This window comes from Emydura macquarii, unplaced genomic scaffold (genome assembly GCF_026122565.2).
Source record: "Emydura macquarii macquarii isolate MOO-44397 ecotype Brisbane River unplaced genomic scaffold, CSIRO-AGI_Emac_v2 contig_1790, whole genome shotgun sequence".
NCBI lineage: Eukaryota > Metazoa > Chordata > Testudines > Chelidae > Emydura > Emydura macquarii.
This window is the reverse complement of record NW_027131927.1, coordinates 1,841,533-1,968,397: the sequence shown is the minus strand read 5'-3', so window position 1 is coordinate 1,968,397 and position 126,865 is coordinate 1,841,533. Positions and strand designations below refer to the sequence as shown.

Genomic DNA, 126,865 nt, shown 5'->3' with positions numbered 1-126,865 from the left:
CCCCCATCAGCAGCAGAGCTGCTGGCCCTGACTCTGCCCAAGGGTAGTCAAAGAATCGCCCCTCCCCTCCCCCCCACTGAGCTCCTGGTTCCCTCTCCCACTCTCTGCACGCTCTCTGACTCACGCGCCAGCTCTCGTGCAAACCCACCCACGCACACACGTCCGTGCTTGCTTGTGTTTCAGCAGCCTGGCCTTGCTGTTTCCCATCAGGCAGCGTCGGTCAGTACAGCAACGCTTGGCCAGGTTCCCCAAATCCTCCTGCAGATCCAAGGATTCCTGCCAGCTCAGGTGCATAAAGGCCGGCAGTTCTCACACTCAGGGCCCAGCTGGGTTGAGATCTGCTGCTCCACCGAGTGGCCAAGCCTTGGGCTGCAAGAAGCATCCTGGGGGCAGCTTCCTCCAAAGCCATCCCGGGAGGAGGGAAAGATCCTGCCCTGACCAGGGGAGGCCACTCTGTGCTGGTGCCATGTCCGTCTGGCTCTGCTGGGGCCAGTCACCGCTCTTCGGGCCAGGGTGCTGGGGTTGTGTTGCTCATTGCCATCCTGGGAAATTGGATGCGTGACCGGCAGCATCCACTCTCCATCCCTGCAGCAAGGAGAAGCTGCAGGAGCAAGGGAGATCTCGGTTCTGTCCCGCCAGCCCGCGGCCAAAGCCAGATTGGGCCGGGCCTCTCACTTTTCTTGGAAACGGAGCCCTGCCGGTTGAAGCCCATTGATCTGTTGCCCCATTTGCACGGCTTGGTGGGAAGTGGAGGAGTTGGCCCCTGCTGCCCAACCACTCGCTGCTGCCAGCCTGGGCATCTCGCTTTCTCCCCATGGGTGGCTGCTGGCTGGAGCGTTTGCTCCGGGAAAGGCTGCTGTGAAGGGTGTAGCTGCTGCACCATGTTTGCCACGCGGCCCGGGGTGTCTCCATGGTTCAGCAAAAGCCTCACAATGCCAGTCGGACCCTTGCCTCCAGCAGAGCCGCAATGGGGGAATATGCAATCGACTAGAGTCTGTGTCTGTCCACCCCGTCTGTCTGTCTGTGTACCCCACAGGGCCTCTGGTTATCCATCTACCCCCATGCGCACCCTCCATCTGTCATATTCATGCCTCTTCATGTGCGAGGCTCCGATCTCCAGCTGGTGTCGGCTCCTGCGTGGCACCTCCCACGGCTCGCCCACACCCTGCCACCGATCGGGCAGGGCGACACGGTGAAGGAGGGAAGGGTTTGTGGCAGAGCAGCCCTGCATGGAGCCATTTCTTTGTAGCATCCTCCCTGCTCCCTCTTCCCATCCGCCCCCAGCAGCCCTAGCCCTGGGTCTTCAGGCCACAGGAGATCCTGCCTCTCGGGCTCTGGGGACATCTTGGCTCTTCAATTCCCCAAAGGAATCCAGTGGGCTAGAGGCAGGCACTGTGGGAGGCTGGGCAGCAGCCCCCCAGCCCCTGCACCTTCAGACCCCAGGAGATCAGGACCAGCCATCGCCTTGGAACAGGCAAGAGTCCAAAGGTCCTGGCTGCTGCAGGTTGGGCTCCAGTGCCATTAACAAGCCATAGTGCTGGCTCCTGCACATGTGTGACCTGCCAGTCACTGCTGCCCTCCACAGCTTCCAACCTACTGGGCATCAGGGCCCAGCAGGAAGAATGGGGGGGGGGTTGTCCCCCAATGTCACACAAGGAGGCACATCTTTATGCAATAAAAAGGGCAGATGGGAGAGTGTTTGGGAGGGTGGAGAAGGCTCTGGGGCATTGACAAGGGGTACAGGTAGCTGGTTCTTGCCCATTTCTTCTGGGCCTGCAAAATAACACCTGATCCTCCACCTCCCTGCCCTACTTCAGAGTGGTGCAGAGCCAGGCTGGGGTGACGGGCAGGGGGTCAGGCCTGCGGCTGATTTCTGTAGGAATCCAGCTGCTGGCTTGGGCTCAGAATCCAGGACCTTGGAAAGCAAAGCGCCAGGACGCTTCGAGCCCGGAGTGGCGCCAAGGAGCTGCCCCTGCCTCGCAGCGCCTCCTGCAGGTCACCGTGCCCATGCAGGAAGCCCCCACAGCTGTGTCCCTGTCTCCCCCTGAGCCCAGACAGGTTCTGAGCAGCCTAGGATGCTCCACTGGGACTGGCCACAGCTGTAGTCTGTGGCACCTTGTGGGGTTCCCAGCCTTTGGAAGGCAGCCTGGGGCAGGGCCAACGGAGAGGTGGAGACTCAGGTGTCTTTCTGCAGAACTCTACGTGTATCGGGCCAGATCCCAGCTGTCGTCAACTGGCCCTTACTCCATTGCAGTCAGTGGGCCAGATGCCCAGCGTCTGCGCTGTGGAAGCGGAGGGGTGGTAGACTGAGGATGGGGCAGAGTTCAGCGCCCGCGGGAGGGGCTCTGGGCATGAAGAGGATGTGGAACATGGATTTCCTCTCTCAGGTGGTGCCTGCAACCAGCTCTGGGGCTGGTTCTTTGGATGGGGCAGAGCCTGGGTCACTCTTGGATCTAGGGGTCCGGTTCTCCCCCTGTGCAAGGTTCGGGAGCGTTTCACAATGCTCTGGCACTAACGGCCCCGATAGGCAGGAAGCTGGCGAATCAGGGCCACTGGCTTCCAAAGTGTTCCCGATCCTGCAGTTACGATTACCAACCACCGTGTGAGCTGCTATTGATTTTGTGTTTTCCCCCATTTAATTACCCCACTGTCAGCCGGAGAGGGAGCTCACTGGGTCACAGCCTGCCCCAACCTCCTTGTAATAAAATGGGATTGAATGAAAACAAAGCCACTTCTCCGTACTGGAGCAGTTTTCCCCCTTGGATTTCCCCACACGGCCGTAGTTCCAGCTTTCCCTTTCTGTTCCGGGAGCTTGTACAATATTGTAATTGCTCTAAATAATTTTTTCCTCCTCCTCTGTATAAAGAAAACCTTCCCCAAATCAGTGCATTTTGGGGCTGGGTTTTTTTTTTGTTTTTCTTGCTGTACATCTTTTGAAAGTTTGTGTTTTGGAAACAGAGATCTATTTGTAAAGATTTTAAAAGAGACTGCATGAGATTAGAAAGCAGCCTCCTCCGTGTGCATGCGCTTCCCAGCCTGGATTCTCGCTCTGGCCTGACACCGCCCCGATCCAGCGCCTCTAGCCGGGAGCCAAGATGGGCTGTGTAGTGGCAGGGTCTGGAGGTGACTTGACTCGACTCAATGTGAATCTGTATAAATTTCACAAACCCTGCATAGAGCTGTATGGTATCTATACTGTTCCACTGTAACCCTTATAGCCACACCTGTGAATTGCCTTGGATGACGGGGAAACCGTGTACTTGACACCTTTGTATCCAATAAAGGGGACCGGAATGGCCGTAGAATCTGGTTGAAAATGAACCATTTGGTGCTGTTTGTTTGCAGAGGGCACAGCTGGTCCACATGGCCTGGGATTGTGAGGAGAACTTGGGGGTGACTCCCAGAACCTCCCCGGGGAGGGGCTCTGAGGGTAGAGGCCTCAGTCTTGCCGGCACAGGCCCAGGGTGACTTAGCAGCCGGGAGCTGAAGTCAGACTAGAAATAAGGAGCAAGCTCTGAACACCAAGGGGGATGGAGCATGAGAACAGCACACCACTCAGTCTCTGTAAATCTGGAATGGGTTCCACCGGCTCGCCCAGGAGTTCTGTGCTGGGCTTGCTGGGTGCCAGCCCTGGGCCGGGGGGAGATGGAGCAGGGTTGAGGAGTCACGTGGACGGGGGGAGGTCTGGGGCATGAAGGGATGGGGGGGATTAGGCCGTGCTGCCCTACAAGGTGAGGGGCAGCTCACTGCCCTTAGCCTCATGTCTGTGCCACTGAGGGCCAGCTCCCTGCCCCTCCCCACTACAGGCAACACAAGCGCAGTCCCCCAGGCTCTTGCAGCCCTGGCCTGGTGGTGACAGGCCCAGACCAATCCCTGAGCATCTCCTGGGAGTACCCGGCCACTGGACGCAGTAGAAGGAGCAGGAGAGGGATGTGCTGCTGAGTGGGGACAATGTGTGCAATGAAATGGTGCCAGGCTTGGCGGAGCCGTTCCCTCCTCTCCCCAAGTTTCTCTGCTGGCGTCAGCCTGCCAGTCCAGCTGTCCCCCTCCGTTCCCAGGCCGCGCCAGCTGGCTGCTGCCCCTCAGGGCAGGGCACGGGGACGTATCTCCACAGCTCCCCCCAGCGTCAGCCCCCTTCTTCCCCCCAGCTGCCATCTCCAGGGGTGACCCTCCCCTGCAGCTCGGGTCCCCGCTGGAGCCCTGGCCAGCGCTGGCTGGGATTGTGCCCGGCTGCAACCCATGGAGCGCCCACCCCATGTGCTGCCCTGCAGGCCCAGCCCCCCCGCGGCAGCACCAGAGCAGCCCCCATGTGAACCCATGGCCATGGGGCAGCTCTAGGGGTGCAGGTGGGCAGCAGGGACCCAGCACAGCGCTGGGCCGCAGAGGGGGCAGAGGACACGGGGGGGGGGCACAGGGATGGGGTCACGAGTGGATGGGGTCAGAGGTGAAGAATCACGGGGATGGGGATGGGGGGGGCCAAGGGGCGGGATCGTGGGGTCCAGTCCCCATTCCTGGTGCCTGCCCCTTTAAGAGGAGGGTAGGGTAGGGGCGGGGCCCCTGTCGGTGGGCGGGCTCCCGGCGAGGCTCCGCCAATCAGCGCGCAGGGTAGGCGGGGTTCGGAGCGAGGTGGGGGGGGCCAATCAGCGCTTCGGGGCGGGCGGGGGGCGTTGGCGGAAGTGGCCTCTCGCGGGCCCGGAGACATGGCGGCGTCGGGCGGGAGCGGGCGGCCGGGAGCGGAGCTGATCCAGCTCAACGTGGGGGGCAAGAGGCGAGAGCGGGGGAGGGGCTGAGATCCGTCCCGCCCCGCGCGACCCCCGGGAGCCTCTCAATGGCCCCCCAGAACCCCCCCCACTGGGCCCCCCCGGGCAGGGTTCCCCTGACCCCCCCCACTGGGACCCCCCACTGGGACCCCCAGGACCCCCCACTGGGCAGGGCCCCTCAGGACCCCCCAGTTCTGCACCATCCAGTCCCTTCGATGACAGGCAGCAGCTCAAGATCCTCTGACGGGACCCTGCCCCTCCTCCTGGGCCCCCCCCGCCTCCCTGGGAGGCCAGCCCCCCACCCCCGCACCAAGTCCTGCTGTGGCCCAAGTCCCGAGCGCACCCCCCCTCCCCCCTTGGCACATCCCCCAGCCGCTCGCTCGCTCGCTCGCTCATCCTGCCCTTTGCCGTTGCAGGTTCAGCACGTCCTGGCAGACCCTGACCTGGATCTCCGATTCGTTCTTTTCAAGGTGAGGGGCAGAGACGCCTGGCCTGCCCGTGCCCAGGGGTGAAAGGCGCCAGCCCGGCAGGCGGGTGTCACGTCGGTTTGGGGGGCGACCAGCCGTCTGCACCCGCCGGGTCATCGTGGCCCGGGGCTGCGCTCCTTGTTCTGGGTTTGGTACGACGCACCTGCCGATTACCCCTGACCCGACAGTGGGGCCTGGCTGCCCTACCCTGTTGTCGCTGGCACCGCTGCAGACATGACACTGATCCAACGGCCGCTGGCGTAAACAGCCATGCAGGGCCAGGCAGCTGTGATCAGGCACCTGGCCGATTGGGAGGGCTGGGTACTACTCTTGGGAGCTCTCCCGTCGAGCAGGGCTGTGGTACGATCTACAGCGCTGGACGGCCGGTTGCTTCCCCCAGGACTCTACCCCACCCCCAGCAAGTTGGGGATCCAGGGACACAGCGAAACCTCAGCACCAACCCCCTACAGACCAAACGGTGGGGCCTGAATTAGCTGTTACCACTTGAGAGATCTGGGAGTTGTGGATAGTTCCCTGAAAACATTCACTCAGTGTGCAGCAGCGGCCAGAAAAGCTAACAGGCTGTTAGAAATCACTGGGAAAGGGAGAGATAATAAACCTGAAAATATCCTAATGCCACTATATACATCCATGATGCACCCTCACCTTGTAGAGTGCATGCAGATCTGGTCAGCCGCACTCAAAAAAAGATGCATTAAAATTGGAAAAGTGCAGAGAGGGTCAACAACAATGTTCAGGCCATGGAACAGTTTCCGTATGAGGAGAGATGAGCAAAACTGGGACTGTTCGGGTTAGAAATGAGACGAGTAAGGGGGGCTATGCAGAGGTCTATACAATCATGACTGGTGTGGAGAAAATGAATAGGGAGATGTTATTTATCCTTTCACATAACACACGAGCCGGGGGGGTCACCCAGTGAAATTAATAGGCAGCAAGTTTAAAACAAACATAGGGAAGTATTTCTTCACACACGGCACAGTCAACCTGTGGAATCACTGCCAGGGGACGTTGTGAGGGCCATAAAGAATGAGGTCAGCTCATGGAGGGTAGGTCCATCAATGGCTATTGGCCAAGATGGTCAGAGATGTAACCCCATGTTCTGGGGGTCCCTAAATCTGTGACTGCCAGGAGCTGGGACCGGACGACGGGATGGATCACTTGATAGTTGCCTGCTTCTGTTGATTCCCTCTGAAGTGTCTGGCACCGGCTGCTGTGGGCAGACAGGACACTGGGCTAGCTGGACCGTTGGTCTGACCCAGCCTGGCCGTTCTTATGTTCTCTGCCCAAAGTGGAGCTGGTGATGTTGCATCAGCAGCCTGAGTTTATTGAGCAATAGAGTCATTGGGGCTGTGTAACTGCCTTTCCGCTTGATCAGGGGCTGCGCAGCTCCCAGCGCACGGGCCCGGTGCAGAGTGGGTCCTGGCAGTACTGCTGGGTTGGGGATAATAACGGTCACCCCCGGCTCTGCTTAAATTCCAGCCTCCTGAGCGGCCGCATCTCCACCCTGAAGGATGAAACAGGAGCAGTGAGTTAAGCCCGTTGCTGCAGCATGGGGAGCCGGGACGCTGGTAGCGTGAGCTGTGTTAGATGCACACGTGTGTCATACCAACATTAAAGACCCATCAGTGGCGTGACTCTCCTGGCAGGCCAGAGGTCACCGTTGTCCGTACAGGGCTATGTGCATTCAAAGATCAGCTCTGACTGTGAGGGGGAGCGCCCCCTGCTGAGCCCCCACCCCCTGCAGCACAGTGCCCCCTAGAACCCTCCTGGGCCGGCAGTGCACCCCTTGCTGAGCCCCCCTATCCCCTGCAGCCGAGCACTGGGGCAGTGGTCCATCTGAGTCCCTGGCAGCACTTTAGAGCCGAACCTGGGACCTGCCAGGCTCCCTGCCCCAGGCCCTGGGCCGTGGGCTGAGACGCATGGTGGGGGGCTCTTGGGGCGCTGTGTGTTCTGCTAGTGATGGGAGGGTTGGCTGCGCTGTGGGAGAGAAGCCCCCTGACCCACTCTCTGCCCCCCGCCCCCCAGATCTTCATTGACCGAGACCCCACCGTCTTTGCACCGATTCTCAACTTCCTGCGAACCAAAGAGCTCGACCCCAGGTATGGCTGCAGCTGCGGGCGCCGGCCCCCTGGGCAGGACGCTGGGGATGTCTGAGCATTGGGGGGCACCTCGAGTCTGAGCACTGGGGTGTTCCCAGCTCCCCCTCTTCAGAAGCGCCCCAGGGAAAGGGGGAGCGTCTGTCCCACCCGTGCCAGAGCTGCAGGCTGTGTCCTGCGTCTGTGCAGCACCTAATACTGTGGGTTCAGGGCTGTGGCGCCTGGGCACCTCTGCACTATGGAAGCAGCGCTGCCCGGGGGTGTCATCTGAGCCCACCGCTGGGGGCGGTGAGGGGCTCCCACACATTCAGTGGCTGTGTCCCAGCACCAGACAGATCCGGGGTTGCCTCATGCTGGCTGCGACCTTGGCAAGTGGGGGCTGGGTGCGATGCCTCCCTCGCCACCAGGCGAGTTGGGGAAGGCAGGGGTCGCTCCCCCCCCTTGCGCTGCCTGGTCCAGTCCCGCTGTCCTGACCCAGTCCTGTGGCTGTGCCTTTCCAGGGGTGTCAACATCTCGCTGCTGCTGCATGAAGCTCAGTTCTATGGGATCACCCCGCTAGGTACGGCACGGGGGGACCGGTATGGGGTCAGCCGCTGGGGTCAGCCGCTAGGTACGGCACGGGGGGGCCGGTATGGGATCACCCGCTAGGTACGGCACGGGGGGGCCGGTATGGGGTCAGCCGCTAGGTACGGCACGGGGGGGGGGTCAGCCTCTAGGTACGATGGGGGGCCGATGGGGTCAGCCTCTAGGGGTACGGGATGGGGGAGGGGCCGATATGGGGTCAGCCACTAGGTACGGGATGGGGGGCCGGTATGGGGTCACCTGCTGGGTACAGCATGGGGGGCCGGTATGGGGTCACTCACTAGGTACGGCACGGGGGTGGGGATGGTATGGGGTCACCCGCTAGGGCGTGCTGGGGGACAGGTGTTGGGGGGTGTCTGCAGCTCACCTCCCACTCTCTCCTGCCCAGTTCGGCGCCTGCAGCTGCGCGAGGAGCTCGACCGGTCGGCCTGTGGCAGCGTCCTCTTCAATGGCTACTTACCCCCGCCAGGTGGGTGCCGCGCCCCCGGGGCCCTGGCTAAGGGGATGGGGGAGGCTTGCTGCCACCGAGGGGGCTGAGGGGAGCAGACGACGGGGTGGGGGAGGGAGGAGGAGGGGTGTCTGGCTCCCCTCTGGAAGGGGCTTGGAGGAAGAGGGGCCACAGTGGGGCTGCACAGCCACCCCTGCCCCGTTTTCCTTTGCCCCCCTCCCCCAGCGAGATGGTTCCATCACACCCCCCCTGTTGCAGTGTTCCCCGCCAAGCGGCGCAACCGGCACAGCGTGGCAGGGCCGCAGATCGCCGCCCGGCTGCAGAGCGCCGCCGAGAGAGCCCCGGTGCGCCGGAGCAACACCATGCCCCCCAACCTGGGCAATGCCGGGCTGCTGGGCCGCCTGCTGGAGGAGCGGGCTCTCGGGGCAGGTACACGGCGGCGGGGGGGCTCTGGATTGCTGGAGTTCTTCATTCTCCAGGTGCATGGTCTGGGAGGGGAGAGGGGCTAGCAGTTAGAGCAGGGGGCTGGGAGCCAGAACTCCTGGGTTCTATCCCTGGCCCTGGGAGGGGAGTGGGGTCTAGTGGTTAGAGCGAGGGGAGGGGAGGGGTTTGGGACTCAGGACTCCTGGGTTCTATCCCGGCTCATCACTGACCCGCTGTGTGGCCTCTGAGCTGTTCTCAGTTCCTCGTTTGTGCTGGTCTCTTCCCTCCCGCCCCAGGGCCGGCCAGCGACCCGGGCATGGTCCGAATCGTTTGTGGGCACCATAACTGGATCGCTGTGGCCTACGCCCAGTTCCTCGTCTGCTACAGGTAACAACACGGCTACCCTTGCCTCCCCAGCCCCAGGGGACTCCTCTGAGAACAGACCCACGAGCCCCCACCCTGTTCCCTGCACCACAACGGCCCCTTGGCGCCGACCCCTGCGCTGTCTCCCCCCAGGATGAAGGAGACGTCGGGCTGGCAGCAGGTGTTCTCCAGCCCGCGGCTGGACTGGGTGATTGAGCGGGTGGCCCTGAATGCCAAGGTGCTGGGCGGCTCGCTGGGCGAGCAGGACAAGATGGTGGCCGTGGCGTCTTGCAGTGAGATCATCCTCTGGGCCCTGCAGGCCGATGGCAACGGCAGCGAGATCGGTGAGGGGGGTGCGGGGGGAGCTCAGTGAGGGGGATGTGTGGGGGGAGGGGAGTTTGGGGGGGGAGCTCTCGGAGGGGTTGGATTGTTTGGTACCCGTTGAAGGCTTTGCTGAGACCCATCCAACTCAATTCACGTGAGAGCTGAGGCCTTGTGGGAGTTGGGGGTCGTGCAGGCCAGGAGGGTGATGGGAGAGCAGCCTGAACTGACCTGCCACCCTCCCACCCCCGGGCTGGGGAGCCCGGCTCGATTGGTTGCTTCCCTCTGGCCCGGCCCAACCCCCCTCTCACAGCTCCTGTCCCCGGCCAGGCGTGTTCCACCTGGGCGTTCCGGTGGAGGCTCTCTTCTTTGTCGGCAGCCAGCTCATTGCCACCAGCCACACGGGCAAGATTGGTGTCTGGAACGCCGTCACCAAGCACTGGCAGGTGAGTGGGGCCTGGGGCAGGGGTTTGGGGGGATGAGGTTGGGCCGGGCCCCTCCGTGCCTCGCCCTGAGCAGGTTCCTTCTCGGCCCTTGCAGATCCAGGACGTGGTTCCCATCAACAGCTACGACGCAGCCGGTACCTTCTTGCTGCTGGGCTGCAACAACGGCTCCATCTACTACGTGGGTGAGCGAGGCTGGCAAATCCCGGGGCGCAGCCGCTCGCCCGGCAGCCCCAGAGCCTGGCTCGGTGCCAGCCATGAGAATCAGGCAGACACTGCAGCGACAGGCGGGGTGGAGTCTGTGGTAGAGCTGGGAATTGCATCCCCTCCCCCCTTCCAGTCTCCTGGGTCCCAGCCCAGTGCACTAACCATGAGATCCCGTGGAGATGGGCAGGGGAAGCCTCATGCTGACTTCCCCGGCGTTGGCCTCCCAGAGCCCTGTGGCTTCCTTGTGCCCACGGAGCCAGGGGCCGCAGAGGGCACCCGCGTGTGTTCAGACGGGCGCGTCTCCTCCAAGAGGGGCAGGGTGCCAGGCCAGGCCGCAGGCCGCAGGCCTTGCGAGCAGCGCATGAATAGCTCTGGCCCGGCCAGGCCGCGTCAACCGTGGGAAGAGTGGGCAGGGCTGGAATCACTCATCCCGCCGGGTCGGTGGCGCTGTCTGGGGCGGGGGGTGCCTTGGGGCAGCGGGATACAGTCGCTGGGGCTTCACTGATTTCCCCCCCCCACATGTCCCCAGACGTGCAGAAGTTCCCCTTGCGCATGAAGGACAACGACCTGCTGGTGACGGAGCTGTACCGTGACCCCTCGGAGGATGCCGTTACCGCCCTCAGTGTCTACCTCACCCCCAAGACAAGTAAGGGCCCTGCCCCGCCCCACAACAGGGCCCTGCCCCGCCCCACAACAGGGCCCTGCTGCTGCAGGGGCTCAGTTCAGCTGCAGAATCCCCATCGCTATGAGGGTGCCAAGAATCAGCCCCACGTTGTAGGAGGGAACTTGCCCACGGTCATCCAGGGAGTCAATAACAGAACCCAGGAGTCCTGGCTCCCAGCCACCCCCCGCTCTAGCCTCTAGGCCCCACTCCCGTCCCAGAGCCGGGGTAGAACCCAGTTGTCCTGGCTCCCAGCCTCCCTGGCTCTGACCCCTACACAGCCGTGGCTTCTATCATGCATTTCATGTTCCCTCTCCCCTCCTCATGCCCCCTCCCTCCCCACTGAACTGTGGCCTGCTGGGCGGGGACCCTGACTTGTGGGGGTGGTGCCAAGGTCTCCCCAGCTGACCTCAGGCCCTGCAGGCGACAGCGGGAACTGGATCGAGATCGCCTATGGCACCAGCTCGGGGATGGTGCGGGTGATTGTGCAGCATCCAGAGACGGTGGGCTCGGGGCCCCAGCTCTTCCAGACCTTCACTGTGCACCGCAGCCCTGTCACCAGGATCATGCTGTCCGAGAAACACCTCATCTCGGGTAGGTGCCGCTGGCTGGCTGGGCAAAGGGGGTGGGAGAGCCCTGGCAGACCAGGTCTGGGGGGCTGCAGTTCTGTACTGAGGGGCACCAGCTGGGGTGGGTGGGGGGAGCCCAGGGCTGGGCTAGCCAGGGGCACCGGCAGAGCTGGGCCTAGTTCCAGCTGTTGCTATTGCCTTGTACTTAGTGGGGGAAGAGAAGGCCCTTAAGTAATGGGGTGTGGGGAGGCCTTTGGTGAAATTAATCTGTGCCCCCTCTCCCCCGGTAAACTTCCCCCTTCCTCCTGCCCATCTCCCTCGCCTCTAGTCTGTGCCGATAACAACCACGTCCGCACCTGGACGGTGACACGCTTCCGCGGCATGATCTCCACGCAGCCCGGCTCCACCCCGCTGGCCTCCTTCAAGATCCTGTCCCTGGAAGACATCGACGGGCACGCGGGCTGCAGCGCCGGCACGGACATCGGTAGGTGACACCGGGGTGGGCGCGGACATTGGGGGGCTGACTGCACTGGGGAAGGGGTGACAGCGCTGGGGGGGCGAGGGCAGGGTGATGACTTTTGGGGAGCGAGAGGGGGAGGGGGACGACACTAGGGGTGGGGGTGACAGTGCTGGAGGGGTGGTGCTGGGGGGCAGGAGGAAGATGGGGGAGGTGCTGCAGGGGAAGAGGGGTGGGCATGTCTCTGCCCCACCTCCCCCCCCCGGGACGGAGGCCGTGGACACTGACCAGTGACTCTCGGCAGGGCCCTTTGGGGAGCGGGACGACCAGCAGGTTTTCATCCAGAAGGTGGTTCCGGATGCCAGCAAGGTCTTCGTGCGTCTCTCCTCCACCGGCAAGAGGTGCCTTGGGGGAGGCCGGGGGGTCACATCACCCATTGGCGCCCCCCCTGTGCCTGGCGCTGGGAGCTTCGTCTCTGGTGGGAGGGAAGCAGGGTGACGGGGACTCACTGTTCTCCCCGCTGTTCAAAGGGAGAGACGGGTTCCAAGAGGGAGGGCTTGCCCGAGGTCCCACGGAGCCTGTGGCAGAACCAAGGGGATAGAACCCAGGCGTCCGGGCCCCCAGCCCCCATTCTGACCCTTGCACGTGCCCCAGGATCTGTGAGGTGTGCTCGGTGGACGGCACGGCCATCACCTCCTTCACGGTGCACGAGTGCGAAGGCTCCAGCCGCATCGGTTCCCGGCCACGCCGCTACCTCTTCACAGGCCATGCCAACGGCAGCATCCAGATGTGGGACCTGACCACGGCCATGGAGATGCTAGGAAAGCCGCTAGGTATTCCATCGCCATGGAAACCCAGGGACCCACCCCTCCCATCATGCCCTTCACATGGGAACCCAGGGACTGGCCCCTCCTGTCACCATGGGAACCCTGAGATTGACCCCTCCCATCTCATCTTGCCCATCGCCATGGGAACCTACCCCTCCCATCCCATCCTACCTCACTCATCACTATGGGAACAGAGGGACAGACCCCTTCTGTCCTGCCCATCACCATGGGAACACAGCAACTGACCCCTCCCATCCCTTCGCTATGGGAATGCAGGAACTGACCCTTCCCATTCCACACAGCCCTGTGCTGCAGGGGGCACTCCCGGCCCCCTGTCCCTGGCTACTCCCAGCACCCGCTCCCCAGATGCTCTGTCCCCCGAACTCCTGCCTCAGGGGGTGCATGGCCGGACAGCCTGACCTGTGCTCTGCCCCCCTCTTTCAGAAGCGGGGGGCCTGACGGAGGAGGAACTGCTGCAGCAACTGGAGCAGTGTGACCTCGCTCTGACACGCACCCCGGACATGAGCCCAGCTGCCTCCTTCGCTCACGCCGGCACCCCCCGGGCCTCCAGCACCAGGTATGGGGGTGAGCTGCCCAGGTGCCCAGCGCTGCAGCCTGCGGGCAGAGCGACGCCGGGTTGGGGGAGGTTGGAGCGGGAGGTTAAATATGACCCCACGTGCTGGCGCCTCGCGGCAGGGCCAGTGGAGCCCCTCACTCCCTGGATCCACAGCACCTGAGCCAGTGTCGATGTAGAGAGAGATGCAGGTTCACGTGCAAGCTCTGCCCACCCAGAGGGGGCGCTGGGCCCACGCGCCAGCCCCTGCGGGCATCCCCGACTCGAACGCCTCTCCCCTCTACTTTCCCAGCAGCCTCCGGTCCCAGGCAAGCGACAGCACCCGAGACAGACCTGCCAAGGGAGCTGCCAGCCCCACGTTCCTGCGGAGCCCTGCCCGTGTGAGCCTGCCCCAGCCCAAGCCCCGCGAGGGCACCTTCCCGGCGCTGACAGCCAGCCAGAGCTCCCTGAACCGCAGTGACGGCCCCGCACTCGTGCCGGAGCCGTGCCTCCGGCAGCAGACAGAGGGACTGGATGGCGACTCCCGGGCTCCTCCCGGGCTCCGTGGGGGTGGCAGCTTCGTCGAGCGGTGCCACGAGCTCGCCCGCTCCTCCGAGCTGGAGGGCAGGAGACCTGCCCATGCTGGGGAACCCTACGGCGGGCGCCTCGGGGCGAAGGGCAAGGGCCTGCTACGGGCCCCTGGCGTGCCGGCCCACAGGCCTCCCAGTGCCAGCCCCACCCCCTCGGTCAGGACCCTGCCCCCTGCCCTGCCGTGGTCCAGCTCCTCCTCCCTCTCGGCCGCGAGCGAGGCCGCCCCCATCGTCCCGCTGGCGGCGCCCAAAGCCCGGCTCAATGAGACCTCGTTTTAGCATCTGCCAGGAGACACCCCCCACCCCGTCCTTGTCGGGGCTCTCTTCTGCCGGCCTGCCCCGCTGCCGCGCCCGTCGGCCCTGCGTCGCCCGGCAGGACCACGACCCATGGAGGGGGCACCAGGACTCCGGCTCGTCAGCAACCAACTCACCATGGAGGCCTTACGCTGGGAGGGCGGTGCCCACTCCCCCAACAGCCTCGGCGCAGCTTGTCCATCTGTCTGGCCCCCCGGACTCTTCCGCCCGTGCTTCCCGGGCAGGGGTGCCGGCCCAGCCACACGTTCCACCCAGGATCCACAGCAAACCATGCAGGTGGGGGCTACGGAGGCCGGGGTGCCAGGTCCCATTGCAGCAATGCCACCAGCTGCTCAACTGGGCTGGGAAGAAAGGGTGAATGTGGGGGGGGGGGGGTCCCCACCGCTGTGTGCTCCACGGCCACCCGGGGCAGGCCAGGGACCGCTCCTTGATGCAGGAACGTGCTCTGCTCATAGTGGATTCGTTCCTTCTCCCAGGGGGCTCCATGCTAACCTCCTCTTGCCTGCCCCCTGGGTGTGCCCACACGCCCCGCCTGTCTCGCCACCTGCCCTTCCTTCACGCTGTCTGTGCTGGGATCAGCCAGCCGTGGCTGGCGCTGGCCTGGGGGTAGCTTTGCTAAGAGGAGCAAATCCTAACACAGGCATGAAAAGGTCACCAGCTGGTGGGCGGGACCTAAGTGCAGGCTCCACCCACCCACCTCTTAACAAGCCAAAGCGAATTGTCAGCAATAAGGGTGCTGTGCTTGGGGGGAGGGAGGCGGGGGTAGCACAGGTGTCTATTTTAATATGGGACTTCCATAGTAAATACACCCCCATTCCTTGCACTCCGCCTGCCTGTCTGTCTGTGCCTAGGGGGCCGGGGCTGGGCTTCCCCGCACCCTCCACGTGGTCAGGGGTGCTGTGTCCTGAACTCAGAGCCCAGCATGGTCCAGCCCCCTCTTCTGCCAGCTAAGGGGAAGGCTCCAGGCCTGTCCCTCTACAGTGACTGGACAGGGCCCCATCCCTGCGCGGGGCCCCGGGCGCTACTGTAACATGGTGGGAATACACAGGCAAGGCCAGATCCCAGCAGCTGCCAGCAATTACCTGGCCCCCTTTCTACCCTGGCTGGACCAGGAGGTGAACCACTGTGAAGCAGTGGCTGAAAGCCGGGAAGGGGTGAGGGGCTGAGCAGAAGGGGGGGCTCCAGGGGTCCCCCAATCCTCAGCAGCACCCCTCTCCCCCCAGCCCTCTGGGCCTAGGCCATGTGCAAACCCCTCCGACCGGGGGTGACTTCCCCCCAGAGCAGCAGCTCATGGCCAGGGCTAAGCCTGGGTCTGCCTGGACAGCATTGGCTTCACAGCAGGGGGTTCCTGGGTGAGCAGTGGCTGTAGAGGAGGGGTAGTAGCCAGAGTGGAATGGGCCTGTGTCCTCCCCACCCACTCAGGGCCAAGGGGGCAAGGACCAGTGTCAGCCCTGCCACCAATCCCTCAGGCTGCCTCCTGGAATGAGCTGGGTGGGTTCTCAGCTGTGCGCCCATGTCCCCCAGAACCATGGGCCTGCTCCATTGCGACCTGCACTGCAGGGGGGCTGCCCAGGGCAGGGCCGAGGCCTAGCAGCCTGGGCAAGCCCTGGGGGCTGTGTATGTGAGGGGTGCTGGGAGCGTGCTATATTCTTGGGGGGCGAGGGGGGCTGCAGAATTGGCTCCTTTGCCAATAGATGGGGACCCCCCGGTGCAGGGGAAGGTGCCTGGAGAGCAAGTGAAGGGCTCGGCCAGGCAGTTGGGCTCAGTGCATGCGCACCCCATCCACCCGGCCAGGGCGGGGTAGCATCGGGATTGGTGTTCCCACTCACCAATGTGGTGCACTGTCTGTGTGGGGTGCGCAGGTGGACAGTGAAGGCCTGGCTGCTCTGGGCCTGCCAAGGAAGTAGTTTGGGGCACTCGTGTGGGGCTGCATGGGGATAGCCCTGTAATAGTCACAGCTGGCACCATCCCCCTCCCCCCCCCCTCTGTGCAGAGGCAGCCTCCTGCCCTGTGGGGAGCTGGGATGTGCATGGCATAGCCCAGCCCGATGCACACCCAGGGCTTCCCCAGTGGCCGTGCCAGCAGAACATGACTGACCCCCACTTGGTGCTGTGTGTGTCCAGGCGTCATCAGGCACCATCGCACGCCGCGCCACTGGCCACGGGGGCAGCAAGGGGTTGATGGGCCTCCTAATCCCGCCTGCACGCCCGTAGCCTGAGTGTGACTGGACACGCTGCCTTGGGCATTGCACAGAGTGTGCAGGGAAAGGGGGCAGTACGTAAGAGTGGGATTTTTACACTGCGTGCGTGCACACACCTGGACAGACCCCCCCCCCCCCCCCATGCACAGATGTGGACAGACACACCACTCACCCCTTGCACTGACAGATGGACACACACACCATGCACAGATATACCCACACCTTGCCACAGACAGGCACACGCACTATGCATGAACACACCCACACTGATACAGATGGACACATGCAACATGCATGGACATGCCCACCTCACACAGACACACGTGCATACCCATACCAGACATGCTCACAGCCACATGGAAACACTTCTGTCCCCTGTTGAATTTCCAGTGAAGCTGCCCCGTGCTCAGCCCTTAGGGACCCAGGCTGGCCCCACGCCCCTGGCGAGCACCTGTTTTGCCCCTGGCGATCAGCAGCTATCCCCAATGCCCACAGAGCCCCCCTGCACGCAAGGCGCACTCTCACTGGGCCTGTAATGCTGCCCCACCTGCTGCTGGTGGGTCTTGTCAGACACCCAGGTCGAAGGGGAGAATGTCGGCACCTGGCTAAGCCCGGAGCTGGCAGTGGGAGCTGGGGCTGCCCAGGAAGGGACCTTCCCAGCCTGCCTCCCCAGGGACCTTCCAGCATGTTTATATAACAGCCTGAGTCAGCTGGAGCGGAGCCTGCGAAGCGCCCGACCCCTCGCCCGTGGAGAGACCGTTATGTAAGCCTGGACTAGTGCATCTTGAGGGTGGCTGCTGCAGGAAGGGGGGGCTCAGAGCCAGGACACCTGGGTTCTGTCCCTGGCTCTGAGTGGGGTCTAGGGGATAGGCTGGGAGCTGGGACGCCTGGGTTCTGTTCTTGTCTCTGCCACAGACTCCCTGTGGGACCATGGGCAAATTGCCCCACCCCCAACTTTTGCTTCAGTTTCCCCATCTGTAAAGCAGACCGTGATGCTGACCACTGCTGTCACGCTTGTTGAGTGTTATGATGATGATTGCCTGAGACCAGGACCCCGGTGGGCCGGGTGCTGCACAGACCCCAAACAAGATCAGGGGCCCGGTGCGCCAGGTGCTGCACGGACCCCAAGTGCGAGAGTCCCTGCCTCACAGAGCTCCCAGCCTGCAGACAAAGGGTGGGTCTTTCTCTCCATGGCAGAGGAGGACTGAAGCCCAGTCCTCACTCAGCGTCCATGGTGGAGCGGAGGAGGGTGGAGGAGTGACCCTGGAGGGCCTGTTTTGTGCCACAGCCGGAAGGGCACGGGGGGGAGGGTGGGGGGCTTACCAGCAGGCCGAGAGGGGAGGGGTCCCTGCATCTCACATGCTGCTTGGCAGGGGGGGAGGGGGCACCCTGTGCGGGGATGCCCGTCCCTCCACTTCGCCCACTCCGGCCAGTGTGGCTGCAGGAGATGGGGCGGTGGGTTGCATCCTCCCAGCTTCCCCGAGTGCCAGCCTCAGTCATCCCGTCCCCCCATCTCCGTGGGGCTGGGACAGCTGGGTGCTCAGCAGGGGGGACTCTGCTGCCTGCGTGCCAGCCCTGAAATGGCGCCCAGGGGGCGTCCAAGCACCGTCTCTGCTCCCCACCTCCCCCTGTGCCTCGATCAATCGATACCCCCCGTGCCCCTCCCCCGTCCAGCCCCTCCCCGGGGGGCCCCCATCGCTGGAACCTGGTTGTGATGCAGGATGTTGCTCCTGAGGCAGTTGCTTAGCAACCAGCTCGGGCAGCTGCAGATGCGCTCAGCTGTGGGGGGGCGGGGGGGATTGGGCGAGGGCAGCCGGGATGGGGGGCGGGGAGGGGCGGTCGGGTTCGCATCGGAGCATCCCCGGGCGCACGAGGCTGGAGCAGCGCGAGCCCCAGGCCCGGCCCCTCTGCGCGCTCGGGGGGGCGCGGGATCGGGGGGGGGGGGGGGCTGGCAAATGGGCCCCGGGGGCAGCGGCCCGTGAGGAGCCCCGGGGCCGGAGTCCGCCCCTCGCTGTGGGCTCAGGCACTGGCTGGGGCGCGGCCCGGCCCCGGGGACGCGCCGGGCGAGGCTGAGCCGGACGCAGTGACCCGTCGCCCCCCAGGAACCCCCCCAGGACCCCCTACACACTCGGCCCCCACCCCCTTGCACACTTGCCCCCAGCCCTCCCTTGCTCACTCGGCCCCCTCCCCCTTGCACACTACGCCCCCCCACCTCCTTGCGCATTTGGCCCAAGAACCTCTTCCTTGCACACTCACCTCCCAGCGGCCCCTTGCACACTCACCCTCAGAGTCCCCTGCACACTCGGCCCACCAGATCCTCCATGCACACTCGCCCCCACACGCACCCCCACCGGTAGCAGGCAGCCAGACACGCTCGCGTCCCTCGCACGTTCCCTCCCCCAGATGCTCGCCTCTTGCACGCGCCCCCTTTGCACACTCACACGTGCGGGGGGGTCGGGACCATCCCCAGGCCCGCTCTCGCGCTCCCCTGGCTGGAGCCCATTGCGGGGGGTTCCGGGGGGGCCTTGGAGCCGCCCCCCCTAACGCTGCACTCCGTCTCCCCAGCCCGCTCCAGCCGGCCCGGAAGGAGCCGTGACGCGCCGGCCCCCCATGGGTCTCGACTGCCCGTCCTGATGCAGTGTGTGGTAGGTGCCCCCCCGTCCCCCCACCCCAACTGCGCCCTTCCCCTGCTGGGGGGTGGGGACTGGGGCCGCGAACCCAGGCGTCCGGGGTAGGCAGGGGGATCGCGTGCGGGTCTGGGGCGGGGGGGGGGGGAGAACCCCACTGCGACTAGCGCTCTCCCATCCCTGCGTCCCCGGGAGAAAGCTGATCCCTCTGCCCCCCCCCCCCCCCAAGCCCCGTTATGGGGCAGAGCCCCCGGCTCAGCAAGAGCCCGGCAATCTGCAGAAATGAGGGAGGGGAGACATCCCCCCCCCGCCCCCCACGAGCCTGGTTACTGTTAAGGAGGGCAGTGGGACTAGTGGGTTAGAGCAGGGGGGGCTGGGAGCCAGGACTCCTGGGTTCTAGCCTGGCTGGGGGGGGGGGGCGGAAGAGAGGCCTAGTGGTTATGGAGGGGGAGCCAGGACTCCTGGGTTCTAGCTCTGAGAGGGGAGTGGGGTCTAGTGGTTATGGGGCGGGATGGGAGCCAGGACTCCTGGGTTCTCTCCTGAATCTTCCTCTGTTTGGGTCTCAGTTTCTCTGTTGATAAAATGGGGACATTGACTTTCACCTGCCCTCAGGATTTGGGGGGACCCTTAACAACCCCATCACCTCCTCCCCTAGGAGCAGCTCCTGCCCCTGCTCTATGCCGGGGGGAGCTCGGGGTGATCCCTCCCACAGTCCCAGGCTCATTGCTAGGCCATGCCCCAGCCCGGCTGGCACCCCAGGGGAGGGAGGTGTGGGGGAACAGGCTCTAGTGACGCCTTGGTGCCTTCAAGGGGGGGGCACTTCCCCACCTCATTAATATCAGCAGGGGAGAGGCTCTGTCTGGGTCTCTACCCCACAGGGATTTGACCCCTTTCCTCTTGTGGGATTCAAGCCCCTCATGCTGGGGAGGTGGGGAGGCATGGGGCATCCCCCCCCCTGGAGGGCCCCCTATGCCCAGGGCACAAGCCCCCGAAGATGCTCCCCCATGGCCTCCAGTACCCTGAGACCCCAGACCTGGAGAGCCCACTGACCCCATCACACCCATGATTGGTTTCGGGGATGAGGTTTTTCTGGGGTTCCCCCACCCAACCAGGGTTCAGAAAATGCAGTGGGGAGGGCAAAGTCCCCCCGTGTGAAAAATATGTTAGTAGAACTGGGGGAGCCTGGGGCTGGGCGAGCAGGGGGCTGCCGGTCGGGAGTGAGGGGCACCAACGGTGCTAGAGGGGAGGGAGCCCCGTTCTCCCTGCTGACACAGCACTGATGTCATTGGGGGCTGCTGACGGTGGCGGCGGGGTGGGGGTGGGGGGGGGGGGGGCAGCCCAGGCGTTTATTTGCTCATTCATTTGTCTCAGGCTGCGCTCGCCCATTGGAGCTGCTTCCCCCACGACTTCCCCGCCCGTCCCCGGCTGGGGGGAGATCCCAATCCCCCCCACCCATGAGCCAATGGATTGAGCGCACGTAGTGGGGGGTGTCCTGGCTCTTCTTTCCGGGCTCTGGGCACTGGGTGGGGGGGGGGAGTGGAACTGGGGGGCCAGGGTTCCTGCTCTACACCTGGACTGGACCCTTCCCTGGGGAGAGGGCAGGGATGGGGTGCAGTTAGGCTGACGTGCTGCTCATGGGGTGGGGGGGGGAAGCAGGTCACAAATCTGGGGTCCCCTTTGGGGTGATGTTGAGCAGCTGGAGCACTCCCTACCCCTGCCGCACTCCTCTGCCATGCAGCCCAGGGCTGGGAGAGCAGGGGGCTGCGGGTCGGGAGTGAGGGGCACCATGATACCTGCAGGGGCAGCTGGGCTGGGGAGTGTGTTTCGGGGATTGAGCCTCAGGGGTTCTTCTCTTCCCCCAGCTGAGCAGACCAGGCTCCTGGTGTCAGCCCCCTCATTTCCAGGGGGGAGGGGCTGGAACATCTCCCCCCCCCCAGAACCCAGACACCTCCAGTCCCAGAACTGGCCTGGGCCGGGGTGCTGGTGCCAGCTGGGGGGTGACTCAGGATCCGGGGAATCCTTCAGGCTGGGGGGGGATCATGGGAGAGGGGCACAGGGGGCAGCTTTGCCTCCTGGGGGGGAGGCCCCTTGGTCCATCCTGGGGAGACTCGTGCCCCCTCTAGCCTGTTCACCTGTTGCTCCCCATTCTCCCCTGGGACCCTTTGGGCTCCCCCTTCCCTATGCCCCCTCCCACCCAGCAGCCAGGAACACAGCCAGGAACACAGGGCCATCCCACATCTGGCCTGGGGCAGCAGCTTGGGGCAAAGTGAGGGCCTGATTCCAAACCCCCCCCCCCCGCATCTTTCCAGAGAGGAATGGAGTCAGCCCCACATCCCCTCAAACCCCAGGAGACCTGGGGGATCCCATACAGAGAGATCCGGTGGGGGGATGGCCCCTGGAAGGGGGCAGCAAGGGGGACAGTGAGCAGGGAGGGGTCTCCCTGCAGCTGGGGGGTGGGGGAGGGATTCTCTCCCTGCAGGGGAGGTGGGGGGACCAGTGGGGGGAAGTATTGTGGTACCCCCATGGCTGACTCTCTCCCCGGCACCCCAGCAGGTGGACCTGAAGCTGCGGGTTGAGAAGCTCAATGTGAAGATGGTGCCCGGCGGCGCAGGCAGTGAGAGGCCGGGCCTGGGCCCGGTCCGGGAGTCCAAGGAGGACCATGAGGAGCGGGTCCTGGCCATGCTGGGCATCGTGGGCACTGTCCTCAACCTGCTGGTCATCATCTTTGTCTACATCTACACCACCATCTAGCGTCGGTGCCGGGGCCATGGCAGGGGCCCCCCCCAGCTCAGAGCTGCTGTCCTCCCTGCCAGGCAGCGGCCTCCGCCACAGGGACCTGCTGGGCCAGGGATGCGCTGGCCGCTGCCGGGAGCGTGACGGCGACCAGAGGGTGCCCGCGGGGCGATGAGATGCCAGGGAGACGCCCGCATCCTGGAGACACCGGGGAGACATTCTCGCACCTTCTCTGTAAGTGTCCCGGATTCTGCCCCCCTGCACTCCGGGATCTGCTCCTGCCGGGCACCCAGCGACCTACCGTTCCACACATCGACAAGCACAAGGGACTGCCCCCCTCAGGGGAGTAAGGGGGTGCTGGGCCCCCCCAGACTGCACCTGCCACCCCGTCCCCAAAGCATGGAGCCAACGGACCCGCGAGAGGAGACACACCACCTAGCGATGGGGCAGGGACTGTGCTGTGGGGTCGGGAGGTGCTGGGTGCAGATCTGGTGGGCTGGGTGGGGGAGGTGCATGGGGCTCTGAGCTGGAGGGCCCCAGACATGGGGCTCTGTGGGGAACCGCTCAGCAATCACCGTTCCCAATCCCTGAGCCCCCAGCCTCTGGGCTGCGGCTCCATCAGTCTTTGCTTCTTTCACTGCCATGGGCCACCCCAGAGCCATGGGGGGACCCACTTCCACCCCCTGCAGCACTGACCCTCTGCCAGGCTGGGGGGCCTCAGGCTGCTGGGTCTGAGCCAGGGACCCTGGTCCCTCTAGGGAGTGGGACTACGACCCTCCCCCCCAATTTCACCCACAGGACCCTGAGCAAACACCAGGCCCACAGCCTGTAAGTGCAGCCTCTGAAATAGCCAGATCGGAGCTGGCACCCCCCAAAGGGGAAATGCCCCGTGCCCCATTCCCTGCCCTCCCTGAGCCAGCGAGTTCCTGCCCTGGGGCCAGATCGGAGCCAGCGCCCCCCAGAGGGGAAATGCCCTGTGCCTCATTCCGTGCCCCCCTTCCAGTCAAATCTCCCCCCCAGCTCCCTCCCAATGGTTGGTGGTTGAGATTCTCTCTCTTTTAATGGACTCTCTGCTTCTTCCTGGCACATCAGTGGGTGACGCCCTGCGCCCCCAGCCTTAACCCCCAGCCCCCCCCACAGGACGGGGCGTTTGCCACCTGCGGAGCCAGGCCGGTGCTGCCCCACGTGGGGGTGGGGGGGCTCTTCCATCCAAGTGCTTTATGGAGGGTCAGACAGAGGCCTGGCTCGGCACGGCTCTCTGCAACCACCGGTGCCCCCCTGACCCTCCTCTCCGAGAATGTGGGGTGCATGTGGGGGGTTGGGCTATCCCTAACCCCCAACGGTGGCCGAACATTTAACGAGACAAAAACTCCTTGCAAGGAGGCCGCCTAGTTCTGCCCGGTTTGGGCCCCGTTTCCAACCAAGTGGGAAAAAAACCCCAACAACTGCAGCCGTCCGGGCATGTCCCAGGGGGCACAGAGAGTGCCTGGGTCCCTGGGCGAATCTGCAGGGCAATGGATCCACTCACCTGCCTCCTGCCTGTCGTGCCAGGAAATTCCCCGAGGCCCCAGCCTGGGGTACCCCAACTTCACCCCCCCCCCCAAACAAACAAACTGTCTGAGCTGGGGAGAGTTCCAGGCATTTTTCTACCCCCTAGTTCTCCCACGCCTTTTGCTCTGGTGAGGGAATTGTGCAAACAGGGGGGGCAGCTATTTGGTCTCCCACCTGGGGGGGGGGGGGAGAATGGCAGAGGGGCTTTTGTAATGACCCTACTGTAACTGGGCGGTTTTATACGTGGGGGGGAGGGTGGAACAATCACAATGAAATGTTTATGGACTACAGCTCCAGGTGTTGGACTTGCTGCTGGATGGGGGGGGGGGGGCAGGGGTTGTGCAGGGTGCAGGGAGCCCCTCGGCCCACCCAGCTGTGCCCTGCTGGGGTGTCTGTCTTGGTGTCTCCGCGTCACAAATCCACAGGAGCTGGGCTACAACCCCAGCTTTTAAACAGTCCCTGGAAGGGAGCCTTCAGTGTTCCAGAACCCCCTGGGTCCTGCTCCTCCTCCAGCCTCCTGCTTCACCCCAGGAGCTCTACCTAGCAAAGCCAGCCAGGCCCAGCTCCAGGCCAGGGGCTCGTCCGCTCCTTGGGGTCTCGTGCATCCAGCCCGGAGCTGCAGGGATGCCCGGCAGCCTGGCCCAAGGTGAGTTCGTTGGGCACCGGGCCCCAGCAGCGGGCATCCTCCGCTCAGCTCAGAGACATCGAGGTTCAGCTGTCTTCCGTCCCAGCCACGCTGCCATGGCCGTGTTTCCCCTCTGTCTGGCTGTCCCTCTGTCTGTCCCAGGCCAGAGCTGCTCTGTCTTTCCCAAAAGCCAACCTGGCACCTTTCGGTCCATTGGGCAGCTCCACAGAGCCCTGCTGAGGTCCCCGGTGCCAACGGTCCAGTCCCTGTCCTTCAATGTCAGCTGTCAGGCCGTGGGGTCCTGTTGTCTTTCTGTGCCCTCCATTGACCTGGCGGGTGTCAGGGCCCGTCTGTCCCACCCCATGTGACCTGATCCCCTCCTGTCTCTGCACTGTCCCCAGAGCGGCTTTAATCCCTTTGCGCCCACCGGGTAGAAAGGCCCAGTGTGGAGGGAAACTGAGGCACACGTAGGCACCATCGGAATGGGACAGAAAATCCCCACGTTGTCAGGCTGGGTGTGGAAATGTGGGGCTGGAAGCATGTCCGTCTCTCTGTGCGTGTGTCCATCCGTCCCACTCTGTGTATCGCTGCCTGTGTGTCAGAGCCACCTGGGGAGGTAACTGGGGGGCAAGGCTGGGCCACCAGCCGGCACCAACCCCCAGGCAAAGGAGGGGCAGAGGCTGGGCCAGCAACAGCCCCTCAATGTCCCTCCCCCCCCAGTAAGCCCTTTCCAGGAGCAGCCCTCACATGGCAGGCTAGAAACAGGGGGGCGGGGCCTGGGAGCCCGGACTCCTGGGTTCTCGCTGCGCTCTGGGAGCGGAGTGAGGTCCCGTGGTTGGGGGGCGGGGGGGAGAGTCTGGGAGCCTAGACTCCTGGGTTCTCGCTGCGCTCTGGGAGGGGAGTGGGGTCCAGTGGTTGGGGGGAGGGGGGAGTCTGGGAGCCCGGACTCCTGGGTTCTATCCCCGGCTCTGGCCAGGCTCCAGGACGAGTGTGACTCGGGCCCCCGCTCCCAGCCTTGCAGCCCCGGGAGCCGAGCTGCCCCCTCCAGGCACCTGCGCCGCGGGGCCCCTCCCCGGCCCCCGGCCATTGGCTGCGGGGAGGGAGGGCCGGAGACCGGGCCTGGCCGCGCTCCTATTGGCCGGGCCGCGAGGAGCCGGGCCGGCTCCGCCGCTTCTCTCTTGTCTCCGGCCGGAGCGGGGAGCCCGGAGCCCAGCGCGCCCCAGCCGCGTCCCACGCCGCGCCCGGGGATCCCCCCGCCGCGCTACCCTCCCCGACCCCGGGGGATGCCCCGGGGCTCCCCGCCGAGATGCCGCCGCCCGCGCTGGCCGCCCTCGCGCTGCTGCTGGCCGCGCTGCAGTTGCTGGAGGTGCGAGGGGCCGGCGGGGCAGCGGGGTCCCAGGTGCTGAGCCCCGCCCCCAAGGACCAGCCCCCCCGGCCTGGCCGCCCCGTCCCCTCGGGGCCCCACCCGCCCCGCCCGGAGGAGAAGCGCAGACGGACCCTGGCCCGTCGGGGGGAGCGAGCGCCCAAGGCAGCCAGGTGAGTGGGGATGGGTGCCCCCCGCCCTGGGGGGTGCCCCCGCCCTCTGGATCTGAGGAGCCCCTGCACCGGGGTCTGGGTTGCACCGGGGGGTGCCAGGGACCCCCAGGGGCTCAAGATCTGGGGTCAGATCTGTCTCTGTCACACACACCCCAGGTTCGCCCCCTTGCCCTGGCACTTCAGCCCCAGAGCCCAGACTGGGGAGAGGGAGCCAGGCCCCCCGACACTGCCCTGCCCCCTTGAGTGGTGCCCAGCAGGCTGGGGGCAGGGAGGCTTGGCTGGGGCTGGCACAAGGTCTGGGACCCCAGGCCTGGCAGAACAAGGGGGGCCCAGGGGATGGGGCTACCAGACTTGCCCTGCAGCCCTGAGTGCCCAGACTAAACCAGCCTGGAGTTGGGGGGCAGAGGGCAAGAGGGGGGAGGAATCAGCTACTCTAAAACCCAAGCCCTCTGCAGCTTCCTGCGCCCGGCACAGTTTGGCTCGGCTCGAGACGGGAGCTGGGGGGCTCCAGGCTGGGCCCACACTGGGTCTGGCACTGTCTGTTCCCCTCTCGGGCTGCGGGGGGCTGGCCCCATGCTGGGTCTGGCACTGTCTGTTCCCCTCTCGGGCTGCGGGGGGCTGGCCCCATGCTGGGTCTGGCACTGTCTGTTCCCCTCTCGGGCTGCGGGGGGCTGGCCCGGGCAGGGCTCCATCTGGAATCACGTTCAGAAGCGAGGCTGGTGCTGAGCTGGCAACTGCGCCGTCCTCCCATGGGGAGGGGCTGCGATGTCTGCCCCACTGCCCGCCCCACTACCTGCCCCACTCTCCTAAGGGATGGCAACTGGACAGACCTGTTTCCACCCAAGCTGAGCAGCTGCCATGAGGCTTGCCAGGGTCTAGCTCTGTGACCCCTGCACTGCTCTACCGGTGCCCCTCACTCCTGATCCACACTCCCACCTATCCCAGCCCTGGACCCCCTGATCTTCTGGTGCCCCTCACTCCTGACCTGCAGCCCCTGCTCTCCCAGCTCTGGGCTCCCCACATCCAGCTCTGTGGTTTCTCAGAAGTGGACTGTGGTTCTGGTCCTTCTCCTCTAGCCAGCACCTTGGCCCCTGGAGCCCAGGGCCTTTACCGTCGTGGAGGCTTGGGTCTGCCTGGGTTGGAGGCCCAGAGTCCCAGGCCTCGGCTGTGCCACCGGCTGCAAACTGTCCCTCCTTGTTGCCTGGGGCCGGGGTAACTCTCCCCAGCAGCACCCGCGGGTACCTGGGATCCCGGCCGGGCTCTGTAGTTGCCACGAAAAGAAGCCGGGGGGTGTCTGGGGAATTTGCATTTGAGGGAGTTTTGGCCTATGGCTGCCCTGCAGAGAAATGCCCCAAGGTGCGCCTGGAGGGGCCCATGATGGGGTGCTGTGGGGTGCTCTCTGACCAGGCAGAGACAGAGCCCTGCCCCCCTCTGACTGGGCTGCTCCTTTCCAATGCTCCACACCTGGGTCCGAGCAGTACAGGGCTCATGACACACACACACACCTCCCAGCAGATGCAGCTCTAGCCACGCTGTTGTCCTGCCCAGTGCAAGGCCGGGAGCCCCCAGGTCAGGTGCCCTGAGACCCGACTGCCCCAGCCGAGTATCCAGGTGTTCTCTGGGGTAAAGTCCCTTCCCCCACGTGTACCAGAGTCGCTCAGCCCCGGCCGTGCCTGTAGGTCGGAGCCCAGTGGGGGTGTCCTGTCGAGATGGCTGGTGGGGAGCTTGCTGCAGAAACAGCCAGAGCTGTGGAGGATCGACCCCAGGCGTGCCGGCCCCATGCAGCCCCCCACAGCCAGGCTTCCTGGGATGGGGGGATTCGGGGCCAGCCCTGGGCAAAGGCGGGGAACACGGGAGACGGGCCCCAACCATCCCTGGAGTCCAGCAGGGTCCCTGCCTTGGAACATCCTGGGTTACGGGGGAGCCCCAAGCCCCCCACCCCGCACTCCCACCAGTGTGAATCCACTTTGTAACTGGAACCCAGGCTGGGGCAGCAATGTCTGGACCCAGCTCCTTCTCCAGGTTAATGGGGGGAACTGGCTCTGCTCTAGTAAACTGAGAGTGAAGGGGGCAGGAGTGTGGGGCACTGGCAGAGCTGTGCAGGGGGAGCCCAGGGCTGGGGTATCAGGAGGCTGTAGGTCAGGATTGAGGGGCACTGGCAGCGTGGGGGAGGAGAGAAGGGAGTCCAGAAGTGGGGTAGCAGGGGGCTGTGGGTCAGGAGTGAGGGGTGCTGGCAGATCTGGGGGGGTGGGGGCCCTGGTCTGGGAACTGGGTTGCCATGTGGCTCTTCCCCAGGGTTCAGCCTCTGCCCAGGGTGGAGAGCCAGGCAGTCGGGTGCCCCCCACCTGCCTGCACTGCCCCCCCCCCCGCAGGCCTGGCCCCTCTGCTCCTGCGCTGTGGGTCTGGGTGCTGCTGACGGCTGATGGCTTTTCCATGCGGCTGGGGGGGGGGATCCCCCTGGCTGGGATGCTGGGCTGTGGGGGAGGGGGGCCCTGGCAGCTTCTGAAGGAAACGTGGCTGAGGAATTTTGGGGCCAAGTTTCCGCCTCGTGGAGCTGCCCCTCCCCCTCCACGTCTATGCAGCAGGGGGGTCGGGGGGGGGGCTGATCCTGGCTGCAGAGGAGCCCCCCCATGCTCTGGGCACGTGGCGTGGCAGGCTGAGGGACTGGGGATAGGGCAGAGCGAAGAGGGACCGGGGGCTGAAGGGGAGGGGCCCTGGCTGGGAGGACTGGGGGGGGGGGAGCTGCATTGCTGGGGGCTTGGCCATGCACTTGGCTCCCAGCTGCAAAAGCCATTTGGGGCACGTGAGACTCTGCTAGAGCCCAGCCCCCCACCTCCTGCCAGAGCCAGCCCCCCCCCCCATTCCAGCCCCATGACTGCTGGGGAGACAAGGAGTGGGGTCTAGTGGCTGGGAGGGGGAGCTAGGAGCTAGAACTCCTGGGTTCTATCCTGGCTTGGGGAGGGGAGTGGGGTCTAGTGGTTAGAGCAGGAGGCTGGGAGCCAGGCCTTGCTGTACCCACCTCTTCTCTGGCCTTCGTCCGTCCTGTGGAATTGGCTCCTAGAACAAAATGCTGCGTCCCCCCCCGTGGAGCCAGGTGACCACTCCCCAGGCTGAGCTGCTGGCCCTGTTGTGCTGTGCACGGGGGGGGGGCAGGGTTCTGGCTGTGCCCCCCCCCCCACCTCAGTTTTGCTTTAACTTGTGCAGGGGCCATGGGACCAGGAGTCCTTGAGCTGCTGCCAAGCCCCTCTCCCAGCATCCCCCATGTGCCGCAGGCCTGGGCATCACCTGACTGGGCTGGGGGTGGGGGGTGGTCGTGGCTGTGCAGCCCCCCCCCCCGCCGGCGGGATGGGACCCAGCGTCTCCTCCTGCCCCAGGGTCAGGGTGTCATAAATCACATGATGGGGCCTCCCGGGAGTGAGAATCAGAGACCAACTCTCATCCTGGCTCCCAGCCCCCTGCTCTAACCACTAGACCACCCCTCCCAGAGCTGGGATAGAACCCAGGAGTCCTGGCTTCTCGCTCCCCAGTGGGGCAGCCCCCCCACAGAGCCGTGTGCATGAGAGGGAGGTCAGGCCTGTTAGCTTGGGGTCCCCAGCACCTGCTACCCCCCGCTGCACCCCCAGGAATTTCCCTGGAGGGCCTGAGTGACTCAGCACCAGCCCCCCATGAGACTGGGAGGGGGCATGGGAACTGGACCTGGTTCCGCAGGGGATGGGGGGCTGTTCCGGTGTGGGCCTTGCTGGCTGGGGGGCCGACCTCTGCCCCGGGACTGTGTGGGTGGGAAGGGGGCATCGGGTCCGGGGGTCAGGTCAGGCTGGGACTTGGCAGGTACAGAGACCTGGGGCAGGGGGTGAGGCCGGGCTGCCTGGCTAGGGGCACCGCTTGTGTTCCCCGTCCTGGCCCTGGGGGTCTCCCGCTCTGCCTGGGGGCAGCGGAGCCAGGCCTCCCCTCACCGTGCTCTGTTCCCCTGCAGCCCCCATGTGTGCGGAGAGGCCTGTTGCCCGGGCTGGAGCCTGGCCCCCAAAACCCAGAAGTGCACCAAAGGTACTGGGGAGGGGAGGGGGAGGAGATGGCAGGGGGGTAGGGACCCTGAGCTGGCGGGGGCTGGCAGGGGGAGGGGCAGGGATCCTGAGCAAGGGGCCCCATTACCAGGATAATCACTAATTGCTCCCTGGCACCCCCCCCCCCCCCCCTCCTGCTGTCTCATCCTGGCTGCGTTTGCTCCCCCCAGGGCCAACCTGTAGCCTCCTGCCTCGGTCCCCCCCCTTTGCTCCAGTGCTGCTCCCAGCCTGGGCTGTAGGTGGCAGCAGACCCCCACCTGCAAGGCCAGGAGCTGGGGATGTGGGGGGGGGGGCAACCCCTGGGGGGAGCCTACCCAGAGCGCCAGGGGCTGGGGAGGGTAAATGGGCTCCTGGCCAATCCCAACTCCCTTCCTCCCCCCCCCCCACATTTGGGGTCAGCCTCACCCTCCTGGCTGGGGGGCAGGGACCCTGGGGAGGAAGCTGAGCTGTGCCAAACCCCCAGTGCCAGCCCCCCCAGGCCATGGGAAGTGGGGGGGACTGTGGGGACTGAGGGCTGGGAGGTGGGGGGGGAGCTGTGGGGAGAGGGAAGCCGCATGGGCTGGGGGAAGGGAGGGTTGGGAGTTGGGGGAGCCGTGGTGGGAGGGGTTAGGCTTTGGGGGGGACCCCAGCTCTCTCCCTCCTCGTGACCCCTCATCTCTCCCCCCAGCCATCTGCACCCCACGGTGCCGCAACGGGGGGCTGTGCCGGGAGCCGCAAGTCTGCACCTGCCGCCCGGGGTTTGCTGGCCGCCGCTGTGAGCAGACCATGCCCCCCACTACCCCTTTGGGGCTCCCCCCAGGGCCAGGGCCCAGCTCCCGCCCGGTCACTGCCTCCGGCCTGCGCCCCGCAGCGGGCAACGCCTCCAGGAAGGCAGCGTCCGTGCACTGGCAGCCGCTGACGTGAGTGGGGCGAGGGCCGTGGGGCAATGGGGGGAGCGAGGGCTGTGGGGCAATGGCGGGGGTGTGGGTCATGGGGGGCCCGCGGTTCTGATCCGCTCCTCAATCTCAGCTGCTGCTTATTCTCTCGGCATCAGCTGGGCCCCCTTGGGGGGGGCCCCCCTACCCAGTTCCCCGGCAGCCTGGCTGATATCGGGGTGCTCCCGGGCCCTGGCTCGGGGCCGGGCTGGGATCGGCTCTGAGTTCTCAGATTCACCACACAGCCCCCAGCGCCCCCCAGGAGACACGCACCCCCCCCCCCCCCCCCCCCCCCCCCCCCCCCCCCCCCCGGGGAAGGACCCTGGAGGGGGAAAACCCTGGAAGGTGGCACCCCCAGAGTTGATCCCTTCCCAGCAGGAGACCCCGCCCTGCCCAGGGCCCATGGGGGAGACGCTCACGTCTCAGGCCGCGCCGGGGCTATTTATAGACCTATTAAAATTCTCTCGCCTCCGCCCCGCCCCCCCCCCCCCCCCCCCCCCGACTCGGCTTTTTATCATCTCCCCACCCCAATCCCCGCCTGGCACTGGCTGCCCCTATTTGGTAGCAGACGCCTCTGGGCCGACACAGGAGGGAGAACGGGGGGACAGCTCCTCAACCCCGGATCGGGCCCTGGACTGCTTGGCCTTAGCTTGACCTCCCATGGGGCTCTGAGATCCCCCCAGCCTGGGGAGACCACCCCCACCCCCCGGTCTCCTGTGCTGCAGGCTGGAGCCCACGGACCCAGTTTGGGGTACCTGGGTCTGTCCCTCCGCTGGGGGTGGGGGGGAGAATCATCCCCCTGGGCCCTGGCAGCTCCGTGAGATTTACAGGGGACGGGGAGAGCTGAGTGCCCTGGGCTCTGTTCCCCGCTGGTCTGGAACTGCTCCCCCTCCCCTGGGCCCCCAGCTCTGGGCTGCTGGGGGCGGGGGGGGGGGGCAGTGGCCAGGCCCCAGCTCCTAGGTTCCCAGGCCCTGCCCTTCCCGGCTGGCTGGGCCAGGGCGCGGCAGGAAGCCAAAGCCCTGAGCTCATGTCCCAGCTGAAGTGTGCGTGCGTGCGCGCGTGTGTGTGCATGTGCATGTGTGTGCGGGGGACCGAGGAGCCGCCCAACTCCGCCAAAGGGGGAGCCTGTCCCCCACCACAGGGATTCTCACCTAGTCTGTTACCTCAGCTCCCCCCTCCCCAAGCCTGCATCTGCAGCCTCCTGCTCGGGACTCGGCAGTGAGGTCTAGTGGTCAGAGCAAGGGGGGGCTGGGAGCTAGGACACCTGGGTTCTCTCCCCAGCTCTGACACTGACTTTCTGGGTAGCGCGAGTGGTTGGTGGGGTCAGGGGAGTCACTGGGAGGCAGGGGAGTCGGTGGGTGGGGGAAAGATGCAGGGACAGTGGAACAGGGGGTCAGTGGGGGGCAGGGAGCTGGCGGAGGCGTGGGCACAGGCACGGCGGGGGGGGGGAGGGTTGCTGGGCATGGTGGCTGCCTCCTCACTCAACGACCTGCTCCCCAGGCTGGCAGAGCTCCAGGCTGTGCTGCGGCGTCGGGCCGCCGGCCCCACAGACAAGATGGCGTCGCTGCTGGCCAAGCACCTGGAGGCCCAGCGAGGCAAAATCGCGCGCCCCACAGCCCCGGCCAGCACCCGGCCCCCCCATGGGAGGCAGACCTTGCACCGCAGCTCCCGGCCTGGTAAGGGGGCAGGGCCTGGTGGGTGGGGAGAAGGCCAGGGTGGGGTTGGTGTGGGGCGGGGTGGAGGTCTCCATGCGTTGCGGGGGGGCCTTGCCTGGGGTGAGGGAGGCCTTGGGGTGGGCCTGGGTGGGGCAACAGGGCAGGGTCCATGTGGTGACCCCCTCAGCCACGATCCTCCCCTCCCCCCCACTGGCCAGGCCCCTTCCCCTAGCACTTGCCCCGGGTAGCTGCCCCGCTGCTCCCCAATCCCCCATCTGGGGCCAACTGTCCCAGTTGCCCCCTCCCTCTCTGCCCCCCCCCAATCACGAAACTGGTCCCTTTGCCAGCCTCTGACATGAGAGAAGGAAATGGCTGCAGAGGGGGGCACCAGAGTCACCCCCATGGGACCCCCAGAGCCAGAGCAGAGTCCCAGCTCCCACTCTGCAACGGTGGGTGGGGGGTTCCGGGGCTGCAGGTTGGGAGTGAGGGGCACCGGCAGGGCTGGGGTGGGAGCCAGCGGGGGGGGGGCTGTTCGCAGCATCTCCCATTTCCCACTCTGTGGATCCTGCGCAGGATGGGGGGGGGTCAGGCAGAAGGCTTGGGGGGCGTCGGCAGGAGGGGAGCCATGAGTGGGGAGGGGGCTCCCGGCCACGGGTCCTTCTCTCAGGAGCTGAGTGGGATTTTCCAGCTGCTGCCAGGCTGGGCTGCCGCCCACATGGGTTGTGGGGGCTGAGCAGCCCCTGGGGGGTGGCCTGGGGGGGGGCAGCTGCCTCTCTGCTCCCCTCCCCCATCTCCTGGCTCCTTCCCCTCCCCCTGGGGGACTTTGGCAGGAAAACGTGACATCACAGCTGTCTCCATGACAACCGGGCATGACCTCATGGGGTGAATGTCCCTCTGGGGATGGGGGGGGACAGGCCCAGCCCCCTTGCGTGGACCCCCCCCCACATCCCAATCTGTTTCCCCTCCTGCCCCACCACGTGTCTGTCACCCTGGCTGTGACCCCCCCCCCAGGCTGAGCTGCCCCCTCCTTCCCCACTGCTTGTACTGCCCCCCCCCCCCCCAGTGCTGAGGGGCATCCTTGGGTCTCCTGCCACCCAGCTCTGTCCTGGGACCCGGGGGGGCATCCTGTCCCTGCGCCCCCCCCACACCCCGCATTACCCAGCTCTGGGTCTCGCAACTTTAACAGAAACAAACAAAACAACATTGTCTATAGCAAAGTGGGGGGGGGGGGGCACGGCCACGGCTCTGTGTGTGTGCTGGGGGGGGGTGTATGGCCATGACTCTGTGTGTGTGGACAGGTGGGGGTGTCTCAGCGCTGGTAGCTCTGCTGGGGGGGAAGGAGAGGGAGGGGCTGTGTTGTGAGGAACAGAGGGGGGCACCCTGGCCCCATCCCCAGAAAGCCGGGTGCCCCTTGGCGGCACACAGCTTTTCCCAGGGATGTGTGTGTCCCCCCCCCCCCCCCCCCCGTGCACTCACACCTGGGACGGCTACCGCAACCCCGGGCGCAGGGGCTGCAGATGGGGGCGGGGGGCGCAGGGGAGGGGGGACTACAGCCAGGGACAAGGGTGCGTGCACGCGTGCGTTTGCCCTAGGGAACCCGGGCGACACCCGTGAGCACTCGCTGGGCGCTGGGGACGTCGCAAGCTGGGCGCCTCTGGTGTGGGCCCAGCGAATTCCCGGTGATGGGGGCAGGAAGCCCAGGCTGGGAGCAGCTGGGGGGGGGCCCTGGGAGAGGGCTCAGGACGGGCAGGGGTGGGGTGGGGTGGGGTGGGGCCCGGCCCTGCCGGCAGAGCTGGGAAGAGTTAACGCGGCCGGTGGTGGCCGAGGTCCCTCGCAAACATTGTTGCTGGCGCCCGGCCCAGCCCAGCTCCGCGCGCTGCTTCCAATTAGCTGGCCGGGCACTCGGCGCGGCGCGGGAGTCGAGCGCCATCACTCCCTGCCTGCTCCGCTCCGGCCCCGGCCTGCCGCCCCCCCCCCCCGAGGGGGCAGAGGGACAGGCATGGCCGGTGCCCTCGCCACCCTCCTGGTGCCCACGGTCCTGGCCCTGCTGGCCGCCCGCCCGCCCTCGGCCGCCGGCCAGGCCGCTGACCAGCTGCGGGTGCTTTTTACGCCCACGGTGTGCCGCGTGCACTGCGCTGGACACCGCTGCACCCACCGCTGCGAGCGCGGCAACGCCACCATGCTCTACAGCGGGGACCACGCCGGCCCCGCCGCCCGCGCCGCCGGCTTCCGCGTCTGTGAGTACCCGGGGAGGGCACCTGCGGCCGCGGCTGGCAAGCAGGACGGGTGCCGCGCCCTGGGCACGGCTGGCATCCGACCGACGGGGCTGCGAGACGCCCTTGCCGGCTGCACTGGCCCGGCCCCAACTCCTCGTGCGCCCTGGGGCTCGGCAGCCAGGGCCGTGCGTCCCCCGGCCCGCAGCTGGGTGCTGGGCTACCACCCACCCCTTCGCTCTCTGCCCCGCTGGCAGCCAGTAGCTGACATCCTGCACCTGCCGTCGCTGCCCGTCGGGGGCTGGCCCTGCGGATGGGGAGGAGCTGTGTGGGGCTGGGCCCAGGTGTCTGCTGTGGGGCTGCCTGTAGGGCTGGGGGGGTCAGGGCTGGGTGTTGGGGGGTTCTCGGGGTTCCGTGGGTTAAGCCCTGCGCCGAGAGCAGGGGGAGGCTTTTCCCAGCATGTCCCAGCTGCTCCGCATCCCCCCCCCCTGCATGAGCTCATCCCCGGTTCCTGGCATGCGACACCCCCCACCCAACCCACTCTGGGCTCCCCAAGCCCCTTGCCAGCCCTGGGTATGTGTGGGGCACCCCCCCCCCCCCAGGTTCGGAGCCGACTCTGCCTCATCCAGGCTCTGCGGCAGGACCCGCCCGAACTTCCTCCGGGGGTGAAAACGGGGAATTTCAGAGAATAAACAAGGGCCTCGGGCGTGGGAGCCGGAGTCAAGGACTCTGGAGCTCAGCCATCTGCCTCCGGATGCCTGGGTTCTATCCCGGCTCGGGGAGGGGAGTGGGGTCCAGTGATCAGAGCGGCGAGGCTGGGAGCCAGGACTCCTGGGTTCTGCCTTGAGTGAGACCCTTCGCCTCCCCCTGCCTCAGTTTCCCCCGGCGTGGGGCAGGTGGGGTTAATGTGGAGCTGGGTCCCCTTCAGAGGAGGGCTGGGCAGAGGCATAGTCTCTCCCAGAGGCAGACTGGACAGCGCCCCACCCCGTGTCCCCCACGCTCCGGGCTTCGGGATGTGTGTCCATCCTCCGGTGCCAGGGCTGAGCCTCCTCCCCAGGCAACTTGGCACAGGAGGGTGGGGGGCAACTGAGAGTCCATGTCTCCAGCCCAGTCCCCGTCCCCTGGGATACTGACCAGCCTGCACCCCATCCCTGCTGGGGGTTCCTGGGGCGGGGGGAAATCCTGGGAGGGATCAGTGCCCCTGCCAAGGGGCAGTGCCCCCCCCATGCATAGTGCCTCTTTTGCTCCATCAGCCCCCACCTGTCCTGGATCACCCCCCCACACACACAATTGCAAAGCCCAGGGGCTTCCCCACCATTGCAAGGGCTGCGCCGTGTCAGGGCCTGATGAGCCGCGCAGCTCTGGGGTTGGGGGCCTGCACTTGCTGCCAATGGACCAAGGTCTCTGCTCTCGGGGAGCCCAGGCACGCGGGGGGGACGACTGCGGAGCAGGGGGCCGGGCCTAGGTACTTCCAGCCAGAGGGCAAGCGCTGCCCCCTTGCCAGGGCCCGGCTGGCTTCCCTCACGGCCCAGAACAACCAGGCGTTTCTGGGAGTGTGGGGCTGATGGGTGGACCCACGACGACGCCCGCCTCACAGAGAAGAGCTGCTTGGAGGGTCTGGGAGGGGCCTGTCCCCCCCCCCTACCCTTTGGGGGCACAGGCCAGGCTGGGAACAGTGGGGGGGAGCCTGTCTGCAGCCAGGTTCTCCTCTTCCCCCCGCCCCAAGCTGCTTCCTGGCCCCCCCTTCCCCTGCTGCTCCCAGCTGCTGCGGCTGGTGGGGTTCAGGGTGTCGTCACCTGAAGCTGGGTCCCAGCGGGGGTGGTCCCAGCTCCATGGGGCTCAGTCCTGAGCACTGGGGGGGGCTGCAGATGCCCTCTCCCCACCACCCCCCCGGCTCATTTCATGGAGGGGGTCTGTGAGGGGGATCCCCAGAGCTCAGTGTCTGGTGGGGAAGGGGTGTGCTGGGGGTCTTTGCCTGCACCCCCCCCCCCCCGAGGGCTCTGTCCACTTTCCTGGGCGGGGCTGTGTTAAGGGGGAGGAGGCCAGGCAGGGGAGGGGTTGCTGGGGGGGGCCTTGTGCCAGCAGGCTCTGAGACTGCCTGACACGCCCCCCCATTACAGTTCCCCGCGTCCCCTTGATCTGACCCCAGCCCAGCTGCTCAGCCCCCGCGTGGGGGGGCGGGGATCGGGGCTGCCAAGGGTCCATTAATGTCTGCAGGCGGGGGGGGGGGTGCAGCTGGCTGGGCTGGGAACATCTGTGCATTAGGACGACAGCCAGGCCTGGGGGAGGTGGCTGGGGGGGGGCACTGGGGTGAGGAGGGAGCTGGCTGGGGCCAGGGAGGGGGGACACTGGCTGTGGACGGAGCTGGCTGGGCCTGGGGGGGCACCGTGGCTGTGTGTGTGGGGTGGAGGGAAGCTGGGGGGTCAGGACACAAAGCTGTAGTGTCGTGGGTCCAGCCCAGCCTAAGCCTGCTCCAGTTCAATGTGAGACGAGCTGCCAGGTCTCTGCCCATTCGCTGGAGAGCCCTGGGGCTGGCTCCATTCTGGGCTCTGCGAGGGGGTTGTTGGGTCCTCCTGCCCCCAGGGCATTTCCCAGCCATTGCAACCCAGGAGGACCCAGGTGTCCTGGTGCCTGGTTTAGCCGTTCCCCCAGTGGGGGAGAAAGGGAGGCAGGGCTGTGGTGGCTTCTGGTGGGACCACGGCCTGGCTGGGGGAGCAGTGGGGCTGGAGCTGTGGGGCTGGAGGCCCTCCCCACGGTGGCCCCTTGGTGGGGTCCTGCCCAGTGCGTTGGTGGCGGCCGGAGGGCTGGTCCCAGCACCCAAAGGGTTAATGGCTGAATTGCGCTGCAGGAACATCTGGATCTAGCCCCCCCCCCCCCCCCCCCAGCTGTGCCTTTGTGCCCAGAGCTGGGAACAAGCTAGACAAGGGAAGAGCCGAAACCAGGCCCTCACTCCCCACCCGCAGCCCCCCGCTATCCCAGCCCTGGGTCCCCCCAGCTCTGCCGGTGCCCCTCACTCCCCACCCGCAGCCCCCTGTGCGTAGCTCACGTTCTGGGCCAGCCCAGCCCAGCCCGTGTCGCTGGTTGAGACAGACACAATCCAGGCCCCGGCCGCCCCCGTCCCCCCCCCCCCAGTGAAGCTGCTTGGATCCCACCCACGCTGCTCCACAGCTAGAAACCGCCTTCCCCAGCAATGGCCCCAGCTGATCCCTTCCACCGCAGACACCCTGGGGGAGGCACTAGGGGGACAACCCAGCTGGTGGGGAGGGAAATCCCTGGGCCCTGCCCCTCATTCCCCAATGGGCAGCAGGTGGAGATGCCCCCCCAAGCTATGCCCAGCTCCTGAGACCCCCTCCAGTTGCCCCTGCCCCCCGGCACCCTCTCACCTCCGCCTTTGCCTTACAGTCCTGTGTCCCCTGCTCTGCCACAACGGGGGTGTCTGCGTCCGGAAGGACCAGTGTCTCTGCCCCCCCGGCTTCACCGGCAAGTTCTGCCACATCCCAGCCGCCCGCGCCCCGCCCGAGGCCCCGGCCCCCGGGCAGGACAGTGACGGCCCGGGGGGGCCGCAGCCCCTCACCAAATCTGTCTACACCCTGCCCCTCGCCAACCACCAGCAGGAGCGTGATGGTAAGGGGGAGTTGGGGGGGGAGTCCCCCAAACCTCTGGGGTGGCTAGACCGGGATTGACCCATGGGACCTGCCACGGTGGGGGTTGCGGGGGGAGGGGCCACATGTCGGAGGGGAGGGGAGGTGGGGGCTCGGCAGGGACCGGCCCCATACTCAACCTTATCCCCCACAGGGCCCCATTCCCTGTCTCGGCCCCTGCCCCGTTCTCTGCCCCCCTGCCCCTCTCCGCACCTGCCCCTCTCTGCCCTCCCACCCCATTCTCTGCCCCTGCCCCTCTCTGCCCCTCCACCCCGTTCTCTGCCCCTAGCACCGTCCCTCCTCCCCCTCCATTCCCTGCCCACTAGCACTGACCCTCTCTGCCCCCACCCCGGGTGCCCCTTGACACTGTCTCTGCCCCCCGCCCGGTTCTGTGCCCCCAGCACTCTCTCTGCCCTGTGCCCCATTCCCTGCCCTCTGGCATGGCCTCTCTCCCCCCTTCAGGTGCCCTGTCCATGGTGAGCGTCCACGTGCGGCACCCCCCCAACGCCTCGGTGACCATCCACCAGGTCGAGCGGGTGAGCGAGCCCAGCGCCCTGGGGGAGGAGCCCGCCAACGCCCTCCCGCCCGCCCGGCCCGCCCTGTACAGCGTCCTGGCCCAGAACAGCCCCCGCGTCAACGGCTACAGCGAGAACGCCGGTTACGGCTACTGCTTCCAGCAGCTGCACGCCGGGGAGGTAACGGCACGGGGCAGGGGCGTGTGGGGAGCGGGGCCGGGCAGGGGGACCCGGGCACAGGGCCCACCTTTGTACTGAACCTCCCAGCCACTCGTGGCCAGGTGTGAGGCTCACCTGTGGGCACACACGTGCGCTGAGCTTGCCCGTCTGGCCAGGCCTCCGTGTTCATGCGGCGCATAGATGCTCGGTCACCCGCGTGGGCGTGAGCCCGCCACACACGCTCCCGCCCGCTGATGCCCGTGTTGGCACAAGCAGCCGGACGCCACGCACACTCCTGCCAGCTGACACCCGTGTTGGCACGAGCAGCCGTGCGAGCAGCTGGACGCCCGGCCACGCGCACTCCTGCCAGTTGATGCCCGTGTTGGCACGAGCAGCCGGATGCCCCGCCACGCACACTCCCGCCAGCTGACGCCCGTGCTGACGAGCTCAGCTGCGTGAGCAGACGGGCGTCCGGGAGCAGGCGCCCGCCCCTGCCGCGCACACGCTGGTGCCGACCCGGCTGAGTTCGTCATGTGCACGGTTCCAGCTGCGCGGCCGGGAACGCCTCCGGCCGGGGGCACCCAGGAGCCGAGGCACGGCTGGGATCGGGTCCAGGGAACCCCCGTCCCGTTCGCACTGACTGGCCCCTTTGCCCTGCAGTGCAGTGCGCCCCTACCCGGCCTACGCACCCAGGACGTCTGCTGCCGTGGCGCCGGCGTGGCCTGGGGCGTCCACGAGTGTCTGCCCTGCGCCACCGAGCCAGGTAGGGGGTGCAGTCTGTGTGCCAGGGTCTGTGCAGGGAGGGGTCTGGAAGGGGCACCCCACCCTGGGGCCTGTGGGGATATGGGGGCTGGACCAGGGAGCTTGGGGGGCACTGTGGAGTGGGCTGGGGGCCATGGGGAGAAGGGCAGTCTATGGAGGGAGGTGGGCCATGGGACCAGGGGGAGGGGCATTCCTGGCTCTGACCCCCGCTCCCTCCCCACAGCGAACGCACCCGCCCTGGGGCAGCAGGAGGCCCCGTGCCCCAAAGGTTTCCAGCGGCTGAACAGCTCCTGCCAGGGTGAGTTGGGCTGAGGTGTTGGGGGTGGCGTATGCTCAGTTGGCGGAGGGGAGGGGGGACGGGAGAGACCCCTGGGCGAGCGGGGCAGGACAGGCCTATAAGGAGTGGGGCCAGTGCCATGGCGCCAGCCTGCCCCTCCACCCTCCCTGAACAGGGGTCACGGCGCCAGCCTGCTCTCTGCCCCCCCACCAGGAAAGGGCCGTGTGGGGCTAGCCCCCGCCTGTCTCTCCAGGTCCCCAGAGCAGCCAGCTGTCTGGGGCAGGAGGGCACTGGCTGACCCTGCTCTGACCCCCACTCCTGCCCTTCCCCAGACGTGGACGAGTGCCAGGAGGGCGGCCTCTGCCAGAACGGGCAATGCACCAACACGCCGGGCAGCTTCGCCTGCCTCTGCCACACGGGCTACATCCTGGATTCCTCCCGCAGCAGCTGCATCTGTGAGCACTGGGGGGGCGGAGAGCTGGGGGGCTGGGGGAGATGGAGAGCCGGGGGCCGCTGGGGGGTGGAGAGCTGGGGGGGTGGAGGGCTGGGAGATGCTGGCGGGGGATGGAGAGCTGGGGGGCCCGTGGAGAGAGGGTGTCTGCCTGGGGCCGGGCTGGGGAGATCCCAGAAAGGAACGGAGGCTGGGCTGGGGGGGGACAGAGATGCTCTCAGCTGGGGGCTCTGAACTCGCTGGGGGGCTGAGCCATGAGACAGCGAACTCTGTCCTTGCGGTTTAGGGGTGAGGGGTCCCCCACTGTCACCGCTGCCCCCCCCCCCAGCTGCCCTCGCTGGTCCCTGGCCCGGCCTGGCCACAGGCTGCTGGTGCGGAAGGACTGGGGAGGGGATCCCTGATCTCGCCGAACTGCGGGGTGGGGCATGGGGCCTTTCCCCCCAGGGGACCCAGGATGGGGGGCTGGCTGGCTCAGGGGAGTGGGGCCCAGGCCCAAGGGGCCAGGCCGGGGATGGGGGTCCCGGGCAGCGGCTCTGTTGGGGACTCAGCTCCCGTCTGTTTGTCTCCGTCTCTCTCGTCTGCCCCCAGCCCACCACGTGATCTCGGAGGCCAAGGGCCCCTGCTACCGGGTCCTGCGGGACGGCGCCTGCTCCCTGCCCACCCTGCGCAACATCACCCGCCAGATCTGCTGCTGCAGCCGCGTGGGCAAGGCCTGGGGCTGGGGCTGCGAGCGCTGCCCGCTCTTCGGCTCCAGTGAGTGGGGCTGGGAACCCGGACTCCTGGGTCCTCTCCCGGGGCTGGGAGGGGAGTGGGGTCCAGTGGTTAGAGTGGGAGGGGCCCTGGGAGCCCGGACGCCTGGGTTCTATCCCCAGTGCTGGGAGGGGAGTGCGGCCTTGTAGGTTAGAGTGGGAGGGGCTGGGAGCCAGGACACCTGGGTTCTCTCCTGGCTCTGGGAGGGCAGTGGGATCTAGTGGTTAAAGCGGGGGGGTGGGGGGAGGGCTGGGAGCCCAGGACTCCTGGGTCCCCAAACAGCTGGAGGCTCCTCTGACTCTGCCGTTCCCCACCTAGGTGGCTTCAAGGAGATCTGCCCGGCGGGTCCCGGCTACCACTACTCCGCCTCCGACCTGCGCTACAACACCCGCTTCCTGGGCCTCGACCTGCCCCGCGTGCCTGTCGGCCGCCAGCCGGGGGAACGTCCGTCCGCCACGCACGCCCCCTGTGAGAGCTGCCGCCCCGCGCCCCTCCCCCGCCCGTGTCCCCCCACACCGTGCCCCTCCCTCGCCCGTGTCCCCCCACACCGTGCCCCTCCTCATCTGCCCCCTCCCATTGCAGCGCTCCTCCCCCACTCCTCCTCATCCTCCCCACCCAGTGCACCCCTCCCCCTTCTTCCTCTCCCTCCCCCCACAACAGGCCCCTCTCCCAGGCCCCCCCCCCTCCAGACCACCCAGTCCTCATCCCCCTCCTTGTCCCCCTACAGCCCGCTCGAGTGCCCAGCCCACGGCACCAGGGGGGCAGCGCCCTGCCCAGCCCCCCCCGACCCAGCCACCTGCCCCCGAAGCTGCCCCGGAAGGCCCTACCTCAGGTAGGAAGTGGGGGAGCGGGGGGCAGTGATAGGCTGGGGCATGCGGCAGGGTGAGGAGTGGTGGGGTGGGGCCACTGAGTGTGGGGGGGCAGGGGGTAGGGATGCTGAGGGGTGGGGCAGGGGGTGGGGGTCAGAGGTGGGGGCAGGGGATAGGGATGCTGAGGGGTGGGGGGCAGGGCAGGGGGTAGGGATGCTGAGGGGTGGGGCAGGGGGTAGGGACATTGAGGGGTGGGGCTAGGTACGCTGAGGGGTGGGAGCAGCGGGTAGGGTTGCTGAGGGGTGGGGGGCAGGGAGTAGGTACACTGAGGGGTGGGGCAGGGGGTAGGGACGCTGAGGGGTGGGGTAGGGGGTCGGTACGCTGAGGGGTGGGGGGGCAGGGGGGGGGCAGGGGGTAGGGACGCTGAGGGGTGGGGGAGCTGGGGTGGGGGCAGGGCATAGGGACGTTGAGGGTGGGGGATGAAGCAGGCAGGGGTGGGGGGTCAGGAGGCTGGGACGCTGAGGGGTGGGGGGATGCCTGAGAGGCAGATGGGCAGCGCATAGTGGGGGATCTGGGGCGCAGACCCGGTGACCCCCCCCTCCCCGGTTTTGTCGGCAGAGCCCAGCAGCCCATGTGAGCGGAACCCCCAGATCTGCGGCCCGGGGCGCTGCGTCCCCCGCCAGGGCGGCTACACCTGCCTCTGCCACCCCGGCTTCTGGCTCAACCCCCAGGGCACCCACTGCATTGGTGAGGGGCAGCGGGCGTGTGGGGGTGGGGTGCATGGGGGGGCAGAGGAGGTGCTGCTCCATTTCGCGGGGCGGAGGGGAGTGGAGCAGGGGGGCCAGGAGGATCTCTGCCTGGCCCTGCACTTTCTGGGACTCCAAGGGGCAGGGCCCCAAAGGGTGTGTGTGCACGCGCCAATGAGGGCCCCTCCATGCCCTCGCGTGGCTCAGGGAACCGTCTGTCTGTCCCCGCCAGATGTGGACGAATGCCGGCAGAGCCCACGGCCCTGCGCCAACGGGCGCTGCGAGAACTCGGTGGGCAGCTACCGCTGCATCTGCGCCCCCGGCTACCGCGCCGACCCACCGGGCGCCGAGTGCCGAGGTGAGAGAGAGGGGCGGGGGGGACCCGAGGGCAGTCGGCGTGGGCCAGGGGTGCCTGGGGTCCTGCTGTCCCAGCTCCCCAGGGTGGATGCCAGGGCTCAGCTTCACTGTGGTTTCGGGAAGGCCCCTCCAGACCCCCCAGGTGTCCCACGCTTCCTCCAGGCTCATCAGTGCCACCCTAGCCCCGAGCTGTGCGCCTGGCACCCCCCCGTGAGCACCACACAGCGACACCCCCCGGCACAGACCCCCGAGGGCGATGTGCTGGCTTGGTGGGGATCCAGGCCCCTCACCTGGCGCTGCCACCAGCCAGGTGCACCCAGCGAGGGTGGCCCAAGGAACGAGGAACGGCCTCGGCCGTTCTGGGCAGCCAGAGCCCAGCCAGGTCGGAGCGAAGCCTTTTGTCTGGGTCCGTCTGTCTGTCTGTCCATCTGCTCTCCTTCGTCAGACTGCAGGTGAGCCCCAACTCCCCATCCCAGCCTGGATCGCCAGCTTGGGGCAGCTGTTCAGCTCCCTGCGGAGAGCCGGGCACCCATGCCCCTCTGGCTCCTTGGTCACCAGCTGCCAGTGTCCCAGCAACTGGATCTGCTGTTATCTTCTCAGATGCTCCCTGGAGACGGGAGTTTTCCAGCCAGCTGGGTGCCCCACATGTCAGCATCTCTGCCCGCCCTAGAGCACACAGACACCCCCCCACACACACACACACTGCTAGGAAACAAGGCAGCATCCTGGGGAAACTGAGGCACACACAGGCTTTATAAAAATATTACGAAAAATCCACCTCTGTCACCTCTGGGGCTGGGAGCAGAGAGGGAGGGGAGTGGGGGGGACGGACAGTGAGTCCCTGAGCCCCAGTCACGCTGCTCTTCCCTCCCTCCCTCCTGGGCAGATATCGATGAGTGTGCCCAGAGTCCCCGCCCGTGTGCCCAGGGCCGCTGTGAAAACTTGCCTGGCTCCTACCGCTGCATCTGTCCCGCCGGGTACCAGCCCGGCCCCCTCGGCACTGACTGCACTGGTAACGTAGTGCCTGGCAGACGCAGGGGGTGGGGGGAGGGTTCACGGGGAGCAGATGGGGTTGGGTGGGGCAGTGCCATAGGGGCAGGGGGAAGGGAGGGCTGGGCTGGGGATGTGGGGGGGGGGGTGACCAGGGGTTCACAGCCCCCCCAGAGCCCTCGCCCATGCGCCCAGGGCCACTGCGAGAACACGGCCGGGAGCTACCGCTGCTCCTGCCCCCGGGGCTTCCACGCCAGTCCTGCCGGCACCCAGTGCCAGGGTAGGTGCCCTGCCCCCTGGGGCTTCCCCCACCCTGCTCTGCCCCCCTGGGGCTTCCCCCTCCCGGCCGGCCCCCGAGGGGATTCCACTGCCCCATCCCCTGAGGTTTTCCCTGCCTGTCCGGGAAGCTGAGCCTGGCACTGTCCTGGGAGAGCCGGTTTCTGCAGCGGAGCCTGGCTGGGGGCACCGCGGGTCCCTGCAGGGGTCCCAGCTCCATGGCTCCAGACAGAGACCTGAGCCTAGGTGCAGCATGGCCTGCAGGGGAGTGTTGAGGTTTCCCTGTGGGTCCCGGCTCTGCTCATCCCTGGGGGAGGCCCTGACTCTGCCTGTTCCCGTGCGGTGCCCTGGGGGCCCCAACTGTCCATCCCTGGGGGGGTCTGGTGATCCCAGCTCTGCATGTCCCTGGAGGCGTTGGGGGTCCCACCCCCCAAGGCATCCTTGACTCCCTGCCGTGGCCATTGCAGATGTGGACGAGTGCCAGCAGAGCCCCCCACCCTGCGAGCCCGGGCGCTGTGAGAACGTGGCCGGCGGGTACCACTGCCTCTGCCCCAGCGGCTTCCGCACCAGCCCCCTGGGCACCAAGTGCATCGGTAAGAGCTGGGCCATGGGGGGAGGGAGGCCCCACGGGCTGGGTGCAGAGCTCCCCCTGGGGTCCCTGACTGCGCTGGCTGGGACAGGAGCGGGTTATGGCTGGCCCAAGGTTTCTCCCCCCTCCCTGCTCCAGGCTGTGGTGGACCTAGGGACCTGGCTCCCTCCAGGCAGCTCCCCTGGGCCCAGGGCAGTGCCCCATGCCAGGCAGCCCCCTTCACACACGCACCCCGCTGCTGTCGCTCTCTGTTCCCCCGTAGATGTGGATGAGTGCCGGCAAACCCCGCGGCCCTGCAGTTACGGGCGCTGCGAGAACACGGCCGGTGGCTACCAGTGCGTCTGCCCGGCCGGCTTCCGGGTCAACCCGCAGCAGACACAGTGCGAAGGTGAGCTGGGGGGGCACGAGGCGCTTGGAGAAGGGGTGGAGGGGGCTCTTGGGGCAGAGAGGGGCAGGGACCTGGGGGGTTGCAGGGAGGAGGTTCGGGGGGGCAGGGAGGGGGCTTGGATGGGCAGGAAAGGGGCAGGGACCTGGGGGGCAGGGAGAGGATTTGGGCAGACAGGAGGTTACCCTCTCACACAGTGTCGTGCGCAGCGTCCTGGGGCCCAGTGTCTGTCCAGCTGCACCCGCATGGGGTTGGTTCTCCATGGCTCGTCCCAGTGCGTGCAGCCCACTCCCACCCTCCTCCCAGCCCCGGGGGTGGCTGACCCCTGCCCCCCTCCCGCGGGGGCCGGACAGAGCGCGGGACGCTCACCCCACATCCCCCTTCGCCCGCGCAGACATCGACGAGTGTGAGAACCGCCTGGCCTGCCCGGGCCAGGAGTGCACCAACACGGCTGGCTCCTTCCAGTGTCTGCCCTGCCAGGACGGCTACCGGCTCCAGCACGGGCGCTGCACAGGTACCGAGCTGACCCCCTGGTGCCAGCCCCCCCGGCCTTCTCCCCATGGGCGCTGCCCCCCTAAGCTCTCCTCTCACAGGCACTGGCCCCCTTGCTCCTGTGGGGCCCCCCCCCAGACCCTCCTCCCATGGGCCCTGCCCCCCCACAGGGTCACTGGCCCCCGAGCCCCATGCTGACTCTTGGCCGACCTCTCCCTGTCTATCCCGACCCTGCCTGACCTGCAGGCTCATCCCCAACCTCTGCCACCTTCTGCCTGACCTGCCCCTGCCCCTTTCCCTTGGGCCTCCCCCCCATGCTCTGATGCCCCCCGCTCCGGCCCTGCCCCTGCCTTGCAGACGTTAACGAGTGTGCAGCTGGCTCACCCTGCGGCCCCCATGGCCGCTGCTCCAACACGGATGGCTCCTTCCGCTGCCAGTGTGGCCGGGGGTACCGGGCGGGCGCGCCGGGGGGCCCCTGCGCAGGTGAGTGCAGAAGTCAGGGGGGGGAGGCCTGCCGGGCCGGGCGGGGCCAAGCCGGGTCCCTGCCCTGCTGACACCCCCCTTTGCAGATGTCAACGAATGCCTGGAGGGCGAGTATTGCTTCCCGCACGGCGAGTGCCTCAACACGGACGGCTCCTACACCTGCCTGTGCGCCCAGGGCTTTGTCACCGCGCCCAACGGCGCCTCCTGCATCGGTACGGGGGACCCAGGCGTCCGGGGAACTTGGTGTCTCCTGTGTCAGGACAGGGGGACCCAGGCGACCGGGGAACTCGGCGCCTCCTGCGTCAGAACAGGGGGACCCAGGCGTCCGGGGAACTCGGCGTCTCCTGCGTGGGAACAGGGGTACCAGGCGCCCTGAGAGCAGAGCACACAGCAATGTGAGGGAAGGGTTCCCAGGGTGGCCTGGCCAGAGGGTCCTGGGGTCCCCTGGGGCGTGGGGGGGGGGGGGGGGAGCGTGTCCTGCCCGCTGACCCATGTCTCTCCCTTGGCAGACGTTGACGAGTGCCAGCGCGGGGGGGTGTGCGAGGGCGGGCGCTGCACCAACACGGACGGCTCCTTCGACTGCTACTGCCCGGCTGGCTTCCGCGCCAGCCCCGACAAGACCTCCTGCCAGGGTGAGGCGCCCGGGGGGGGGCGCTGCAGGCACTGCTGCGGGGCCATAGTGCTGCGGCCGCTTCCACGCCCCCCCCCCCCCCCTTGCTGTAGCTTGTTCTGGTACCAGGCTCTGTGCTGTGGACTGGCCTGCTCAGAGCAGAGTGCCCACTGCAGCCCCCACCCCCATCCAGGCTGGGACTTTGCCCCCCCACCTGTCCCCCCCAGGGGCAGGCCTGGTGTAGACCAAGCGGGGTCTGCTCCAGTGTTGGGGGCTCCCCACCCCCCCGTGTTTGGCGTGTGCCATCCACCTCCTCCCCCCCACTGGGGTGTGGCTAAGCCCCGCCCGGATGCCAGGGTCCTGTGGCAGGTGCAGCCCGTCCCATCAGTTCTCTGCTGGACTCTGCCCAAGGCCATGTCTGGGGGAGGTGGCGGGACGGACCCTGGGGGCTCAGCCTAGCGTCCTCCCCCCCGGCTGTGCTCCGCTGACTGCCCCACCCCCCACCCCAGACGTGGACGAGTGCCAGGAGTACGGGGTCGCCCTGTGCGGGGCGCGGCGCTGCGAGAACCAGCCCGGGTCCTACCGCTGCATCACCGACTGCGAGCCCGGCTACCGGGCTGGTGCTGGCGGGGACTGCGTCGGTGAGTACCAGCAGGGAGGGGGCAGGGCCGGTGTTTGCTGAGGGAGGGGGACCAGTCCCAGTCATTCACCCGCAATACCTGGGGGTTAGTGTTTGGGGGGGGTGTCTCATGCTCTGTGTGGTGCCCCCTCCCCACATTGCTGATGAACGGAGCCCCCTCCTATCACCCCACCCTGCCCATGCTGCCCCCAGGACATGCCCCCCCCCCGGGGCAGTGAGAGCTGGGGGGGTGGAGGGGCTGGCAGGGTTCATGCCCATGGGGAGGAACCCCTTCTTGAGCCTTGGTGATAATGTGCCCATTCCCCTGTGGGGGGTCGCACCCGCCAGGCTGGTTACCACCTCACCTCCTCTACCATGGAGAGCACAGGGGAGGGGGGCTGTGAAGTGCCCGTGCCACCCAGGCACCCCACATAGCACAGGGGCACAGAATCCTCCTTAGCCCAGGGCTGAGCTGAGCTGCCGTCCCCCCTCCCTCCCCATCCACCATGGCTGGATCCTGATGGTGTCCCCCTTGGCCCCCCCCCCAGACGTGGACGAGTGCCAGGAGTACGGGGCCGCCCTGTGCGGGGGGCGGCGCTGCGAGAACCAGCCCGGGTCCTACCGCTGCGTCACCGCCTGCGAGCCCGGTTACCGGGCCACAGCAACCGAGGACTGCGTCGGTGAGTACCACGGCTGGGCAGGGCTGTACCGGTGAGCGCTGGGGGCAAGGCTGTGCTGATGAGCCCCCGGGGCAGGTGCAGGGCCGGTGAACGCCGGGGGCGGGAGCCGGGCTGGTGAACGGCATCCCACTGTCTGGAGTGGCTCATGACGGTTGAGTGCCGACCTCAGGGCAGATTGTCAGAAAACAGGGCAGACACCCCAAGCAGGTGGCGGGGTCTGTGATTAGATTTCCCCGAGCCAGTGCCAGTCTCACCCCGGAGTCCCAGACAGGCCCCTCGGACGCTCCTCCCTGCCTCGCCACCCCGACAACTGGCCTTTGCGATAAAAAGTCACTTAACCCCAAAATCCCCCGACATCAGGCTGCTCCCAGTCCCGGGAGCCCAGTCACTTCCCCCCAGATCAATCAGCACTCCAGACCTCACCTCCCAGGACAGCCCTGGCGGCCAATTCTAGCGTAAACTCACGCCAGGTTTATTAGCTAAGAAAAGGAAGCGAGAGGGAGTGAGAGGTTAAAGCAGGTAAAACAGATGCACAGTGAGCCGAGTTTGCAGTCCCAAGGGGTGGCAGTGATGGACTGAGCCGCCCGTTTCCCCAAAAGGTTTTTCCAGGTTCCCAGCTTGTCTCAGGGGATCCCTGCCGTCACGGGTCAGCCCCTCGGCTTCCCCGCCTCCTGGGACCAACCCTCAGAGCCTGCAGCCTCCCTGCTTCACGCCGGGAGCTCCCCCGCAGCGAGTCCACCTGGGTTGGACACGTAGGGGAGACTTGTACCCCCAAAGGGAGCCATGCACCCCGGCTTCCTGACTCTGAAGTGCCTCTTGGCTGGCGGGGTAACAGCAGGCAGCTTTCCCAGGTGTCTGGAGCCCAGCGTGGAAAGTCCTTGGTTAACACGGAGGATGGAAAGTTACACAGCCTGGTCCATCTGGGTTGGTCCTGAGCCACCCTCTGGCCCCCCTGGAGTCCCAGGCCAGGAGCATCTCCCCTGCCTCCAGTAGCCCCCACTTAATGACCCTCCCTGCCCCCCTTCTTCGTCCTTTGTTCTTGTTCCCGGACAGCCATGGTCACCTGGCCTCCTCCTGGCCCCTTGTCCCCCCAGCTGGCATCCTGCGGAGGGTAGGCCGTCCATGGGCGTTAGTTGCTAGGTACCAAATGCCCAGGCCAGGGTCTAGTCGGACTCTCGATGGACATGGGGGACCAGGTCCCACAATTGGCGTCAGTCACACCTGGCTGTCTGCCAAGTGTAAACGACCTTCCCGCCCACCTAGTTATCCATACACCACATAGGGGAAACTGAGGCACACGCACTCTTCCTCCAAAATATGACCATTTCCCACTCTGCCACAGGCCCAGAGAACAGGCTGTGGGGGAGAGGGCGTGCGGGCACCATGGTAACCGTGGGCAGGGGTCTGCAGGCAGCGTGGTAACCGGACGTTGGGCGTGTGTTTTCAGACGTGGATGAGTGTGCGAACGAGACGCTGTGCGGGGACCATGCCGTGTGCCACAACCTGCCCGGCTCTTTCCAGTGCCTGTGTGACCAAGGCTACGAGAGCGCCCGCGACGGGCGCCGCTGCCAGGGTACGGGGGGGCTCAGCCTGGCCATGGAGGGGCTGCCAGGGATGGGGGGGCTGGGTGTGGGGGGGCTGCTGGGGACAAAGGCTGGGAATGGATGGCTGCCAGGGAGCTGGAAGCTGGGCCCTGAGCCCCGGCCTGGCTAACCAGCTGCCTCTCCCCCGCCTCCCCCCCAGATGTGAACGAGTGCGAGACGCTGCAGGGTGTGTGCGGGGCCGAGCTGTGCGAGAACGTGGAGGGCTCCTTCCTCTGCATCTGCCCCAGCAGCAGCGAGGAGTTCGACCCCATGACGGGGCGCTGCAGCCGCCCGCCCAGCCCCGGTGAGTGGGGGGGGGGCAGCCCTGGGAGGAGGGGATGGGGGTCTGCCGGGGAGAGGTGCAGGCACCGGGGAAGAGAGGTGGCTGCCAGGGAGGGAGGCAAGGAGTGGGGGGGTGGGCAGTGGAGGGAGAAGGGGGGCTCTCTCCAGGCCGGTGGGGCCAGGCCTGCCCATCTCACTGGGGCCCCCTGCCCTTCCCTTTTCCTTACAGCTCAGCCCCCCTTCCCCGGCCGCCTGCCGGCCCCCAGGCCCGAGCCCAGTGCGCCTGTGGCAGACGCCAGCCGCCAAGAATGCTACTACGAGTCCTGCGACAAGGTGCTGGCCAGGAACACCACCCGCCAGGAGTGCTGCTGCACCCTGGGCCACGCCTGGGGCACGGACTGCCGGGCCCAGCCCTGCCCCCGCCCCAACACAGGTACTGGGGGGGAGCTCAGGGGGTCTTGCCCCGCCTTGCCCCCATTCTCTGCTTCCCACCACGCAGCCAGGGGGCCATGCCCTGATCCCGGCCCCGCCCTGGGGCTCGTGGGCAGGACAGCTTCCCCTAGGTCGCTTCAGAGTCTGTTCACCTGCGGTTGGCTTGGTGATCCTCGGTCCCTGCCGTCCAGGACTCCTGGGTTCTCTCCGCGGCTCTGGGAGGCGGGTGGGTTCAGCGGTTGGAACAGGGGGCCTCCCCATGGGTGCCAAGGGACGGGGGCAGGTTCCCGGCTCTGACGCGCTCGCTTTTTCCCGGCTGTAGCGGAGCACCAAGCGCTGTGCCCCGGTGGGAACGGCTACGCGGCGACAGGACCCCTCGCCGCGCTCACAGGTGGGTGCTCCCTGGCGCCCCCTTCCGGGGCTCTGACCATGGGGGAGGCAGGGGCCAGGCCTACCGGGTTCTCCTGACCTGCATGTCCCGGATCCACCCGCTCACTGCCACACCCCAGGCCCTCAGAGGAACCCCCAGCGTGCCAGGCCCCCCAGGGATCCCCTTCGCCATGCAGCCTCCCCCCTCCTACTTGACCCCAGTGAGGCTGGCTGGGCCCTCCACACCTCAGAGCTTGCTGCAAGTCTCTGGGGGATTGTCACATCCGGGGCGATGCTGCAGGCCCAGGACATCATCCGGCCCAGCCCAGCTGCCATGGAACCGGTTTCTCCTGTCTGTCCATCCCTCTGTCCACCCCAGGTCAGAGCTCCGCGTCCCTCCCCCTGCCCGCGCAGGGGGTCAGGCCAGGAGGCTCCTGTTGTCTTTCCAGACCCCTCCATTGATCCATCCGTCCCACCCCACGTGACCCCACCCCTCCCGTCTCTGCGCCGCCCCCCCCCCTCGGGGAGTGGGGCCAAGTGCAGAGGGAAACCGAGGCAGGCCCGGGCCCCCTCAGGGTAGGCCAGACGATCTGCGCGTGGTCAAGCCGTGTGTCTCCCCCGCCCAGACGTGGACGAGTGCGCCCTGTTCAACACCCAGCTGTGCCGGGGGGGCGTCTGCCGCAACAAGGCCCCCGGCTACTCCTGCTACTGCCCCAACGGCTACTACTACGAAACGCACCACCTGGAGTGCATCGGTGAGACCCCCGCCCCCCTCCTCCCCCGGCCCGATGGCTCCTGCTCTGAGACGCGCTGCCTGCAGTGTCCGGGGGGGTGGCGCCCCAGGGAGCCCCCATCCCCGTGTCTAAGGGGGCAGCGCCCCCGGGAACCTCCCACCCCTGTGCCCGGGAGGGTGGCGCCCCTGGGAACCCCCCACCCCCGTGTCCATGGGGCAGCACCCCACGGAACCCCCCAGCCCCGTGTCCATGGGGCAGCACCCCACGGAACCCCCCAGCCCCGTGTCGGTGGAGGCGGCGGCCCGGTGACCCCGTGTCGGTCGCAGATAACGACGAGGGCCGTGACGAGGAGGCCGAGCCCTGCGTGGGGGGCGGCTGCGTGAACACCATCGGCTCCTTCTACTGCGCCTGCACCCCCCCCCTCGTGCTGGACGGGTCCCAGCGCCGCTGTGTGGCCAACGACAGCCAGGCCCTGGGTGAGTGATGCGACCCCCGCACGCCCCCCGCACCTCACCCCCCAGCTGGACCCCCCCATCATTGCCCTGGACCCACACACACACCTGGGCTCCACCCCCCTACCAAGCCCCCCTTGTCCCTCCAACACAGCAGGGGGACCCTCGCCCCCCCACACACACACTGGAGCCCACCGCCCCATGCCTAGGGGTCCACCCCCACCTGGGCCCCCCACCCACCACACACACAGCCTGGGGCCCCACCAGCGTCGGTAGGGCGTCCCCACCCGTCCGGCCCGGGAGGGTGTCTACGTCACATGGTGCCCAGCCGGGTATGGGAGCCAAGGGCGAAGGCGGTGCCCAGACGTGCTCTGAACCCCCCGATACCTCCCCGCCGCTCCCCGGCTTGGCCCCGTGGGTGGGGGGGTTTCTCCTCCCTCTCTGGCTGCGGCGTGGCTGGTCCCTTTGTCCGTCCGGACCCTCCATTGACCCGAACCTGTCCAGCCCCCACACAACGTCACCAACCCCGGCATCTCCCCCAGGCCAGTCCAGGAGCAGCTTTGACTCTTCCATGCCCACCGGGTGGCTGTCCCCAGCCCGCCAGGCACCTCGCTCACCAAAATATTACAGGGACCTTGGCCCCCCACCATGGCCCCAACGGGATACGGCCCAAGGGCTGGCCGGTCCATGCGCACACGCTGAGACGCAGGCGCTCGCACACTCATTGCACATGCAGAGTGACAGGGACACCCCCGCAGGCACTGGCTCGCTCATTGCACGCTCATTGCACGGCACTGTCCAGTTCGCACACTCCGTCACGCCCACCTGCGCGCGCTCACTGCACGGCACTGCCGGGCTCACCTGCTCTGTCACTCACGCCCGTCGCACGCTCGTGGTCTCACCCGCGGTCTCCCCCAGACGAGAACCAGGCCGTGTGCTGGCAGGAGGTGGGGCTGGACCTGGTCTGCAGCCGCCCTCGCCTCGACCGCCAGGTGACCTACACCGAATGCTGCTGCCTGTACGGGGAGGCCTGGGGCATGGACTGCGCCCTGTGCCCAGCCCGAGACTCAGGTGAGGGGCCCGTCCCACCACCCCCCTCTCCCAGCTAGAGCGCTTCGGGACGCAGCCTCCTTTTTTTGGGGAGGGAGGGGGGCAAGCCTTGTTAGGGGGCAAATCTGGGGCTGCCAGGGGACACAGGCAGTGCCTGCTCGGTATCCAGGTCACCAAGGAGGGTGCTGGGGGGTGGGGGGTGCTGCAGCCTTCCTGCCCCCCAATGAGCGGGGGTGGGGGCCAAGGGGTCCGTGTGGGGGCGTAGCACCAGGGTGTCCTGCACCCTGCAGTGAGGGGTTATCGGGGTTGGGGTCCTGCACCCTACAGTAAGAGGGTGTCAGGGGTCCTGGGGGGAGCGGGTGCCCAGGGGTCCTGCACTCTGCAGTGGAGGGTGTCGGAGACCCCATGGGGCAGTATCGGGGTTCCCCGGGGATCTTGCGCCCCCCCCAGCGAAGGTCTCTCTTCCCCACAGATGACTTTGAGGCCCTGTGCAACGTGCTGCGTCCCCCGAGCTACGGCCTGGCCCGGCCCGGCCTGGGGCTGCCCTATGAGTACGGCCCTGAGTTCATCCCCCCCTACGGCCCCCCCTACGGCCCCGAGCTGTTCGCTGGCTCTGCGGCACGGGGCCCCCAGCCTGGCCTGCGCCTCGACTACGACCCCTACGCGCTGGGGGGCGCGGGCGGCTACGCCGGGCGCCGCGACTCCCCCTACAGCGCCCCCGCCTACGAGGCCGCCGACTTCGAGGACCTGGCCTACGTGGACGCCCGCCCGGAGGAGCCACGCGCCCCCTACCGGCGCCCTGAGCCCCCCCGCACCTACCGGCCACGCAGCCCCACACCCGACGCTGAGCAGCCCTTGCCCGGCCCCCCCTGGCACTACCCGCCCCACGACGCCAGCCCCTTCCCCGAGCAGTCAGCCCAGGCCAGCGAGACCCACGCTGGTGAGTGCCTGGGGGGTAGAGGGAGGCACCAGACGGGGGGGGGGGGGGGCCAATGCTGTTGGGATGGGGGGAGAAGCAGATGCTGGGTATGGGGGTGCAATGTTGGGGGCTGAGGGGAGGAGCACATGTTGGGGATGGGGGGCACGGGTGGGGAGCTGATGCCAGGCGGGGAGGGGGACCAGTGGGGGGTCACTCAAGGTCAGGCAGCAGCTGTAGCAGCCCCCCACCTGAGGGGGAGGCGAGGACGGGGCCAGCAGGGGGGCAGCCTTTGACCCCGAGTGAGCAGAAGGGCCTGGCGCTGACGCCCATGTGCCCCCCTGCCCCCCAGAGCGGTTCGCGGGGCTCCAAGCCGAGGAGTGCGGGGTCCTGAACGGCTGCGAGAACGGCCGCTGCGTCCGGGTGCCCGAGGGCTACACCTGCGACTGCCACGAGGGCTATCGGCTGGACATCACCCACATGGCCTGCCTGGGTGAGACCCTGCCCCACAGCCCGCCCCCCCCGGCCCTGAGTCCCTGCCCAGCCGTGCCCCTCGGCCAGCCCCCCGCTTCCCCATGGCCTGCCTGGGTGAGAACCCGCTCCGCAGCCAGCCCCCATGGCCCCGAGTCCCAGCCCCCATCCCCTGATTCCCCCCCCACACAGCCAGCCCCCCCCCCATCTCGACATGGCCTGCCTAGATGAGACCCCCAAGCCCTGACCATCCCGTAGAGGCCCCCACTGCCAACCTGTCCCGGCCCGGGGGAGAAGAACACCTCAGGGTCCCCCCACACCACGCTCCCTGCCCAGCCCCTCACGCTCTCCCTCTCCTCCCTACAGATATCGACGAGTGCGCCGAGGCCCTCCCCGCCCTCTGCCTCCCCGGGCGCTGCCTCAACACGGATGGTTCCTATCGCTGCCTCTGCCCCCGTGGCTACGTCCTGGCCCGGCCCCCCCACTCCTGCGTCCCCATCCAGCCCCGGGCCTGAGGGGTGACCGGAGCCCCCGTGCCGGGGCGCTGGGGCGGGGGGCCGGGAGGTATTTATTGTGCGTCTCTAGGGGCAGCGACAAGCTCCCCGCCCCCCCCTGGGCACAGGACCCCCCAGGGAACAGGGTCTCCAGGGCACGAGCGGGGTGGGGGAAGGGGTCTTCATGGGGTCCAGTGATTCCCCCTGCCACTACCCCCCCCAGCCCCTCCTCACAGCACTGGGGCTGTTTCCTTAACCCACCCCGGCCCCCGTGGGGCGTGAACCCAGGACCTTCCACGTTAATCCCACCTGCCCCCGGCGCTCAGGGAGCAACTCCGGCAAGCGGCACTAGCAGGCTGTTACTCTGTTGTCTTCTTCAGCAGGCCAACTGCGGGGGGGGGGGGGGGCTCTGTCCATTCCTGGGGGGTCAGGTGAGGCTTCTCCCCAGGTGGGTGGGTCCCTGTTTGGGGCAAGGGACTTCCACCCAGCCCCCTCTCGTAGGCCTGCCAGTCCTGTGACGTGACCGGGGGGGGGGCAGCCTGCCCTGCGCTCACTGTCCATGGCTTGGGGGGGGGGGGGGAATGGGGCGCCCCCAGAGAGCTATGGGGGAATGGGCCCCCCAACCCGGGGCAGGCATCCCACAGCACCTGAGACAAGAGTTCCCAGTGGGGTGGGGGGCCCCCAGGGCCTGCGTGTGCTGGGGCTGGCATCCAAGTTACCCCCCCCTTTCCTCCCTCCCCCCCACAGGAGAACCAGCCTCCAACACAGCCCCTGGGGGCGCTAAGCCTGGCTAGCGGGGTCGGGGGGACTCAGGGCCCTCTGCAGATCTGACTCGGGCGACGGGGATGGGAGTTCCCCGGGCACCCAGTCCCGGTCATGGGGGCGTCTCTGCCCGCAGCTGGTGGGAAGCGAAGAGTTAAAACAACCTGGCTCCGGGGCATCCCCACCCTGCTCAGGCCGTGCAGCACTGCAGCCCTCCAGGCCCCCACTCGGCCCCGGGGGTAGGGGGGGGCAGGTTGCTATAGGAACTGGCCCCTGTGTCGCCCCCAGTGTTACAAGAATAAAGGTTTTCTATAAAAGGAACGTGGCCTCTGTGTTGGGGCGGGTCATTACCCTCGTTCACAGACCTTCTCCTGCTGCTGGGGGGGGGGGGGGAAACGGGGCCATCCGCCCCTGGAGGCCACAGTCAGCATCCCCATGGCTAGACCCCACCGCCCTCCCGGAGCCAGGGATAGAACCCAGGAGTCCTGGCTCCCAGCCCCCCCTGCTCTAACCCCTAGACCCCCCCACTCCCTACAAGCAGGGATTGACCTTGACCCCACCGGGCCCCTCCCTGAGCCTAGCCAGCCCCACTGTGCAGCAGAGCGGGGTGCACGGGGTTAACGTCCCCCTCCTCCCCCCCCCGCGTCTCCTGCCAGACTCACCCTCCTATTACAGCCGCCCCGTCATCATGGAGGGGGGGGGCGGGTGGTGAACGTGGCCCAGGCCTGGCCCCTGCTCCCCTGCACACGTGTTCCCAGCTGCCGGCCTGGCTGGCAGAGCCGCCTCGTGCCCCTCCCCACCCAGGGCACGGGCCAGCCCCGTGCCATGGGGTCAGGACCCACGGCGCTGGGCGCCCTGCTGCTGCTGCTGAGCCAGGACTCCTGGGTTCTCTCCCACCCCCAGTGCCTGGACTACAAGCCGCCCTTCCAGCCCCCCCAGCCCTTGGCCTTCTGCCCCGAGTACTCGGCCTTCGGCTGCTGCGATGGCCAGCGGGACGCCCAGCTGGGTGCCAGGTTCCAGGTCCTGGGCACCTTCCTGGACCCTGCCGGCCTGCGGAGCTGCGGGGGCTTCCTGCGCGCCCTGCTCTGCCAGGTGAGCGGGTGGGCACGGGGCACGGGTGGGCGCAGCCGGTCTGGGCGCCAGCAGCCACGTGCAGGCAGGGTTCATGGCCGTGCACAGGTGAGCTGCGGGGATGGGGGCGCAGCGGGGGGGGGACAGAGATGCTGGTGTGCGCACATGGGGGGCAGTGGGATGGGGGGGCAGTGGGATGTGGGGGGGCTGTTGAGGGTAATGTGTGGCCCTGATGCAGCAGGTTTGCTGGCCCCCCTCCCTTCTCCCACATCACCCCACTTACATTTTGGGGGAGCCCCTGGAGCTAGGGGGTCCCCATGCAATTGTCCCCCTTCCCCCCATCAGCCTGGGTGGCACTGCTGGCAGTGAATGTGTGCTGGGGGGGGGGCAGCAGGTCAATGGGGGGCATTGGGCTGTTCTATAGGACCCCTAACTCCCAGGCCGGGCACCCAGATTCCCCAGGCACGGCCGTGCCTGGCTGCCCTGGGATACGTGGACGTGTACAGCCCCACGGCACCAGGCGGTTCCAGGCTGCTGCCTTGCGTGCCCGGTGAAGGGAGCCCAGTGGCGGGGACCCCCCCAGGTCCCCAGCAGCTCCAGGGACATGCCCAGCTGGGTACTCTCAGCGCCTCCCCCCGTGGCTCCAGACAGCGCTCAGCGCCCAGCCCCCGCCTGCCACATCCTGCCGCGGCTGGGACATGGGTGACCTCAATGGGTGGTTCCAGCTGGGAAGATGCACATGGGGGGGGGGGGGGGCGCACACGTTTGACCCGATTCCCTGTCTCTAACCTCCCCCCTCCCCTTTGGAGTTCTGGTCCCAGCAGGCCCATCATGAACAGAACCCAGGAGTCCTGATTCCCAGCCCGCCATATCCCCCCCCCCCCTGCTCTAACCCCTAGACCCCATTGCTCTCCCATAGCTGGCCTTACAGCCATGCAAGCCAGGGGGCGTTGGGAGCCTGGACTTCTGGGCTCCCGCTAACAGACCCCCCGGCCTCCCCGCAGGAGTGCTCTCCCTACGCCGCCCACTTGTACGACGCCGAGGACATGAGCTCGCCGGTGCGGGTGCTGCCCGGCCTGTGCCCGGAGTACTGCACGGCTTTCTGGCTGCGGTGCCGCTCCGCGCTGAGCCTCCTGACCGAGGACCCCGCCAGCCTGGAGCTGGAGGGCGACCGCGACCGCTTCTGCGGCAGCCTGGAGCTGGGCGATGCCACCTATTGCTACCCGGCCGTGCTGGGCAGCGCGGAGCTGAGCCACGGGCTGGGCCGGCTGCGGGAGGGCACCCAGGGCTGCCTGCAGCTCTGCCTGCAGGAGGTGGCCAACGGGCTCCGCAACCCGGTGGCCATGGTGCACGCCGGGGACGGCTCCCACCGCTTCTTCCTGGCCGAGCAGCTGGGCTTCGTCTGGGTCTTCCTGGCCAACGGCTCGCGGGCCGCGCGCCCTTTCCTGGACCTGCGCTCGGCCGTGCTCACCTCACCCTGGGCCGGCGACGAGCGGGGCTTCCTGGGCATGGCCTTCCACCCCCGCTTCCACGCCACCCGCACCTTCTACGTCTACTACTCCATCCGGGCCAGGACCCAGGAGCGCATCCGCATCTCCGAGTTCCGCGTCTCAGCCCACGACCCCAACGTCGCCGATCCCTTGTCTGAGAGGTGAGGATCTGGGCTGGGACACTCCTGGGATTAGAACCCAGGGGTCCTGGCTCCCAGCCCCACCCCAACTTCTAGCCCCCACTTTCCTCAGGATAGAACCCAGGCATCCTGGCTCCCAGCAACAATCCCCCCCACACACACACACACTCTAACCACTAGCCTCCACTTCCCCCAGGATAGAACCCAGGCGTTCTGGCTCCCCGCCCTCCACTAACCCACTAGCCCTTCTGAGCCAGGCCCTTGTCGTGCAGTTCCTTCCACCCTCTCCCCTCCACTGCTCCATCTGCCCCATCAGTTCAGGTACGGGGGGGCTTCTCCGACACCGCCCCTCCCCGCGCCTTCACTCTGCTCCTCACCCTCAGGATCCTCCTGGAGGTGACGGAGCCAGCATCCAACCACAACGGGGGGCAGCTGCTGTTCGGGGCCGACGGGCTGCTCTACATCTTCACGGGGGATGGGGGGCGTGCGGGAGACCCCTTTGGAGCCTTCGGCAATGCCCAGAACAAGTGAGTCTCTGGGGGAAGGGGGCCCTGGGGGCTGCATGGAACATGGGGGGCCCAGGGGGCTGCATGGAACAGGGAGAGCAGCTGGGGGCTGCATGAGGGAGCCCCAGGAGGCTGCATGGAGCAAGGGGGGAGGGATGCCTGGCTTTGCAGGAAATTTGAAGGGGGGATGTTCCTCGGAGGGCAATTCTGGGGGTTGGGGGGCTTGATAGGTGGGAACTTGGCTCCCTTGTGCCACCTGGTGGCGAAAGTGCAGACTGGCTGCACTGTGTGGGGCAGCCAGCTCCCCCCAGAGCCTGATTCTCTTCCCCGCCCCGCTCCGGGGTCTCCAGCCTCTGATTCCCCCCAAACCCCCCTGAGTCCCCAGGTCTGCCCCGCCAGCACCTGGACCCAGCTCCCCCGCCTGCCTTCCAGGTCCTCCCTGCTGGGCAAGGTGCTGCGGCTGGACGTGGAGCCGGGCGCGGCCGGCACCCCCTACCGCATCCCGCCCGACAACCCCTTCGTGGGGGAGCCCCAGGCCCGGCCCGAGGTCTACGCCTACGGGGTGCGGAACATGTGGCGCTGCTCGGTGGACAGGGGCGACCCGGCGAGCGGCGCCGGGCGCGGGCGCATCTTCTGCGGGGACGTGGGCCAGAACAAGTACGAGGAGGTGGACCTCATCCTGCCGGGCGGCAACTACGGCTGGCGTGCCAAGGAAGGGTTCGCCTGCTACGACCAGACCCTGTGCGCCAACGCCTCGCTCGGTACGGACCGGGCGCTACGGCCGGGCCTCCTCTCGCCGCAGGGCCAAGCGTCTCGCCATGGGAACGGGAGGAAAGACAGGGCCTTTCCCCTGTGTGGGGTGCCGGCTCCCAACTGACCCCATGGCAGGGGCCTGGCTGGCTTTGGGACCCATTAGTCTGGGGTCCCAGGTACAATAAAGCCTTGTGCCCCCCCCCCCGTGGTGCCAGCACTGTCAGACGAGGGTGGCTGCTTCGCTCAGGGGCCCTGGGGGTTGCTGCCCCCCCCCCCCCGACCCCCAGCTGAGCCGCGCCTGCTCCGTGTCTTGCAGACGACGTCCTCCCCATCTTCGCCTACTCGCACCAGCTGGGGCGCTCGGTGACGGGGGGCTACGTGTACCGGGGCTGCCACAGCCCCAACCTGCGCGGCCTCTACATCTTCGGGGACTTCATGAGCGGGTAGGTCGGGCCCTGGGGCTGGCGTCCTGCAGCTGGGGCCGGGGGAGAACAGCCTACTGTTGCCGAGGGGTAGTGGGAGCGCTCCTGTAGCACTCGGGGGCAGGTATAAAGATGGCGGGTTCACACCCTACTGGTGACCCTGGGGAGTGGGGGGTGCCTGTGTGGGCTTATGTCCATGGCAACAGGAGCCATGACCCCAAGGGGCTATGGGGCTGCCCCCTGAGCAACGTGACCAATGGTGGTGGGGGGGGGCACTTTCTGCACAGGCCCGTGCCTACCTTGGAGCTGCCTCTGCCTTGGGTGGGGGGGGGACACGACACGACGACGGGGTTGGGGGATGGGGCCTGGTGGTAAGTTCCTAACCCTGAGCTCTCCAGGGGGGCTGCAGAGTGCCGTGTGTGTGTGTGTGTGTGTGTGTGTGTGTGTGTGTTTCCATGGCTCCCATGGGGGGGGGGGGTGTTGGTTACATCCCCCCCAGCTCCATGGCTTCCATCTGCTCCCCAGGCGCCTGATGTCGCTGCAGGAGGAGGCTGGCGCCGGGCACTGGCACTACAAGGAGGTGTGCATGGGCGTGGGGCAGACCTGCGCCTTCCCCGGCCTCCTCAACCACCACGTGCCCCACATCATCTCCTTCGCCGAGGATGAGGCTGGTAAATGGGGGTGCCAGGGGGGGAGGGGGAGCCGACACCCCTCTCCAGTGCCCAGCCAGGGCCGAGTGGCACCAGGACTCCTGGGTTCTATCCCCAGCTCTGGGAAGGGAGTGGAGGCTAATGGTTAGAGCGGGGGGGCCTGGGAGCCAGGACTCCTGGGTTCTATTCCCGTTGCTGCCACAAATTTGTTGCGGCCTTGGGCCGGTCCCTTCCCCACTGTGCCTGTTTCCCCTGTGTAGGCCCCAGCACCTGAGGGGAGGGCTTGGTAGCAAGTGGCCCATGGGCCTGTTATTAACCCCACTGTCCCCGCAGGCGAGCTCTATTTCCTCTCCACGGCCACCCCCAGTGCAGCCGTCCCGGCTGGGATCGTGTATCGGATCGTGGACCCCTCCAGGTACTGCCCCCTCCCCCACTTCACCCACTGGCTGCAGAAGACTTATGGGCAGGGGAGTTGGCCCATCTGGCTGGCAGGGCTTAGCTGGCTCGCGCGGCCGGGGGGGAGGGGGCTGTGTGTGGCAGTACATGGGGCACCGGCCCCTGCACCCCAGTAACAGACGGCTCTCTCTCTCTCTCTCTCTCTCTCTCTCTCTCTGCAGGCGGGCATCTCCCGGCCAGTGTGGGTTCAGCCCTGTCCCCGTCCCCCTCACAGGGAAGCTGGTCCACTTCCGCCCCACACAGCGTGAGTGGGCAGAGCTGGACTGGGAGCCAGGGCTTGGTTCTCTCCCCAGTTCTGGGAAGGGAGTGGGGTCTAGTGGGCAGAGCTGGGGGGTGGAGACGGGTCTGGGAACTAGGCCTCGTTGGGTGACCTTGGAGGGCCACTTCCAATCTCTGTGCATTAGCCCCTCTGTAAAGGGGTCTAAATGTGACCCACAACCCCTCGCCCCCGGCCGGGGAGTGGGAGCAGAGCAAGGGAGGGGCTGACGGTGGGGGGTGGCCGAGCTATTTGTCCCAACCGAGCCCTTCCCCTTTCTTGTTTCAGATTTTATCACACCCGCCACGCCGTCTCCGCCACCCGCAGCAACCACCCCCCCGCTTGGCACCGGTCTGGGGACAACGGGCACAGCTGGATCCCCCATGGCACCTGCCACCCACCTCCCTGACCCCAGCCGTCCCCGCACAGGCCCTGAGCCCCCTGACCCGTCCTGGCCATCCACCATGGTGCCCTCAGCCCTGCCCTCCCCTGGCACCAGCCCAGCCAGCGCTGTCACACTCCCAGCGCCCCAGGACCCAGGGGTGCTGCAGGGCCTCACCATGCCAAGCCTGCACCCCACCACCCTCAACTGGTACCAGCAGCTGCTGGAGCGCCTGGAGTCCAACACCAGCCCCTGGGGCAGCCCCTACCACCCCCCCAGCACCCAGCTGTCCCCCAGAACTTTGCTGTCTCCTGCCACGCCCCAGCCGAACACCAGCCCCTGGGGCAGCCCCTCCCACCCCCCAGCACCCAGCTGTCCCCCAGAACTTTGCAGTCTCCTAGCTCCCCCCAGCCCAACACCAGCCCATGGGGCAGCCCCCCCCCCCCCCCAGCACCCAGCTGTCCCCACAACTTTGCAGTCTCCTAGCTCCCCCCAGCCTTTCAGCCCAGAGGCTGGGCCCCGACCCAGGACAGGGACCCGGAGGCAGCTGGGCGCCCCTCGGCAGCTGCACCCTGGCGCGGTGCGGCTCGTGAACAGGGGCGCGGCCCGCGGGCGGGGCCGGCTGGAGATCCTGGTGGGGGGCCAGTGGGGCACGGTCTGCGACGACCTCTTCGACAGGCGGGCGGCCGCCGTGGTGTGCCGGCAGCTGGGCTACGGCCGGGCGGTGCGGGTGGCCCGCCGGGCAGAGTTTGGGCAAGGGGCCGCCCAGCCCATCATGCTGGATGACGTGCAGTGCCAGGGCTCGGAGCGCAGCCTGCTGGAGTGCCAGACCGCCCCCCTCGGCCAGCACAACTGTGCCCACAGCGAGGATGTGGGGGTGGTGTGCGGGCACAGCAAGCGGGCGGGGCTGGAAAGGGGGAGCCGAGGGGGCGGGCGCCATAGTCTGTAGCCTCCTCCTTGCCCCTCCCCGCCACACCTCTACAGCTGGTGGGGGGGGGACATGGAGGGCACACTCCCCCCCACACACACACCAGGGACCCGGCAGCTACGTGGCCCAGAGCCCTCCAGGGGTGGCAGCTCAGGCGTCCCTTTTACCAGGGGTGGGATTAGAATGGGAGGGCTTCTACCACCACCGCCGGATGGGGGGGGGGTGGAGGGAGCCAGGACGCCTGGGTTCTCTCATGACCTGTGGGAGGGGGTTGGGTCTAGCAGGGTAGGTTGGGGGGCAAGGGAGCCAGGATTCCTGGGCTGGATTGCTGGCTCGACCCTGGCCTTGAGTGCCTCACCCAGGGTGCGACGGACCAGTGCGGGGTGGGCAAGACAGAGGGCTCGATTCCACACCACCATCGCTTTCCAGCCATGTTTTATTCAGACTCGGCGCCTAGCACCCCAGCTGTGCCCGGCGCCCTGGGACCCCACCCCTGCAGCCAGGAGCAGCTGGCACAGACGGGCCAGCCTGGGGCGGGCACTCCACGGGTCGAGTGCTTTAGCCAAGGACACTGAGGTGGTTGCGCCACATCCCACCCCACCCAGCTGACCCCTGCATGGGGTGGGGGGGCAAATGGGCCTCCTCCCACCCCAGAACAGAGCCACGGCTGGCCCGAGGCAGGATCCTCCCCGTGCGGCGCCAGGCAAAACCCGCATGACTGTTCAAAGCGGCTCATTAAAACGTTTGTATAAAATGTCTGCTGGTAGCGTCCCCTCACCTTTCATTGCCCACCCATGCCCCAGCTGCAGGGAGACCCCCAGGACCCACCCCCCCGGACATGACAGCAGGGACAGAGGCTAGGGGCTGGGCGGGTGGAAGAGGGTAGGCGAAGACAGGCAGTGCCGCCAGCTGTGCAGGGATATGGAGTAGCTGCCCTCCCATCACAGCTGCTCCCATCCCCCCCGCATGAGGGATGGGACACTCAGCCCCCCAACCCACCACAGCTCAGCCCCCCACTTTACTGGGCAGAGCCAGAGCCCCAGTGAGCCTTCGGGCGAGAACAGCACCTTGCTCTGCTGGTGGTGGGCCGGGGGGTGGGGGGGGGGAGGAACAAGGACAGATTCTCCCAAGCCCTAGCTGGCAACTGGTGCAGGCTCCTGGACTCACCAGCAGGGGGCGTCCTGCACAAGCACTTCCAACACAGCAGGGCAATCCAAGCAGCCCTCGGGGGGAGGGGGTCCTTCAGGCCATCCCCCCACCCCCGCACCCCAAAATCCCCTCTCCTGCCAAAGCTCCAGAAAGTCACCACTGCGCTGCAGGCACCAAAGGGCCCTGCTGGGGGCAGCGGGGCATTTTCCCGTTCCCAGGGCTGGGGTCTCTGCGCTGGCTGCACAGAGGTAGCTGGACTCCCCAGGGAAAGGGGGTTTTTCTCCCCCATACAGATGCCTCATGAGATGTTGCCCATTGCAGGGGGCACTGGAGGCAGGACCCCCTGCCCCGGGCTCTGGGGAAGGGGGGGGCTTAGAGCTGGTGGGGTTGGAGACTGCAGCCTCCAGGCACCATGGGTGTGATGGGGGGGAGGGGTAAAGGGCTTTGCCCCCCCACTGCAAGCCTCAGATGCAAAATATGCCCCCCCCCCCCCAATGCCTAGCACATTGCCTTCACCCCCCTGTGTCAGACAGAAGCTGCAGCTCCGTGGGGCGCTGTCCCCGGCTGGGTCCCACACAGCCGGCTCCGTGGCCAGGTGACACTGGTGTGACGTGCATTCGGTGGGATCCGGGCTCTGTATAACAGGGCAGGTCCCGGCCGCCAGGTCCGTCCAAGGAATAAAACACGGCGAATGGCAGCTTGAACCAGGGACGTGCTTATTAAAACCCAGCTTGACACGTGCCAGAACCCCCAGTTCATCCCGCTGCCTGGGCACAAGCCAGTGCCTGCTGCAGATGAATCCACGGTCCCTGCGGGGAGCTGATCTGAAAGCGGGGCCCCCTCTGCAGCCCAGCTCCCCGCCCCAGCCCAGAGCAGGAACTGCGGGGCAGGGCTGGCGCTATCTGCTGATGGAGGAGTAGTTGGCGTGGCCGCTGGTGTTGAGTTGGGCTCTGGCAGGCGGCAGCTTGTCCTCCTGGGCCTCCTCTGCTGGCGGCTCCTGGGGCTCCAGGATGGGCTCCTGGTCCTGGTGGCGATCGGCTGGCAGCAGGATGAGGTTGGTGAGGCCATGCAGGTCGGCCACCTTGTGGAAGGTCTGTAGGACCAGCAGCACGGCCATGAGCCCCAGCAGAAGGTACACTGGGGGAAGAGAGCAAGGGGGCGTCAGCCGCCAAGGAGCCTGGTGTGTTGCTCTCCCTCTGTGCCTGCGAAACACACCACCCGGCCGGGCCAGGGCCTACCGCACAGCTGGGACAGACCAACAACAAGGGCGCTCACCCAGGAAGGAGTGGAACCCAGGAGTCCTGGCTCCCAACCCCACTTCCCTCCCCACCCCCAACCACCAGACCCCACTCCCTGCCCAGAGCTGGGGATAGAACCCAGGCATCCTGGTTCCCTGACCCTCTCTCTAACCCACAATCCCCTCCCAGAGCTGGGGATAGAACCCAGGAGTCCTCGCTGCCAACCCCATCCCCACACCCACACACACACACACACACTCTCTCTCTCTCTCTCTCTCTCTCTCTCTCACCCAGAAACCCCACTCCCTGCCCAGAGCTGGAGATAGAACCCAGGACTCCTGGCTCCCAGATTCCCTGCTCTCACCACTAGATCCCACTCCCTGCCCAGAGCTGGGACAGAACCCAGGGTCCTAACTCCCAGCCCCAGCGGCTGTAACCCACCGAACTCCAGTGCCTGCTCGGCTGCATTCAGGACGTAGCTGCGACACCCATGAGACACCCGCTTGGCTGGCTTGAAATAACCAACAGACACAACAGACCCTGCACCAATGTCTCCCCTCCCCCCACCCAGCAGTACCTGCCCTCCTAGATGCCCCCAGCATATACCCCACCATCAGGGGCACCTCCCAGCCCGCTGCTCACCAGTGACCGAGACCTTGTAGAGCGCCCGCAGCTTCTGGCCAGGCTGCTCGCCCGGGACGTAGTCCCCGAGGCCGATGGTGCAGAGCGAGATGAAGCAGAAGTAGAAGGCGTCCAGATAGCTCCAAGTATCCTCCAAGGCGTTGAAGATGGCGGCCGGCAGCAGGAAGAAGACGACCAGCACGGCCAGCAGCAGCACCACCAAATGGGCCCGGGACAGCGCCTGGTGGCCGTACCCGTACCGCAGCTGCAGGTAGTCGAGGGGCCGGTAGGTGAAGACCCGCGCCAGGCGCTGCACGGTGGCCGTCAGCACCAGCATGGTGAAGGGCACGCCCAGCAGGGCGTAGAAGATGCAGAAGGCCTTGCCCGAATCTGAGAGCGGCGTGGTGTACCCATAGCCTGGAAGGGGAGACACGGGGTGGAGATGCATGTTACCACCACACGTGTGTGTGTGTTGGGGGGGGGTGTCCTCCCCATGGGCAAATGAGGCACAAAGAGACGGGACCTTGCTTGGAGAACCCAGGAGTCCTGGCTTCCAGCCTGTCCGCTTTAGCCACTAGGCTGCACTCCCCTCTCAGAGCCAAGTGGAGAACCCAGCCCAGCCATGCCCCGTGACGCTCCTGGCTCAGTCCAGCAGACCCCAGTCTCCCTTACCCCCCCCCCCACCCGCCCCCTCGTTCACTTGAAGAGACCTGTCCCTCCACCCGGCCTCCGTGTGAGGCTGTCTCCGGGAAGGGCTCCAGCGCGGGGAGCCAGGTAATGAGATTTCACGGCCAGGCGGGTTCTAAGCCGGGCAATCAGGTGGCCGCTGGGGTCTGTGAAAGGCTCCATTGTGTGGGGAGGGTGCACCGCTAATCTGGAGCAAAGCCGGCAGCCAGCGGGGGCTGCACAGGACATAGGCACGGGGACTCCTTCATGGGAGGCAGTCGCAGGGGCCCAGTTACTGTTTTACAGTAGCATCCAGAGCCTCCTCAGGGATCTAGTGACACCCCCACATCAACCTCCCATGGCTGGGTCATATACCAGGATAACAGCCTTCTACTGCAGCCAGTCAATGGAGCTCCTGGGCTCCAAGCGCACCACGAGGGTGACGGTGCAGCTGTCGCCCCCACCCGAACAACAGTCACAGTTTCCCCGGTACGGCAGGACTGGCCCCGCATCCCCTGTCATGACTGCATCCCAGGCCTTTCCTACCCCAGGGATCGGCCCCAATCTGCCACACCCCCCCACCTCAGGGGCAGACGGGGTGCAGTGCTCCAGCCAGGCTTTGCAGCCCTGCCAGACGCTGGCCCCTCTGCCCATCCGTGCTGGGCCCAGGGCCGACCCCCTGCACTAACAAGACCAGAATGGTAGAAGCACCAAGGAGAATCCCATTGTGATGGGGAGTGGGGGGTGGGCTGGACCAGGTCAGTGTGGAGAGGCTCCCTTCCCTCCACCCGGGTCAGAGCTGATGCCCAAGTTCCCAGCTGGCCCTGTGATGTCAGGTGGGGCACAGCCCCATCCCAGCCTCTCTGCCCTGGCAGGGTGGGCAGAGTTCTTTCACCCCCACACTGGCCTCCTGACCCAGAGGACATCAATCCCCCCTTCCCCCATCTGCAAAGAACAACGTGTTCCCTGCCTCTGGCCAGGCCAGGCTGTGGGCAGAGGGAAGCGAGCAGTGAGTTGCCAGACCGGACAGCGGCCCAGACCCAGGGTATTCCGTGGCAAAGCCCCTGGGTGCTGGGCCCCACATGCTGCCCCCTCTGTGTGTGGCGTCACCGCCAGGCCCTGGTAACACACACACGCCCTGGGCCTGGCAGGCAGCAAAACTCCCTGGCTGGGCGCCAGCTCCGGGCAGGTCCGGGACGCCCAGGCCCAGGGGAGAGGCACCTGTGCCAACTCATCTCCGGGTTAACCCCCTCCCTGCCAGGGCTCGGCCCACAACCACGGGTGCAGGCGTGGGGAAAGAGATGGTGTCTGGGCACTACTCCGGAGCCCCGGGCCGGCTACAGGGCAGGGAGCTAGGCCTGCTGGCTATGAACAGTCATCACTGTATGTCACGAGCATGGCAGTGCTCAGCGAGGTGGGGACCCGCTCTCCCCTCATGGCTAGCCAGAAACCTACTGGTTCAGTATTTCTAACCACATGTGGGGCCAGCCACTACTTCCCACCCTGCCCCCTGGGGAGCCAGCAGGACCACTCAGACCTATGAGTCACGTCAGTCATAGGCAGCTGTGGAGACCCTTTGGGTGCTGTGTGGGCTCGTGAATTAGTTCAGGGAGCCAGGACTCCTGGGTTCCAGCCCCAGCACTGTCAGGAGAGGGGGGCCTGGTGGTTAGAGCAGGGCAGCTGGGAGCCAGGACTCCTGGGTTTTATCTCCAGCTTGGGGGGTGAGGGGGGGCATCTAGTGGGTAGAGCAGTGGGGGCTGGGAGCCGGGACTCCTGGGTCTCAGATCAGGGGAAGGGGCCGGGCAGCGGAGCAGGGATTCTGGCTGTATCCTGGCTAAACCTAGCTATAATCAGCACCCACATGCCCTGAGAACAAAGCCCACGCCTGGGCCTGCCGACCGGAGAGCTGAATCCAAAGTCTGTCAGAGGCAACAGGCCTGATCTCTGCTCAGCTGGCTGCCAGCAAGGAGTAACTTCTCTGAACCGGGTGCAGGAAGACTCCCTTGCCCAGGGCTCCCACTCTGGCAGCTTTGCTGAGGGGACGGCATCGCGTGAGCCAGACTGCAACAGCAGCCAAGGGAGCTTAGTCAGCAGGCAAAGCGCCTCTTTCCCATCCCATGTAACTCCAAGGCCCAGCAGACGCTGTGGAGAAAGGGCCTCTGTGTTACAGCTGTCCCCGCCCAACCACCTGGGCCAAGGCAGAGCTCGGCCCTGGGACATCCCAACCCCCTCCCGCCCGGCCCCCCAGCAAAACCCCATAGACCAAACCCCAGCTCTGACCCAGCACAGACCTCCCTAGCTCCCATCCCCCCACAGAGCAGGACAAGGGGCACAACACGCCCCACGGCCAAACGCCCTGCTGAGGCACCGTTGGGAGCAAACACACTCCAACCATAGGCCCCATGTGGCCGGAGACCAGGGACCAGGGACCCGCTGTGGGCAGGGGCCTCGTGGTGCGAATCTGAGGCAGGATCAGGGCCAGCAACCGGGTAGGGGCCAGTGGCTCCTGGAGTGGCGGGGGAGGGGGAAGGGGGATGTGTTAACAGGGGAGGGGGCTGTCTTATGGGGGGAGGGGGGACTGTGTCAAGTCATAGGGGGAGGGGTGGGGGGCTGTGTTACCCGGGGACGGGGGCTATGTCGATAAAGGGGAGGGGGGGGGGCTGTGCTACGCGAGGGGGGGGAGGGGAGGAGGCTGGAGTTCAGACACTTTCTCTCCCACACTTGAAAAACTTTTTGAAAGTTTCTCCTGCCGGCCCGGCCCGGCCCGAGGAGAGGAGGGGAGGGGAGGGGAGGGGGGGGCACATCTGTCCGGAACAGCTCCTCCAGCCCGTGCTTGCCCGGGCGCAGCGAGTGAAAGGTCAGGACGCTGCCCCCGCAGGAACCAAAACGTTTTTTGTGTCCCCCCCCCCGGCCTCCCCCCGCCCACTCCCAGGGCGCTGCTGGATTTGCAAACTCCAAACCAAGCACGAGATTGGCCCCGGGTGCTTTAGTCCCTTTGGGAACAGCTCGGGTGTGGTGGTGGTGGTGGGGGGGGGGGGTTAAAATCCCTGGGGCCCCCTTGGGGATGGGCGCAATAGGCTGGGAGACGCTGGGGACACCTCACTCCTGGGGGCAGGGGGCGGTGCAATCTTTGGAGGGGCTGCGCCCCGGGGGAGGAGAGGGGGGGGGGTCCAGTGCCCGGTCCCCGCGCGTGGTGCTGGGGCAGGGGACGCGCCCCCGGCCAGAGGAAGGCGGGCGGGCGGCGTGGGGGGGGGGCCCGGCCAGGCGCTTACCCACGGTGGTGACCAGGGTGCTGGAGAAGAAAAAGGAGGAGGCGAAGTCCCAGTTGGAGGCGCCGGCCGAGCCGTTCCGCAGCACCGACACCCCGTAGCGGTTGGCGCTCAGCACCCGCTCCAGGAAGCGCTCCAGCGCGCTGTCGTTCAGGCAGGGGCTGGCCCGCAGGAAGTCCGCCTTGAGTTTGCGGAGCTCGGCCCGCAGCCGGCTCTCGTAGGGCCGCTCGATGGAGGAGACGATGAGCGCGCCCAGCAGCAGGTAGCCCAGGTAGCCCAGCAGGAAGAGGCCCAGCAGGGCGCAGCGGTTCATGGCACGGCCGGAGCCCGGTGCGCCCAGGGCGCGGGCAGGGGAACGCGGTGCCCGGAGCGAGGGGAGAGCCAGACCCCCCCCCGCCTGGGGGAGGAGAGGGCGGGGAAGGATCCGGGGGTCCCCTGGCGCCCTGGGCAGAGCCCTCGCTCGATGCGCCCCCAGGGAACTGGGGGGGGGGGACGACCCGGAGCCCCTTGGCCGCGCCTCGCCTCCCGGTTACGTGGCCCCGCTGCTGCCGCCCGGCTCCCCGGACTGCGAGCGCCGAGCCCAGCCCCGAACTCGCTCTGCCCCCTTCGCTCCTCGCGGCGCGCGGCGCAGCACAGCGGCCCCTGCAGCCCAGCCCCGGCCAAGGCAGGCGACTTGTCAGCGGCCGGCGGCGGCGCCGAGGCGGCTTCTTGTTCTTAGTCTGGGGACAAGCCCCCGCCCAGAGGAGGGGCTGGGTCACGGGGGCCCTTCCCGCTCCTCCGCGGGGCCGGACCCCAGGGGATTCCCCGGAGCTGAAGCTCAGGCTCCGGCGCACCTGGTTCCAGGGCCACGAGCCTCGTCCTGGCCTGCAAGAGGGGGGAGGAGGTGTCCTGTTCCTCTCCGGCTCCTCTCCTACGGGGATCTCAAAGCGCTTCACAAACAACGGACCAAGCCTCCCATCCCCCCTCGGAAAGAGCTCACTACTGTTCCTATTCCACAGCTGGAGAAACTGAGGCCCGAGGGAAGGGATTTGTCCAAGGATGGAATCAGGAGCAGAGCTGGGAATAGAACCCAGGAATCATTCCTGACTCTGGCTCTGAGCACTAGGCCCCACTCCCCTCCCACTGGTAAAAGAGTCTGAAGCCTTCTAAACACCGCTCTGGTGTCTGGCCTGGGGTGGGAGAATTAATCAAGTTATATGGGCTTTAACACAGACTCCTGCACACACAAATGCTGGGGTGCATTGGGACTGGACGCACACACGCCTGGGATGCTTCGGGCTGATCTAACACACACATAGACGCAAACGCCCCTCCAAGGTGTCTTGGGCTGGACACACACATACGGGTGCCTTGGGCTGGACACACATACACATGCCCGGCAACCAGCATGCCTTGCACTAGACACACACACACACACACACACACACCCTGACCCCTCACCTGGTCTGTTCAATTAGCCTTGAACAATGGAATCTCTGTCTAACTGGACAGGACTTGTTCTCTTGTGAGAGTAACTATTTAATGGGTGACATTAGCTCTTCTGACCCCTCCACCTCCCTCCCCCGCTGACAGCATGTCACTGTGATTCAGCACCGTGTCTCTGCCCCACTAGGGATTGCACCCCAGAGCAGTTGCGGTTTGTTGCGAATCAGATCTCACCTCTTTGTGGGCAGCTCAGGGGTCACCCCAGGGCAGGGGCAGTGGTACCCTCGGACTCATCATCCACCACTGGTTCCCTGACCCGCGCAGTCTGGGACCTGGCTCTGCCCTCCCATGCACCAGGGTAAATTGGAAGCAGCTGAGATCACTGAAATTACACTGGGGCAAAACTGGTGCAAGTGGATGGAGAATTCAGCCTTGGGTGTCCTCCATGTCCTGGTTTACCCCCTTTCCCCTCCCTCCATCCTCTCAGGCTGCTGGGCCGGGGGTGGGGGGGGCCTAGGCAGGGCCACTCTGCTCTAGCACCCTTGTTGTGAGGTGGAGTGAACCATGCCCCACAGATAACAGTGTTCCTGGCCTGGGGTCACTAGCTGAGCCAGGCCAGGCCAACAGGTGCAAAGCGAACCCAGCCATTAGGGCAGCCCAGCCCAGCCCCGGGGACAAGGATTTTGCCTGTGGCTCAGGAAACTGTTCTGGCAGGAGGGGCAGCATGGAAGAGGAGCGAGCCAAGGCCAGTAGGGCAGAGGGCCTGGCAGGGGCTAGAAGGGGAGAGAGGTAAAGAAGGGAAGCTTGCCCTGGGGTGCATGTGTATCCCAGCAGTGCCATGAAGGCCTATCCCCTGGCCCCCCAGCCGCGGTGACGCTACAGCCTCCCACATACGGGGTTGAGTTTTTCATAGCAGCCTAAGGATCCAGTGCCCAATTCCCAGCCCCCAGGCGGCTTTGAAAATTCCAGTCCAAAGTTATTGTTTGAACATAACACGCAGAGGAACCAACTCGACCTGAGGGGAAGGAGGGATGAGGGCCAGGGAAAGCAGGGGCAGCGCTCGACCCTCTGCCATCGGCCGGTCGCACTGAAGACGCGGCTGTGGAAATTGCTCCATCTGGGCCAAACTGAGCCACCTACCAGGAAAGTCCAGTTTGGGCAGCCCTTGTAACTAACTAACTATCCCGGACCAGCAGCAGCTCCTTGCATTCTGTCCATCCTGTGGGGCCCCCAGGGGTGGCATGACCGGGAGGGGGAGGCCCCTGACTGAGCTTTATGGGAATTCACATGACCTGAGACTCAGAATGGAGGGTGGCGCCTGGTTAGAGTCTAGTCCTTTCATGGAGGTGCAACCCCCCCCCTTGCATCACAAAGATCTCGCTAAGTGGTGGGCGGAGAGCGAATGGGCAATCATTGGGCTCATTATCCCCTGCAGGGGGGCAATGGGGTCACGGGGTGCTGCTGTCTGGCTCCTACCTAGCTGGGTTGTGACATGGCCCAGCAGATGGGTGACAGACCGTGTGCCTCACAGTTCTCCGTGCACAGCCTGTTTCATCACAGGGGCTTGCCAGTTGCAGTGCTGGGTTGCATGCTATTAAAAACCATGTTCCAGCTTGTGCTGATGGAGCATGAACTGCAGCGTACTAGCAGCTGGCCCACATACCAAATTCATCCCAGTTTAGCTGAGAGCTGGACTGGTCTACACTAGAAAATTAGATCGACCCAGTTACATCACTCAGGGGTGTGAGCTAAACACAGTTAAACCGACCTGACGTGGAGAATTGTCCCATGAACCTAGCTACTGCCTCCGGGGAGGTGGTTTACAGCGACAGGAGAACCTCTCCCATGGGCATAGGTAGTGCCTTCCCTGGAGCGCTACGTAGCCTTTTAAGTGTAGACAAGCCCTAAGTGCAGACAGGGCAGTGGGCTTTAGTATGTGTTAAACTGGGCCATTGTATTAAAAACAGGGAGCTGGAGTGCCGTCATAAGGCACTACTCTGTGCAGAGGAGCTGGTTAGCTGGTTTTTCTATGCCCCGTTGAGTTTCCCCCATTACTGTGCTCTCTGAGGCCCTGGAGATGGATTGGCTGCAAACATTCCCACTGCAATTTGGCCTTTCAGCATATTTCCCTTCAGAAGCTGCTTTCCAGGAAACAATGTTAAGATAAACAGCTGAAGCAGCATCACACAGGACACCTCCCCCCATTCAATTCCCCCTCCCTGAGAGGCTCCTTGAAATGCTGATAGTCCTATGACTGGAGCAGAGAGGGAATAGAGGTGAGATAGCCTGCAAAGTTTTGCAATTAAGGTCAGAAATGGGCATTAAATGACCTGTGTTTACCGGGCTGGGGGGCAGTTACTCAGCACTTAAATAAATGTTAATTCCCAAATGATAGGTTCCCCACAGCCGCCACCCGACTCTGGAGTCACAAGTTAAGTACTGTTCCTACCAAAAATGGGTGATTGAAGCTCAGGTAAATGTTGAGTTTTCAGTTTGTGACTCATTATTTTAAGTTTCCTCTTTTTAAAAAAGAGGAACCTGTAACCCCCCTAAAACCCACTGTAGCGGAGCCCCTTGTAGCCTAGAATTAGGAGGAACTTCCCCTGTGGGTGAGGTGTTGCAGAATGGCTTACTGCAGGCATTCTCACATCTTCCAATTTCCTCTGGACTCACAGCAATTGATACCAGCCTCTGCTGGAGAAGGGCTGCTGGGCTAGGTAGGCCCAGGCCTGACCCAATCTGGCAGTTCCTATGAGAAGGGAGGAAACACCTTGTATCACCACAGTGCTGAATATTGGACCCAGTCTGATATTTTCAAGCAGCACCAGATCAGTGGCTGTCTGGCACCTTTGCCTGTCTTCCCTGCTCCTGGGGCTCAGAGGAACCCATTTCAATCCCCTCTAACTAGGAGTTTGTGTGTATAATGCAGGCGGAACCAAGGTGCTGTGTGCTGTCCAGACACGCAGCCTGCACAAACACCGGGTCTCAACTTGCAGTGCTCCTGCTTGACCCAAAAGCCAGAACTCAGTGAGTCTCAGCATGTTACACTCCATCCTGATCTGAGGGCTGTGGCCTGTGTGGACACGCCAGTCCCAGCATGCCTTGCTCCGTGGTTGGCCGTGTGCCATGGCCATTGGACACGCCAATCCCAGCATGCCTTGTTCCAGGGTGGGCCAAGCACCATGGCCTATGAATACACCAGCCCCAGCATGCCTTGCTCCGTGACTTGCCGTGTGCCATGGCCATTGGACACGCCAGTCCCAGCATGCCTTGTTCTAGGGTGGGCCGAGCACCATGGACTGTGAATACACTAGCCCCAGCATGCCTTGCTCCGTGAGTTGCCGTGTGCCATGGCCATTGGACACATTAGCCCCAGCATGCCTTGCTCCATGATTGGCCATGTGCCATGGCCATTGGACCCGCCAGTCCCAGCATGCCTTGTTCTAGGGTGGGCCGAGCACCATGGCCTATGAATACAGCAGCCCCAGCATGCCTTGCTCCGTGAGTTGCCGTGTGTCAGGGCCATTGGACACACCAGCCCCAGCATGCCTTGCTCCATGTTTGGCCATGTGCCATGGCCATTGGACACACCAGCTCCAGCATGTCTTGCTCTGTGATTGGCCGTGTGCTGTGACCATTGGAAACACCAGCCCCAGCATGCCTTACTCCATGATTGGCCGTGTGCCATGGCCATTGGACACGCCTGCCCCAGCATGCCTTGCTCCATGATTGGCTGAGCTCTGAGGCTGCACGCTCAGGGGCTACGCTGTGGGATGCGAGGGCTTGTAGGCTCTGGGGAAGGAGGGTGCTCTGCAGCTCACTGTGGCTCTTTCGCCTCAGGGGAGGCCTTCAGCCCAATGGCCCCCGGTGGGCCCCATTCCGCAGGGCCTGGTTGAGATGCCGGGCTGGGAGCGTGATCCAGCCCCAGACCTTCAGGGGTGGGGAACTGATGGGCCTGGGCCTACAGAACTGGGAAAAGCCTGAGGTAGAGTAACTAGCCGCCATTTTGGAAAAGGGCAGAGCAGGGGGCTTGCAACCATGTGACTTCTCTGCAGTCACCACCTTGGGCTGGGAGAGAGATGCACTTCCGGTCAAGGGACAATCACGCATAAACCTGTGGTTTTTCAGAATCTTCTCGCTGTTTTTTTTTTTTTTTTTTGGTCATAGGGAACCAGAAGGTAAAATTCCGCCATTTTACCAGATAACCGGAAGTTAAAATACGCCATGTTTGTTCAGGGAACAGGAAGTTTGAAATCCGACATTTTGACTGAGGGCAAACGGGAACGGAAATTCCTTGTCATCCATGTTTGTTCAGGGTGTGGGTTGGGGCTTGCTTTGCCTTCTTTTCCGACGTGCCCTCGCGCTTGTCTCTGTGACGTTCTGGCGTCCCTCGTTGTCCAACGCACGCGCCGCGCCACGACTTCTGCGCGCCGGGCAACGGGCCCCGCCTCCTGTCGCCCAGTCACGTGAGTTACGTGATGCCTCTGCGCGACGAGCAAGTGACGGGGTGCGGCACGCGCGCTGATTGGCTGCCCTTCTCCGAGTGGTCTGTTGGCCCCGAGGGGGCGGGGCTTCCATTAAAGCGGCAGTGGGGGGGGCTGGACCGGTCTCTAGAGCCCGGCGGAGCAGCATGAACCCGGACAGCGGCCCTGGCGGGGGGCTGCGGCAGCGTTAGTGCGGGGGGGTGGGGCCAGGTCTGTGGGGGGAGGGGTCTGGGGTGCCGGGTGGTGGGGCTGAGGGGGAGATGTGGGTGGGGCCAGGGCTGTCGGGGGAGGGGTGGTGGGGGTCGGGGGTGCGGAGGGGTGGGGCTGAGGGGGGCGATGTGGGGGTGGGCCAGGGCTGTCGGGGTGGGGATCGGGGGTCCGAGGCTAAGGGGGGAGATGTGGGGCGGTGGGGCTGAGGGGGGAGATATAGGGGTGGGGCTGTCGGGGGAGGGGTGGTGGGGATTGGGGGTGCGGAGGGGTGGGGCTGAGGGGGGAGATGTGGGGGGGTGGGGGTCGGTGGGGCTGAGGGGGGAGATGCAGAGCTATGGTCTGTCTGGGATGGGTTGAGGCCCCAGGCCGTGGCTATGTCTTTGCAGGGGCCGCTGGCGGTTGCTGCCCCAGCCTGCTCTGTGCCCCCTGGTGGGGTGGGGTGAGGTGGGGGGCGTCTCTACTCATCTGCTCTCTCCTTCCCGCAGCCTCCAAGCGCCGGGTACCGGCCGCCTCCCCCAGCATGGCAGATCCTCACCAGCTCTTCGATGACACCAGCTCCAGCGCCACCCCCCTGGGCAGGGGCTATGCTGCCCAGCAGTCCCCCGCTGTGGGCTACCCCGCACAAGGCTCCTTCCTGGCCGAGCCCGTGTCCAACTTCGCCATGGCTTATGGCAGCACCCTGGCCAGCCAGGGCAAGGAGATTGTGGACAAGAATGTGAGTGTGGGGCTGGGAGAAGGGATCTGGGGGAGACGTCCCCATCCCACAGCACAGCCTCCAGTTCATCCTGTCACTGGGATAGAGGACCCAGGGCCTGTTTCGCTCTGACCCTGCCCTCTCCTTGTGATGCCCCCTGCTCTGCACTTATTGCTGTAATCCCTGGGCTCTGCCTTTCTCTGCGAGGCTTCCCCACCCCATGCCCTGAGCGTCTGTTCTTTCCTTGCAGATTGACCGCTTCATCCCCGTGACCAAGCTGAAATATTACTTTGCTGTGGACACCATCTATGTGGGCAGGAAGCTGGGGCTGCTCATGTTCCCGTTCATGCACCAGGTGAGCCCAGAAAGACTGAACCAGGCGTTGCTTGGTAATTGGGGATAGGGCCTCATTTGTCAGGAGCGTGTGGTGATGTGTCTTACAAAGGGCTCTTTGGCCTGGCAACTTTAAATGGAGGATTGAAGAGTCCAGGACACCACCCCCACCATCCAGCCACCTCCAAAATCTGCCGCTGGTTACAAGTGGGTGCAGCTGGCTCCTAAGTCTGACCCAATGCTAAATCCAGAGGGATGCCCTGCAATCACATACCTTCTGCACGCACAGGTTTGTGTGCGGAGTCCCCATCTATCCATGGAGCGGCTGGGCCTGTAGATCAGTCACTGATACGGGGAATACTCTCGAGATGCCGAGCCTGATTCCACTGCAGCCACTTACAACCATTTTGCTATAGTGTTTTACACCTACACAAGTGACTCTCCAGTGCAGGGCGATTGGCCCTGGTGTGCTGGCTCCTGGTCACTGAACATTTCACCGATGGATGCTCGCTTGGGTTTAACACTAATCTCTTACTGTGAGGCTGGTTTGTTGAGGACTGCAAGGTGAAGGCCACCATGCAGAGATTGCCCTCCCTCCCACGCCAGCTCGCCCCTCCTGGCTCTGTACAGCAGCTGGGGGTCTGTGGCTCCCCTAACAGGAGTGTCTCTTGGCAGGACTGGCAGGTGCGATACCAGCAGGACATGCCCGTAGCGCCACGCTTTGACATCAACGCCCCTGACCTCTACATTCCAGGTACCTCGCTGGGTAACAGAACGTGATCTGACTCGACCCCATGCAATGGGCAGGTCCTCGTCATTCCAGACTGAGGCTGTGTCCTGCAGATCCTAGCCATGCAAATTGCCATTGAAGCCAGTGAGACGGCAACACTGCGCCCCCAGTGTTAAGGCCTGACTTTTGGGAATGCTGAGCACCCATAGCTCCCCTTGACTCCATTTGGGGTGGTGAAATAAGGCCCTCTTTGAACTGTCTGCGTTCCCCTGAAAGTAGGGCTAGCCAGGGTACAACAGCTTAGGACACTGAATGCCAAGTGCTGTCACTTTGGGAAGGATGCACTGTCTTCATCCCTTGTGCTGTGTGTGAGTCCCTGCTTAAAGTGCAAAACTCGGCTCACCCTTCACCATGGAACCAGCTAGCGCTTGCCATCTCAGGGTGGTAGTTGAGGCTGCTGTCTGCTGCCAGCAGCTGTCCTGCAAGAATGCTTCTTATCGCCGCGTCCCCCCCTCCCCCCGCCGCTTTCATGGGGTGTTTGATAGTCGCACAGGTCACCTTGGATATAAATGGACCAATCACAAACTGAGTGGGCATGTGGAGGGGTTTCCTCTCTGAAACCCTCCCTGGTCTTCGAGGCCTTGTCTATGGGAGGGAGCTGACCAGCATAGCTGCAGTGGAGGAATTATTCTGCTCCAGCTAGGCCACGAACTCCTTGTGTGGACTCTGTTCTGGAATAAAGGCAGCTTTACTTGGAAGAATTACTCCTTCCCCGGTCTTCTGGTGTTGGGAGCCCTCTTGAGCCTGCTAGTAGCAGAGGTCAGCGTCTCAGCTGAGCCTTTGCAGGGGGATCTGTGCATTCCCTAGCATGTGGGTGGGTTGGGCCGATCCTGTCTCTGAGTAGGAGCGTTAACTCTGATACCTACCAGCTTGTCTCTTTTTCCTTCGCAGTCATGGCTTTCATCACGTACATACTGGTCGCTGGCTTAGCACTGGGAACCCAGAACAGGTGAGGAGGAGGAGGAGGATCACAAGATCTCCCCCGTCGGAGAATGGTTCTCTCCAAGCATTGGGGCGCAGCAGCCTCGTGCTGGGGTGGGTGGGTTTGTGTCGTCTCAAAGAAGCTTTTCCCCAGAGACTCCATGCCTGCTGCAGCCGGGACATGACTGAGCTTGTGGCTGAGGGGCAGACTGACCCATGTGAATGGAAGCTTGACCGGGGGGCAAAATTGTGGCACCTGCATCCTTTCCAGGAATTTTAATGGGTGTGGGGAACCCCAGCCTGAACCAACCCCACCTTCCCAGGTGCTTATGTGAAGGTGTCTCAGTTGGGAACATCATGGTCTTATTCCTAGAGGAGACAGTTGTGTGGTGGCACCTAGCCAGCGATGCAGGAACTTTGTGTCTGTGCCCAGGAAGGAGAGCATGGTGTCCTCCTGACCCTAGTGCTGGTGACTGGCATGTGGTTAAGCTCAGCTGATCGCAGGCTGCCCTGAATGCTGGGCAGCGGCTGCATGGGAAGAGCTGTAATTCCTGCTTCCAGCGCATAGCAAAGGGGGTGTTGGAACTGGAGGCTGCTAGTGCACCAGCCAAGTTGCTGTGTCCCAGTGGGTGCCCCTTGACCCGCCTAACCTCTGTGTGAATGCAGGTTTTCTCCCGACCTCCTGGGCCTACAAGCCAGCTCAGCCCTGGCCTGGCTGATCGTGGAGGTGCTGGCCATCTTGCTGAGCCTCTACCTGGTGACTGTGAACACAGACCTCACCACCATCGACCTCGTCGCCTTCTCGGGGTACAAGTATGTCGGGTGAGTGACACACGGGTAGGTGCAGCCCCTCGTGTCTTGCAAACCAGCTGGCCCCCTCCCCGGCCCGGAGCTGCAAGCACCTTGCTCAACTAGTGGGAGGCGAGCGGTCCTGCACTCACCTGGCTCGGGGAACACCCGCTGGGAGAGCGTGTTACGGCATCTGAGCTGCAGAGAGGCTGGGATCTCCTGGGAGCTCACCCCAGCACAGATCCCTGTTTCATGAAGTTGGTGCAAGGGGGACATGAACTGCGACCATCCATGTCTGGCAGCATGTCCCTCTTCCCCCCGTCCCCTGAGTTACCGGGCTGGGCGAGGGGTGGGGGGGGTCGGGCCTGTGTGCGCAGTGCAGCGCTGGGGCCCTGGGACGGGAGGGGGGCACCGGTTGTACGGCCGTGCTGCCGGCAGGCCTCTGCATGGTGCAGCACCCTCAGACCCACTCACCACCTACCTCTCCTGTGACAGGATGATTGTCGGCATCGTGTCCGGGCTGCTCTTCGGCAAGACCGGCTACTACCTGCTTCTGAGCTGGTGCTGCCTCACTATCTTCGTCTTCATGGTGAGGGCCGGCCGAGGCCTGGCCTGGGTGGGCTGGCAGGAGGGGGTTTTGCTACAGCTGTGGTTCTGGGGCAGGCGTTTGGGATCAGTCACTGGGTGGGAGGGTGTCGAGCTCTGGGGCCTGGCTACTGGATCGCGGGGCGTCTGTTGGGCTCTGGTCCTTGCTGGACTAGTGGGTGAGGACCGAGGCGGCAGCATGTGGCCAGTGCTCCAGGGCTGCTGCCTGCCAGGCCCCGCCCTAGCGCTCTCTCCCGTCTCCCCAGATCAGGACGCTGCGGCTGAAGATCCTGTCGGAGGCGGCAGCGGAGGGTGTACTGGTGCGGGGAGCCAAGAACCAGCTGCGCATGTATCTCACCATGGCCATCGCCGCCCTGCAGCCACTCTTCATGTACTGGCTGACCTTCCACCTCGTCAGGTGATGGGGTCTCCCTGCCCCCGCCTCCTCACTGGCCGGTTTCGGGCCAGGGAGCTTCAATCCTGGTCTGCTGTGCTCGCTTCTCCCGCCTCTGTCATTCCCGCCTGCTTCCCAGCCCCCACGCTCCCTGCCTGGGCCTATTCACAGCCACATGGCTGGCTGGCCTGTCGTGCTGCGCTAAACAAGGCCATGCCCGCTCCAGCTCACGCTGTGGTGACATCCTTGGCAGGGTTTGCTCTGCGGGGGGTGGATCTGGCGGGAGAAGGGGCAGGAGTCCAGACCAGGGGGCCAGGGCCAGGGCTACTTTAGGCTTCCCTCTCTGCTGCGTTTAGCCCTTGGGTAAGCCCTGCATTGTTTCTTTGTTTAATGATATCTACTAACCCCAGTGTGGGGTGTGGAGGGGAGGGCACCCCCCATTCCCATTAACTAGGGCGCTGCTGCCCTTGGGGTCTGTGGTTAGACAGATTCCCTTTGAATATTCAGTGTGACTCATCTCTGAGAACAGGACCAGCTTGGGCCATCAGAGGGGCGCTGCGCCAGCAGTGTCTGTATGGAGGGGAATGCTGTGTGAGGAGGAGATGGGTAAGGGCACCCCCCACCCTGCAATGCCTCCTCCTCTGGCAGCTGTTCCAGTGGTGCACTCAAGAACCCCCATGCTGGCATCTGCCTGGAGCTCCTTACAGGCCAGCACTGCCCGGTGGGGCTGGGCCGTCCCACGGGCCCCTTCTGCTGCCTCAGGGCTGCCCTGGTTCTGCAGAAGGCTGCTGTTGGTCGTGTGTCTGCAGCACCACCCTGTGTTCTCTCCCAGAGCCGGAGCCGCCCCCTACCCCAGGCTGGGCCGTGCCAGCCCAGCACTGCAGGGGCTGCTTTGTGGTTGTGGCCGTTCTGAAGAATAAGGTGCTTTTTTGTTAGTTTCTGTTAGTGCTGGAGGAGGGGAAGGGAGGGAGGATGACTGCTGGAGGCCAGGCCGGGGGCACAGGGAGCTGTGGCCAGTCTTACCTGACCTCTGCCTTCAGGCTGGTGCTATGTAGGTCCGAGTGCCCAGTCTACCCCCTCCTGCCCCTGGCCTGCCCCGCCCCAGTGTCGCTAGCCCCCCTTCCCCTGGGGGTGCATGTTAATGCATGTGCAGTGCTGCCTCTTGGTTGTTCAGTATTATTCTGCTGCTGTGGGGCGGGCAAGGCCAGGTCTCCGTCATGCCCTCCGCGTGGCCCCAGGCGTCACTGCAGGTGGCCCCCCTGCCATGTGTGTATCCACAACAAGCCAATAAACAGCAGCAAGTGTGGCTCTGTGTGCTGGCTTCACTGGGGACTTGCTCACTGCATGGGGGAGGAGGGGGGTGAGTCACTCACAGGCAACACCTGGGGCCACCCCCCAGAGGCTGCCTGGCCCCCTGGGAGCAATCAGCACTCGATAACTGTCCGCACTGTCGCTGGCTCCACGCTCACTGCGGCCCTGGCAGCTGTATGTTCCCCTGCACCTGCCCCAGCTGCCTGCTGGCACACGCAGGCCCTGCTGCTGGCTGGGGCCCGGCTCACACCCTGGCAGTGGATGGCTGAGCCCCAGGCACTGAGGTGAGCGCGAGAAGCTGCAGGTAGCAGCAGCACAGCCAGGCGTCAGCCCCCTTTTCCTAGCTCACCACCGCTCCCCTGCCGGGGGCAGCTGCCACACTGCCACTCCCTTCCCAGCGGGGGGGCTGGAAGCGCCCACAGCTACCACCTCCTGCCAGCCCCTTAAAAACCTGTTCTGTGGGTCAGGCCGCACCTGCAGGAAGCGCTGCCTGGGCTGGGCCTGCTCAGGGGGGCCCGGTAATAACTCCTTTCCCCCCTTCCAGGGACCCGCCCCCACTCCTCACCAGGCATCACTGCAAGCTCAGACCCACCCTGTTTATTTAGACATTAAGGCTCCAAAGGGCAGGCTCCAAAGGGGACGTGATAACGGCAGCTGGCGCTAACAGCCGGGGCTGGTGCAAAGCTGAGCTGCTGTTTCTCCTCCCCGCCTGGAGCCAAGACCTGAAGCTGAGTGTCTGGCCCGGACGCCTGGGTTCTGAGGCAGGTGTGCAGCGGGGGCGAGACGTGGCCACTCCTGGCGCTGGTGTCAGTGGCATTTCTTCTCCTTCTTCTTGTCCTTGGACTTTTTCTCCTTTGGCTTCTTCTCCTTATTCAGCTTCTTTTCCTTCTTTTTCTTGTGCTCGTGGCCATGGCCGTGGGCCTGGAGGGAGAGCACAGGGAAGTGGTGGGGGAGAACCCTGGGCTGGCAGAGATCAGCCCACAGCCTCTGTTCCTGGCTCTGCCCCTGACTTGTGCAAGTCCCTTCCCCCTCTCTCCCTCCGTTTCCTCTCCCCTTGTTTGGTCTGTTTAGACTGAGCTCCCTGCAGGGCAGGGCCTGTCTCCTGCGATCCGATCCAGGAAGCAGCTGGCGTAATGGGGGTTCTAATCTTCGCCAGAGGTTGGGCTGACAGGGCCTTGCCCTGCCTTGGGACTGTGGGTCCCACCTGCTGCCTTCTGGCCTGAGACATAAGGCCTGGCGGGGTCAGAGGCAGAGTGGCCCCGGGCCGGGCTGACTGGTGCAAACAGCCCTGGGCTTATCTGTGTGCAGGCAGTGGAGCCGCCAGGGGCCCTGTGGGGCTGGGACAGCCAAGCAGGGACAGAAGCCAGAAACCAGGCTCCCTTCCAGGGGCTGCTGCCCATGTACCCTCCCAGCAAGAACGGGGTGTAGGGTGGTCTCTGCTAGGGGACCCTCCATGCCCTAGATGTGGAACAGACCACCCCTTCCCCTGGCATGTGGCACTAGGGGACAGGGAACAGAGGGATGGGTCAGGGCAGAGCTGTGAACAGAACCCAGGAGTCTTGGCTCCCTGTCTGCACCCCTTCCTCTAACATTCAGCCCTACTAGCCCCCCCAACAGGCTGCTTGGGGGAATCTCCACCCACCCTGGGCACCTCCAGATGGGCAGGCCCTTGAGGGTGGGGGGAGGGTGCAGATTTCAGCCGTTCCCCTGGGGGGTCCCTGCCCCTCAGCTCCCCCTACCTTCCCATGGTGGTCCCCATCACTCTCACTGGAGCTGCTGCTGCTGCTGGAGTCTGAGGAGCATCCATGCCCATCCTGTGAGAGACAAGAGGGTCAGTGTCACCTGTGGGCACCCCCAGACCCAGGGGCACCCTGTGATCACAGCAGGGGCACCCCTGGGGGGTTCCCAGTACAAGGCTGGGGCTGCCCAAAGCAGGTGTCCCCCAGGCACCCCAGCACAGGGGGCTTCCTGAGCAGTGCCCCCTCCCCCACCCAGGGACCCCCCCCCCACCACAGGGGACAGCAGTCACCCCTACTCCAGTCTCCGGTGAGTCCAGAGTAAAGGGGTGACCCTGCCTCTAGTCCCTGTCCAGGGCCAGAGTTTTGGCTAAGCCGGATTCCTCCCCCAGTTCCCCATCATGGGTCCTTGAATCCTGCCCCACACCGCTCCTTACCTTGTGCTTGGAAGGATGCCCTGGGTGATGGGGGTGCCCCCCTTTCCCTGCCTCCCCTTTCTTGGGGTCTGAGCCAACAGCTGCGGGGGCAGACAAGAATGAGGTCAGGTCCCCGCTCCTGCCCTCAGCCAGTCTATGCCCCGGTAGCCCCTAGATAGGGACAGACTGGAGGGGTGGGGGCTGCCCAGCCGGCTGCGACCCTGCCCGTCCCAGGAGCCGTGTCGCTCTCTGCCTGGCAGGATATCAAAGGGAGGGGCGTCGCCTCAAGGAGAGCCCCCTACCCCAGGTTGTGCTGGGTCATCTCATGCACCAGAGGGGGAAACCGAGGCACAGAGCAAGTGGGGTCAAGGAACTTTCCCAGAGAGAGACAGTCAATAGCTGGGCTGGGAAAGAACCCAGGCATCCTGGCTCTTAGCCCCCCAGCCACTGGAGCCCCCTCCCCCTCCCAGAGCTGGAAAAGAGCCCAGGAGTCCTGGCTCCCAGCCTGGACGGACACGAGGCTTGGGGCGAAGGGGGCAGGAGCCGCCTGCAGCGCCGAGCACCTGGCCCCGCTGCTCCCAGGCGCACCCAGCCGCAGGGCGAGGGATCCCGGGTCTCCCGCGCTCACCTGCCGACAGGTCGAAATCCATCCTGCTGCGTAGTGTAGTCTAATCGATCCGATCCGATCCGATCAACCCAGCCCGAATCGCGGCGGGGATTTATGGGCAGCCTCCAGGGCGGAGCCGAGCGAACCTTGTGCCCGGGCCGCGCCCGCTTCCGGCGGCTGTGGGGGGAGGGGGTAACCCCCCCCGCCCAGCCTCCCCTTTCCCCCAGGGCTCCCCTTGCCCGACAGAGCAGGGCGGTGCCTGCAATCGGCCTCGGCGTGACCTCCCCAGCCGGGAGTGCGGGGTGCAAACGCCTCGTCCCAGCCCGCGCTCAGAGACAGAGCTGGGTGGGGAGGGGGAAACTGAGGCAAGGAGGGTCGGTGTGGGGGGATAGAACCCAGGAGTTCGGGCTCCCAGCCCCGCCCCCGCCCAGCTTGGGTGGTTTTAGCACCAGCTGCGCTTCCCAGGGCGGTGCTAGGACCCAGCCGGGCAGGGGCGGCGAGGCGGGGCTTGGGGCGGGGAGGGCGGAGCCGGAGGGACCCACCCGGGCCTGGGGAACCGGGGAAGTCCCGGATCGCAGGCCTCGGCTCCGCTGCGGCCCAGGGACGTTTTCGCTTTGCTGCAGCAGGTGAGGGCGGCCCAGGCCTGGGCTCGCCACGGGGCAGCGGGTGGGAGCGAGGGGCGCCGGCAGAGCGGGGGCGGGGAGGGAGCCCGGGGCTGCGGGTCGGGAGCGAGGGGCACCGGGCTGGGCCGGTCCCTGCTGCGCGTGGCGCCCTTTGGCACGTGCGTGTCCGGGCTCCGGTGCCAGGGCAGGCGAGAGCGGGAGCAGGAACCCCGGCCCCGGGCCCCGACGGCCCCTTCGATCCCAGCTGGGCTTCTGCCCTCGGCCTGTAACCGCTCCTGGCCAGCAAGTGCCGCCTAGGCACCCCGGGGTGGGGGTCCCGCTCCAGCCTCAGGGACCCTGGGATGCTCCCGCCCCCCTCCCCCCCAGCTACGGGCTGGGGGGTCATGAAAACTCCCGGGACGAACGGACCCACCAGCCTGAGGTGGGCAGAGAGCAGAGCACAGGAAAGGGGCCCTGCTTCTGCCCCCCACTCGTGTGCGCAGCTGGGGGGCCTGGGGCTGGTGCCTGGGGACAAGGAAGGGGCGGGCGGGTCCGGGTCCCAGCGCTCTCCTCCCCCTCTCCCCCCAGCGAGGATGGCCTGCGAGCTCTTCCTGCTCTCCTCCCTCTGGTTCCTCTTCGTCATCTTCTGGATGGAGACCATCAGCATCTGGCTCTTCCTGTGCAACTTCTACCAGGACCGAGCCTTTTATCCCTGGGGGGAGCGGTGAGTCCCCCATCCCTGCCCTGTCCAGCTGCCCGTGACATTCAAAGGCCTTGGGCTCCCCTTCCCCCACGCCGGCCACAGATACACCCATCCCCTGCCAGGCTGCCCAGCACCCTACTCTAAAGCCATGGCACCTGGGGAGCCGCACAAGAGGTTAATGCAGGGTTGCATTGCCTGGGATGTGGTCAGAGCAGTGGGGGCTGGAGGCCAGGACACCTGGGTTCTTTCCCAGCTCCATCACTTACTCTCTGCACCGGCACCTGCCCCAGTGCAGAGCAGAACACGCTACAGGGGGGCTGGGCATCCCTTCCCTGGGCCCAGCTGCCTTAGCTGCCTGCAACTCCCCCTGCTCTTTGCCCAGAGAGTGCCCCAGGACACCTGAGGCCGCTCATTCCTTCTGGCTGACTCCACTGTGACCTGGGGCTGGGCTGCACCCTACTGATTCAGCCCCTGCCTCGCCCAGCAGGCAGGGAGCTGAACCGGCACAGGGCCAAAGGAGGGAGTGGAGCCGGCCTGCCCTAAGCAACAGGGGAGCTGCCAGCATGGAATCCACAGTGGGGTGGAGCCCAGGAGTCCTGGCTCCCAGCTGGCCCCAGGCTCAGGCCTGTCTCATGGTGGCCCCCGTGGCAGCGGCTAGCAGGTGCCCCATGCCTTAAAAGGGGCCTGCTCCTGTTTTGACCCTTCTGACCCCAGAGACAGTGTGGTAGGGGCAAAGGGGGCTGGCACCCCAGGGTGGGGCCCAGGGAGATGGGCCCAGATGGTGCTGGCTGACAGGCTGATTTCCCTCCTGCAGGGTGTTCATCACTGACCCCGGCCACATGCTCCATGTCTTCATCAGGTGAGCGCCTGCCGCCCTCTTGGTTCCAGGCCCGACCGGGCGGCCCAAGAGTCCAGGTACAGAATTGGGACCGATCCTTGGCTTGGTGGAAATCTGGGTGTCCAGGGGGGTCCTGGCTGCTCCCCTGGGAACAGCCCAGAGCCGGCAGGCAGGGCAGAAGCCTCGGCCCATGGTGCCACTCGAGCGCTGGCGCTGAGTGAGGCTCATGTTTGCAGGAGCTCCCAGCCGGGCGCATTCACCCCGTCGGGGGGAGAGGGTCCCGGTTGGTCCCTGTACTCCAAGGGCAGCAGGACAGACCTGTGGCCAGCCAGGCCCGCAGGCTGAGGGGAGAGCCGGGGCTGCCAAGGGCTTCAGAGCAAGGCGGGTGTGGCCCTGTAATGCCCACCGTCCGGCTAAGGGAGGCAGCTCTGGGCTGGGCCTCAGCCAATGTGGAACTGGAGCCCTGTGGCTGCAGGCTGGGTTCTGGGAGGGCCAGGGGCCGCCCATCTCTGACCCAGGCTTTATCTCCTAGCAGTGATGGGCCTGGCAGGTCGCAGATCAGCCCCTGTTCCCAGCGCAGTGGCTGGGGAAGATGAGCACAGCCCCTGCTGCGAGGTGGGCCGGGAGCCCCAGGCCAACAGGAGCGCTCAGCCAGCTGGAGGACGCTTGGCCTACAGCCAGCACAATGCTGGAAGGTCGGGGGGACCTGCTGCCCCTCCGGGCTCAGAACCCAACCCGGGTCCCAGGAAAGCAGCAGGGCAGTGTGGTGAACCAGTGTGATCAGCTGGCAGAGTGAAGGAGCTGTGGCCCTGTCCCCCAACTCCAAGGCAGCCGGGCTTCACTCACACCTGCACTTGCTGCCCAGCAGAGGGGCAGGACTTGGTATCGGAGACCAGTGCTCACGCCCAGATTGTGGGCAGGGCACCCGGACACTGCCCACCTACTTCACCCCGAGGGCCACAGGGAGCACTGGGGCCACCGGCTCACATCAGGCAGCCTGTGCCACGGTTGGAGCCGGGATGCCTGGGTTCTCATCCCCCCCCTCTTCTGCTGCCCCTTTGTGGGGCCTCCAGTGACTGCCTTCTGCTGACCCCCTCCACGGGGGCTAAGATGGAGCTGCCTGCTGGGGGAAGCACCAGGCTGAGGTTGTTAGCCAGCCCCTCTGTGAGGGATGAAGGCAGCTGTACACCTTTTGTGTTCCCTGTAGTCTGGGCCCTGTGCTTAGTTAGAGCAGCCTCAGGGCTGCTCTAAGTCCTGCTCTGCCCCCTGCAGGGCGTGGGGAGCAGAGATCTCTCCAGCACAGCATGCTCTGCCCAGGTTGCTGCTGCAGGGCACCAGGGGACTGTTTCCATCCACTGTCAGAGGTGCCCGTGTGTGGACATGAGTGTGTACAGCAGGGGCTGGGAGCCCCCCATGCCCCTGGGGAATAGTGTGTAAATAAAGAGCTTCAACACCAGCCCCGTTTCTGTTTTATGCCGCCTCTCTCCCCCCTGCTCCACTGGGTTGCATTCTTCATCCCCATGCCTGAGGGTGAGCGTCTCTGAGACGGATGCCCTGTAGCAGCAGTGACTGAGGCCTGGCCTGGCCTGCAGCCTGGTTGTGGCATAACTCCATCGTGCAGGGGTGTGAGATCCACCCCTCCCCACAATAGTTGTACCCCCAGCCCCCCTGCAGACAGCGATTGTGGCAGCCGCAGAGTTTCTCCGTCTGACACCTCTCACCTCGCGGAGGTGGATTAACTGCACAGCTCTCGGCCATCCCCTGCGAGCGTCTTCATAAAAGCACCCCAGGTGCAGCCGTGCAGCATTTTGCATGTAGACGTACCCTGTGTGAAGCTCTCTGGTCTGTGTGACCCAGGACTTTGGCCGTGGAAGCTCCCTCGTGCCTCGTAGACCTGCTCAGAGGCCCGGGGCTCAGGCTGGCAGCAGGCACTGGAGAGGAACCGTTTCATTTTTTTCCTTTATTGAAAGAAATCTCAGAATGTAAAAAAAAACAAATTTAAAAATCATTCCTCAAGGATTAAAACAGACTCACCCCCCTTGACCGAAGCGACAAACTCAACCTCAGGCAATGTACAAATAATGACAGTGACGACAACGAATCAGGGCTCAGACATTACAGCAGGCCTGGTCCCACCCGCACCAGCAAGCCGCATCTCCGCCAGCGCCAGTCATGTGCAGCTCTTCCCTGGGACTGGGCAGAAGGGAGCACCCAGGTGGACCGATTCTGGGCTAACAGGCTGCTTCAGTGAGGTTTAGGCCATGGAAACACACGGGAATCTGGACTGCACGCCGCTCCCTTTAGTACCAGCCACTGGACTGCCCTGCTCTGCAACAGACCAGGAGCAGCCCCCATGCAAGGGTGGGGCAGCAGCACTGCTTGACTCCCCAGCGCTGGTCCAGACGTGCAGGGGAAGGGGGGTAGTACCTGGCACCTGCTTCCATTCCACAACACTAGAGACCACAGAGCTCCCTTCCAAGCCCTGCCCCAGTATTCCCCCCGCCCCTGTAGCGAGTCTGCTCCCAGGGCAGGTGACTCATTCCCCCACCCAGCCCAGGGAGCGTTCTGCTGCAGAGGGTCTCAGTGTGGGACCTGCAGTTTACAGGGTCTGTGACATCACCTCCCCCCCCCCCCCCCCCAGGCAGCTGATCACCCCAAGGCCATCCACTGCCCCTCTCACAGAGCACAGGAATAGCGCCGGGGGGGGGCCACCTGGCTGGGCCCCTGGGAGGCACCAGCTCAAACAGCTGCTAGGAAATGGGGTGGGGAGGGAAATACTCGCACAGGGAAGCCAGGGCTCAGATGGTGTCAGGAAGCTGCTCCCCCTTCCCTCCCCTCCCCTCCCGCCCTCCCCCCACAGCACAGCCATGCCTGGAGGTGGGACAGGTCAGAGCAGAGAAATTATTGCCACCCTGGCCACCATGCTGCGGGGCATGAGCCACTGCTGCTCTGGAAGCACTTCAGGGCCTGCCCAGCAGGGGCTGGGGGGAGATGGGTGCGCAGTGGCAGCGGCTGCAGGCCACAGAGAACTCCAGCCCCCCTGCCTTGGGACGTGCAGGCTCTCCCCACCCGCCCCCAGCACATTTATACCTGCATGGCAGGCCCGGGACACTCATGACCCCCAGCCAAGTCTATGGTGCTGGAGATATTCTATTCCCTGAGATCCAATCAGCCCCACAGGGTGAGACCCAGAGCGGCCACAACACGCCTGGAATGGCTAAGGGACAGAGCCCCCCAGGCCAGCGTAGGCTGTCAGCCACCAGCAGCCGGGTTTTGCCTGGCTCTTGTTTTTCTAAATCCCCAACCAGAGAGTCCCGCCCGACCCCGCTGGATTAAAAAGGCTCCTTAAAAAGAGGAATGGAGGGAGGGGCCCCATGAAAGTCTCTGCGACGCTGTGCTGTGTCCGAGGACGGGGTGAGGGCCCGCTGCCAGTCGTCTGAGAGCCCGTGTGTCTGTCACTAGCGGGTGTTCCACTAATTATTCTGGTTAAAAAAAGCATAAAAAGTGTGAAGAGGCCCCCAAGAAAGACGCCTCGGTGCAGCGAAGGCACCGCCAGGGAGCGGATTGTGCAGCGGCTGCTGGGGCAGGGAGTTTCTAACCCGCGGATATTCCTAAAGGCCCGGCTCGTACAGGTTTAAGTTGCCCTCTCTGGACGGACACGTGCCATTCTCTTATTATATACACACGGCTGAGTCCCACGGCCCCATCCGAGCCCAGCGCTGGCGCCCCAATGAGGGGCTGGCCCTTGGTCCGTGCAGGCCCTCAGCACGGGGCCCGGCCTCACAGCGTGTAGGCGTTGCTCATCAGGTATTCCTTGTCGTCCAGGGGGCTCCAGGGCACGCCTAGGGCCAGCTCCTGGTTCTTCTTGCAGATTTTGACGAAGAAGACGACCACGGTGCCGAGCAGGACGGCAGCTATGATGGCCAGCAGCACAGCAAGCACCACCACTGCAGGGAGGAGAGTTAAAGCAGGTTATCCCCAGGGATCCGGTGCTGGGACCCAGGGAGCGAGGCAGGGCCAGGATCCAGGGCAGAGTCCCTCCAGCGGTGGCCTCAGGGCAGCTGCTGAGTCTGCATCACCCGTGCTGTGTTTGCGACCCCACGTCTGGGCACAGCCGTGTGGGTGCTGCACAAGGGAGGGGATCTGGGCTGGGGGGGAAGCAGGGCCAGTTCTGCTGGTGTCCGCGCCCCCAAGTTCGGGGAAGCCCAGCCCGGCCGCGGGCAGATTGCTGGCTGAGGGGGATCCCACCCGGGCCCGTTTGTGATGCGCGTGGCGGACAGGGCGCCACTTACCTCTCGTGAGGTGAACGTCCGGCTGCTCCGTCTTGGGCCCCTCCGCGCCCCCTGGGAGAGGGAAAGGCGAGTTGAGATGGGCTGTGCCCGACATGGCCCTGGCCCAGCACCCTCTGCATGCAGCAACCCCCAGGGCAGGGCTGGCCAATCCAGAGTTCTCCCCCCTCCCCATCCTGACTCACTGGGGGGGGAGCCGCCCCCCCACCTCCACACCCCAGGGTCACTGGCAAGCCGCTCCGTGGAGCGCGGCATCTCCCTCACCTGTGGCCCCGCTGCACTGGCTCACACACAGCTCCTCCCGCAGGTAGTTGTTCTTGTTTCCCTTGCAGCCCCCGTAGATGAACTGCTTGCAAGCGCCGGCAGCCGGGTCGTAGTACCAGCGGGGGAAGGCAGCGCGGCAGGGGCCGGTCAGGCGGGGTGCAGCACAGGACTCTGGGGGGGGAATGGAGCGACAGGTCAATGCATTAACGCGGGAGCTTTGTTCACAGTTCCCAGCTCCCAGCCCCTCGGCGTGGAGCTGCACAAAGAGGCTAAACAAGCAGCCTGCCTCCACCCCACGCTGGGAGCGCCTCCCTGGTCAGCCGGCTGCAGCTGGGGACAGACCTTGGCTGGCCAGCCCTGTCCCTTGCTGTCTGATGGGCAGAGATCGCCCAGTGCCCTTCCCAGAACGGCGACGCAGGCTCCCAGCCCTTTAGCGCGAGGTGTCTGGGTGGTAGCAGGCCCAGCCCCTCGGAGCTCATTGTTCTCCTGAGCGCCAAGGCAGACGGGGAATGCCCTGGTCCCGGCCGCGCCGCCAGGCAGGGACTGCACAGAACACCCAGGCCAGGGCACAGGGCCGGACTCACCTGAGCACCTGCGCAGACATGCCTCCTCACTCAGGTAGTTGTTCTGGTTGCCCCCGCACCCTCCGTACGTAAACTGGCGGCAGGTTTTCGTCTCAGCATCGAACCACCAGCGCGGGAAGGAGGCGCGACACAGGCCGGTCTTGGCTTCGGCCAGGCAGCGTTCTGGGGACAGGCAGGGCGAGGGGGCAGCGTCAAACCCCTCGCTGGAACACGAGCGCCATCACACACCAGACCCATCCCCCCCACGTGCAGCACCAAGCACATGGTGCCAAAAGCCCCCGGCAGCACGTGGCCAGCCGCCCAAGCAGGACACGGCTTTGCTCCCTCCAGGCTAACGCGCCTGGTGCATCGTCCCCAGTGGGACAGGCTCAGCTACACCGCCAGCATCCAGGCCACCTGTCCCAGCCAGCGCTCGTCCTGGCAAGGTGCCCACCAGCAAGGGGTGTTCGGATGGAAGTGCAAGGAACTGACGGCCACAGCAGCACAGGGAATAGCCCCTTGTCTATGCTGCTGTAAACGCGCCTCTGATCTCCCCGGGAGTCGCAGCTCAGGGAGGGGGCAGCGTGGGCTCTTTCTCTGGATACCCCGCCCCAACGTGTAGCCCCACAGCCCAGCCCACGGGGACCCAGCCCCACCCCCAGCCCGCAGAGCAGCTGAGTCTCGCCAGAGACACGGAGAAATGTTACCTTCGTAAGTGGAAGCGTCGCTGGCCTGCTCGACGCGCCTGATGGGCTCCCCTGCAACAGAGACAGACAGGTGAGTGGGGCTCCACGCCAGCCCCAATGGGCGGTGCTGGGCCCTCGCAGCAGCTGATCCAACACCCAGAGCAGCCGCAGAACCATCTCTGGTCCCCCGTTGCAGGGCGGTTCCCTAGCACGCTCTGCAGCCCCCATGCACCTCAATCCTTCCATGCCACTCACCCCGTTCTGCAGACGGGCCCAGAGAGACGCGGGCAAGGCCACGCACAGAGGCATTTAGCAGAGCAAAGACTCAAACCTGAGCGTCTCTGGTCCTAGCCCAGCACCTTAACTGCTGGCCCTTGCGTCCCGACTGAGGGAAGGCGCCTGGGTGGCTTTAACGCTGCCAGTCAGTCCCAGAGCATTAGACTAGATGCTTCGGAGCCGCGTGGGTCACGCCGGAGCAGGGATGGTGACTCGAGCAGCCAAGGGGGCGACAGCTGCCGTTACGGCTTGTTTCTCCGCAGCTGGTTATTCAGATTCAGATGGGGCAGGCTTGTTAACCCTCCCCCCCCCCCCCCTGCCCAGACACAAGGGTCACAACCCTGGGAACAGTGCACTGCTCTACATTGGCTGTGGTTGCAGCATAAGGGGGGATTCACCGCAGACCTCGCAGGGCAGGAGGCAGCCCGCAGGAGGGGTGAGATGTCAGGGACCCCGGCCTTCATGTTACCCCTGCCTCGGGGGGGCAGGAAGAGGGCCAGAGAGAGAGGCTGATGCTCCGGACACGACTGGGAACTGCCAAGTGGGCAGTACAGGCTCGTGCCGTCCAGGGGACGGGAAGCCAGGGTGAGGAGGAACAGGGGTGAGGAGGGAAGGGAGCGTCCTGCTGCCAGCCATCCTGGAGAGCGCCCCATTATCCAGCCCTGCAAAAACCACCCACGGCCCTCCACCCGCCAATACCCGTCTAAGGGGAAAGCCAACCCTGGACAGATCATGGAGCTAACCACAGCTGGGATGTCGCCAGCAGGTCGCTGAGCCGTGCCCCATCAACTGCCTTCCCACAGCACAGGCTTCCTGGTTCAGCAGGAGGTCACATATCTGGTAGCTGTTTATCTCCATGCTAGGCAGGCACGCCCCATTTATCAGGGTCAGGGCTGGGAGAGCCCTAGGAAGGCTCCATGGGGGCCGGAGGGGAAGCAGGATTGTTCCCTAAACATCCCAAGTGACAGGGGTTCCCACCCCTCTACCAGTCCCACTGCCCGATGCTCACCGTCTGCGCCCTGAGCTATTTTCCTGCTGGCCAATGGAATTTCGTTCACGTCTTCCTTATCTGTAAATCAAGAGGTTTTAAGGTCAGACTCGCCCTGTGAGTGAAATACGTAAGGCGAGCCTTTCCTCTGAGCCAGCCCAGCCTGCTAGAGCAGACAGCATTGCACACTGATTACTGCTATTACAACAGCACCAAGAGATATCGCCTCGCAACCAAGCACAGGGCTCCCTTGTGCCAGGCACCACGCAGGTTAAGCACTCACAGTCCAAACAGAGAAAGGATGGATTATTGTCCCTGTTGTATAGATAGGAAACAGAGACCCAGAGACGGGGTGACTTGACCAAGGTCACACAGAGTCAGTGGCAGAGCTGGTAACTGAACCTCCCGCTCCCGAGTCCCAGCCCAGGTCCTTTGCCACACCCCATCTGGCCTCTGATCAGCTCAGGATCGACCGACATTTCTTCCCTAGTCTTGTCCTGCTCCCGGCTCCATCCCCTCTATTCTCCCTGTCTGACAGGGTCCAAGCCTGACCCGAGCAGCCAGAGGAAGAGGGCCAGGCGGCACTGAGTCACACAGCAGCCGTCAGGAGTGCGCTCCGGCCAAAATGCAGCGGCACGGCTGCACTCCAAACCTGGCTGCTCATGAGCATCCAGGCTGATATGCACCTCTGGGCAGAGACAGAGCACCAGGCCTAGGTAGCATTTAAATCCTGCTTCCGCCCAAATGATGCCTGGACCACGTGGAACATGGTTCCTCGGCACCCTAGACCTTTCGCCAAGCTAATCAGCAGCCGGGCAGCACAGAGCCACGGCCCAGAAGGGATCTCACCTGCAGCTGCGACACACGTCAGCCGGCACTTGTCCTCTGCCAGGAAGTTGTTGAGATTGGCCCCGCAGCCGCCGTACGTGAACTTCTGGCACGCCTGGCTCGTGGCGTTGTACCACCAGCGGGGGAAGGAGGCCCGGCATCGGCCAACCACCTTGGGCAAGAGGCAGAGCTCTGGAGATGAAAACACAGACGTGTTATATAATATTGACGGGGCCCAGCAAGACCCTTTTGCGCTAGGTGCTGCACGAACTGAACCAAGAGAGGGTCCCTGCCCCAAACAGCTTGCAAGCGAAACATCAAGCAGATGGACCAACAGACAAGGGAAATGTAAAGAGACGGCTGGTCGGTGTGACAGGCAGTTTTTTGTAGGCATCGCGGGAGAGGAAGGCTTTGAAGGAGGATAACAAAGAGGCTTTGCAGACATTTTCAACAAGCTCCTCCCAAGGTGAGGTGCAGGCTGGACGAAGCCCGAAGGGCCTTGTTTGAAAATTCACCAAGTGGCAGTTCAGTGAAGAGGACGCTATATAAAGAGCTGGATTCTCTGCCGCCCGTCACACTCCAGCAGTCATCGACACCAATGCGAAGTGAGCGCAGAACAGAACCACTCCAATTTACTGGTGTTCTACACGCACTAGAGCAGTGGTTCTTAACCTTTCCAAACTACTGTACCCCTGAAGCCTGAGTCCCACCCCCATGGGGCTGAGGCATGTAACTTAGTTTCATGGCGCCCCTGTGGCTCCAGGCAATTGCCTTTCTTGCCACCCCCAATACCAGCGACCCCTCTAAAACTGTCACAACCCCCAGGTTGAGAAACACTGCACTAGAGCAAAGCGAGTGCCAGCCGGCAGAGGCTAGCACATCAGCTCAACATTTGCATGTGGTGCAAGCGACTGCCTGAGACGCAAGGCAGAGAACTGGGCCAGAGCATTTACACACAGTCTCTGAGCTGCAGCATTTCAGACCACATAGCACTGCAGGGTGGAGCCCAGTTTCTTTACACAGCTGTGGGAATAGGCCCATGGTTTGCCTAGAATCCCAGCTTTCTCCAAGTCTGCATGTAAACAGTGAGGGGGGGCTCAGTGAGTTCTCCAGGCTGCCCTCCACACTTGTCTGTGGAAATGCTTTCGTCTCCTGTTTTCAGAGCACTTCCCAAAAAGCAGTTTCTAAATTAGATGCCCCAAGAGCTTCCTGGTTTCATTATCCTGGTCAGGTGGTTTCAGCCGGGCGGCTGGTAAACATGGAACGCTCTGGGAACACGCTGTGCTGGAGACTCAGGGAGCCAGGGTTCCACCGCAAAGAAGGAGAGAGAGATGCCGTTCGGGGGCTTTCCCAGCCCACCCTCCTTTCGGTGCTGTTTTGTAAAAGACCAAGGCAGAACCTGATCTCACCCAGTCCCCCTCCCCTGTCAGTGCCTAGGCCGGGTCCAGCCACAGCCTGGACCCCTCCGCCTTGTCCAGGGAAGCGGCAAAGAGCGTGCACGCACCCAAAGCTGCGTGTTGTTTTAGGGTCACCATTTCAGACAAAGGCCTATTTTGCTGTAGCACAGAAACCTAAAATCGCTCTCCCAAACCCGGCGCCACGCTTCGCAGACAAGGAAAGAGGAAGGGTGGCCTGGGGTCGGTCACACCACGGGACTGGGAGGGAAGGCAAGCAACACACAAGCCAGCTCATCAGCGCTTCTCTGCAGCGCTAGATGTTACCATGGGTTCAGGGCAACGGGGCACAGTGGTGTAAATCCACCTGAGAACAGGCAGCCACCCAGGGTACCGGGAGCCAGCAACACTTCAACAGCCAAACTCCTCTGCCTTGGACGGAGTCAAACTTGTTTACTAAAATCCCCTAGCCAGAGGCATTGTACAATCCCAGCTCCAGGCCACTCGACCAGTTCCTGGCTGCTCAGACTGGCTGAATAATAGGCCACCACCTGTGTGTTACCCAGATGCAAACCTGACTAGCTTTAACCAACAGAACAGCAACCTCCCAGGAGGATTCGAGGTGCCAGGCAACCCACTCCACCCCCGAGGGGGCAGGAGGGCATGCCAGTTAACGGACACTGCCTTCCCAGCGCTTCGCAGGGGGGTGTTTTCCCCACCACTCATTCGAAGAGTTAAAGGTCCCCATAAAAATCCCTTCACTCTCAGTAACTCAGACCTCACTTCCTCCAGTATGTGCAGCAAACTAAGCCGGCTGGTTCTCCCCATCGCCTCTCTCCGTAACAGCAGGATACAAGACCCCAATTTCTTGTTCAAAAGCCACGCGCAATGCAGAGTATTATATTTATTTTAACCCTTTCAGGCTCCTTGAGCCACCGTACAGAGGCAAAGAGTCACGCCCAGTTTCCCCCCCTGTGTAAATCACTTTTAAAAAGCAGGTGTCAATGAAACAAGTCTCTGCACCCAGCCCCTCAGGTCAGTGTCCCGGTTCCCCAGGGCTGGCAGGAAGGAGGAGTTGGCTTCCACTGCAAAACAAAGGGATCAAAATAGCTTCCCATAGACCTACTCTGCCAGACAAGCCCATAATGCAACATGGGCTGCAGCCCGCTCCCAGGGAAGGAAGGCAGCAGAACACCCTGAGGCCTGTGTATCAGCCATGGCTGGTTGATCAGGAAGCCATGGGGAATGAGTGGGAGGAAGCCATGGGAAGTTCCAAGTTTGAGGCTGTTCAGAGGGTTTGAGACTCCCATTACGCCCCCAGAGCCGCGGCTGGCGGGAATGCTAGCTGCCAGGCAGGGGATTGGAGTGCTCCAACACAGGAGCACCGGTTCCCAGCATAAGCTATTCTGGTCAGGCCAAGCCTTCAGTGATGAAGGCTGCTGGGTAACCACAGGTGCCGTCACCCAGAACAGGCTGGACCGGTTCTGCCGCCAGGCAGAGCAGCTGCCACCAGCCTGCCCTCAGCCCCATTTCACTTGGATTCACGCCACTGAGCAGCAAGAACCCCAGGACAGCCCCTGCCCTGAAGCGATCCACTCCCAGGGGCATGATCCCAACCCACTGGCCTCCATGGGTTGCTGGTTCAAGCCCTTGGTGACCCAGCTACACACACATGAGGTCAGAGAGGGCTCCGTTATTTGTCAGCGTGCTCAGCCCTGTCAAGTAGTACCCCCCACACACACACACTCCCCTGCAGCTCACAATCAAAGCAAGGCAGAGAGGCAGGACACACCAGAAAGTCCCAGATCAGAGCCCACCCAGATCAAGCCACGCATTTTAGAGGCGTAACCCCACCGACTGCTCGCCACGGGTCCGGTCTCTGCAAAGGGACCCTGGTGCCTGCCTGGGAGCCCCGTCGATATTTGTGCTTCTTGGTAGTGCTAATCACAGGATCAGGACCTTACACTAAGTTACATGGGGCGGGGCCTGCTCTCTTGTTTGTTCTGACGTGCCCAGCAGGCTTTTGATACTAGATCAACAAGGCACCAGAACTCAGGAGGGCCAGTTTCTTCCCTGCAGATTCACTGCCAGGTGCAGGGGAGGATTTGACCCACTGACCACTGAAAACCTTTACTTCACGTTGCCAACAGCAGTCTGATTTCCACTCTCAAACTTCACAGACAACACTGAGTTCTCCTCTTTGCTTGGAACAGAGGGATTCATTAAATCAAGAAGGACGCTCTCCTGGGGAAAAGCTAGCCGCTGGTACACGAAGAGTCAATGTTTAGAGTGAGATGGAGCTATGATTCACTTAATTCCTCTGTTGTTCAGCTCAAAACCACAAGAAGGGGTAGGGGGGGAGACAGACTCATGTGAACCTGTTTGTTTTGGATCCAGGTCTCGGAGTGTTTTGTTCTGTAATCCCAGACACGTAGGACACGGGGGAGGAAGTTCTGAGCCACCGCCCCTCATTGCACCCATCAGACTGTGAGCTTGTTGGCACAGGAACTAACACCCTATGACCCACTGGTCGGAGCTGCTTTTAGCACAACGGGGGTGTCGACCCCGGCTGCGAAGAATAGTTTTATCGCCCATCAGAGGCCACTCCAACAAGCCCAGCCAAGTTTAAATGCAAGTTGCTTCCTCCTTGCCAATAGAGAGAGGTTTCTGAGCGAATATTGACCTGGTTGAGTTTCTAACATCTCCACCGCACCCTTTCCCATCCCCTCCCCAACAGACGTGAGAGACCTGCCATTCCATCCGGCTGGGACCATCCAGCAACCGGGCAATTGAAACATCACAGCCAAGCGTTACCACCTTTCAGTGACCCCTGACACACACTCTCCCCAGCGAGGCTGCTGTGGGTTGAGCAGTTCAGCAAGGCAGGTTCACATCCGCCACATGAGTCACTGTGGCTGGCGCAGCCACCGACGATGAGCCAGGAGAGGGGTGGGTCAGACACCAAGTTCCAGCGACTCATGGAGCTACACAAGATACCCCTTGGGCACAGTTTACGCAGCTCTGTGCCATCATTTAACCCACTGCAGAGTGGGCATAAAACAGCCCAAGTCAGAAGAGTGGCATTTCGCACTGGGCAAATGACACCACAATAAGACTCTGACCCCTTGAGTTTCCCTGCCTTCAAGACCAGAAATCAAGCTGCCCCCAACTGGAGAAACACGGGAAACAACCCCCAGAGCCCTGGCCAACATTCCCTCGATAGAACGAGCCAGGAGGTCTCATGCTGGCGGTCAGCACTTTGCAGGTCACAGACCAGCTATGGCGCTACCTGCATCTCCAAAACACATCGCAAATGCCAACACTACAGGACAGCCACCTATTCTGTATTTGTACAGCACCTGGCACAAGAGTGGCCCATTCTCAGTCGGCTCTTAGGTGCTACCGTAATAACCACAATTAATAATGTTTCAACAGACCTTTGAGACCGGGGCGGGTGTGTGGGGGGGGGGGATCTGCTCACTCCCCATATATACCCCAGGTGCATAAATTCAGCATCCCACATCGATGCCACAGATTTCACGTGTCCTGTAACAATCTAGGCTACCCCTTGCCATCACCTCACAGAAACTAAAATAGTTAGACCTCACCACATGCATGGCTTTCTGCAGGATTTCAGCAGTAAGCCGTGCATCAGCAGGTCCTGAGGCTCTGGATGACACGGTATTAGTGCACGGCAATTCTCTTAATCTTTCCCACACCCCAGTTGTAGTTCTGGTGAGCTACAGAGTTCCCAGGGCCCTGCCGCTCCGTCTCAGTTTGTACATTACACCCTCAGAACACAGCCTTGTCTACAGAGGGAAACTGGTGCCGTTTATATCTGTTTAAAAACCCATTTAAGTTAAGCAGGTGCAAACCTGTATGGATACTCTGATTTCAGATTTCCTCTAGCGGATGGGGACAGGTTTAAGTTAAACAGCAACAGGCTGCTCTCCGACCCAAATAGGAGAATCCACACTCAAGTCTACCCCTGTTTAACTAGCTCAGTTTAAATTCACCACGGAGGTTATACCAGTGCAGGGTGAATTCACCCACTGCAAATACCCCTGAGTAGCTGACAGCAAGTTCTGTTAACCAGGGCCATGAGAACCGCCAAGTGCAGGGCCCTGGGTCGGGGCTCACCAGGAAGTTGTTTTGTTGAAAAGGAGGCTGTGGGGTAGGGAGAGGAAGCTGCAGAAAGCGCCGTGCTTGAGGTCAGTGACCTTTCAGTAGGTTCTCAGTCAGAGCAGGATGAAGGGAGCAGTGCCTTATGGAAGAACCATCTTTACACCATAGGGGGCCTGGACAGAGATGGGTTAAAGAGGACTGGACATGATGCAAGGGAAACAGCCGTGATTCAGGAGCCCTCCTCTCCCCTTAGCCACTGTTCTGGCCCAGAACAAACGGAGTATCAGGATCTGCATGCTGTTCAGTTCTCCGGCAGTCTGGGTCTTGGCTCCGCTACCCCACAGCAAGCTGCCCTCAGCGATATGCGAGGCTGGCGCAGGGAACCTGATCATAGCTCCGAGCTCCATCGTCGCTCTCTAGCCCAGCTAACAACTCCACACTGCAGCAAGTTCTGAAGCTGTTGATGTCAACCCCCTATCGCAGAGCCAGCCGGGATGGACGGTCAATAAGAGAGCTGTATGCCCGCCCCAGAACGCAGTCCCTGACTGTAAGTCAGGGTAGCTAGAGGGACTCCCCTTTTGAAACCCGATCCCATCCACCCCCAGGGATGAGCAAGGGCATGTGCCTGAGAAGGCCCTTGCATTTCTATAGTCCCTTTCATCCTGAAAGCTTTGCAGAGGATATCCGAGAGACAAGGTGGGTGAGGTCATATCTTTTACTAGACCAGCTGCTCTCTCACCAACTGCAGTTGGTCCAATAACAGAGATGACCTCACCCACCTTGTCTCTCCAATATCCTGGGACCCACATGGCTATACCACCATTGCATAGTACAGGGGATACACAGTCTAGGGAGGGAAGCACAGGGCGTGGGGGGAGTCAGAACTCCAGGGTTCACTTCCCAGCTCTACCACAGATGAGACCGAAGGCAAGTTACTCTGCCTGAGGGACAGGAGACTAGCTCTTTGGGACAGGTGGCACCTTTTTGTTTGGTTTGTACAGCCCCTAAGCACAGTGAGGCCCCTACAGCTGGTTAGGCTCACAGGAAGCTTAGCACTGGGAAAGAGATTTGAGACCCTCCAAGTGAGAACACGACACAAATGAAGGGGTGAACTATTAAACACCAGTGACGTGCAGCCGCTTCTGGGGTAGGAGACTAGCAGCAAACCAGAGACGCTGGAGCAAACACCCTGAAAACGCCCTGTGATCTGCATCTGCTCCATATGGCTGTCTGTTAATCAAGTCTAAGCCACCCTGAGTCACCCCCGTCAACCATCTGGCTGCACAGCCGGAGGGAACATCTACTACCACCTGCCAGAAAGTCTTTCCAAGAAAGTTTCACTATTCGCAGGGCAGCAACTTGGTGTGACCTCTGCTGGGTTGGATGGCATTTAAAGCTCCGAAAAGCCACCACCGCCATACTGAGGCTTGTTGCCTTTTGCTAGAGATCCCTGGGGTGGGCGGGAGGAGGTGTCCCTGGCAAAGCCTGGCCCTGAACCACATTAAACAGGTGTTAAAAACCCACCAGCAAAGCCAGGCACTTGGGGAGGGGAAGTGACCCAGATCCCAGACTAAGGAGGAGTCACCCCAGGGTCTGCGATACGGTGACGCACACCCACCCCCAGGCCACAGCCAGGGGGAACTGACGAGCCCTTTGCATGCCCAGGACCAACGCCCCTTTCTCCCCAGCACAGCTCTACAGAGCTGCGCAAGGAGCACCCCAACTTTCAGAGGTTTAATCCCCTCCCCTGCACCCCAGAGACCAGCCAAGAGCAGGGCTCGCCGGCAATGACCCCTTTCAACACCCCCCCCGATCCCCACAGGGCCCCCCCAACCCTCTTCCCCACAACGCACCCCACCTCCTCCCCAGGAGCCCCCAGCAATTCCCTTCCTAAGCACCCACCCCGCCTCCCCAGGGCCAGGCCTCCCCAAGTCCTCCCAGCGCACCCCCACACCGCCTCCACGCCCCAACCCTTCGCAGCCCCCCCAGCCCTTCGCACGCCGCCCCCCAACTCTCCTTCCAGCCCTGCCCCCCTTCCCAGAGTCCCCCGCCCCCCAGGTGCCCCCAGGCCTTACCCGGAAGCGGCGGTCCCGGCGAGGGGCTCCCCCCGGGCGGGGCGCTGGGCTCCCCCGAGCCCTCCAGATCCCCGGCGCACAGCGCGGCCACCAGCAGCAGTAGCAGCCCCAAGCGCCCCATCCTCGCGCGCGGCTCGCTCGACGGCGACTGAGCGCGACGCGGCTCCGGAGTTGGGCCACGCACCTCCCCGCGTCACGTCACGCAGGTGAGAGCCCCCCGCGCGCACACCCACCCAGCCGCGCCGATCCGCGTCGCCGCGTCACACAGGTCCCCACGGCCGCGCCGACCCGCCCCCGCCGCGTCACACAAGGAAGCCACGCCCTCCTCCCGCCGCGTCACCCAGGTGAGTCCCGCCCTCCGCCCGCGAACGCCCAGTCCGCAGCCTCCCTCACCTGGGAGGCGCCCCGCCCCAGCACCAGGAGGCCACGCCCATCTCGTTTGCATACGGGGCGGGCTCCCCATCCCCTGCACCGACACTTCTTGGTCGGTGTGAGGTGGTGGCGGCGGCAGCGGGTCAAGCCCGGGACAGCGCAGGCCACTGTTTCCTGGATGGGCTGGGGGAGGGATGCCACTTTGTACCTCTATTCCGGGGGGGGAGGGGGAGATTTGCCTGGAGAACATTTCAGGTGGGGCTGCGAATACCTGACATTTACCCTCCCCCCCCCCCCGGGTGTTTCTGTTTGTGAAAAATTCCGATTTTGTTGGAAAACGGCATTTTCTGTCCCCAAAGCCACACTGCTCTGCCCTGGGGTCAACTGGTCCCTCCCCGCCCCGGGCTGGGCTGCTCCGAGGGCTGGAGAGGGACCCCCCCCATCCCCAATTCTGCAATGATCCCCCAAACTCCCAGCTTTTCCTCCCCCCCTCCACCCAAAAACGCAGCCTGGCGTCATTCTGCCACACGCGCCCCAGAAGCACACGCTGGGCATTTTGCCAGCCGTGGGATTAGCTGAGCTTCTTGGCCTCCGTTTCTAGTCTGTGTGGTTGTGGTGTCCGGTGGGGTGGACTGGCCGCTGCTGGCTATAGTGGGACCCACTGGAAAAGTCTCCCCAGGCTTAAGGTGGGGCTGCTGGGGTGAAGGAGGAAGAGAAGGACTTTTGGAACAAAAAGGGTAAATGATTGACTAGGGCTTGGCCTCCCGGCCTGCGTTATTGCTGGTTTTATGGCTTTAAACAACCTCATCGCCCCCACCCTCACCAGCTTTAAAAAAAAATCGCTGACAGATTTATAAAGCCCTTCCTGCTCCTGCCCAGAATTGCTCATTCCCCAAAGGGAGCCGGGCGTAAACTGACGGGATCATGCCCCTGCATTACCCCCGTCCCTGCGGAGCTGCTGTATCATGGCGCGTGGGAGAAAGAGGAACTGAACAAGGCTTGGGCAGCAGATTTTTGGTGGCAAATGAAAAGGGTTTCCTATTAGCGTTTTGGTCAGGGCGGTTCTTTTCCCTGCTTGTTTTTTACATGAGATACTAGGGTTGGTTTGCGCTGGAAGCCTCCCTTGGCGATGGGAAAGCCTCAGGGTTACGACTTCAGAGATGTTATTAGGTGTATTTCTGTAGGTCCCAGCCACGGGCCAGGCTTTGTACAGTACCACAGAACAAAGACGGTCCTTGCCCCAAAGAACTGACGTTACGTGCAGCTGACACCGGCGGACGAGCATGAGCCAAAGTTTGTTTAAGTCTTTCTCATCAGGCCTGAACAGAGCCATGAAGCACCTTTAATTCAGGCTGTTTAGAACCTCTTGGTTTTCGCTTACGTGTTTGGGGTGGCATTTCCTAGGGGTCTTTGGCCCCCAGATCAACAGCTTGCATGGGCTCCAGGGGAAATCGCAGCCTTAGAAGGAAGATGGCCACATTAAAGATTCAACCTCTCCCAGCTAAGGGCTGAAACGATTCTCAAGTCACGTTTCCGCCGCCTCCGGCCTATCCAGACATGACACATGACCCATCTTTCTCCATCATGCAGAAGTGAGAGACGGCCCAGCCCCAGGTCTCTTTTCCCTCGGCTGGTCACCTCTGAGCTGGGGCCAAGGGCTGACTCCCGGTAGCAACGAGATGGATGTAAACACGGAGAGGAGAGTCACTAAAGCTCCCTGATGGTGACACACACCAGCCTGTGGGGTGGTCTCACGAGCCACGACGTGTCATTAAAGACATTTGTCTTACTGTAGCTCCCCAAGGCGAGAGCTACAATGAGGGTCTGCGGCCGAGAGTGGGAAAAGACCCGTGTCCCATTCCCACCCCCGGAGCCAGCCAGGCCGGAGCCGGATCAGAGCTGGCATTACCCAGTTCCCACGCCCCATCCCTGGTCCAACCAGTCTCCTGGATTTGGGGCCAGGTCAGGGGTGGTGCCCCCTAGTGGTGACAGACACCTACCATTGCAACCAAAGCCCCACTGGAGCTGATGCACACGAGGGTGACTCCTTCCCGTCTGTGATGCTGAGACTTTTCTCCCCCACCAGAGGGCAGCAGGGGGGTGCTGAGAAACGCAGGGCCCGATCCTGCAAACAGACCTTAGATTCCACTGCGGATCCTCTCAGGCTTCCCCCCATGGTGAGCTCAGCTGCTGGAAAGCGGGTGACAGTCTGTAAAATGCTCAGTCGCCTGTCGCAATAGAGGCTGACAGGGAAAGATCCAAAAGGGAGAAGGGCAGAGTGGGTAAGTCCACGTGAAAAGGTCTCCACATCCCAGCCAAGGGTGGGACTGAGATCATGTTTGGTAAACAAAGGAGAATGGGACGGAAAATGAATGGACTGAAATCAGTGCATTGGAAACTAGGCTTAATTGGTGGAGAAAATAATGGAGAAATATTCTGCCCATCCTCTGAGGTCCTTAACAACGAACTTTGGAGGGAGTGTGGGGAGTGAAAGAAGAAAGCTTGTTACCTGTCTGCTGGGGCCCCGGGATCTACAACCATCCTCCTGAGATGTCTTGACCAGGCCAGGCTAGAGAGAAAGGGGCCCAGACGATATCACCACCTCCGGCGAGTCCGGCTAACACCCCCTGGGACTTGAGACTTGGGGTCCTGCTGCTGCCACCCCCTCCCGCGGGTGTCCTTTGTCTTGCCCGGTTTATTTTTTCCTCTCTGTTTAATAAGAGTCTGGCTTAGCCGGCTGAGGCTGTCTGTCTGCCACGGCTGCTGTGGGCCTGAGACCAGAGAGGCAGTTAGAAGCAATGCCCTAAACAGCGCCCCTGTTCATTGCCAGGTCTCAGAGCGGCTGATCAGATCACATGCTAGGCCTGTGTTTCTCCAGCCATGAGGTGGCAAGGGAGAGTCGGCACCAGAGACAGAAGCTCCGTTCTCTCTCGCTGCTGTTCTTTGCTCTCCCTTTTTGTCAGTGTTTTTATCAGTGTTTATTTTGTTTAGTCCTAAGAGAAGCAGGATCGGACTTTAACAACAACAGCGCCGGCCCAGCTCAATTAAATGCGTCTCTTTTCCCCACAAAGGACAATTGGTGACCATCTTTAATGGTGTCTAAGAGACCGTCAAACAGGGTTTTCCTTATAAAAGCTTCCTCAGCTCCCGGGAACAAGGGATAAAATGAAGCCTGACAATACTTGATATTTCAAACGCGTTAACTATTTTCTTCCCTTTTCTGTGTCTTTAATAAAAGGTTATAAACAACGAGTGGTGCGGTTGCCACAGGATTCAGCAGGCCGAGATCTCTGGCCTTGAACCATGTTTAACTGAGCAATGACAAAGTCCTGTTAACACCTGGGATTCTCTGGGCCCATTTCTTCCATTGAAGGAAACGCATCAGGCTGGCGTGCCGAATTCGGTCCTTTGCAAGCAACCCAGGGCCGACGCTGTCCCGACTGGGGGGTAGAATTAAGAGCGGGGGTGGTTCCCACGGGCTATTGAGGAGTTTGGGAACACTGTTCAAATTCAGAAGTGCCCAGAGAGGCTTCTACTTGGTGAGGCCAGGGCAAGAGAGGAGAAAAATATAGTAGAAAGTTCAGGGCCAGTTCACTTCTCCTTTCCTGCACAGTTGGCCCGACTCAGGATGAAGCCCTGGGCTGCGGTCCTTGGCCGCAGGTGTCGTGTGCTAGATTCCCTGCCCTGCCCCAGCCGCCCCGCTTGACCCTGGGTGCGGCCCTGCATCTCCAGGACTGGTCCTGTGCTTAAGGCAGTTGAGTGCTCGCCTGGAGACTGCCATGGAGCTCCACCGTGACGCAGGACAAGTGGTTTACGCCAACCTTTGAAGAGAGGAAGTCATGGTTAGGGCGCTGGCCTGGTTTCAATTCCCTGCCTCGCTACAGACTTGCTGCGTGACCTGGGGCATGTCACCAGGACCCAGATCCTCCCTGGGTGTAAACTGCCCTCAGGCAGTGGATGTCAATTGACACCAGCCAAGGATCTGCCCCGCTGGTCTTTCTGCACCTGCCCAGGAGAGACCGTGGGGTGCAGTGTAATGAGGACCCAGGCTGACTGAGAACCCAGCCAGGTCCCAGATGCTGGGCGGCCGCCGGTTGAACCCATCTGAGATTACAGGGGGAAACCAGCCTTCTCCCAGATCTACCCTAGCCAAACCCATCCCCCAGGCATGGGGCTACCCGCCAGCAAAGTGGTGGCTTTCCCAGCAAGCCTGAGGCAGGGACAGCCCACCCCATCCTCGGCCAGTTGCTTTTTCAAAGGAAACTAAAGGAGAACAAGCCCCTGTGGCTTTGTAGTCAAATTCCAGCTATCACGCGGGGGCGGGGGAAGGCTGGACAGGGACACGCTTCCCTCAGACACGGCCCCACGCGCCCTTGACACCGAGGGAGCCGACACGGCCCACGAATGCTGCCGGGTTCACTGTGGACCCGCTCTCCAACTATTGCTATGGGAAGGTGGCCAGGTCAGGCAGGGGAGATCTCGGTTTCCCTGGGCAAGTGCATGGAGCTAGCGTGGCCCGGGGCTGGCGCACTGGTGAATGCTGAATTCAGTGGGGTCTGGGCAGGAAGAGGCGATTAGGATGATAAAACTGTCCAGGCACAAAGGGGGCAGTTGTCACAGATGCTGGAGCTGGCTCCGGCCCACTCTCAGCCTTCTTGTTCCGGCTGGGAACTAGAGAGCAAAAGGAGACCAAAGAGTTAAAAAGCCTCCTGGAGGGGGGGGTAGGGGGTCACTTGGGAGCAGCGGGCTGAGGCGGCAGGAAGGATGAGGACCCCCCCTCCGAGGAGGGGAAGCACTAGAGGGGGCGGGACTGATTTAGTATGGCCTGGGTCACCCACTGCCCTGTGTGTGTGTGGGGGGGGGGGGGGGGGGGGGGGGCTGCGCCTCGGAGCCCATCAGACCTGCCAAGGGGCCCCTGGGAACGCACCGGGGGTGCCCCCAGCACCCGGGCTCCAGGGTCCTGACCCGCCTTACCGTGGAGACCCCAGGCTGTGCGCTGGCCTGGCACCGTGCCCCGGGACCTCCCTAGGCCGTGCGCCCCGCCGTGCCCCTCCCCAAGCCCCGGTACCCCCAGCCCCAGCGCACCCCCGCGCACGGTGCCCGGCTGACCGTCTCCCGTAGCGCCGCGCCTGTTCCCCACCCCCGGTGCCGTGCGCTTCCCCAGGGGCCGTGCCACTGCCGCCGCGTCCGAAGCCCCGCCCGGCTCGAGCCCCGCCCCACGGGCGCCGCCCCCGCTATAAACGGCGGGCCGAGGGGGCTCCCGCTCCCCTCCCGTCCCAGGCAGTGATGGCTGCGAACCGGGTGGGCAGGCGGCTGGGGCGGGGGTCCCCGGCGCGCTCCCCGGGGGCGGGGAGTCCCCGGAGGGAGCCGGCCCGCAGCCCCGGGATCCAGAAGCGCCAAGCCCGGGTGACGGTGAAATACGATCGGCGGGAGCTCCAGCGGCGGCTGGACACCGAGAAGTGGGTCGACGGGCGCCTGGAGGAGCTGTACCGGGGCCGGGTGAGCGGGCGCGGGGCGGGGGCGCACGGGCTCCTCGGGCCGGGCTGAGCGCAGGGGCTGTGATGAGGGGAGGGAGGCTGGGGAGCGGCGCCGGGGTCTGGCCGTTCTCGGACCTAGGAGACCCCCCCCCCGGCTTTCGTCTTTCCGAGCCCGGCGACCCTCAGTCCGGCGCCCCCGGTGCTGCAGCCGGGCTGAGAACTTGGCACCTGCCAGCGCTGTGCGGAGATCCCTGCTCTAACCACTAGCCCCCACTCCCCTCCCAGAGCCGGGGATAGAACCCAGGAGTCCTGGCTCTCACCCGGCCCTGCTCTAACCACTAGCCCCCACTCCACTCCCAGAGCCGGGGATGGAACCCAGGAGTCCTGGCTCACTAGTGGATGGTTTGTGTGTTGGGGGAGGGGGGGCCTCCGTTCTCCCTCCCCATTCAGGCAGCTGAGCCCATGGGGCAGGGCAGGGGCGTCTGTAGCCTAAATTCAGAGGCTGCGAGGGATGAGCTCTCTGCCCTCTCTGGTGCAAGGGGGAGGGGGGCAGCCGGGCTGACGCTGGTAATGCAGCAGCAGGCAGGACGAAAGCGGGGTCTGGGTTACGTCTCCCCTGGAGCTGGGGGTCGGGGTGTCAGATCTGATGCCCACAGCTGCTTTGCTCTTCCAGCAGCGTTTGCTGCCCAGTTTCAGAAGGTGCTCCTCAGTCCTGACCCGCAGCCCGCTCTGTGCGCGCCCCCTCCCTCAGCTGGTCCAGCCCTGGGTGCTCCTCAGTCCTGACCTGCAGCCCCCTTTTGCTCCCCCAGCGCCGACTAATCCAGCCGACACATCTCACACCTGTTCAATATAGCATGCTGCTTTGGGAGATCCTAGATGGCTGTGCCGTGCCCCACAGAGACTTGCTCTGCCCCCTGGCATCGGGGCAGGGGTGGGAGATGATGGCTGCTTTGACCAGGCCACGCCAGCTTCTCTTTCCCTGACTGGCCTGAAGCGTCTGGGTTGTTCTCCCAGAGCCCGTGGGACCCCTGGACGCCTGCTCTCTGCCCGTTGCCCTGGGCACTTGGGAGAGCTCTGTGGGAGGGGGCTGGGCTAACCTGCTTCACTCCCCTCTGTGCTCGGGGTCCAGCTGCTCCCTCTGGGCATGGCTGGGTGTCTCCCGGGCCCCACGCAGACAGCAGCCTGCGGCTCACAGGGCTGCCCAACTCCTCCTGCAGGGCAGGGGCTTGGGCATGGGTGGGATGCTCGGGGCTGACTCGGTGGCTTTGGCTGTGAAGCGTGAAGGGCTGGATCTGAGTTAGAGGCCAATGGCAGCTCCACGCCGGCCTTCCCTAAGTCGAGTATTTCCTTGGCTCCCAGGCAGCCCCCAGCTCCATGCCGGCGTCGCCTGGCACTGATTGCTCCCTTTGCTGTCAGGGGCGATGGAGGAGCATTCTTGGGACGTGCTGGAGTCAGCCCCGCTCGCAAGGGCTGGCTCGGCAGCCCCTAGCCGGGATGGCTTTGCGGGGCTGGCTGTGTGTCACAGCCATGGCAGGTGCCACCTGGAGCCACTGGCCGCAGGTCAGCCATGACGCTGCCTTGGGCGGTCGCAGCAATTAGCCAGGGCTCCCCAGCTCTCCCATGCCTGGGTGGGTGGAGAAGAGCAAGGGATGGAGAGCTGAGACTGTGGTCAGTCCCCCTCTTGGATCTCTGGTGTCCCGAGCTGCCTTGGGTCCCTTGAGTGCCCTGCTGCTTCTCAAACAGCTGCAGAGTTTGGGAAGTGCCGGGGCGTTGTTGGCGGCCCACCACAAGCTGCCGTAAAGGAGCCAGACTCTGCCCAGGGTGCTGAGTGCCCACCTTGGCTGAGTGGAAACAGTCACAGAGGGTCAGGCTCTGCATTGGGATCTTCCTGGCCCGGCTGAGCTGTTGGCTGGCCACGCGGCCAGCCATTTCTTCTCAAGAACATAAGCACGGCCAGACTGGGTCAGACCAAGCGTCCCATCCAGCCCAGTGTCCTGTCTTCCGACAGTGGCCAATGCCAGGTGCTTCAGAGGGAATGAACAGAACACGTGATCATCACGTGATCCATCCTGTCACCCCTTCTCAGCTTCTGGCAAACGGATACTAGGGACACTTCAAAGCATGGTTTTGCTTCCCTGCCCTTCCTGGCTAATAGCCATTGATGGACCTATCCTCCATCAACTTACTTAGTTTTTTTTTAAACTTGGAACCCTGTTATAGTCTTGGCCTTCACAACGTCCTCTGGCAAGGAGTTCCACAGGTTGACTGTGCCTTGTGTGACGACATCCTTCATTTTGTTCGTTTTAAAAGTGCTGCCTATTCATTTCATTTGGTGACCCCTAGTTCTTGTGGTACGAAAGGAGTAAATAACACTTCCTTATGTACTTTCTCCATACCAGTCCTGATTTATAGACCTATTTATTGGCAAATCTAAACCCTCCTCTCCCCTCTAAATCTGCAGTTTTGTGCAGTTAAATGACTCCTGGCTCCGTGCGAGATGAAAGTGTTGCCCAGTCGTGCCTTGCCCCTGCGCCCATGCGTCGCTGTATGAAATGCAGATTCGGGGGCAGGCAGCCCCTCCGGGTCCGTTTCTGCCACCTGGGAGGGGTGTGAATTCCTACTGTAGCAACACGCTCAGCATCTGTGCTTGTGCAAAAGGACTGGCATGTGCTGTGCAGCTCTGGGCAGCACCTGGAGGTGGTTTAACGCCACCGTGGCTCTAGTTCGGGAGTTGGTTTGCAGTCGGCCCTCGTCCGAGCTGCCTTGTGCTCCCACTCGTGTCGGGGTCAGCCTGGTTTCTGGTGGGCTCGGTTCTCTTGTGGCAAGAGGACAACGTTGGCTCTAGCTCTGCTGGAGTCTGCTCAGTGCATTGGCCGCGTATCGGGCTGTGAGCGCCGGGGCTGCAGACACACCAAGTGTCTCGCTCTTCCACTGGGCCTGATCCTCTGCTCTCCTGCAGCCGGCACAGACGCTTCCGTTCCGGCCAAATGCTCCCCCCGCTCTGCACTGGCAGAAACGGCTGCCCAAGGATGTGTAGAATTTCTCCTTCTGTGACCAAACCCTAAAGCGCTTTCACCCCCGCCCAGCTGGCTGGTCTGGAGGCTCCCGCAGCAGGAAGTGCTGTGAGTCAGGAATCTCCAGCTACAAAAATAGGAGACTTTCTCTTTTGCTTAAACTCTTCTCCATGAAAGGAGAGAGCAGCTGGCACAGCCGCCCGGGAGAGCTCTAGCTGCGTTCCTCTCCCAGGAGAAGTGTCTCCAGCAAGAGGTGAAAGCTGCTGGCCAGCAGGATCTGTGCCTCTTGCACCAAGGCAGCTGCACTCGTGCACCGTTGGTGCACGTGGAGAAGAGCCGTGCTGTTGCACAGGGCCGTGCACTGGTGCCGGGGTGCAGCGTCTGCAGGAGGGGTTTGCCCCAGTGCAACGTGGGCCAGGCCTTGGAGAAGGGGGTTGTTAATGTGGCTGCCAGGGGTGGAGAGGGGGCCAGCAGGCGAGACCAGCCCATTCCCTCTAACTTGCCCCCCTGCTTTGTCCCAGGGGTCAAAGGAAACCAGCCCCCAGTGTGGGATCCCTCAGGCCGTTCCACCACGGTCCTCAGACCTGTTGGGAAAGGAGTCCAGCACGGTTCCCTTCTAGCTGCAGAATTCCTGGGAGCCCTTTCTGAGCTGCCCCGTGGCTGGCAAAAAAAGCCCTGGGGCCCGGCGCTGCCCAGCCTGCTGGAGGTGATGGCCCCTGGTGCTCAGGATGGGCGCCACCTCGGGTGGACAAATGGGTGCGGGGAGGGAACGTCTGCAAACCTGCAGCGGGGGGGGAATCCAGACACCTCCATCCAGCTCCGTCTGGGTGAGGAGCCCGCCCTGCAATTGGAACTCGGCTCTCGAGCTGATGCGTGGGGCAGGGAGCCTGCGGGGGGCCGGCAGGAAGAGGCGTCCCTGCAGCTGGCTGCCCCGGAGATGTCTGGCGGGGCAGGGTAGCGGGTGCTCTGGGCTGTCTGCAGCAGGATGTGGAACCCTGAGTGGCCTGCGGCTGGCAGCTCGGCTCAGACTTCCCCAGCCTCTGCGTTCATGTCCTCTGCTTGGGGGAGGGCTGGCCCCCAAACTGGGGGGGCGGAGACATGCTTTGCCCACCTGGCATCGTGCATCCTGGTGCCCTGTGGAGTTGAGGGGGTCTCCCCCTGCGCTGGCCAGCCCCACTTGTGCCTGGCTGTCTCTGCTTCCAGGGCCCTGGCCTCCTGCTGCGATCTGCTCCCGTCCATGGTCTCCTCTGGGAGTTGGGCACTTTGCTTTCCCAATCACCCTGGTACCACAGGGGTCTGACGGGCCCATTGCCTAGCAGCTGGCACAGCGACCAGCCACCGTCCCAGCTCTGTGCCCCTGAGCCTGGGCTGGCCGTGGTGAGGGTGACGGAGAATCAGCCGCCGGCTGCGGCTCGCTGGGCCCCGAGTCCTGGCACGGGCAGGTGCCATAAAACCCAGGGCTGGAGCCTCGTCCATTCGCCTCTCTGCAAACCCCACCCCCTCCCCTAGAGCTGCGCCAGGCTCCTGCGCTGGCCTGACCTGGCACGACTGGCTCGGAGCCACAGCCTGGTGTGCTCTGACTCTGCCCGTGGCATCTGCTTAGCCCTGCACCCTGCTGGGAGAGCTGGACGGGGGGGGGGGGGGCCTGCATTGCTGGGGTCCCTGATGCTGGACAGGAGCATTTGGGGGATGTGTGTGTGGGGGGGTTTGATGTGCCTCAATCCCATTGGCTGGTGCATGTGTGAGAAATCCTGATTTAACCCTTCACACTCCCTTTAGATCAGATTCTCTGCTCAGGGTCCTCCCTGCCCCCCCTCCCGGTCCCTTTCTCCCAGCCAGATGGGGTGGGACTGGGAACAGCTGTTCCATTGTCAGGAATTGCTCCCCGTCCCCTCCCCCTGGGGGCTGATTGCTGGTGGGGGAAGGGAGCCTTTTCCCTTCCTTTCTCCAGAAACACGGGGCCTGGACTCTTGCTCTGGGGAGCAGGGACCGGTAGGTCCCTAGAGATCCGCTCCCCACCTTCCCCCGAGCTGCAGACAGCTGGGGAAAAGGTCCCTGGTCAGTCAGAGCCATGTATGGCCCAGAAGGAGCGGAGCGGGTGGTTGATGAGGGGTGGGGGGGGGGGCATCATCTGGTGACTGGTGGGGCCAAGGGGTGCGGGGCACTGGATCCCTGCAGAGCAGGGGCATTTCCAGCCTGGCAGCGCTGGGCACCGGTCGGACAATGTAGCTCTGTGTGACCCGTGTATCCGGAGCAGCCTGGCCCTGAACCCAAGGGAGGGGGAAACAAGGAGGGACGCTGCCAGCTGGCGCGGGGGTGGGAGCAGCCGGGGGGGGCACAGGAACGTCTGTGAGTTCAGCTGGGGTGCAGGGCAGGATCCCGGGGTGCGGTGCTCCAGCAGGGTGGGAGAGGCTGTGCTGCAGCAGGCTAGGAAGTGGGGGAGCAAAGGGAGGCTTAAAACCACCCAACATGGGGCTGCTGGGCTCTGTGCCCACAGATGCTGTTGAGTCGCTGTCCTGTGGCACGGGGCACAAGGACCTGCCGACATGGCGTGTCCTGGTGCTCTCTGCGGGAGCGGGGCCGGCTGCTCTGTATCAGGCTCTGGCAGGAAGCAGCCTGTGGGCCCCCCGGCTGATTGCTGGTGTTTCCTGGTGCTGCATGAGCGAAGGGGCCAGGAGGGGACATGATCCCGTGTGACAACAGGGCCCTTCCTGAGCTCCCTGTCCAGGTCAGGCGCAGGCGAGGCACCACGTGGAGTGAGAGGCAAAGCCCCCTGCAAATGCACGTGGGGCTCAGCCCTGTTTCGCCTGCCAGTGGGGACGGAGCCTGGCGCACCGGAGCTGGTGGCGCTTGGTGTAAATGGCTCTGGGGAGCGCCCAGATCCAAGGGTTGGCAAACCGGCCTTAGGAGACCGAGACGCTCCAGCTATTCAGCTCAACAAAGAGAAGGCGAAGGGGCGACTTGTTCCCTGTCAATACGTATCTACGGCAGGGACAAATCTTTGATACTGGGCTCTTTGTTCTAGCCGAAGAAGATCTAACACAAACCGCTGGCTGGAAGTTGAAGCCAGGCCATTTCAGACGGGAAATCAGGTGCAGAGGTTGAACAAGGAGAGCAATTACCCTCATTGTAACAACTCGCCAAGGGCCACGGTGGCTTCTCCGTCACAGACGATTTTAAATCAAGAGGGGGTGTTTTCCTGACCATTCTGCTCCAGGCATTTCTGTAGGGCCGCTCTCTGGCCTGTACTGCAGGGGGTGGGGGAGATGAGACAAGTACCGCAGTCCTGCCTGGCCTCGGGATCTAGGAAACCCCTGGCCCCAGCTCCCCTGAGTCAGCAATGGATGCTCTCTGGGGGGGGCGGCCGGCTGCCCGTGGGCGGTGCTGGGAGATCTGCAGGCTCAGCCTGGGAGGGGAAAAGCCCCTGGCTGAGGTTGGCAGAAGGGGCGCCTTGCACACCGCTCTCCGGTGAAGGCTGGGCTCTGATGGGCCCCATGGGACCTGCTCTGCCGGCACAGAGCAGCATGGAGGATGTTACAGCAGCTCCCGGGGGAGGGGGGCTGTTTGGGATCTCCCTCCACCCCCATCCTGAGCCCAGTCTCATTGCAGGAAGCAGAGATGCCAGATGAAGTGAACATCGACGAACTCCTCGATCTGGACACTGACGAGGCGCGGGCCATGCAGCTGCGGGTAGGTGCCAACCCCCCCCCTCCTCTCCGCAACTCGGGGCCCAGTCCGTCCGGGGAGCAGAGCCCCCTGCGTCTGGCACTGCGCTCTGCCCACAGGACCGGCTGTGGGGCATTTCCCAGCCTCTGTCCGCGCGTGGCGGTGGTGCCGGCCGTGGGGAGCAGCTGGTGGCGAAGGCTTGTTCCGTGGCTTCTCTTCCGAGCCGTGTGGGGCTCTGCCTGGGGGGGGGGGTTGACCTGGAGTCCACGGGGCTGTTTAATTCAGACAGGGAAACAGCAGGAGCTAACTGCGTCAAGGAGAAACCTCCTCCTTGGGGACTGAAGGGCTGCACTTCCGCCATTGGGCTCCCCACGCTGGGTCCAGGAGGTCTGGGGGCTGGGTTCTCCCATGGCTGCAGGGCTCCTGGCACCTTCCTCTAGGGCCAGGGCTTGGACTGGAGGGCCCTGGGCCAGCAGCTGCCACCCGCCCGCGTGGTGCTGGCACTTGGATCTGCCCTGGATACACCGGTGGCCGCACTCAGGTCTGTCTGTCTCTCTCTGTTCCCAGGGCATCCTGAAGTCGTGTCAGAACAACACCCAGGTGAGTGGTGGCGGCTGAGACCCCAGCCCCATCGGGGCCCAGCTGCAGTCTCGGTGGGGCGAGGCTACTTTTGCCCCAACCTCTGTATTTTCAAGCAGCCCCACATGTGGGTCACTCCCAACCCGCTGGGCTGCCCCTCCCTTCCCAGACAGCCAGCATTTCCAGTACGCGAAGCCTGGCCGCCCTCCTGGGCAATGCCGGACTCCACTGCAGCTGTCCCACTGCCACGGCCGGGAGCGGCTCCAGCGATGCCCACGGGACCTGGCTGCTCCTCGGAGCCTCACGGCCCCTTCCACACCCGCCCATCAGGGCTTTAAAAGGGGGGAAAACGGTGGTGGCTCTGCTTCCTCCGTGGTGGCGGCGTGGGGCAAGCAGGGGGGACAGCCCTGGAACTCCTCCCAGCCTCTCTGCACATCTCCGGCTGTCCCGTCCCCCAGGCAGCGAGCGGCTCACAGAGAAGCTCTGGCTTTCTGGCGCCCCGGCCGGGGTGCTCCGGCGGTGTCTCCTTTTCCACCGGGCTGCCCCTGCGAGCTGCTGTCCGGCAGCGCGACTTACCCCGCTGGCGTAAAAGGGTTACAGGATGTTGAGGGCACACAGGATTGGGCCCCTTCTTGCTGACACCCCTCCCCACCCCCCCAAATGTCCTGCAAACAAGCAAATTTTGTGCTGCAGCCTCCCTAGCCTGGTTTCTGGCACGGGGGGGGTGGGTGCTTGTTGAGGGCTCCCTTCCGCACAGCTGACAGGGGAGGGGGGGAGCGGGGAAGGATGCTCTGCAGCCTCTTTGCCTCCCGCAGGCCTTCGTGCAGGAGCTGCTCCTTAAGCTGCGGGGGCTCCAGAAGCAGCAGGTCCTGCGGCGAACCAGCCAGGAGATCCAGGAGCGCGTGTGACACCCCCCCACCCACCCCCAGCCCGGGGAGGGGGATCCTGGCGTCGGCCCGTGACAGCAGCTTCCTCCACACCAGAGGCCCCAGCTTCCTGGGGGCGGGGGGCTGCTGAGACCCTGCAAATCCAGCACGGGGGGTGGGAGCCTCCTGCCGCTGCAGCTTGTCTCTGCATGCAGGGGGTGGGGAGGGCAAGCGTCTCCCCTCCAGCCAGTTGTGGGACCCCAGACCCGGCCTGTGCTTGGAGCCCAGCCCTCCCGGCTGGCCTGGCCGTGGTAGAAAGTGACTGTCTTTCCCCCCCTGTGTAAATCTGTCTGGCTGAGGGGCGCGTGGGGCTCAGCGGGCGTCTTTTGTTCTGTAATAAAGTCTTGCCGTGGAGCATCGGCCTGGTTGTTGCTGGGGGGGGGCGGTCCCCTGCAGGGTCTGGGGGGTGCCTGCTGCCAACAGTGCAGCCTGGAGGCCAAGGCGCCGCTGCTGGCGCTCAGACAGCTGGTCTAGACGCGCCGCGGGGTCCCCTGGCGCAGCTGCTCATCGGGCCAGGACCTGGGGCCCACTCAGCTGGGCCCGGGGGGAGGGGAGGGGAGGGGGGCGCTTCCGTAGCTGCAGCCATGGTTCGTTGTGCTGGCAGCAGGAAGGACTTTCCCTGCCAGCAGCCTGTGTGGGGCTGGCTGGGCTGCAGGGGGGCAGCTTGTGGGGCAGAGCCCCCCCCCCCCCGACTGGGGGCCCAGGGAGCACCTGTCTCTCGGGCAAAGGTGCGACTCTGGGGTTGTGGGGCAGGACCCTGGCCCTGTTTTCCTGCCCCAGGCACGCAGCGGCGCAGGGCCCAGAGCTGAGCACTGGGAGGGGGTAGGGGGGAAAATCCATCTCCTTGGGCTGAAAATGCAGCTCCTTGCACAGGGCAGCCTAGGGCTGGTGCCCCTGGCCCAGCGGGGGCTGGAGGGTGATCCCACGGGGTGGCAGCTGTGGGGGTCACAAGCCAAGAAGCTGCTGGGGTGTCTTTGCTGTAACAGCAGCCCCAGGTGGCCTCGCTTAGCTTTCGGCTGGGAAGTGCTGGGCCGGGCCGGGCACGGCTCAGCTCCATATTTAGGCATGTGCTGTGTATTCCCCGAGCTCCCATCCATCCTGCAGCCTGGCGCCTGGGGGACAGAGCTGGGCTCGTGCCAGCCATGCCTGGCATGGGGGGGTGCAGCCGAGCTCTGCGCGGGGGCCTGAGAGCAGCAAAGCTGGGTGCCTGGATGGCTCCGGTGGTGGGGGCAGGGCTGGAGAGGGCGGCTCGGGGCTCTTGGCAGGGACTAGCCCGGAGCTATTCATCTCCCACTCGTCTTCATGCAGCCGCCAAGCTTCTCCGGGGCGAGGCTGCCGTGTCTGCTTGCAGTGGGTGGCTTTAAACGCAGTCGGGCCTGGCAGGCGTCTAGAACACGGGGCCAGGTGGGAAATCTGGAGCCACGCTGTTGCATTGACTTCATAGAGCAGCATCAGGCCCTGCCCCTCACAACCCATGGGCCTTCCAGCCCCAGAGGTCACATGCATCTTTCACTGACAGAGGGAGCCCAGCTCATGCTGCAGGCTCAGTCACTGCAATGCTGCCACCTCTGGGTTGTAACGTGGCAGCTTGTCAAACAGCTCCACAGCAACAAATCAGGGCAGCTGCTGAGGGAGAATCCGCTTAGCAAATCTAAGTGCTGGGCGTCGCACGCGATCTTATGCACCCGCCCTGCCTGGAGGTGAGAGCAGCCTGGCCAGAAAGTCCTGCCACCCAGTGCTTGCGTTCTCTGCTTTGGCCGCAGCAGCTGTGGCAGGCTGGAGCCGGGTCTGGCTGGGGCCTGGGTTGGCTGCAGTCAGCTGAGTCAACTGTGTATGCCTTCCTGTAAACAGCTGGGGTGTAAATCCAGCTGGAGGCGATTTATAACTGAGCTAGGGCGGTGCTTTCCTGGCTGTGGTGCATGACCCCCAGGGGTTTGCGGGACCCGCAGGGCTCTGTGAGCCAGGTGGTGCAGGGTGTCAGACTTTACCTCCCACGCTGCGTGTCTTGCTCTCTGGCCCTGTCCTCTAGCAGGATCAGTGCTGGAAATCTGTAGGGCATTAGCCCCCCTCGTGGGCTGCCCCATAGCTGGTACCAATCAGCCGTGCTCCAAGGGCCAGGCTGGGTCCCAGCTGAGAATCCACCCTGGAGTCTCTCTTTCCTGCTGCACTGTTATTTGCCAGGAGGGACAAATGACCCTAATTATTCTCTCGCTTTCTCGCTCACACACCCACAACCCCCCCCCCCTGCTGCTGCTTCTATTGTCTCCCTACCCCCCCTCCAGGCCGCATGTCTCACTGGTGCCTTTGTCTCTCTGTACTGGCCCCGGCCGGTTCCCCACGAAGGCAGATTTCACTACACAACCCCCCCTTTGTGTGCAGGGGGAACAGCCAACCCCGGGGCACGTCAGCCAGTTCTCAGTGCCCACATGTGGGGCTGGGGGGAATGTTCTCAGTCCCATCCACCTACACCCAGCACCACCCCACCTCTTGTTTACATTACAGGGGAATCTAGGGGGTGGAAGCTTCTGGCTAGGAAGTCCTTCCCCTGCTCTCGCAGCCTTGGCAGATGGCACGGGGGGGTTTGTCTACAGGGAAATAAAGCCCTGCTGATGGGGGTTCCTTGCAGCCCAGGGCAGAGCTGGGTCTGGGGTGAGGGGCTCCAGCCCCAGGCTCCACAGAGCCCTGCTGCCGAAGTCTGCACAAGAGGAGGCCCCGGGAGCTGAGTGCACGGAGGTTCCCAGCACAAACTGGACCCAGAGGCAACTTCCAAGGCCGAGCAGGCTGGTGACCAGTCAGGGCTTTAACACGGGAAGGGTGAGAGCAGGAGAGGCAGGGTCGGGCTTCGGGAGAGCAGGGGTCCATTCCTGGCTCTGCCACAGCCTCCATGTGTGACCTTGGGCAAGTCACCTCATCCCCCTGGGCCACAGTCCCCCGCTGTACCCCGGGGTGAATGACCTGCCCTTTTGTCTGCTCAGGCTGTGAGCTCCTGGGGCAGGGACTCGCCCAGTGTGGGTCTGGGCAGCAGCTGGCACGGCGGGGGCCATGATCTCAGCCGGGATCTTTCAGTGTTACCATAAAACACACATGATGCTAAGACCCCTGCTGCCCTGGCTTGGTGTCTTCAGCCCACAGCCGGGCTGAATGACAGAGCCTTTGTGGCTGAAAGGGGATGAGGTGTGTGTCCCGCCGTAGTTGGGTTGAAACTGAACAGCCCCCAAGCCCCTTGCCCCCTATGGGGCAGGCGCCCTCTTCAGCAGAGAGATCCCCTGTCTAGCTGCAGGATGGCGCCGGAGGGTTGGCTGCATCAGGATTCCTAGATCCCCAGAGCATCCCAACCAAAGGCTTCTTCGAGCCCCCAGGGAGCCAGCCTGCAGCTGAGGTCAGCCTGGGTCCAGGGGAGGACAGCCAGCAGCAGGAGGAGCCTGGGGCTGGTGGGGGAAGGTGGATCAGAACTGGGGCACCACTTCCCCGTCACCACTGGAAATTGCTAATCGGGGGAAGGGGCTAAAAGAAATTAAAATAATTAAAGTATGACTGGGAAACAGAGGCTGGGGAGGGAAACCCGTAGACCCCACTCCCCTGCCAGAGCTGCGATAGAACCCAGCTGTGCCGGCTCCCTCTCAGCAATTCCTGGGAAGCCGCATGCACAGTGATCCACCCACTGCCCCCTCCCACCAACAGCAAAGTGGGGGCTCTGCTGCTAGGAGCTGCTGTGTTGCACTCTCCCAGACAAGGCCGCCCTGTGATAGGAACCCGGCTGGCAAGGTCCAGTGAAAGGGGGGGGGGGAGGGGGCTTGTTCTCCCAGACCTTGGCCCTCACTAATTGTTCTGTTCTGGGGAGGGTACAGCGGCCCTGGGGTCTGGCTCGGCTCTGCCACAGCTGCCTTGTGTGACCTTGGCCAAGTCCCTGGATCTCTCTGTGGTGGGGAGAAGGCTGCTCAGGGCAGGCTTATGCCTGTGTTGGGGGCTTTCCAGGGCAGGGCCTATCTACCAGGTGTTTCCAATGCCTGGAATCCCCAGGCCACCCCAGGGGTAACACCAAGCAGCTGCCTGGGAGCCCAGCCGGGATGTCCAGGTGACTCCTGGCCCTTGGCAGCCAGGCCAGGTCTCTACCAAGCCCCAGGCGTTTGGACGATGGGTAGTGAGCGGGTCTGGGGCTGTGGATGGAGCAGGCAGGCCCGGGTCGTTCTGGTGCTTTGGGTCGCAGTGGATGTATTAAATCAGAAGCGATGCCACACAGGTCAGGGCGATGGCCTGGGGTTAAACTGCTGCGTGGGTGAAACTTGCCCCTCGGCAGCAGGGCCAGCAGACTCACCAGAAAGCCCCACTTCAGCCCAGAGGCGTCTAGTGGTTAGAGCTGAGACTGGGAGCCAGGATGCCTGGGTTCCATCCTCAGCTCTAGGAGGGGAGTGGGGGGTCTAGTGGGTTGGAGCAGGGCGGGGGCTGCAGTTGCTCTCTGCAAGGGGCCATAAGGCAAGCTGGGCACAGTTTGCATAGGTCCTGGGAAGCAGCCAGCAGCTTCCTGGGATGGTTCTGTGGCTCACAGCCAGCACCGAAGCAATGGGGAGGGCTGGGTTAGAGACAGAGGTTGCTGAGCCAAAGTTCCCGTCCTCCCCTGCTATGCTCAGAACAACAGCCCAGAGCCCGGACGTCATGTCGCTCCACTCACCACGGTAGCAGCCAGTCCTGAGCTCCTGCTTCGCTCCCCTGGCAGAGCAGGTCTCTCCGGGCTCCTTCTTTCCAGTAAGCTTCCCCATGGCCTCCTGGCTTCCCATGAAGCTGCCTCAGGTCCTCCCCCAGGAGCCTGGCCTGCTCCCCATGGCGCTCCCCCAGCCCCTTCCTCTGTGGGGAATCCCCCTGGCTCACCGCAGCTGGTCTAGTTAGTGCTAATTACTTATCAGATCCGGATCAGCTGGACTGGGAGCTTAGCCAGGGGAAAGCCACTCACAGCAACACTCCCTGTGAACTCAGGGCCATTTCTGGAATGGAGTGGTTCAAACTTTCCTGGGGGTGGGACTGGGCGGGGAGCCAGGACTCCTGGGTTCTCTCCCCAGCTCTGGGAGGGGTGTGGGGTCTAGTGGGTTAGAGCAGGGGAGGCTGGGAGCCAGGACTCCTGGGTTCTCTCCCCAGCTCTGGGAGGGGTATGGAGGTCTAGTGGGTTAGTGCAGAGGAGGCTGGGAGCCAGGACTCCTGGGTTCTCTCCCCAGCTCTGGAGGGGCATGGAGGTCTAGTGGGTTAGAGCAGGGAGTCCGGACTCCTGGGTTCTGTTCTCAGCTTTATGAAAAACAGTGTTAGTAAAACTGGTGTAACTTTAGAGCCAGAGCAGGCCTGCGAATTTGGCTCATGGGGCCCTGATTCTCTGTCGCCCGGCTCCCTATGCTGGCCTCTACCCTGGTGCAAAGCCCCACCTTGTGGGCTCCATGGTCATTACACGGTGACTGCACAGAAGCTGTGACAGGGACCCGGGCCTGCAGCGAGACACAGAGCCCTCCGTAGATCTGGCCAGAAGCTCCGCAGCAGGAGCTGAGAGGCAGGATGGCCTAGTGGTTGGGGCTCGCCCCCTAGGACGTGGGAGCCTTGCTCCAAATCCCTGCTCTGGGTAACCTGTTTGCCCTGCCTGCTGCCTCCCAGCTGCATTGGCAGGGTAAGGCCATGGCACGATGGTGATGGGGGCCAGAGGAGAACCTAAGAGAGCTAGACAGAGTCCTTGAAAACAACCTCCCCCGCCAGCGTTGGGGCTGTCCGTTTCGAACATCCCTCACTTTGAAGGGATCTCCCTCCCCCCCCCACACATGGGGTTCTGAGCTGTTTCACCGCTGAGTTGTCCACATGAGGATGCAGAGCCGTGGGGCTGGGTCACACCCAGGGGGGCAGAGCCGACGCTGGAGGTTTCCCTGCGTCCCCCCCCGTTTGGGCGTGGCCCAAGTCACTCGCTGGCCCTGCGGCACCAACGTGGGCCAGGCTCCATCACAGGAAGCAGGTGCTGGGTACAAAACGAGTTTATTGCTGACTCCAGACTCGAGGTGGCAGGAGAACGAGGGGCGCGGACACCACGGTGATGGGCGGTGGAGAAGGACGTGCTGCAGGAGCGTCACGCGGGGACGGGGGGAGCATTCTGCAGGGGTTAGAGAGAGATGCAAGCAAGATGCAGGCTGGGCCCTGCAGGGCGGTGCTCGGTCTGTGGTCAGAGGGACGTGTCACCAGCTGGTATTTGCTGAGGGTGCTGCAGGATCCCAGGGCAGAGCTCGGGGGCCCCATCTCTGCCCGTGGGGCGGCCCCCTCCCCAGGGGGCAAGAACGTTCCCTGCCTCAGCCTCAGCAGGAGCCCCACTCCCGGAGCAAGATGCGGCACCCCAGGCCTGCCCTGCCTAGATGGCTCCGTCCACCAGCCTGGCCCAGCTGCAGCATCTGCTGGCTGAGAGACAGGAGCAGCCGGGGGATAGCAACAAACAAGCCCATGAAGGGTGTGAGTGTGAGAGTGTAGGGGTCCGTGCGCAGGGACATGGGGGCGGGGCAGACACACAGGGGAAGCCCCTGGCTGGGGGGGGAGGGGTTTCAGATTGAAGGATGCTGCTGCAGTGACAGGAATGTGTGTGTGGATGGGGGGACATGCCTGGATCCTGCTGCGGAGAGTCATAGGGGGTCACCCTGGCCTACGGGAGCCCCCCACCGGGAGCAGCTAAGCCGCCAAGGCAGGAGGGCGGGAGGGGGTCTGCAGCTACACTGGGGGGCTGGTGGTTAGTGTTTAAATACGGGCTGTGCCCAGCGTGGCAGGATCCCGCAGCTCCGAGCTGGGGTCTCCCCGGACCCCAGAGCAGGGCTGGATCCGGACGGGCGTTGTGGAAAGCGCCAGGAGCGTCCCCGCCGCGCCAGGGCAGCCCGCTTGGTCCACGGGGCCTGCGGGGCTCCACCCACGTTAAAACCCTCCGGAGGGGCTCCTGCAGCCCCGCTCACCCTTTCCCAGCCCGCCGGGGAGGTCCAGCTGAGGTTGCTGGCGGCGCAGCCGGCGCTAGAGGGAGAGTTGAGGCTCCGTGTGACCCACCAGCCAGGCCGTCCCTGATTGTTCCTGAGCCGCTGGGGCTCTGGGGCCAGGTGCCAGCCGGGCCCCTCCCCGCCTGGGTCGGTGGCCCAGTCACAGCAGGGTGGGGTGGGGGGCTCCCCAAAGTCCGGCCGCTGCTGCGGAGCAGAGCCCAGAGCGCTAGAGCCGCTGTGTCCCCAGCCCCCCCGTGGGCCCTTCGGCTGGACAGTCCTGAGTCAGGAGGGAGGTCAGGGCGCTCTGAGTGGGCAGGGCCCCCATGTGTGGGGCTGGCGGGTGCTGCCTGCTGGCCAAGGGAGGGCGGCTCTAGAAGGTCTTGGTGCCCAGCAGCTGGTACTCCTCCATGATCCGCAGCACGTCGTCCAGGATGGAGGGGCCCAGGTCAAGGTCCAGCCCCAGCAGAGACTCGGAGCGCGGGACGGAGGCCCCGGGGGAGTAGGAGCGCTCCTCGGCCTCTGGGCCGGGCCCGGCGCTGTAGCCCAGGCCCCAGGAGCCCGGGAAGGAGCCCTCGGAGGAGGCGGCGGAGAAGGAGACGGAGGAGGACAGCTGCTCGTAGTGCGGGATGGGGGAGGACAGGCCCACAGCACAGCTCACGGACATGGAGCGCTGGCCGCTGGGCATCTCCTCCAGGTGCAGCCGGGGCGGCTTGGGGGGCGCCTGCTCCGGGCCTTGCGCCCCGCCGAAGACGGGCAGGGAGACGGCGTTCTTGAGCAGGGCCCGGTAGCCGCCGGCGGCGGGGCCCCGGGCAAACTCCTGGGCCACGCCCTGGGCGCTCTGCGAGGCCAGGCGGCGGCTCAGGCTGGGCAGCAGGTCGTACCTGCCCTGCAGGAAGGAGAGCTCGCCAAACATGTCGCCCTCGCCCTCCGGCCCGATGTGGGCGCTGTGCCGGAAGTCCCCCAGCGGCGGGCTGATCATGTCGCTCGACAGCACGTCCCGAAGCCGCAGCTTCCGACCCCGCTTCGGCGTGGAGGTCTTCAGGTAGATGGGGGTCTTGGCCGGCATCGTGGGGCGGCCGGGGCGGGGCCCTGCCCCGAGGCCGGGTGGGGGACCACGCGGCCCGACGCCTGCCCGCAGGTCTGATGCCTCCTTCGAGGCCGAACAGCTGCGCAGAGACCTGGCGGGCGCCCCCAAAACCTGGACTCACTTCTCTGATGCCCCGTCCCTCCCAAGCCTGGCGGTTGCGCTCTGGCGGGGCCGGGATGCTACCGTGGGGGCTAAATCACCGGCAGGAACGGCCCAGGACGTCCCCTTCCTTGGGGGTTTAGCAAAAAGCGGCTGCCTCCGGCCCCCCAGCCGCGCACAGGAGCCTCCGGGTGGCGAGGTGACTCAGCAGCAAGCGGAGAATCCCGGCTTCGGGGTGAACGGCTCGGAGAGGCCAGGGCAGCTCTTCCTCGCTTTCCGCCCCCTTGGCCAGCCGTGAAGGGGCAGCATCTCCAAACCAAGGGCCCTGTAACAATCAGAGCCAGGGAGTGTTACTGGGAGGGGGCCACATCCCATCCACACACCCCTGGGATGGGGGGCACCCAGCCGGGCAGTGCTCAGGGCTCTGACAGAAGCTTTTTGCCTATGGACCCCAATCCCCCAGCGGCTGCTTCTGGACCCTGCTGGGTACAGGTCTGGTTCCTGAAGGGGTCTCCCGCCCCCGGGGAGAGGCAGACAGTGAATCCCAGGCCAGGAGGATGGAGCCACGTAACCCGTGGGGAACTTTGCTCGGGCAAAAGCTACAGTTCAGCCCACGGACAGGGGGACTGGAGCCACCCCAGCCCAGGGGCCTCTGCATAAGGGACCTCAGTGTCTGAGCCTGGGCAACCCAGCGGGATCTTTTCCACAGGGCACCCGGCCAATCCACATGCACCACTTTAAGCTGGGCCCTGCAGGGATCCCCGGAGCAGCTTTCCAGGAGGCCTTAAACTAGGGGCAGTCAGCTGCTGTTGAGAGGAGGTGTATGCGTGCATGTGTGTGAGTGCGTGTGTATGCATGTGTGCATGCATCCACATGTGTGCATGCATCCACATGTGTGTGTGCATGTGTCCTTGTCTGTGTGCGCGCATGTGTCTGTGTGTGTCTGTGTGTGTTTGCATGTGTGCATCTCCCTGGGGGCCTGGCTGCCCGGCTCCTTCCATCCTGCTCTCACTTCTGACTCAGTTCTGAGTTTTGTTACCATAGATGGAGGTGCCGCCTCCACTTCCTGCCGGGAATGGAACAAGCGGGGCAGATTAATGGGGAGGAAATGGCCCCTGCAGGACAGCGGGGCAGCTGCGGGGATGGGACGGCACCAGCTCTTCCGGTCTTCCTGCTTAAATACAGGGGCTCGGGGCAGAGCTCAGAGGGCTAAGGTGGGGCTGGTTTCCTTCCCGCTGGGGTGCCTGGCACCACAAGGGCGAATGTCACCCCGCCCGGCCCCTCTCAGCCTGTGTGCTCTATGGACTGGAGACGGCGCAGGCAGGGTTTGTCTGATCTCGCAGCCGACTCTCCCCCCGAGCGGCACCAGACGCCTCCGCTGCTCACAATCGCTCTGGGGTCCACTCCGCTTGGAATGCACCCACAAAGTGAATGTTATAGACAGGGAAGGTGTCTAGTGGTCAGAGCAGGGGGCTGGGAGCCAGGACTCCTGGGCTCTATCCCAGCTCTGGGAGGGAGTGTGGGCTAGTGGTTAGACTCCCTGACCGCGTCATCTCTAACCGGGGATGGTGATTGCAGCGGATGGTCGGCACACTGACTCCTCCAGCTAGGACAGGCACCAGCAGAGCAGCTGAGTCATTCAGAGCCATGTCCAGCCCAGGGCGGCCCTGGGTGTGGGTCTGATGGCGGGCGGACAAGACCAGATTCACAGGGAAGTCCCTTCCCTGACCCTGCCAGCTCCGATACTTGCTGACCCAGCATGGCGCGGGAGCTGTATCTGCATCTACCAGCATCGGCGGCCCAGAGCAGACCCTCAGCTTTCCAAGGGTCAGAGAGGCCTGCACACAGCAGCCTGGCCAGGGGCCCGGCTAGCCCAGCATCCTGCCTCCAGCCATGGCCAAGCCCAGCTGCTCCAAAGAAAAGCATCAGAAATTCCACCATGGGCAGCTGGGGGACAATCAGCTCTGCCTGGCGATAGCTGCGTTCCCTGAGCAATGGCCTACAGGTTACACTCCAGTCCAGGCCACCTGGAGCCATCGTCCCAGAGGTAGGAAACCCGCCCCTGCAACGCCCCAGGGCCCCTGTTGCAGCAGGCGCTGCAGAGACCCTGACCGAGATCAGGGCCCTGCCATCCTGGGCTCTGTACTGCTCACAACCATTATACACAGACTCATTATCCTCATTTTATGGATAAGGCCCAGAGAGATTCATAGATTCCAAAGCCAGAAGGTGCCACTGTGATCAGCTCATCTGATTTCCCACCACCCCTTGCCCACTCTCTATAACCCAGGCCAGAGAACTGGCCTAGGGTAATTCCTAGAGCAGATCTCTTAGAAAAACATCCAACCTTGATTTAAAAATTGCCGGTGATGGAGAACCTCCCAGAAGCCAGGGTAAATTATTCCGATGGTTAATTACCTTCACTATCAAAAACTCACACACCTTATTTCCAGTCTGAATGTATCTAGCTTCGAATTCCAGTCACTGGATCATGTTAGACCTTCCCTGCCACCCTGAAGAGCCCACTATTAAATATTTGTTCCCCACGCAGCTACGTATCGACTGGCACCCAGTCACCCCTTCGCCTTCTCTTTGTTAAGCCAAATCGCTGGAGCTCCTGGACTCCGTCACTCTAGGCAGGTTTTCGAATCCTTTAATCGTTCTCATGGCTCTTCTCTGGCCCCCTCCCACTGATCAACGTCCTCCTTGAAACGTGGCCACCAGAACTGGACACAGGAGCCCAGCAGCGTCGCACCAGGGCCAAACACACAGGGAAAATCACCTCTCTGCTCCTACTGGAGATTCCCCTGTTCACGCATCCCAGGATCCCATTAGCTCTTTTGGCCCCAGCATCGCATGGGGAGTTCATGCCCAGCTGATTCTCCACCCTGAACCCCAAATCTTTTTCAGAGTCGCTGCTGCCCAGGCCAGCGTCCCCCATCCAATAAGTACGGGCGAACGGCCGACATCCTCTGTTCCTAAATGCACAGCTTTCGC

At 64.4% G+C, this 126,865-nt stretch overlaps 9 protein-coding genes and 2 long non-coding RNA genes across 13 annotated transcripts; 5 read left to right on the top strand and 6 right to left on the bottom strand.

The window, feature by feature from the left end:
* The first annotated feature begins 4,682 nt into the window (after window positions 1–4,682).
* On the top strand, window positions 4,683–16,397 carry SHKBP1 (SH3KBP1 binding protein 1). Of its 2 annotated transcripts, none has more exons than XM_067556583.1 (18): window positions 4,683–4,768; window positions 5,177–5,230; window positions 6,728–6,773; window positions 7,274–7,347; window positions 7,845–7,903; window positions 8,315–8,395; window positions 8,633–8,803; window positions 9,094–9,184; window positions 9,314–9,504; window positions 9,812–9,927; window positions 10,022–10,109; window positions 10,661–10,777; window positions 11,216–11,386; window positions 11,690–11,845; window positions 12,123–12,219; window positions 12,473–12,651; window positions 13,090–13,222; window positions 13,515–16,397. In XM_067556583.1, the coding sequence occupies exons 1-18, from the start codon at window positions 4,701–4,703 to the stop codon at window positions 14,065–14,067; spliced, it is 2,445 nt and encodes an 814-aa protein (XP_067412684.1). In that variant the 5' UTR covers window positions 4,683–4,700; the 3' UTR covers window positions 14,068–16,397. The 2 variants fall into 2 exon arrangements, with proteins under 2 accessions (XP_067412684.1, XP_067412683.1); XM_067556582.1 differs by having other exon boundaries at window positions 13,512–16,397.
* A 12,971-nt stretch (window positions 16,398–29,368) lies between these two features.
* On the top strand, window positions 29,369–55,675 carry LTBP4 (latent transforming growth factor beta binding protein 4). 2 transcript variants are annotated; one of them, XM_067556579.1, is made up of 32 exons: window positions 29,369–29,419; window positions 30,104–30,335; window positions 31,851–32,026; window positions 37,621–37,842; window positions 38,322–38,554; window positions 39,194–39,296; window positions 39,519–39,593; window positions 39,905–40,027; window positions 40,612–40,776; window positions 41,092–41,241; window positions 41,501–41,605; window positions 42,201–42,329; window positions 42,561–42,686; window positions 43,572–43,697; window positions 44,419–44,544; window positions 44,803–44,928; window positions 45,320–45,439; window positions 45,775–45,900; window positions 45,987–46,112; window positions 46,410–46,532; window positions 47,020–47,151; window positions 47,678–47,809; window positions 49,257–49,382; window positions 49,553–49,696; window positions 49,904–50,107; window positions 50,429–50,497; window positions 51,102–51,230; window positions 51,536–51,685; window positions 52,580–52,732; window positions 53,184–53,651; window positions 53,980–54,120; window positions 54,465–55,675. In XM_067556579.1, the coding sequence occupies exons 2-32, from the start codon at window positions 30,202–30,204 to the stop codon at window positions 54,611–54,613; spliced, it is 4,611 nt and encodes a 1,536-aa protein (XP_067412680.1). In that variant the 5' UTR covers window positions 29,369–29,419; window positions 30,104–30,201; the 3' UTR covers window positions 54,614–55,675. The 2 variants fall into 2 exon arrangements, with proteins under 2 accessions (XP_067412680.1, XP_067412682.1); XM_067556581.1 differs by lacking the exon at window positions 45,775–45,900.
* LOC137159059 (HHIP-like protein 1) lies at window positions 55,469–62,489 on the top strand. Its single transcript, XM_067557243.1, has 10 exons — window positions 55,469–55,593; window positions 56,011–56,446; window positions 57,430–58,076; window positions 58,439–58,582; window positions 58,994–59,322; window positions 59,631–59,757; window positions 60,262–60,407; window positions 60,720–60,801; window positions 61,004–61,086; window positions 61,387–62,489. Exons 1-10 carry the CDS (start codon window positions 55,469–55,471, stop codon window positions 62,427–62,429), a joined length of 3,162 nt encoding a protein of 1,053 aa, XP_067413344.1. The 3' UTR covers window positions 62,430–62,489.
* A 1,030-nt stretch (window positions 62,490–63,519) lies between these two features.
* On the bottom strand, window positions 63,520–70,209 carry KCNK6 (potassium two pore domain channel subfamily K member 6). Its single transcript, XM_067556574.1, has 3 exons — window positions 69,355–70,209; window positions 65,438–65,833; window positions 63,520–64,694 (listed from the first exon to the last, which is right to left on the bottom strand). Exons 1-3 carry the CDS (start codon window positions 69,662–69,664, stop codon window positions 64,456–64,458), a joined length of 945 nt encoding a protein of 314 aa, XP_067412675.1. The 5' UTR covers window positions 69,665–70,209; the 3' UTR covers window positions 63,520–64,455.
* Window positions 70,210–75,370: 5,161 nt separating this feature from the next.
* Window positions 75,371–80,924, top strand: YIF1B (Yip1 interacting factor homolog B, membrane trafficking protein). The gene is made up of 8 exons (XM_067556575.1): window positions 75,371–75,446; window positions 75,956–76,185; window positions 76,415–76,519; window positions 77,173–77,251; window positions 78,179–78,236; window positions 78,875–79,030; window positions 79,493–79,586; window positions 79,849–80,924. The coding sequence occupies exons 1-8, from the start codon at window positions 75,407–75,409 to the stop codon at window positions 80,002–80,004; spliced, it is 918 nt and encodes a 305-aa protein (XP_067412676.1). The 5' UTR covers window positions 75,371–75,406; the 3' UTR covers window positions 80,005–80,924.
* A 406-nt stretch (window positions 80,925–81,330) lies between these two features.
* On the bottom strand, window positions 81,331–84,212 carry CUNH19orf33 (chromosome unknown C19orf33 homolog). Its single transcript, XM_067556578.1, has 4 exons — window positions 84,068–84,212; window positions 83,461–83,540; window positions 83,027–83,101; window positions 81,331–82,208 (listed from the first exon to the last, which is right to left on the bottom strand). Exons 1-4 carry the CDS (start codon window positions 84,087–84,089, stop codon window positions 82,095–82,097), a joined length of 291 nt encoding a protein of 96 aa, XP_067412679.1. The 5' UTR covers window positions 84,090–84,212; the 3' UTR covers window positions 81,331–82,094.
* A 4,048-nt stretch (window positions 84,213–88,260) lies between these two features.
* Window positions 88,261–101,851, bottom strand: SPINT2 (serine peptidase inhibitor, Kunitz type 2). Its single transcript, XM_067556573.1, has 8 exons — window positions 101,678–101,851; window positions 94,105–94,275; window positions 93,277–93,336; window positions 92,013–92,063; window positions 91,327–91,488; window positions 90,743–90,913; window positions 90,482–90,532; window positions 88,261–90,136 (listed from the first exon to the last, which is right to left on the bottom strand). The coding sequence occupies exons 1-8, from the start codon at window positions 101,796–101,798 to the stop codon at window positions 89,970–89,972; spliced, it is 954 nt and encodes a 317-aa protein (XP_067412674.1). The 5' UTR covers window positions 101,799–101,851; the 3' UTR covers window positions 88,261–89,969.
* A 2,795-nt stretch (window positions 101,852–104,646) lies between these two features.
* Window positions 104,647–107,210, bottom strand: LOC137158737 (uncharacterized). The gene is made up of 3 exons (XR_010921474.1): window positions 107,159–107,210; window positions 106,421–106,720; window positions 104,647–105,870 (listed from the first exon to the last, which is right to left on the bottom strand). It is a non-coding gene; the product is annotated as an uncharacterized lncRNA (long non-coding RNA).
* A 99-nt stretch (window positions 107,211–107,309) lies between these two features.
* Window positions 107,310–116,065, top strand: PPP1R14A (protein phosphatase 1 regulatory inhibitor subunit 14A). Its single transcript, XM_067556577.1, has 4 exons — window positions 107,310–107,548; window positions 114,150–114,230; window positions 114,774–114,806; window positions 115,601–116,065. Exons 1-4 carry the CDS (start codon window positions 107,336–107,338, stop codon window positions 115,691–115,693), a joined length of 420 nt encoding a protein of 139 aa, XP_067412678.1. The 5' UTR covers window positions 107,310–107,335; the 3' UTR covers window positions 115,694–116,065.
* LOC137158736 (uncharacterized) lies at window positions 114,920–120,766 on the bottom strand. The gene is made up of 2 exons (XR_010921473.1): window positions 120,381–120,766; window positions 114,920–115,365 (listed from the first exon to the last, which is right to left on the bottom strand). It is a non-coding gene; the product is annotated as an uncharacterized lncRNA (long non-coding RNA).
* A 387-nt stretch (window positions 120,767–121,153) lies between these two features.
* On the bottom strand, window positions 121,154–124,190 carry LOC137159088 (cdc42 effector protein 2-like). The gene has a single exon (XM_067557271.1). It carries the CDS (start codon window positions 123,746–123,748, stop codon window positions 123,053–123,055), a length of 696 nt encoding a protein of 231 aa, XP_067413372.1. The 5' UTR covers window positions 123,749–124,190; the 3' UTR covers window positions 121,154–123,052.
* Between the last annotated feature and the right edge of the window lie 2,675 nt (window positions 124,191–126,865).

Coding starts and splice junctions, on each gene's coding strand:
- SHKBP1 (XM_067556582.1), top strand. CDS start 4,701: ATGGCGGCGTCGGGCGGGAGCGGGCGGCCGGGAGCGGAGCTGATCCAG. Junction 9,928..10,021: donor CCGTCACCAAGCACTGGCAG/GTGAGTGGGGCC, acceptor CGGCCCTTGCAG/ATCCAGGACGTGGTTCCCAT. Junction 13,223..13,511: donor CCCCGGGCCTCCAGCACCAG/GTATGGGGGTGA, acceptor CTACTTTCCCAG/CAGCCTCCGGTCCCAGGCAA.
- LTBP4 (XM_067556579.1), top strand. CDS start 30,202: ATGCCCCCCACTACCCCTTTGGGGCTCCCCCCAGGGCCAGGGCCCAGC. Junction 40,028..40,611: donor CTCCCGCAGCAGCTGCATCT/GTGAGCACTGGG, acceptor GTCTGCCCCCAG/CCCACCACGTGATCTCGGAG. Junction 43,698..44,418: donor CCTCGGCACTGACTGCACTG/GTAACGTAGTGC, acceptor TGGCCATTGCAG/ATGTGGACGAGTGCCAGCAG.
- LOC137159059 (XM_067557243.1), top strand. CDS start 55,469: ATGGGGGCGTCTCTGCCCGCAGCTGGTGGGAAGCGAAGAGTTAAAACA. Junction 60,408..60,719: donor CTTCGCCGAGGATGAGGCTG/GTAAATGGGGGT, acceptor CTGTCCCCGCAG/GCGAGCTCTATTTCCTCTCC. Junction 60,802..61,003: donor CGGATCGTGGACCCCTCCAG/GTACTGCCCCCT, acceptor CTCTCTCTGCAG/GCGGGCATCTCCCGGCCAGT.
- KCNK6 (XM_067556574.1), bottom strand. CDS start 69,664: ATGAACCGCTGCGCCCTGCTGGGCCTCTTCCTGCTGGGCTACCTGGGC. Junction 65,834..69,354: donor CACCCTGGTCACCACCGTGG/GTAAGCGCCTGG, acceptor CTCCCCTTCCAG/GCTATGGGTACACCACGCCG. Junction 64,695..65,437: donor CTACAAGGTCTCGGTCACTG/GTGAGCAGCGGG, acceptor CTCTTCCCCCAG/TGTACCTTCTGCTGGGGCTC.
- YIF1B (XM_067556575.1), top strand. CDS start 75,407: ATGAACCCGGACAGCGGCCCTGGCGGGGGGCTGCGGCAGC. Junction 76,186..76,414: donor AGGAGATTGTGGACAAGAAT/GTGAGTGTGGGG, acceptor CTTTCCTTGCAG/ATTGACCGCTTCATCCCCGT. Junction 79,587..79,848: donor TCACTATCTTCGTCTTCATG/GTGAGGGCCGGC, acceptor CCGTCTCCCCAG/ATCAGGACGCTGCGGCTGAA.
- CUNH19orf33 (XM_067556578.1), bottom strand. CDS start 84,089: ATGGATTTCGACCTGTCGGCAG. Junction 83,541..84,067: donor GGATTTCGACCTGTCGGCAG/GTGAGCGCGGGA, acceptor CTGCCCCCGCAG/CTGTTGGCTCAGACCCCAAG. Junction 83,102..83,460: donor GGCATCCTTCCAAGCACAAG/GTAAGGAGCGGT, acceptor TGTCTCTCACAG/GATGGGCATGGATGCTCCTC.
- SPINT2 (XM_067556573.1), bottom strand. CDS start 101,798: ATGGGGCGCTTGGGGCTGCTACTGCTGCTGGTGGCCGCGCTGTGCGCC. Junction 93,337..94,104: donor GACGTGTGTCGCAGCTGCAG/GTGAGATCCCTT, acceptor CTTGATTTACAG/ATAAGGAAGACGTGAACGAA. Junction 90,533..90,742: donor CCAGTGCAGCGGGGCCACAG/GTGAGGGAGATG, acceptor TCCCTCTCCCAG/GGGGCGCGGAGGGGCCCAAG.
- PPP1R14A (XM_067556577.1), top strand. CDS start 107,336: ATGGCTGCGAACCGGGTGGGCAGGCGGCTGGGGCGGGGGTCCCCGGCG. Junction 107,549..114,149: donor AGGAGCTGTACCGGGGCCGG/GTGAGCGGGCGC, acceptor GTCTCATTGCAG/GAAGCAGAGATGCCAGATGA. Junction 114,807..115,600: donor CGTGTCAGAACAACACCCAG/GTGAGTGGTGGC, acceptor TGCCTCCCGCAG/GCCTTCGTGCAGGAGCTGCT.
- LOC137159088 (XM_067557271.1), bottom strand. CDS start 123,748: ATGCCGGCCAAGACCCCCATCTACCTGAAGACCTCCACGCCGAAGCGG.